Here is a 110,222-nt window from a genome sequence, read left to right as displayed (position 1 = left end):
AAATCCAACCTGCTTTTACTTTTTATTCACCTACTTCTTCTTATCTTTTGCACTCTATGCTGAATCAGATCCTTCCTGGAATGACAGGTGAACAGAGGAAGGGATGAGAAAAAGAAAAAAAAGAGGGAGGAAAGAAGGGAGGGAGGAAGGGAGTGAGGAAAAGAAGGGGGTAGGAGGAAAAGGAGAAAACAGAGAGGAGGAAGGGAGCTGATGAATTAGTTGGTTGGTTAGTTGAGTCCCTGCTGGTGGGCACAGGGCTCCTTGGGCAGCAGGATAGCTCCCTGCTAGAGCTCCTCAGTGGGTTGTGGTGGGAGGAGGAAGTCCCACCCCTCACTGGCACACTCGGACAGAGGTGCTATGGAGAAGGAGAAAGCCTGAGTCTTTCTCCATTCTGCACACATGAGCACCTCACCTCTTCTTGGGCCACACAGATATACTCAGGGCCAAGAGCCGCTGCCTGGTGGCCCCGGGCAACCTGAGACTGTGGAGTCATGCCTACCCCTCAAACCCATCCTGTCCCTGAGGGTCCCACACACAGCTCTCTGGGCACCGCTTCCTTGGGATGTCATGGTGAATGGGGACACCCCAAGGCTGACCTGACGCTGCAGGACTGAGTCAGCACTGGTGCTCATGAGCTTGGGAAGGAGTGTACAGGAATGATGGGGAAACAGGCCCACATCTCCCCCATAGCCAGAGTGGTGGACTGGCAGGTGCTTGCCAGACGCTGTCGAGGATGAGAGGCTTCTGTACAGATCACATACAGCGCAAATACAGTCCTCGGATCTTTCACCCAACAGCAAGCCGCCAATGGGTGACACATGACCCCATTTACAGATGGGGAAACTGAGGCACTGATCCACAGGATGGGGCCAGATTTCCTTCCACACTTGTTCCCCTTTCCAGGCACCAGTCCCTCAGCACTTGCGCTCCATGGTGACAGGAGGATGTGTCCTGTGTGACCCCCTGTCTGGGGTGTCCAGAGCAAAGCCAGGACCATGATGGGCATGGAGAAGCCTGCAGACCTCTAGGAGCCCACCTAAAGGCCCAAGGGATGAGCTGTCATAACCCTCACTTTGCAGATAAGGAAACTGAGGCCTCCAGCCCCAGCCCAACCTCTGCCCAGTGAGTCCTGAGGTCTGAGTATGAGGAGGGGCACTTGGGACACAGATGGTGTGAGCCAGAACAGATGGTGTGAGCCGCTGACTCTCAGTGAGTGAGTTGGGACCCTGGGCACAACACAGAGAGTGCGTTGTGTCCAAAGCCAGCTGGCCTTCAGCTAACCACCCGCTGCCCCAACACAAGGGCCTGGGAAGAAGAGCCATGGGCAGCAGCCAGAATGCAGCCAGGTTTCCCTGCTGCTGAGAAATGTTTAACTTTTCTGCACAATATGAAAAAGAAGGTCAGCCTCACTGCGGCTGGGGTTTGCTGTCATCCTAATAGTTCACAACATTAAATCCTGTGCACACACGTACATAGATGCAAAACACACACTCATTGTTTACACTTCAAACTGATTTTAGGCAATGATACCTGTATTTCCCAGCCATCCCAGAAAATGACAACATTCTAACTGTCCTAATTCACAGACACAGAGCATAGTAAACACGCAATCAAAGAGCCAGGACAACCTGGATCCCCAAAGACCAGAGGCACGAACCACAAAAGGGGCACAGCCGGCCTTGCTGCCTCTTTCTGCTCCTGTCTATTCGAAGACTCAGTTGTCTTAATGAACGTCAAACTTCCGCCTAGCAGTGCCAAGGCACCCTGTTTCACCCTAGTTTTATTTTCTCCCTTACAAGAGGTGACAGGGGAAATGCGGAGTGGCAAGAGTAAGGCAACAAAAAGAAAAGACAATCCTGGCATCTGACAAGGGGTCCCGTTGCCATGGCAACCGCCCAGGCGATGGCATGTGTTCCTTTTTTCAGACAGACTATTTTCCTTTCCCATTCATTTGAAAAGAAATGGAAAGAATGGGCAAGGGTGGAGAAATCCAGAAATAAAACAGATCTCATCACAGTCCAGCCTAAAGCCCTTATTCAGTAGGCATCCTGAAGAAACCAGTTCCAGAGCCAGGGGCCCCAGGACCCACCTCGAGGACTGCCAAGGTGGTCTTCTTCAGCTCAGTCTCGACTGGGCTGTGCTCAGGAGGGGGCAGAGAGCTAATTAAAACCGCTCATCCGGCCGGGAGCATTGGGTCAGCCTGTAATCCCAACACTTTGGGAGGCCGAGGCAGGCAGATCACGAGGTCAGGAGTTCAAGACCAGCCTGGTCAATGTGGTGAAACCCCGTCTCTATTAAAAAATACAAAAATTAGCCAGGCGTGGTGGCGCACGCCTGTAATCCCAGCTACTCGGGAGGCTGAGGCAGAAGAATCGCTTGAACCCGGGAGGCGGGGGTTGCAGTGAGCTGAGATCCTGACACTGCACTCCAGCCTGGGCGACAGAGCAAGGGTCCCATTTCAAAGAAAAAAAAAAAGAAAAGAAACACCTCATCAAACCACACACCAGACAGTCACCTCCTCCTGCAGAAGGGTCCCGCCAGCCCGCCCCCTGGAGAAGCCCTGCTCAGTCCCGGACACCCAGATAAATGACCCCACATAGGATCTCAAAGCCACCTGAAACAAGTGAAAATCTCCACCTTTTCCGCTGTAACCTACTCACCGCCTTCCTCTGGGGACGAAAATCATTTACAAAGCAAACAAGAAAGCAGAGGCTCCCCCAGCTCCGCACAGGCAAACTCGGTGCTTGCCGAGCCACTTCCAGAGGAGCCCCGGGGCGGTCGGTCACAGCGCACAGCAGGAGGCTGGGGTCTCCTTGGCGACCTGGAGGACCGGGTTGTGCTTCCCGCGCCAATCAGCCCAAGACTGAAGCCCTGGGGTTCTGCGGAGCGGTCCCGCCTCCCTGGCCCGCCCCGACGATCCGCGGCACCCACAGGCAGCCGCCCCGTCTCCTCCTCTCCCCGCAGCTGCAGGGACGCCCTGAGCCCTGACAAAGCCGCCTGCGGAGAGCCAGCAGGAGGGCGAGGGGCGCCGTCCTGTGTGCGCAGGCCGCTCTCCATGGCAACGAGGGCTGGGGGCTGCGGGCGGAGCGGGGGCTGCGGGCTCCGAGAGGGTCCCGCAGGCCAGAGGGAAATGCTGTTTATTTTTCCTGACACCTCTGCCCAGAGCCATTACCTCTGCCAGACTTTCTAGAGAGTCCTGGGGCAGCAGAAACTTTCTTTGCTCCTTCACCGCAAGGAAACCCTTTTTAGGTGTGAGCACTTTCCTCCATGCTCAGAGAGTGGAGTGGGAAATACGCACTTGGTTAAAGAGGGCTTTTTGCAGAGGCTCCGCGTGCATGTGCGCGTGTGTGCCGTGTGTGTGTGCGTGTGAGGTGTGTGTGGCATGTATATGTGGTGTGTGTAGGCTATGTGTGGTGTATCTGATGTATGTGGTGTGTGTAATGTGCTTTGTGGTATATGTGTGTTGTGTGTATGTGTTGTGTGTGGGATGTGATGTGTGAGTATGGTACGTTTTGTGGTTTGTGTGTGGTGTGGTATGTATGTGTTATGTGTTTGTGGTGTATGTAGTATGTTGTGTGTTGTGTGTGATATGGGTGTGTGTATGCAATGTGTAGTGTGTTGTGTGTTGTGTTGTGGGGTGTGTGCGGTATGTGTATGATGTATGTGGGGTGTGTGTATGTGTGTGGTGTGTGATGAGGATCCCTCGTCCTCTCCACAAGGCAGGCACTGAGTACCTAATATGGGTCTACCTAATTCTTTTTTTTTTTTTTGAGTCTGAGTCTCACTCTGCCACCCAGGCTGGAGTGCAGTGGTATGGTCTTGGCTCACTGCAACCTCTGCCTCCCAGGCTCAAGCAATTCTCCTGCCTCAGCCTCCTGAGTAATTGGGATTACAGGTGTGCACCACCACGCCCAGCTAATTTTGGTATTTTTAGTAGAGACAGGGTTTCACCATGTTGGCCAGGCTAGTTTCAAACTCCTGACCTCAAGTGATCTGCCTGCCTCGACCTCCCGAAGTGCTGGGATTACAGGTGTGAGCCACCGTGCCTGGGCTACTTGTCTAATTCTTGCCACAAACCTGTAATGTTAAAGTACTGAACTACTGTCGTGGCATGTTCAGCCAAAGGAACTGAGACACAGGGGAGATAAAATGTCCTGCTGTTACCTGTAGAAGGCAAGGAGCCCTTGGGGCACACTTGTGATAAGTGAGAAAGGCGAATGGGCCCTGGGGAGACGCCTACCTTGAGCCCTGGGTCAGCCAGGCAGGAACAGGGCGTGAAGGTGCAGCTCTCAGAGGAGGCCAGTGCTGTCCCGCCTAGTCTCCGAGCCTGGAGCCTCATAGGTGTCCCTGCGTCCATTCATCCACACTCCCACCACTTCACCAAGCATCTGGACTCCGGGGAAATGCCCAAAAAGGCACAAACACCCCTACGGTTCCCTCTGAGAGGGAACTGATAGAAGTGGAGGAGGTGAGAAACTCAAATCTTTGCTCTTACTCTGTATATCTATGTATGTAAATATATATAGATACATATATACATACATAAAATATATGCATATATAAGAATATATACATATGTAAAGAGAATGCATTATGTGTTACTTATGAAATTAAAAAGAAATGCAACGAAGGCGGGGAGTGATGGCTCATGCCTGTGATCCCAGCACTTTGAGAGGTTGAGGCAGGTGGCTCATTGGAGGTCAGGAGATCAAGACCAGCCTGACCAACAGGGTGAAACCTCATATCTAAAAGAGAAAATACAAAAATTAGCCGGGTATGGTGGTGGGTGCCTGTAATCCCTGAGCGAGGGGCCTCGTGACCCTCAGCTGTAAAGTGGAGATCTTCTAGCAGGGCCTACTTTGGCATTGCCAGAGGATTCCATGGCACACAAACGCACGCACTGCCCAGCTCCCGCTCGATGCTCTGTTCGTGCCGGCTGGTACCATTCTACTACTCCAGTACTTACATGTGCTTTTTATTTTGTAACCAGACTCTACCATCCCTGTTGTTTTAGGTGTGTTTTTCTCATCCTGCAACATATTGCAAACTTTTTGCTTTTAATAAATGTTCTTCTATGGCCATGGGATTCTTCCCACCCAGTCCTTCCTGGGTCCCAGCCAGTTCTTTGCTGGTGCTTCTCTACTCTCTGCCCTTGTAGCCTCTGACAGGAGGTAGACATGGATAGAAACCAGCAATTGCTCGCTTTTCCCCTTCTTTGATGGGTGCCTCTCTCTCCCCAAGCCCTGACCCACAGACCCCTCCCTGCCTGGGATGCTCTCAATGCACGGTGAACAGTGACTGATTTTTACACTCCCACACGCCCATCTCACAGAGGGACGGAGAAATTCCTGCAAACTCGGGATACCACAAACCACCCAGAGCATATGGACCAAAGACCCTCCAGACCCTTTGTTCTTTTGTTCTTTTTTTTTTTCCCTTGACATGGAGTCTCTTTCTGTCGTTCAGGCTGGAGTGCACCGGTGAGATCTCAGCTCACTGCAGTCTGCCTCCCAGATTCAAATGATTCTCCTGCCTCAGCCTCCAGAGTAGCTGGGATTACAAGTGTGCACCACCATGCCTGGCTAATTTTTGTATTTGTAGTAGAGACAGGTTTTCACCATGTTGGCCAAGCTGAGATTACAGGTGTGAGCCACAGCACCTGGCCTAGACCTCTTGTTCTTACACACCCGGAGCACAGGTCTGTCAAGCTGAGGATCTCCTGTGGGTCCAAGTCTCTCGTGTGCTCTTGAGACTTGTTTTGGGCAAGAACCAGCAGTATGGTGGCTCACGCCAGTAATCCCAGCACTTTGGGAGGCTGAGGCAGGTGGATCATGAGGTCAGGAGATTGAGACCATCCTGGCTAACACTGAGAAACCCCACCTCTACTAAAAATACGGAAACTTAGCCAGGCGTGGTGACATGCGCCTGTGGTCCCAGCTACTTGGGAGGCTGAAGCAGGAGAATCACTTGGACACAGGAGGCGGAGGTTGCAGTGAGCCGAGATCGTGCCACTGCACTCCAGCCTAGGTGACAGAGTGAGACTTTGTCTCAAAAAAAAAACAAACCAAAAACCCAGCAGTATGGCAGGCAGCCTGCACCCCGTTCCCACAGGGTCAGCCTCACAGGGCTGCCAATTGGTCACTATGTGCCTGCATGGTAGGTGACTTCCCACACAGTGTCTGGTGCAAGAGGCCATGCCCAGGGATGGCTCTCGGGACTGGGGAAATGCTGTGCTTCTCATCCGTTCCCATGAAGACAGCTCCAGGTTCCTCATTCTAGATGTCCTGATCTGGCCTTCGCTGTGCCGGGAAAAATCCCACAAATAAAAACATAGACTCGTGGTCTAGGAAAAATGCCTTCGTCTCACTAACTGCTCTTTTGCTCCTGAAGAGCTGATGCACAAAATATCATATGGCTGTTAAAATAATAAAGAGTTTTATGTGGCAACATGGGAAAACACTGCAGAGAATGAAGGCAGAGTCATGAAAGCTGCAATTACCACCTGGTCAAACTATTTCTGCACACGTGGAAGGGAAAGAGCATGTGGTGGGACTCTGTGCAAATCATCTTTTTTCTTTTGTTGTGATGAAAAATGTATAATAAACAAAAACCAGGGGAAAAAATGAATTTCCTTTGTTTTCAAGCATCCATTATATTCCAGGTACTTTCCCTAGGCAGTTTCATTTAATTATCCAAATCTGGGTCTTTTCACCCAAAACTCACACACCTCTCAGAGAACGGTTATTTTGTGACTCCTAAAAAGCTGAGGGGAGTGAGAACTGTGCATGTCCGGGGTCAACCCCAAGTCCTGCCCTGCCTCAGAAGTTGTCAGCCATGTGTTACCAAGGAGCTCAATTCTAAATGTCCTGAGCCCATGGCAACTTTAGCATTCAAAAGCCTCAGCAAGGCCAGGCGTGGTGGCTCATGACTGTAATCTCAGCACTTTGGGAGGCTGAGGCGGGCAGATCACTTGGGGTCAGGAGTTCGAGACCAGTCTGGCCAACGTGGTGAAACCCTATCTCTACTAAAACTACAAAAATTAGCTGGGGGTGGTGGCTCACACCTGTCATCCCAGCTACTGGGGAGGCTGAGGCAGGAGAATCACTTGAACCTGGGAGACAGAATTTGCAGTGAGCCGAGATCGGGCCATTGCACTCCAGCCTGGGCCACAGAGCGAGACTCCATCTCAAAAAAAAAAAAAAATCTTCACCAAAGAAAAGATGTCTTCACTTGAGGTGTGAGTAATGTGGATTTCCCCCAGGCACCTAGAAAAATGCAGAAAGCAGAAACACTTCAAATGCAAGCTTTATTTATTGTTTTTTAAATAAGAAACACTTCAAATCCAAGCTTTATTTATTGGGTTTTTAAATATCCAAGTGGCTGCCCACGCCAGTAACACAGTCCTCCTTTGCTACCTAGGAACACAAAGGTGCCAGTGCCTCACCCCAGATGGCTGGACACACTCTCATCTCTTTGCAACTTTCAGCAATGAGCTTGTGACATATCATAGGAGAAGCATCAAAGGCAGCTTCCTGTTGCCCCAACGGACGGTCTCACACCCGCTCCCGCCGGCCCCCACCCTCTGGTCTGATTCTGGAGGAGAGAGAACAGGTGGTGGCACCAACTCTTTCCAGACTGCTGAGCCAGAAACAAGCTTCAGCATCTGGGCACACGGTCACAGGGCACCGGCTGTGTCAGACCTGCCAGGACCCAGCAGCCCAGGAACCGCAGCCTCCCTCCAAGGCGCTGAAGAGCCTAACCAGACACATGACACACTGAGCAGTGGCCTGAGGTGAAAGCCCTCTGCAAAACAGAACTTGCTTTCTGTAGCAACTGGTCAGAAGGAAGGAGTAAAGAATTATATAGTAAATTGGAATTAAATGAGAACTTTTTACAAAATACCTGGATATCCCTCTGTATATGCAATACATGAATACATAGTTCCAAACACTTTGTATGTGCCAGGCCCTCACACAAGGATATGATTTGCTCCTGGGTGTTGCATCATTAATTCTGTTCCACAGAGGAGGAAACTGAGATTCAGAGGACAGCATGGCTCAGCCAAGGCCCCACAGCTGGTCATCGGGGGTGCCTGACAGCAGCCCCTCTGTTCGGGTCAAGGAGACTGTTTGTCCCCACTTGACTCATCCTCATCAGCAAAGTGTGTAAAATCCTTTGGGAACAGCAGTTCTGGGTGAGGGTGGGCAGTGAGTGTCCCCGGACATGGCAGCTCCAAGATTCTCCTTCCTGGGGTCCTGTGCTCTCTGACCCTGGCCCCAGCCCTGGTAGGCTCTGGAGCTGAATCGGTGTACCCTGTCACCCCTGGGGACACCAGGGCCCCTGAAGGAGAAAGCTCTTCTCCAGGTGACCTCAAGGAGCACCCCCCTAACTAGCCCAGGTTGCCCCGTTCTGCCTTCTGGACTGCAACTGGAGAGCATGGCAGTTTTCATCTTGCGTGGTGATGGCTCCTGGAACACAGCACTCAGACCTGAGGATGCTGGCAGGATGGAGTGCAGGTGGCCGCCACAGCCGGGTAAGGGACACCAGGGAGGGTAAGACCTACCAGGCATCCAGAATGTGGGAAAGATGCTTTACTGACCCCTGCATTGCTTTAGAAACTCCCTCAGGGGGACTTCACTTGCAGAATGATGAACTGATGTTTCCTTGCCTCCAGGGCCCTCCCTGCCGGGGCCTCCCTACCCCGTTCCTGCAGCTCCACTTTCCAGCTCCGCCCAAGGCTCCAGCACTCCAGGATGACGCATCCCAGATCCCCAATCCTATCATTACCAGCTGTGCAAACCCACGGGACCTAAACACAGGGAAACACACAGCGTTTCCACCCGGCTGAGGCGGGCCCCCTGCCCATAGCTGCTGGTCTGTGTCCAGGCCGCGGCAGAATGATAGTAAGGGCAGCATCGGGCTGTCAGTGTTCTGGGAATGTGGTGTTTAAGACCCTTGCCAGTGCCACCTTGGTAAACGGCATGTTACAAAACCTCGACTTCTACACTTTTTCCACTCGACATCAGGGGACCCAGAAGCCCAGTCAAGTCCCTGGCCTGGTGTCCTCTTAGCTTTGACATCTGGACTTCGTGGGTGAGAAGACTCCAGCCCCCAAGCCATGAGGGCAGCTGACAAGATTCTCTCCTTAACCAGACTCACTTCCGGCTCCCCTGAACCCTCTTTCAACCAAGCCCTGATGTGTGGGTTCCTATGTTCATCTCTGCATTGTCCAATTTTTTTTTTTTTTTTTAGATGGAGTCGCATTTTGTTGCCCTGGCTGGAATGCAGTGGTACGATCTCAGCTCACTGCAACTTCCACCTCCCGGATTCAAGCAATTCTCCTGCCTCAGCCTCCTGAGTAGCTGGGATTACAGGCACGCACCACCATGCCCAGCTAATTTTTTGTATTTTTAGTGGAGACAGGGTTTCACCATGTTGGCCAGGCTGGTCTCGAACCCCTGACCTCAGGTGATCTGCCTGCCTCAGCCTCCCAAACTTCTGGGATTACAGGCATGAGCCATTGTGCCCAGCCTGCATCGTCCAATTTTAGCAAGGATTCTACTAAGTCAATTTAGCCAGAACACCCCACCCTCAGTCATCTGGTCACCCTCACTAACTGGTCAAACTCCCCAGCCCCTGCCACCCCCCGGGTGCTGTCTGGTCACCGTGGCCAGCTTCAGCAACAATTCTGTTAGGCGGCTTGAGCTAGAATGGCCCTTCCCCTGCTGTTTTGCCTTTGTCATCTCCATCCTGTGACCCCCATCCTGCCTTTGGCTCTCAATCCTCAGTTGTCCATGCTGTGTTTGGAGCTGAGCCCAATATCTCTCTCCCACTGCAAGTCCCTGTACATATCTCAATGGGCTTGAATAAAGTTGGCCTTACGGGGCTTTTGTTAGCCCAGGAATATTTTTTCTTTAACACAGCTGGTCCCAACATGCTGCAGCTTTCTGCTCCACCTCTGCTGCCCAACACTGCCCAACCCCAGAGTGGATCTCCACAACTACCCCCTCTTTGACCCTGGGGACTCCCTGGACCTCACCCCTCCTTGTCCTGGGGAATGCTCTGATGTTCACCTTCAGGTACTGGCCAGAGTGAAGGTCCCCACCACAGTCCCCTGTGTGAACTCCATGCTCCAACCTTCTCCCAAGAGTCTGCTGTAGTATGCCTGCCAAAGGGACATAGCTTACTTCAGTCATGAGAAGACACAGGGCAAGCCCAAACCAAGGGTCACTCTACAAAGACAGCTGCGCAGGACGCCTTAATCCAAATGACCATCGACAAAGAAAGGCCAAGGCACCATTACAAACTGGGGACAGCTTGGAAGAAATAACAACACACTGCAGAGTTGGGGCCAAGACAGGAAAAGAGCATTTAGTGCACAATTTGGTGAAATTCAAGAAAGATCGTTAGTTGATAACTTTGTACTAATGTAAATGTCCTCCTTTTGATCTTTGTATTGGTTTCTGTAGGGGCCGGGTGCCGGTGGCTCATGCCTGTAATTCCAGCACTTTGGGAGGTCGAGGCAGGTGGATCACCTGAGGTGGGAAGTTCAAGACCAGCCTGACGAACATGGAGAAACCCTGACTCTAGTAAAAATTCAAAATTAGCTGGGCGTGGTGGCACATGCCTGTAATCCCAGCTACTTGGGAGGCTAAGGCAGGAGAATTGCTTGAACCCGGGAGGCAGAGGTTGTGGTGAGCCGAGATCACGCCATTGCACTCCAGTCTGGGCAACAAGAGCAAAACTCCATTAAAAAAAAAAAGTTCGTGTTAGGTTAAGCTGGGTGAGATATATACAGGGAACCCTTGGCACTGGTTTTGCAATTTTCTGTAAGTTCTAGCAACAAAGAATTCAATTTAGCATTTTTTTTTTTTTTTTTTTTTTTTTTGAGACGGAGTTTCCCTCTTGTTACCCAGGCTGGAGTGCAATGGCGCGATCTCAGCTCACCGCAACCTCCGCCTCCTGGGTTCAAGCAATTCTCCTGCCTCAGCCTCCTGAGTAGCTGGGATTACAGGTACCAGCCACTATGCCCAGCTAATTTTTTGTATTTTTAGTAGAGACGGGGTTTCACCATGTTGACCAGGATGGTCTCGATCTCTTGACCTCGTGATCCACCCGCTTTGGCCTCCCAAAGTGCTGGGATTATAGGCGTGAGCCACCGCACCCAGCCAGTTTAGCCTTTAAGAGAAAAGCTATTCTAATTAAAGTAGGACTGAGGATTATACCTTCATACCTTTCTCAGAGGCTTGTCCTCAAAGATGCTGCCTCTACCACACACACACACACACACACACACACAATTTGTCTTTAGAATCTTTTTTTTTTTTTGAGATGGAGTCTTACTTGCAGCCTCAACCTCCCAACCTCCCAGGCTCAAGTGATCCTTCCACCTCAGCCTCCTGAATGAGTACCTGGGACTACAGGTGTGCACCACCATGCCCAGCTAATTTTTGTATTTTTATTAGGGACAGGTTTCACCATTTTGGCCAGGCTCCTCGAACTCCTGACCTCAAGTGATCCACTCACCTCAGCCTCCCAAAATGCTGGGATTACAGGCATTAGCCACTACACCCGGGCTTCAGAATCTTTTTAACGAAGTGGGCAGGGGAAACTTGTGAAAGACCACAGAAAACTGAGAAAGGTAGAAAAAGCTAATGATAATGCAAATGACCCTTCTGCACAGAAATGCAAAGAAAGTGTGTGTGGTGGGAGGCGATTGATTATCCCCCCAGTGGATGGCCCAACCCACACATACAAATACTTGTGCATTCCCCGTTGGCTATAACGTGCTGTTGAATGATTCTGTTGAGAAACTGCAGGGGAGTGGAGGGCGGGGTGTTGTCTGGACCAGAGGACGGGAAGGAATGTCTTTAAGATCCTCATTGCCAGCCAGGCACGGTGGCTCAGGCCTGTAATCCCAGCACTTTGGGAGGCCAAGGCAGGCAGATCACCTGAGGTCAGAAGTTCAAGACCAGCCAGGCCAACATGTTGAAACCCCGTCTCTACTAAAAATACAAAAATTAGCTGGGCATGATGGCAGCCACTGTAATCCCAGCTACTCAGGAGGCTGAGGCAGGAGAAACACTTGAACCCAGGAGGCAGAAGTTGCAGTGAGCTGAGATTGTGCCACTGCACTCCAGCCTGGGAGATGGAGCAAGACTCTGTCTCAAAAAAAAAAAAAAGATACAGGAAGGAGGGAAGAGCAGGTGCTAAGGCCCTGAGGCAGGAGCCAGGCTGGTGGGAGATGACACCAAAGCAGGGTGCTGAGGCCAGCTCTGGGGTCCTCATCAGACCAGAGAGAGGCCTGGGTTCTATTCTCATAGAAATGGTTCTTCGCAAGGGTGACCACAGAGAAGGACCCTCCCACCAGGATCCTGAGGGCAGCATAACTTCTGCAGTTGGGATCCTCTGGCCTCTCCCCTAGGTGCCTCTTCAAACTGCAGGGAAAGGTCAAGCTTATTTCTCCAAGGCCCCTGTCCAGTGGCCATTCATTAGCAAACTAGGGGGATGCAGTAATGCTGAATACAAAACCATGAGGGTGAGAGGGACAGACAGGAAGAAGGAGGTGAGCAAGATGCCAAGGAAAGCATAGGGTCCAGCAGCCACTGAAGTTTCCAAGGCCACCAGCGCCCTTGGCAATTCTGTTCTGCTCCTCGATTGTAAAAACACTAAGCTTTTCTGTAGTAGGACATAGCTCTTCTGTTTCTATTCTTGAAGATGAATGGTGGCTCCTGAAATGAAAAGCTAACCTCCCTCAGAGCGCTAAGGCATGGCACAGGCACAGATATGACCTGGCATTTAGGTATTTCTCTTTTAAACCTGCTAATGCCACCAATGGTCCTTTCTCGGGATGACATGGACACTGAGAAGCCAAGAGCAGCTTCTCCCTGAAAGGCATCACTGCAAATAATTTCCTTGAAATCCTGGGAGCTTTTTCTGTTTTCACATGAAATTTTGCTTTGGAGTTTTGCTGGATACTATCAGAATCTAAAATATTTAAAAGAAAACAAAGAGGCCAGGCACGGTGACTCGTGCCTGTAATCCCAGCACTTTGGGAGACCAAGGCAGGTGGATAGCTCGAGGTCAGGAGTTCGAGACCAGCCTGGCCAACATGGCAAAACCTTGTCTCTACTAAAAATGCAAAAATTAGCTGGGTGCAGTGGCGCACGCCTGTAATCCGAGCTACTTGGGAAGCTGAAGCAAGAGAATCGCTTCAACCCAGGAGGCAGAGGTTGTGGTGAGCTGAGATTGCACCACTGCATTCCTGCCTGAGTGACAGCGCAAGACCCGTCTCTCAAAAAAATGAAAAGAAAAGAAAAGAAGAGATCAGAGAGATGCAGCAACAGAAGAAGCAGGAGAGATTGGAGGCCTAGAGAACAATGCCACCCTGGATGCTTCTGAAGACCAGCGAACGGCTACAAGCCAAGAACTGCAGTCTTGGAGCTCTGGACACAGCCTCAGCTGAAAGCCAGCAAGGAAACAGAAACCTCAATTCTACAACTGCAAGGAATGAATTCTGCCGACAACTGAGTGAGCGAGGAAACGGTCTGCCCTTGAGCCTCCAGAAGGGAGCGCAGCCCTGCGACACCTTGATTTTAGCCTAGTGAGACACGTACTGCACTTCTGAGCTGTGAAACTATAAGAAAACACATCCGTGTTGTTTTAAACCATAAATTTGTGGTAATGGCAGCCATCAAAAACTAATAAAAGATTTTTCTTGCAGCTTAAGAAACTGATTAAAAATTTCATCTAACATACTAAAAGTCTAAGAACTAAGACAAGTTAGAAAAAGAAGGCCACAGTGGGTGCTGTGTTGAACTGTGACTTCCACAAGACATGGTCATGTCCTAACTCTTGGTGCCTGTGAATATGACCTTATTTGGAAGCAGGGTTTTTCCAGATGTAATTCAGTTAAGGATCTCAAGATGAGATCATCTTGGATTAGGATTGGCCCAAAATCCAATGACTGGTTTCCTTTTAAGAGAAAAGAGAGAGAGCGGCAGAGACATAGAGAGGGCGGCCACGTGAAGGTGGGGGCAGAGACTGAAGGGATGTGGCCACAAGCCAAGGACACCTGCAGCCACCAAGAGCTGGAGAGAGGCCTGGAACAGATCCTTCCCGAGCACCTTAGAGGGAGCGTGGCCCAGGACAACTCTGTGATTTCTTTTCTTTATTTTTTATTTTATTTTTTTATTTTTGTAGAGATGACGTTTCACCATGTTGCCCAAACTGGTCGAACTCCTGGGCTCAAGTGATCCTCCTGCCTCAGCCTCCCAAAGTGCTGTGATTACAGGCATGAGCCCCTGCCTGCAGCCCACTCCTTGTCTGACTTTCAGCCTCCAGAACTGTGATGGAATTCATTCCTATTGTTTTAAGGCACCCAAGTCTGTGGTAATTTGTTGCAGCAGCCATGGGAAACAAATACATGGTGAAACACTCATTATGACGTTCCAAGATGTATTATAAATGATGGGATGAGTTGGCACAGATATAGGCAAATAACAGATAGAACAGACCAGGATACCCTGAAAGACATCCATGTGCATGAAAGCCAGGCCTAGAACAGGATGTGGACTTGCAGAGCTGTAGAGATGAGCTCCACTTGACGCAGTGCCTTATCTTTCTTATGCAAGGCTGGATTTGGTTTTTACTGTTCCGTTGAGGAGTGTTGTAACCTTGTTCATGAGAAGACTGGTCTATAACTTGCCTTTCCCACATAATCCTTGTCAAGTTTTGGTATCCAGCTTACATTAGCATCATAAAATGAATTGGGAGCATTTCTTCCTTTTCCATACTTTAGAAAGTTTGTGAGATATTGGGATTATGTGTTCCTTCCCAGCCTGATGGCACTTTCTGTAAAACTGTTCCAGGATTTGTTTTTTCAGAGTGGGAATATTTTTAATTACTGATTTTATTTCTTTAGTGGTTACCAGAATATTCAGGAATATTTCTTCCCGAGTCATTATAGCAAGTTAGATTTTTCTAGGTGTTTGTCTGTTTCCTCTATGTTCACAAACTTGTTGGCATAAAGATTTTTAAATAGCTTCTTGCTATTTTTAATTTTTAGGAAATGTTTGTGGTATTACTATCTAGTAAAAAGCAGGAAAATAGCAGGAACAGCCAGCACTCTCTCACAAGGCCACTGGCACAAGAATATTCATGGAAATAGTGTATTTAATTGTGAGTGGGCACACGTCCATAATCTAGGGGAGAAATTAATACATTGTGGTATATTAATTCAATGAAATACAATATAACACAGTAAAAAAGAATAAAGTAAATCTACACATGTCAGTAGGGATGAATTAATTAATATAACACTGGGGAGTGAACCCAGTTCAAAACATTAAATACAGTGAGACTGCATTCCTGTGAATTTGGAAATGAACACATTAGGAAATGAACACATGAGGAACACATGCTAGAAAAGGAAGGCAGCATGGACTGCAGAGAAGGCAAATTCATGATGGTAGTTTTCTCTGGGGAAAGACGGGTGGGGAGGGATAGGAATATATAGCCTGTATTCCTATAGGGTGGATTGTAGGACTTGCAACTTTGTAACCACTTAATGCTTAAAAGAAAACCTAGCCAGGCTTGGTGGCTCACACCTGCAATCTCAGCACTTTGGGAGGCTGAGTGTGCTCTTCACCAGGCACTGAGGGCAGCGGGAAAGCTGGTTATAGGATTTGTGGAGCCTAGTGAAAAATGAAAATTCCACCCCGGTCCAGTGTTTAAAAAGTAGAAGAACGCCATATAAAGCCTTCTCTCTTCTGCGGCCTCTCTGTTGACTTTTCATGGTGTTTATGTTTGCTATTTAACTTCATTTGAAATAAAGAAATCTTTGAATTCTAAATCATTAGCATGGCTTTTCCTGTGCATCTTTACGTTGCGCAGTGCTGGTTTTAAATGCAAACATAAGACAACTAACTCACATGCAGAATCACCAAAGTTCTACAATTTGTATTTTGTAGCACCTTCTGCATGTAGAATGCCTCAAGCCAGACAGAAGAGACAAATGCAAGCTGAACTCTGGAAGGTTGGAAGGAAAGAAGTGGGTCTCCCAGCTCTTGGGCATGGGGTACTCGTGGGGAGTCTACCCTCATGGCCAGGACACTTGGCCGCCCTGTGACTTGGGTTCCATGGCAGCTGGGCACCCCCCTGCCAGCCCGGTGGGCTCTGAGGAAGTCAAGCTGGCCTTCCCCCTTCCCATAGCCATCACTCCAACATGTGGCACACAAGCAACACTCAAAATTCAGAGTCTGGATGGCTCTGGTGTTCCCTGTCTCTGCCCCCAGATGTCACAGGGCATGCACACCTGACTCAACCCTCTGGCACCTGCATCCAGCCTTCTTGGCTCACCAGGACTCGGTTGCTGCCCCAGGCAGAGGCAGGCAGGGTTTGCAGGCGAGGAGGGGAGCCTGGGCATTACCTGGCACCAAGGAGAAGAGGATGGAGCCACCAAGAAATTGTCCTAGGGAGGCAGAAAGGCGGCTGGTGGTGGGACCACTGGGCACCCCCAGTGCATGCCCATCACCCCATCAGACTTGACTTCTAAAACACAGGCCCAAATATAAAAGTATTGAGTCATGAGATGGTGACAGCAGAGCAGGAAGCCAAGTGAAGGGCCCTTCTGAGCCTGAGGTCCTGGGACTGCACAGGTCACAGGCCCATGAAGTCACCCTGACTATGGAATGGGGAAAGGGAAGGGGTCCCAGCCCCCAAGTAACTTGGTCTAACAGAGCGAGTGATAATGTGAACCAACTATTGTAAAACAGTGGGAAGAAGGTCACTGGGGAAGTGAGGGTGAGCACTAGAGTCCAGTGAGCACTAGATTTGGATGGGGCAGCAAAGGCTTCCTAGAGAGAGGCTCTTAAGTCTTAAAAGAGGAGGATGAATAGGAATCAGCTAGGGGGATGCTGGGACAAGCATTTTAGGTGTGGGAACAGAATGTGCAAAGACAGGACATACAGGTGGACACCATGATGAGCCAGATTGCAGGTAGGGATCATTTTGAAGATGAGCTTGACCAACACTGGCTTCCTTGATGGCTGTACAGGGATCAATTAGCAATGTCTGTTGTGGGAATCAATTAGCTGTGCAGGGATCAATTAGCAATGTCTGTTGTGGGAACAGGAGTAGGAAGTGGTAGTGAGAGTGCTTCCTGAGAATGAATCTGGGGCCAGAGCAGGGACCTGGGGAATAGCAGGGTGTGAGAATGGAGGTGGGCAGCTTCGGGACCATGATGGACAGTAAGTACCAGCTATCCCACAGGGTTCTGATGTTGGGGGTTTTTTTTGTTTTGTTTTGTTTTTTTGAGACAGAGTCTTGCTCTGTCACCCAGGCTGGAGGGTAGTGGCGCCATCTCGGCTTATTGAAACTTTCGCCCCCCAGATTCAAGTGATTCTCCTGCCTCAGCCTCCTGAGTAGCTGGAACTACAGGCACCCACCACCATGCCTGGCTACTTTTTGTATTTTTAGTAGAGACGGGGTTTCACCATATTGGTCAGGCTGGTCTTGAACTCCTGACCTCAGGTGATCCACCTGCCTCGGCCTCCCAAAGTGCTGGGATTACAGGCATGAGCCATAGCGCCCAGCCGGGGTTCTGATGTTGATGTTCCACTCGGCCCTTGCAAATTCACCTGGTTGGGTTTTGGGTATCTACCTTATATTTTCCAGTTCATTGGCTGGGACAGAACTGCGCCCAGTAAACCCAGCTGCTGCCTTGAGACCAGCGTTTATCCTGTACTTCCTAAACACTGAGCCTTGGCCAAGGGGCTTATTTTCCTCCTGCCTCAGTTTCATCATGTGTATTGCAAAGACATCATAGCCCCCTAACTTAAGCCTAAATGGGGTCCCCTTCCCATATCATTGCTTCCAGGCCACCCAAGTGCCCATCAATGAATGAATGAATAAACCAAATGTGGTCTATCTATAGAATGGAATATCATTCAACCTTAAAAAGGAAGGAAATTCTGACACATGCTACAAGATGAGTGAATCTTAGCATAAAAAAAATATGCTAAGTTAAATAAGCCAGTCACAAAAGGACAAATACTGTATGATTCCATTTATCTGATGTACCTAGAGGAGTCAAATTCAGACAGAAAGTAGAATAGTGGTTTCCAGGCACTTGGGGGAGGGGTTAATAGGGAATTAGTGTTGAATGGGGACAGAGTTTCAGTTTTGCAAAATGGAAAGAGTTCTGAAGACAGATGGTGCTGATGGCCGCACAACAATTTGAATGTCCTTGATACTACTGACCTATACAGGTAAAAATGATTGAAATAGCTGGGAGTGGTGGCACTTGCCTATAGTCCCAGCTACTCAGGAGGCTGAAGCATGAGGATCTCTTGAGCTCAGGAGGGCAAGTTCAGCCTGGGCAACATAGAGAGACTGCATCTCTAAAAAACATGATTAAAATGGTACATTGTATGTTATGAGTATTTCACAATTTTTAAAATGGGGGAAAGTATACTTTTTTTTTCTTTTCAATATAGGCTTTAATTCAAAATGCACTCAAGGAGAGGGAAGGGAAGGACTAGGGCACTGTTTAGAAGGGGCAATTACACTAAATACACTGACCTTCGCTGAAAAAATAGAAGGGACAGGTGGCTACATAAGCCACCTCTTAACCCCTTCTGCTGCCCCCACCCCATATCCCAAACCGTCTTGGTTTCTTGGCTCCTCTGGTCCAGTAAGAATCTACCAACGTATTTGTTTTTGTTTTAACACTTGAGGCTGTGATTAAACAATCCCAACTCCTCTTTCTTTTTTCTGAAGTTGTTTTTATTAATTGAAAAATCCAGTTTCACCTCCACGTGCGTTTTTTTAAAATCCGGCTTCATCTCCACGTGCGTTTTCCCAGCGTTCTTCAGATTTAGGAGCAACCCCCAGAGGAGCAGCGCTCTCCATAGCCGTCTCTAATGGCGGGAAGGGTGCCTCGAAGTCAGTCCCGGTGCGCCCCCCTCCTCCCCCGGCGCCCCTTTCCAAACCCCGTCAGGTCTCCAAAGGCTGGAGTAGGCGGTGCGGCTGTAGCCCGCGCCGTAATCGTAGGACACCTGATGGGGCGGCGCAGGCGGCGGGGGCAGGGCGTAGTCTGGAAAGAAAGGGGCGAAAGAGGCCAAATGGCCCGGCCCGTCCTCCCCGCCGGGAGACTCCGAAGCGGCGGGGTACAGGGGGCGCAAGGGCTCGTCCAAGGCCAAGCCGCCGCGGGGGGGGAGTCAGGGGCGGCTTCTTGGTCGGGGGGCAGCCCGGGACGCTTCAGGGCTCGGGGTACAGTAGGTTTCCCACCACTGACGGCGGCGGCTCAAAGAGGCCGGGCTCCAGCTCCGGTGGTCCCCGCAGTACGGAGGCTCCGGCGGGGAACACGTCGAGAGGCTCGGCGGCCAGGAAGACGGCCGCCTCGGTGCCTGCGCCGTAGTCGGGCCCCAGCAGCTCGAAGAACTCCACGGCCTCCGCGCCCTTCTCCAGGTCGCCAAAGCTCACGTCCGGCCCCGACGGGCCACACCCGCCGCCGCCCGCCCGGGACGGCTCCGTGAAGAACGACGGGGGCAGATTGCGGGCCCGCAGCGGGAGACCTTCCTGGCCCCTGGGACCGCCGCACCCCCCGCGGGGCCGGCCGCGTCCCCTCCAGCGCCCCCAGCGCCGAGCCCGGCCGCCGGAGCACCCACCGCACCCCCCCGCCGGCTCGGCACCCCCGGGAACGTGGCGCAGCGAGTCGAAGAGCGCGGCCAGACTCCGGTTTGCAAGCTGGCGGCCGCCGCGGCCTGCGACGCCTCCTGCCGGCGGGCAGCCTTGCCGTGGGCTGGGGCTGCGACTGTCCGGGCGCCCGGGGTGGCCAGCGGCCGTTTGGTGGGCGTGTCGGCGGCGCTCGGGGAGGGCGGGCCGGGGGGCGCGGGGCCCATGAGGCCGCTGCAGCGCTTGATCTGCTTCTGCAGGTACTTGCGGTGGTTCACCTTCCGCTTCTACTTGCCCGGCTTATCCAGCGCCAGCTTGATTTTGCTGGACGCCGAGTCAGTGAAGCTGAGTAGATCGCGGATGGTCTCGCGCACGTCCCCTCCCTCGGCTCCCGACAGCAGCGCGCCCGCCGGCGCCCCGGTCTCATCGTCCTCGAAACAGGAGCCCTTGTCCAGGGCTCCGAAGGCGCCCCCTAGCCCGTCCGGGGAGCCCCCGAAACCGAAGGGCACGAAAGGGTGCGTGCTGAGAAGCTCCGCCTGCACCGCCGTCGCCGCGGCTCCCCGGCTGTCCGCAGCGCTGCCCGTGCGCCCCCGCCGGCTCCTGCCCGCCGCCCAGGCCCGGCTCCCGTCCCGGCGCGGCGCGCGCGGCGCAGCCTACTAGCTCCGGGCCTGGCTCGCAGCTTAGCCTCCCGGGGGAGTTCATTACGTCTTGTCGGAAAACTGTAGTCTTAATGATAAATGTTCTTCCTGCCCTTTTCATTTTTTTCTCCTGTCTTACTGAAAAGTAAGTTGGGCGGACATGGTGGCTCACGCCTGTAATCCCAACACTTTGGGAAGCTAAGGTGGGCGGATCACTTGAGGTCAGGAGTTCAAGACCAGCCTGGCCAAGATGGTGAAACCTGGTCTCTACTAAAAATACAAAAATCAGTCAGGCGTGGTGGCATGCGTCTGTAATCTCATATACTCGGGAGGCTGAGGCAGGAGAATTGCTAGAACCCAGGAGGTGGAAGTTGCAGTAAGCTGAGATCACACCACTGCACTCTAGCCTAGGCAGCAGAGCAAGACTCCATATTGGGGGGGGAAGAAAAGCAAGTTTATCAACTAGTAGATTAATTTTCTTAAACTTTACTTATAAATAACTGTAGTTTTAATCTCCCCCCCATCCATTTGCCCAGTTCTGATTCCTCCATCAAGAAGCACAGTTGTCACTTTATTTTTCCAGAGACCATTTTTCAAGGAATACACATAAGTCAGTATAAATTCAATTGTCTCCCTTTTCCTTCTTTTAAAACACAAGCGGCAGCGCACCATACACTCTACTCTGCGGTTTTCCTTTTTCACTTGGCAGCTATCTCAGCGCACTTTCCCTATCAGTAAACAGTGTCTTTATTCTTTTTCCTTGCATAGAAATCCACAGTATGGACCAGTCATAATTTATGACCACCTCTTGGGGGATGTTCAGTTTTTCCACATACTGTTTTTACAAAACAACCCCCCCCCCGCAATTAACATTCCTGTAATTTGTTATTTCACAGGTGCGTTAATTGGCTATTGCTGTGATAGTGCTGATTACCATACCACCTCTCACTCACAGGACTGAGGACTGATCAACTGTGGTTTGGGAGACGTAGTCTGTGCTCAGCCGAGTAGCTCTCGGAGCTGCAAGACACCCAGGATTGACTCCCAGCCGTGTAACAGGTTCCGGTTTGTCTCATAAACCTCTCATCCTCCTTGGACCGTGGCTGCCTGAAGCAAGTGGCAGGAGTGCAATCAGAAGCCAGCCACTCCAGCTTTGAGGACATTATATCCTTTGCTCAGTTTCTATTGGGCGTTACTCTTGATTGATATAGAACTCTATATATTGAGGGTATAGCCCCTTAATTGTAAAATGAGTTGCACATTTTCCTGGTTGGTCATTTCTCTTTTGACTTTGCCACTGAGATTTTTACCAAGTAGAGGTTTTTCATTTTAATGTAGCCAAATGCATCAAGCTTTTCTTTTCAGAGTTTCTAGGTTTTTTTGCCATAGGTAGAAAAGTCTTAGGTCAAATTATATTCTAGTAATTTTTACATTTGAATCTGTGATTTTCTGTGTATAGTATGAAATATAGATTTGCTTATTTTCTTTTGGAGACAGAATCTCGCTCTATCCCCCAGGCTGGGGTGCAGTGGCACAATCTCAGCTCACTGCAACCTCTGCCTCCCAGGTTCAAGCAATTATCATGCTTCAGCCTCCTGAGTAGCTGCGATTAAAGGTGCACACCACCACGCCTGGCTAATTTTTGTATTTTTAGTAAAGATGGTGTTTCGCCATGTTGGCCAGGCTGGTCTTGAACTCCCGAACTCAGGTGATCTGCCCATGAGCCACCATGCCTGACCTGATTCTTTCTCCCTTCCTTCCTTCCTTTTTTCTTTCTTTCTTTTTCTTTCCTTCCTTCCTTCCTTTTCTTTTATTTCCTTCCTTCCTTCCTTTCTTCCTTTCTTTTTTCTTTCTTTTCTTTCCTTCCTTCTTTTCTTTTCTTTCTTTCTTTTATTTCCTTCCTTCCTTCCTTCCTCTTTTTCTTTGGCAAAACAGATAATCAATTTTCCCAGCAACATAGATATTTGAAGTACCATCTTTATCATACTTTAAATTCTGTATGTACTTGGGAATTTCTGGACTTTCTATTCTGTTCCATTTGGGTGTCTCTTTGCATATAAGTTTCACATTGTTAATGTACTAAGCATTGCACTGGGCTTTAATATCTTTGATCCCCACTGGCTGTTTGTTTTCAAAAATTTTCTGAGGATCTTACTTTCCCTCCTCAAACTCCCAATATAAATTGTATAGTTATGTCAGCCAGTTTAAAAAATTCCTAATGGCATGTTTATGAGGGTTGATTTTACTCTAGGAAATAACTAAGAGAGATTTGGAATTTTGATTATTTTGAGACTTCCTGTCAAATAACTTCGTAGTTTTTCCATTTGTTCAAGTATTTGTTCATGTTTTCTGTTAAACAGTTTTCTTTCTTTTTTTTTTTTTTTTGAGACAGAGTCTCACTGTGTTGCCCAGGCTGGAGTGCGGCGGTGCAGTCTTGCTCACTGCAATCTCCACCTTCTAAGTTCAAGCGATTCTCCTGTCTCAGTCTCCTGAGCAGCTGGAATTACAGGCATGCACCACCACACCCAGCTAATTTTTGTATTTTCAGTAGAGATGGGGTTTCACCATGTTGGTCAGGCTGGTCTCCATCTCCTGACCTCATGATCCTCCTGCCTTGGCCTTGCAAAGTGTTGGGATTACAGGCGTGAGCCACTACACCTGGCCAACAGTTTTCTTTCTTTTTAAATAAATTTTGTATTTCCATAGGTTTTGGGGAACAGGTGGTATTTGATTACATAAGTTCCTTAGTGGTTATTTGTGAGATTTTGGTGCAACCATCACCCAAGCAAGATACACTAAGCCCAATTTGTAGTATTTTACCCCTCACCCTTTCTTTCTCCTTGAGTCCCCAAGTCCACTGTGTCACTCTTATACCTTTGCACCCTCATAGCTTAGCTCCTACTTATGAATGAGAACATATGATGCTTGGTTTTCTATTGCTGAGTTACTTTGCTTAGAATAATAGCCTCCAATACCATTCAGGTTGCTGGGAATGCCATTAATGCATTCCTTTTTATGGGTGAGTAGTATTCCATCATAAATATACCACAGTTTCTTTATCCACTCATTCATTGATGGGCATTTGGGTTGGTTCCACGTTTTTGCAGTTATGACTTGTGCTGCTATAAACTTCTGTGTGCAAGTATCTTTTTTTATATAATCACTTCCTTTCCTCTGGGAAGATACCCAGTAGTGGGATTGCTGGATCAAATGGTAGTTCTACTTTAAGTTCTTTAAGAAATCTTCAAACTGTTTTCCATAGTGGTTGTACTGGTGTACAGAGCTGGAACAAGACAAGGATGCCCACTCTCACCACTTCTATGTAACAAACAATTTTCTTTCTAGGTCTTTGTATCTGGAGATTCCCCATGAGCACACTAAGGTTCAATGATTCACTAGAATGACTCAGAGAATCCAGAAAAGCTGTTATACACCTGGTTACTGTTTTATTAGAGCTAAAGGATACAGATTAATATTAACCAAGGAGTGAAAAAGAAATCTTAATATATTTTAGAAGTTTGGACCAGGCATGATGGCTGACACCTGTAATCCCAGCACTTTGGGAGGCCGAGGTGGGCAGATCGTTTGAGAAATGAGGTCAACAGTTCAAGACCAGCCTGACCAACATCATGAAACTCCCGTCTCTACTAAAAATACAAAAAAAATTAGCCAGGCGTGGTGGTATATGCCTGTAATCCCAGATACTCAGGAGGTTGAGGCAGGAAAACCACTCCAACTCAGGAGGCTGAGGTTGCATTGAGCTGAGATCATGCCACTGCACCCCAGCCTGGGTGAGAGAATGAGACTGACTCAAAACAAAAAAAAAAAGGTTTGAAATCAAAATATATTTTTCTGTTTGAAATGGAATGAAACTAAAAATCAGTAACATAAAGAAACTGAAAATTTCAGAACTATGTGAAAATTTAAACAATATACTCTGCTTTCCTTTCTTGCTTTTTTTTTTTTTTTTTTTTTTGAGATGGAGTTTCACTCTTGTTGCCCACGCTGGAGCGCAATGGCAGGATCTCAGCTCACTGCAACCTCTGCCTCCTAGGTTTAAGCAATTCTCCTGCCTCAGCCTCCCAGGTAGCTGGGATTACAAGTGCATGCCACCAAACCCAGCTAATTTTGTATTTTTAGTAGAGGCAGGGTTTCACCATATTGTTCAGGCTAGTCTTGAACTCCTGACCTCAAGTCATCCACCCACCTTGGCCTCCCAAAGTGCTGAGATTACAGGCATGAGACACCTCACCCAGTCTAAACAGTGGGTCAAAGAAGAAATCACAAGGGAAGTCAGAAAATACCTTAAGACAAATGAAAACAAAACCCACACATATAAAAAAACGTATGGGATGAAGTGAAAGCAGTGCTGAGAGGGAAACGGACAGCTGTCAATGCAGACATCAACAAAGAAGGAGGATCTCAAACTTTAAAAGTGAACTGTATACCTTAGGGAACTAGAAAAAGGACAGACTAAATCCAAAGCTAGCAGAAGATAGGAAATAATAAAGATAAGAGTGAAGACAAATCAAATAGAGAATAGAAAAACAGGAGAGAAAAATCAACAAAATCAAAAGTTGGTTCTTTGAAAGATCAACAAAAGGGATAAAACATTAGCTAGATGGACAAAGAAAACAGAAGCCTCGAATTACTAAAATTAGAAATAAAAGTGGGGACGTCACTATTGATTTTACAGAAATGAAAGGATTATAAGAGAGTACTGTGAACAATTTTATACCAACAAAGTGGATAACTTAGGGAAAATGGATAAATGCCTAGAAAGACACCAACTACAAAAACCAACTCAAGAAGAAATAGGAAATCCGATTAGACCTACAGCTAGTAAGGAGATTATATCAATCCATTCTTGCATTGCTATAAAGAAATACCTGGCCAGGCACAGTAGCTCGTACCTGTAATCCTAACACTTTGGGAGGCCAAGCTGAGTGTATCTGTTGAGGCCAGGTGTTCGAGACCAGCCTGGCCAACATGGTAAGACCCTATCTCTACTAAAAATACAAAAATTAGCTAGGCACAATGGTGTGTACCTGTAACCCAGCTACTTGGGAGGCTGAGGCAGGAGAACCCCTTGAACCCAGGAGGCAGAGGCTGCAGAGAGCCAAGATTGTGCCACTGCACTCCAGCCTGGGTGACAGAGCAAGACTCTGTCTCAAAAACAAAACAAAAAACACTCGATAAATTAGGAATAGAGGGGAACTGATAAAGAATATCTATTAAAACCTGGAGCAGGCCAGGTGCGGTGGCTCATGCCTGTAATCCCAGCACTTTGCAAGGCCAGGGTGGCTGGATCACCTGAGGTCAGGAGTTCAAGACCAGCCTGGCCAACATAGTGAAACCCTATCTCTACTAAAAATACAAAAAATTAGCTGGGTGTGGTGGCGGGCACCTGTAATCCCAGTTACTCAGGAGGCTGAGGCAGGAGAATCACTTGAACCTGGGAGGCAAAGGTTACAGTGAGCCGAGATGGCGCCATTGCACTCCACCCTAGGCAACAAGAGCGGGACTCTGTCTCAAAAAAACAAACAAACAAAAAAACGCAGCAAACATTATACAAAGTGACAAAAGACTAAAAGTTTTTATGCTAAGATCAGAAATAAGACAAGGATGCCCTTTGCCCTTTTGCCGTTTCTTTTCAACACAATACTGGAAGTTCTTCCCAGAGCAACTAGGCAAGAAAGGAAAATAAAAGACACCAAAATTGGAAAAAAAGAAGTAAAATTATGTCTATTCATAGATAACATGATCTTAACGTTGAGAAATGCTGAGTGTCTGATAAAATATACTATTTGCTACGAACAGCAGCAAGGAAAACCTAGCCATGCCCCCCAAGTGGAAAACTGCTTGGGGCATTCCAAAGTAGCAAAAAAGTATATATATATATATATATATATATATATATATATATATATAAAGTATATATATATATATACACACACACACATATATATATACACACATATATATATATACACACACATGTATATATATATATATATATACACACACACACATATATATATATATCATACACCAGTTAAAAACAATATGCACGGGATCTGTGACCCTGCCCCCGGTGCTCCCTCGTGGAGAATACTTTCTGGTTTGTCCTTGATCAGTGGTAAGCAGGCACCAGCTGCCTACCTGGTTTATCTTGGTTCTATGAGAAAACACAGAACACCTGCTTGTTGATAATAATCAGCTGCTCAGAGAGAATAAATGCGTGGGTCAGAGTCTGCTCCAGGCCTTCAGCCGGGAATGCTGTCAGCCCCCTGAGGAGCTCAGCTTGGAAGGCTGTTGGCCCCTGATAGTCCCACTTTGCTGCTGTTTTATCTGGGTGTCTGCTTCTTAATGCCTTCAGCACCATCTGGATGGGGGTCTCTATGGCTGAGCCGGTCTTGGTACTTAAAGATTCCACAAAGAAACTGTTAAAACTAATAAATGAATTCAGCAGAGTTGCAAGATACAAAATCAGAAGCCAGTCCAGACCATTCCCTTCTTTGGAATGTGAAAGTTTTGTGTTTTTGTTGGTTTGTTTTTGAGACGGAGTTTCGCTCTTGTTACCCAGGTTGGAGGGCAATGGTGCAATCTCGGCTCACTGCAGCCTCCACGTCCTGGGTTCAAGCAATTCTCCTGCCTCAGCCTCCAGGGTAGCTGGGATTACAGGTATGTACCACCACCATGCTTGGCTAATTTTTTGTATTTTTAGTAGAGATTGGGTTTCACCATGTTGGCCGGGTTGGTCTTGAACTCCTGGCCTCAGGTGATCCGCCCACCTTGGCCTCCCAAAGTGCTGGGACTACAGGCGTGAGCCACAGTGCCCGGGCCGAATGTGCAAGTTTGAGCCCCACCAAGCCTCCTGAATCAGTTCTCTTCTACACAGGTCACCTCGTGATACTTAGGCTAAACTCTCTTACTGCAAGATAATCATATTTGTTTAAGCATCTACATTTAGTATAGAATTTGTATTGCAGACAGCAGTATTATTATTATGAATGTGCCTGAAATGTGGTTGAGCCAGGATGGGGTAGGGCTAGATTGAAAGAAACAAGGAATCCGTCCTATAAAGCCATTACATACATTTATAAGTTTCTGTACTAATGTGATTATTCAGTTCCCTCTTGCTCTACTGCTATTTGGACCTTATGATAATCTCCTACAGACTCTTTAGCACAGAAATTAGCTGATGGTTAACTAAATCCAGTTCTTCCAGAAGCCAGTCATTTTCCAGTGGTATTACATCCTCAAGAGGCTTTGAATCTCCTAATACATTTGGTCGTCAACATCAGATTATCATATAACTTATTTATGTAGGATAGTTGAATCTTACCAACAGTGCCAGTGTTGCATCAGACTTCAGTATGGCCATTGCACAATACAGCTTCATCACGGGATAAATCAGTCATAATTGAAGTGCTATTTGCTATGCCTTTCCAACAGCATCCACCCATGTTCACATGCCAGATATTAATATACCAGGCGTCATTACAATTGGCCATGGCTTGGTTATTTCTGGGTTTCAAAGTCAGTTGGGGACAAAGCCAGTCACCTTGTCTCAGTTCACAGGCTTGTGCTGAAAGACTGGCTTCTGTTATATAGCAGGGCTCACATCCTCTCTCCTTCAGGGATGTGGGTGGTATTCAGACTAGTTCTTTTTCCTGCTGATTGTACTACAGGATGTGGGTTATCCAGAGCAGAGTGCATAGGTGCAAGTTGCAAGAGCTTTCAGAGAACCTCTATAGGTTTGCAGGGCCATACAATTCCCACAGGTGGGCCCCTTGAGCCTCGGCAACCGGGACAGCAGGCCACTGCCCCATGGCATCCATCTGTAACAAAATAGTCAAGGAACCCTTTTGGATCTAGGGACAACCCCTTTTCCAACACTGGGTGCTAGCTTTACCCCACATTAGCCAACCCACTTTACCAAAGCCTCATCGCTCCCAAGCTGACTCCCACCCCTTACTCCCTCTAATCTGCTTATTTTTTTAAAATAAATCTTTCCCCTCTGAGTGCTGCTCTTCATCAAAAGCAAATTCAGGCCAGATCTAGTGGCTCACACCTGTAATCCCAGCACTTTGGGAGGCCCAAGGAGGGTGAATCATTTGAGGTCAGGAGTTGGAGACCAGCCTGACCAACATGGTGAAACCCCATCTCTACTAAATGCAAAAATTAGCCAGACATGGTGACGGGCTCTTGTAATCCCAGCTACTTGGGAGGCTGAGGCAGGAGAATCACTTGGCAACAGGAGGCAGAGGTTGCAGTGAACCAAGATCATGCCACTGCTCTCCAGCCTGGACGACAAGAACAAGACTCCCTCTCAAAAAAAAGCAAATTCAGCTCATCCCAGGAAGCCTAGCCAGCACCCATCTGCCCTAAGGGCCTTTTCTGTCTGGTGGGCCGGTGTTCAGGCCACCATGCAGGCTGTTGCTACTGTGTCCTCATGGCCGAATGCAGTTAGGATACATGTTTTGTTACCCAAAAGTATTGGTTTTCCCTATACTTGCATTATATAAGTGGTTGTCACACCTCATTGTCATTTAGTCTGAATCTGTCATAGAGGTTCCCATTGTCTCCCTTGTGCGTGGAGGGGCTGCTCCCTGGGGAATCTGGACCCACTGCATGATGCCTATTGCTTTAGTTCCATCAGAATCCCAGTGGCTTTTCCTGGTTTGTGTAAAAGCTTTCCATTCACAGAAAAGGGTGGTTTGTGTCTGTGCACAGCACACTGGCATGTTGGGCAGGCCACCATTCTCTGTCATCCAAGATAACCAGGGGGGACCTTTGTAAGCCCCTGATCACCTGGGTGTATAGTTACACAGGAGGCAGTCAACCAGTAATCCTACTCCACACAGTCTGACGCCCCAAAAAACCCTTCCCAGATGATATCCTTTGTCGTAGGTGTACCCTGAGAAGTCAGGGTTGAAAGATGCTAGAGTTCCACTTGGTCATCGTTGTGTGACCGCAGTGACTCTGACAGTGATGTCACCAGGCTTGCAGGCCACCATTCGACCTTGTCAGATTCCTGAAGCAGGTATGGTTTTCACAAACATACAAGTTTACCCTTTCAGGCATCTGCTAGAACTGTGCTAAGAGACAATATCAGTTCCTTGCTCTGAACGTAGCTCGAGGCACCAAGGTATTGTCGTGTTTCTCTCATTGCATAACTCATCTATTCATTCCTTTGCCCTCCGCTACTTCTCTCCATTTGTCATTGATTTCACCCACACTTTCACACCTTTAGAAAGGATGAAGGGATGTTAGGTTCATCACTGTGTAGGTCCAGATGGCCAGCAGCAATACTAGTCCAGCAAGTGCCTCCCCCAGGGCCATTTCCAGTCGCATAAGGCTGGGCTGCATAGAGACAGAACCGGGAGGCTGCCCTGACCAGCAGGAGATATAGCTGCACTTGCCGTCCACCTCCGATGCAGTGGAGGCGCAGCCATCCCATCAGACCTTCGGGATTTCTGACACAAGTGTTAAAAGATACAGCAACTCTTTCTCACTTAAGAATTATTCCTGAGGGGCCAGGCGCGGTGGCTCACACCTGTAATCCCAGCACTTTGGGAGGCCAAGGCGGGTGGATCACAAGGTCAAGAGATCGAGACCATCCTGGTCAACATGGTGAAATCCCGTCTCTACTAAAAAAAAAAATACAAAAAATTAGCTGGGCATGGTGGCGCATGCCTGCAATCCCAGCTATTCAGGAGGCTGAGGGAGGAGAATTGCCTGAACCCAGAAGGCGGAGGTTGCGGTGAGCCGAGATCGCGCCATTGCACTCCAGCCTAGGTAACAAGAGCGAAACTGTGTCTCAAAAAATAATAATAATTATTATTCCTGCTTCCAACACCTGATCTCAGGCTTTTTTCATCAGGTGGCAAACAAGAAAGTTGAAGTGCCATAGGGAAGAACTGCATAGTCCTGGCCATCTTCCCCAGATCACCCCAAGAGTGGAGGGATCTATCTAGTGGGGACACTCCTTGACCCCCTCATGTTAAGTATGAGCACACATGCATGGAGATGCATAAGCCTTCACGCTTTTCTCTCTCCCCATGTAAGATAACAACTATTTCCTTTGCCCATTTCAATTCTCTAACAAACTACTCTCAGGATAATGTGCAACATGATATATCCATTTGATGGGATGTCTCCTTGCCCGACATGGTTGTAAAGTGTATTCCTTGGTCTGAGGGAATGTAACTCGGTGACACGTTGATACAGTGTCTTCTGTTCAGTACCTTTATAGTATCTTGAGCATTTGCATCTGCCACTGGGTATGTGAAGTTCAGTCCACAGTAAGTGCCTATTCCTGCCAGAACCCATTCCTAAACTCCCGCCAGGGCTTCCAGCAGGGGTTCTGTACAGTCCAGCTGCCAGCTGCAGGTGGGGTCTTCTCCCGTGAGGAATCTGCCCCATAGCCACCTGCGGTCTCCATCTTCTTATTGTCAGGGCAGTTCTTCTTGGCATTTGGTGCCTCTGAGGGTGCAGCAGGGACGTGTTTCTGAGCAGTCCATCCCTGTGCTGCTGCAGCTCCCCTGTGTCCATTCCTTTGTTGAGCCCAGGTGGCCTCCTTAAGTTTGTTCACCAGGATATTCACCTACCAGCTCCGATCAGTGATCCTGGGAGAGGTTCTTCAGGTGGGCATCGGCGTGACCTACTTTAATGTGCCCCTTAAATTCCTGCAGTTCTGTACTCCATGTGGGTATCCCTTTCACAGCCCAGTTTGCCATTGCCCCTCTGCCTGGTCACATGGCCAGGCCATTGGCCACGGCCCACGAGTCAGTAAAAACCTAAACGCGGGCTCTTATGATTGTTCCATTTTTTTGTCATAGTAAGAAATGCAGCATGCAATTCATCTCACTGGGCTGATTGGTTCTTGCCTTTTTCAATATGAGTTTTCCCATTATTGCTCATGATGTGGTGGCCTTCAGATCTGGATGCTGTCCATCCACCTTGAAACTGCCAACCACAAACCAAATAGCTCTTTGTTGTCAACTGAGAGCTGTTCATGGGGCACCATCCATGATGCCATAGGCCTGGCAGATCCTCAGCTGGTTCCAAAACCGGCCCCAGGGGAAAAGCCCTCCTTGCATTCCCTCAGTATCATGCTCCTGTAGAAACCATTTCCATTTTATTATGGAACTCTCCTGGGCACTGCCTTCCTTATTGAACTGTATCTCTGCCATCCCCGAAGACAACATGCATATTTCAGGCTTTAAGATTAGAGCGTGTCCTTCAATCTTAGGGCCAGTTTCAATTAATTCCCAATCGCAAGCTACTAACTACGCGGTCTAGGGATTTCCTGGTCCAAAATCCCAGTGGTCACCACTGGGTGGCACTCATGTACAATACTATTGCGCAGAGAACGTGGTACCACGCTTCCAGCCTCCAACAGGTCATTAAAGTGAAAATCTCTTTGCCCACCAAGTATTTTATACTTTTTTCAAATTAACAGCCTATCTGGGCTCAAGCCCATGGGTTCTCATTTAGTGTGTCCAATTAATACTGGCCAAAGAGCAAATGTCCGTGCCTTCTGCTTCACAATACTAGGTACAACGTGTTCCCCAGTCAGATGTAACACCCTTCCTATTAACACATTCAGGTAAAGGAGATGCAACCACTTCACATAAAGTCCATTCAAACATTCTGATTTTCTTCCATATTTTCACCTTAATCCCATCAACCCATCAACCACTGAGATCATGAGAGTAGGGCCTTAATGATGATGGGATTAGGCCAGGTGTGGAGGCTCACACCTGTAATCCCAGCATTTTGGGAGGCCAAGGAGGGTGGATCATTCGAGGTCAGGAGTTTGAGACCAGCTGGCCAACATGGTGAAATCCTGTCTTTACTAAAAACACAAAAATTAGCCAGGCGTGGTGGTGCACACCTGCAATTCCAGCTACTTGGGAGGCTGAGGCACAAGAATTGCTTGAACCCAGGAGGCGTAGGTTGCAGTGAGCTGTGGTCACGCTACTGCACTCCAGCCTGGGAGACAGAGTGAGACTCTGTCTCACTAAATAAATAAATAATATTTTTTTAAAAAAAGATGGGATTAGCGTCCTTATAAGAAGAGCCACACATCTGATAGCTAGCATGCTCATGCCCGAGCTCTCTCTCCTTGTGAGGACACAGCAAGAAAGCCGCCATTACAAGCCAAGCAGAGAGCCCTTGCCAGAACCCCACCTTGCTGGCACCTTAATCTTGAACTTCTCTTCTCCAGAACTGCAAGGGAATAAATTTCTTTCATTTAAGCACAGCATGTGGCATTTTGTTAGGCAGCCTCAACTTATGACACATATTTACACCATCTGACCTAGGTTTGGCTTGACTCCAGAAGACCAAATTTGACTGGCTGGGACTGAGAGGGAAAGAAAGCAAAGTTCAGTATGAAACCTAAATTCTAAGATGACTTTAACTTGGTGACATGTTGATACAGTGTCTTCTGTTCAGTACTTTTATAGTCTCTTGAGCATTTGCATCTGCCACTGGGTATGTAAAGTTCAGTCCACAGTATACTTCAGGCCAGGCGCAGTGGCTCACGCCTGTAATCCCAGCACTTTGGGAGGCCAAGGTAGGTGGATCATGAGGTCAAGAGATCAAGACCATCCTGGCCAAGATGGTGAAACCCCATCTCTACAAAAAATACAAAAATTAGCTGGGCATGGTGGCGTGCACTTGTAATCCCAGCTACTTGGGAGGCTGAGGCAGGAGAATGACTTGAACCTGGGAGATGGAGGTTGCACTGAGCCGAGACAGCGCCACTGCACTCCAGCCTGGTGACAGAGTGAGATTCTGTCTAAAAAAAAAAAAAAAAAAAAAAAATTATACTTCATTACTTAATAGGAAAAACCTGAACTCCTAAAGTTGTCTTACATCTGAATTTTGGGAGATGGAATGACAGGTAGCGATGGTGAGGGATCCTCCTGTTTCTACTTAAAACATTCAGGCCATGCAGTTGTGCTAAAAAGACTAGGCAAGCGCTCAACTTAGAGACTGCCTTTCTCGTAAGTTCTGTTAAAAGTTCCTGTTACGGTGGCTCATACTTGTAATCCCAGCACTTTGGGAGGCCGAGGTGGTTGGATTATTTGAGGTCAGGAGTTCAAGACCAGCCCGAACAACATGGTGAAACCCCATCACTACTAAAAATAATACGAAAATTAGCTGGACGTGGTGGCTGGTGCCTATAATCCCAGCTACTGGGGAGGTTGAAGCAGGAGAATTGTTGAACCTGGGAGGTGGAGGTTGCAGTGAGCCGAGATCGTGCCACTGCACTCCAGCCTGAGTGACAGAGCAAGACTCTGTCTCAAAAAAGTAAAAAGTTCCTGTTAAACAATATATTCAGTATCTGAATTGAATGTTGTGTTAGCCCACATGGTACCTTTTCATTGTTTTCAATATTCAGCAAGTGGCCTACTTGACAGACCCTTTCCATCTAAAAGCTTCACTTTCTCTCTGATTTCCAAAATCTAGACAGGAAAGATAACTCATAAAATCTAAAAATGATTTTAAAATCTTGTCATTGGAAGAAAGACCATCCTAAACTGCTCCTTTTAGTTTTTCTTTATAAATGTCTGTGGTCTTCAAAAATAGATCATATTTCAGCTACACATATTAAAACCCACACAAAAATGTTACATTTTATTTTAGCTGAAAAACAAGCATACTGTATCGAGTTTTAAAATAACACAGCATGAAGTCTTACTTTTCCTCCCCTCATGATCCACTTCAAAGCCATCAGTAATGTTTCAGCCACTTCTGTGAGGTCAGCCATATGTGAATTACATGAAACATCTTTAATTATGGAAATATTAAAAATTAGAAATAAAAAAATTAGAAATCAGTTAAAAGTATGCATCTCAGGAAGCAGATGTGCACTATTACAGAATGCATTTGTAATTATTATTATTTTTTTGAGACTGGAGTTTTGCTCTGTTGCCCACACTGGAGTGCCATGGCACTATCTCGGCTCACTGCAACCTCTGTCTCCCAGGCTCAAGTGATTCTTCTGTCTCAGCCTCCCGAGTAGCTGGGACTACAGGCACATGCCACCATGCCCAGCTAATTTTTGTATTTTTAATAGAGAGGGTTTCACCATGTTGGCCAGAACGGTCTTGATTGCTTGACCTCATGAGCTGCCCTCCTCTGCCTCGCAAAGTGTCAGGATTACAGGCATGAGCCACCACACCTGGCCTGTAATTCTTTTATAAACATTATGTGTTGAAAATGGGACATAATAATCTGTAGAAAGATGGCCGGGCATGGTGGCTTACGCCTGTAATCCAAGCACTTTGGAGGCCAAGGCGGGCAGATCACCTGAGGTCAGGAGTTCAAGATCAGCCTGACCAACATGATGAAACTCCGTCTTGAAAAAATAAAAAATCTGTAGAAAGATAACTGTACAACCCATGAATACTCACAATTTATTTCCTATACTAAGGTACATCAAATCCTAATTAGGGATACTCCCTTCTTGCTGTTTTTAAGCATGTAAACAAAAATGTTAAAGCTGCCAGATTTTTTAAACTGTAAATAATGTTTAAACTGTGCTCAGAGTTAGATCTCTATAGACTTTTTTTTTTTTTTAATACTGAGTCTCACTCTGTTGCCTAGGCTGGAGTGCAGTGGTGTGGTCTCAGCTGACTGCAACCTCCGCCTCCTGGGTTCAAGTGATTCTCCTGCCTCAGCCTCCTAAGTAACTGGGATAACAGGTGTGTGCCACCAGGCTCAGCTAATTTTTGTATTTTTAGTAGAGACGGGGTTTCATCATGTTGGCCAGGCCAGTCTCAAACTCCTGACCTCAAGTGATCTGCCCGCCTCAGCCTCTTAAAGTGCTGGGATTACAGGTGTGAGCCACCATGCCTTGCCGTCTATAGACACTTTTAAGATAGAAACAGAAAACACATTTAAAAAAAGATATAGAAATTAAAGTTAGCACAAAAATTAAATATTTAAATAATGATTCTGGCCAGGCGCAGTGGTTCACACCTGTAATCCCAGCACTTTGGGAGGTCGAGGCAGGTGGATCATGAGGTCAGGAGTTCAAGACCAGCCTGGCCAAGATGGTGGATCTGGTCTCTAATAAAAATAAAAAAATAAAAAATAAAAAAAAAACTGAGCGTGGTGGCGGGCGCTTATAATTCCAGCTACTCAGGAGGCTGAGGCAGAGAATTGCGTGAACCTGGGAGGCCGAGGTTGCAGTGAGCAGAGATCACGCCATTGCATTATAACCTGGCGACAGAGCAAGACTCTGTCTCAATTTAAAAAAAAAAAAAAGTGATTTCTGCTTAAGAGTGATTTCTGCTTTCAATATGGAATAATAGGGACCAGATTTGCCTTCCAGCCTGTAACAAATAAACAAAACAGATGAAGCCTATGAAACAATAGTTTTTTGACATTGGCCCCTGGTGGGTGGTGAACGGTGACTCCTGGGAGAAGAGAGACCTGCAACTGCCCCCAGCTCATGGCCTGAAGACAGCATCCAGGGTGCAGGTCCAGAAAGAGATTCTCGGGGAGCTGGTGGTCTGCTGGCATTGAGAACAGGAAGCTGGGAGCCTGGGGAGGCCAAATAGAGTTCCCCGGGCAGGGTACCTAAGAAGAGAAAGTTGTGCAGGTGAAGAGAAGGCTCTGAATGATTCCAGAGAGTCCCTTTTGAGTCCTCAGCTGAGTGCTGAGCAGTGTACGCAGCATGAGGAAAACCACCTGAGGCTGGGGAAAGAACCATCAGAAAGGAGCCCAGAGTCCAGGCACAGTGGCTCATGCCTGTAATCCTAGCACTTTGGGAGGCCAAGGTGGGTGGATCACCCGAGGTCAGGAGTTCGAGACCAACCCGGCCAATGTGGCAAAACCCAGTCTCTGCTAAAAATAAAAAAAAAAAATTAGCTGGGCGTGGTGGTGGGTGCTTGTAATCCCAGTTACTCAGGAGGCTGAGGTGGGAGGATGGCTTGAGCCTGGGAGGCGTAGGTTGCAGTGAGCCAATATCGCACCACTGGGTTCCAGCCTGGGTGACAAGAGCAGGGGGGTGAGTAGGGGGAAAGAGAGAAAGATCCACAGGACAGGAATAGTTCCTGCTGCTCCCACCAGCCAGAGAAGAAAACCTCTTACTTCATGGACATCAGATAGGATACTCGGAAGTGGTGAAATTAGTCCCTGAATAAAGTTGCTCTGGTCTCACGTGACATAGCTTATGAACATAACAATTTGAAACATCAAGTTGTTTCCAAGTAATTTAACTGCATCCTTGAACACTGTTCAATAATATTCAGAGGAATTCAAAAAAAAGCCAGCTCCAACAAGGTAAAATCCACAATGTTTGGCTTGCAAAGGAATAGGAAACTATGACTCATAATGAGAAGAAACATCTATTAATATAAATAGACCCAGACATGACAGATATTGGAACTAGCAGATAAAGACACTGAAGTAATTATCATAACCATATTCCATCTGTTCAACAGAAATAAAACACGTTAGCAGGAATATCGGAAATTTTTTAAAAGACCCACATCAAACTATTTGAGGTGAAAACACAATGTCTGAGTTGAAAATTACAGTAGATAGGATTAACAGAAGATTAAGCAATGCAGAACAAAATGGTGAATTTGAAGATATAGTAATAGAAACTGTCTAAAATGAAACACGAAAAAGACTTAAGAAAATTAATGGAGCATCAGTGAGTCATTGGACAAATTCTGTCAGACTAATACACTTGTAGTTAAGTTCCTGCAAGAGAGAATAAATAAAGGGAACATTATTGAAGAAATAGCCCCAAATTTTCCATACCTGATCTAAAAAACTCTAAACCAGTGGTTCTTGACTGGGGTTATTTTCCCCATGAGAACATTTGGCAATGTCTAGAGTCATTTTTGGTTGTCACAACTGGGGAATATTACCTGCCTTTTAGTAGGCAGGGACCAGGAATGCAATTAAACTTTTCTGTAGTGCACAGGACGGCCTCCCCCAGGTCCCATAGGGCTGAGGTTGAGAAACCCTGCTTTATACCCAGAGATCCAAGAAGCTCAATCAACTTCAAGTGCAACATAAAATAGAAGAAAACAGCACCAAACACCACGATTGCACCACTGCACTCCAGCCTGGGTGACGGAGCAAGATTCTGTCTCAAAAAAAAAAAAAAAAAAAAAAAAAAGCAGCCGGAGGAAAAAGATAGTATATACAGAACAACAAAAACAAGAAAAATGACAAATTTCTCTTTAAAAACAATGCAAGACAGAAGACAGTGCAGCAACACCTCTGAAGTGCTGGGAGCTAAGGGTGGGCTATCCACCTTCAATCAACCTTCAATAACCAACAAAAATTTCATGTATTTATTTATTTTTGAGATGGAGTTTCATTCTTGTTGCCCAGGCTAGAGTGCAATGGTGTGATCTCGGCTCACCACAACCTCCCGGTTCAAGCGATTCTCCTGCCTCAGCCTCTTGAGTAGCTGAGATTATAGGCATGAGCCACCATGCCCAGCTAATTTTGTATTTTTAGTAGAAAAGGGGTTTCTCCATGTTGGCCAGGCTGGTCTCGAACTCCCAACCTCAGGTGATCTGCCCACCTCAGCCTCCCAAAGTGCTGGGATTACAGGCGTGAGCCACCATACCCAGCCAATGTTATTTAAAATAAGGCAAAATGGTCTAGGTGTGGTGGCTCACATCTGTAATCCTGGCACTTTGGAAGGCCAAGGCAGGCAGATCACTTGAGCCTGGGAGTTCCAGACCAGCATAGGCAACATGGCAAAACCTTGTTTCTACAAAAAATGGTCAGGCATGGTGCCACACACTTGTGGTCATGGCTACTCAAGAGACTGAGGTGGGAGGATCACCTAAACCTGGGGAGGCTGACGTTGCAGTGAGTGAAAATGGAGCCACTGCACTCTAGCCTGGGCTACAGAGGGAGACCCACCCCCCGAAAAAAAGGCAAAATAAAGACTTTCAGACATAGTGAAAGTCAAAAAATTCATCACCAGCAAACTTGTATATAGGAATTTTTTTAAAAAATTCTTCAGGCAAAAGAAAATGATATCAGATTGAACTCTGCAAGGAGAAATAGAAAAATCCACAATAGTAATCAGAGATTCCAGCATTCCTCTCTCAACAATCAAAAGGATAGAAAAAAATCAGCAAGGATATAGAAGACGAATAGTATCAATCAACTTGATCTAATTAATATTAATGAAATACTCCATGCAACAGCAGTAGGAATGCATTTTTCTGTTTTTGAAACAGAGTTTCACTCTAGGCACCCTGGCTGGACTGGGGTGCCATGGCACATTCTTGGCTCACTGCAACCTCTGCCTCCCAGTCTCAAGCAATTCTCCTGCCTCACCCTCCCAAGTAACTGGGACTACAAGCGTGCCCCACCACGCCTGGCTAATTTTTGAATTTTTTAGTACTGACAGGGTTTCACCATGTTGGCCAGGCTGATCTCGAACTCATGACCTCAAGTGATCTGTCAGCCTTGGCTTCCCAAAGTGCTGGGATTACAGACGTGAGCCATTGTACCTGGCTAGAATGCATTATTTTTAAGTGACTATGGAACATTTACCAAGATAGACCATATTCTGGGCCATAAAACAAGTCTTAATAAATGTAAAATAATTTAAATCATACAAAATATATTCTCTAATCACAATAGAATTACATAGAAGTAAATTGCAAAGCCCCCTGGCATCCCATCCCCGGCTTGCTGTTATAGTTTGTGCTTGTTAAATGGTCATAGGCTGGGCACGGTGGCTCACACTTGTAATCCCAACACTTTAAGAGGCCAAGGCAGGCAGATCACTTGAGGAGTTCAAAAATAGCCTGACCAACATGGTGAAACCCCACCTCTACTAAAAATACACACACACATACACAAAATTAACCAGGTGTTGTTGTGCGCACCCATAGTCCCAGGTACTCAGGAGCTGAGGCAGGAGAATTGCTTGAGCCTGGAAGGTAGAGGTCGCAGTAAGCCAAGATCACGGCATTGTACTCCAGCCTGAGAGTATGAGGGGACACCAGATGAGGGAGGCCTCATTCACCATGATTGCGTCTTTGCCTTTCCCAAGTTCCTGTTTTCTTACACATTGGTACATTTCTTGCCTGCTATACAAACCCCTGGTTTTAGTCAGTCAGAAAGATGGATTTGAGACTGAGCTCCCATCTACTCTGCTGCAGGACCCGATTAAAGCCTTCTTCCTTGGCAATACTTGTCATCTCAGCGGTTGCCTTCCTGTGTGGTGAGCAGCAGGACCTAGATGTGTTTTGGTAACAACAGCAATTGTCCTAAGCCATAAGTACCATTTGGTTATCAGCATGACTGTCAGCAGAGCTCTGCCCACAATGCACCAAGATCTCTTAGGGTGGAAGACATGGCCACGTGATGGATCGCAGAGCATGGAAAAGCTGTCCCAGCGATGACCATGGGAGACTTTCTGCACAAGACCCCTTAGACCTAGGCAGGTGTCACCAGGAGCAAGAGGGACATAGAGCTGGAGAGGTGATATGCCCTGAGGTAGCATAATGAAGGTGTATTTCTGGCCTTGCCAACTGAAAACAAATTGCTACTGGTGGTCTTTGTGAGCAGCTTTTGAGGGGGAAAAAAACCCCACACATTTGACAGATCAGTAGCTGCATGCCAAATGTCAGTGGATGTGTTAATTTGCTCAAGCAACAAAAACACATCTGGAACAACAACTGCAATTAGAATTAACAACCGGTTAAACTTAAGATAATCCACTGTCATTCTTCAAGCCCCATCTGTCTTCTACACTGGCCAAAGAAGTGATTTGAATGGTGGATGATACGAGAATCACCACCCCCGCATCTTTCAAGTCCTTGGTGGAGGCACTAATCTCTGCAATCTCTCCAGGGATACAGTACTACTTTTGGCTTACTGTTTTCCTACTTAGAGATAATTCTAGTGGCTTCCACCTGTCCTTTCCCACCATAGTGGCCCCCACTCCACAGGTCAGAGAATCAATATGGGAATTCTTCCAGGTGCTGTGTATGTCTATTCCAATGTTATGCATTCTAGAACCGGAGAAATAAACCACAGGATGAGTTCAGCAACCCACTGGACCCACTGTAAGAAGGACCTGAACTAAAATTCCATTGATCACCTAACCTCTACAAAACTCTACTCGGACTAATGGGTGACAGTGACATTTTAGGTCTCCTGGAATTCATGTCACTTCAGAGCTTGTGCCCAGCAATCCACAAAAGTCTGATTATTTCCTTTGCCATAATGCAGTCACCCTGACAAAAGGCTGGAAGAAAAATAAACCATTTAAATTTTTGACAATGTAGTGGAGTCCTTCCTCAAGGTGACCTAAATTCTCATTTGTTCAAAGGGTTCAGAGTCTGTAAACTGGCTCAAGTCTGGGAATTAGTTGAGGGACCATGAGTCTCTGCTCTGGTAATTCAAGTTAGACTTCTGTTTACCTGACCTAGAACTCTTTTGCTTACACAGATCAAATAAGAAGGTAGTAGACTTCCTGTCTGTTTCACTTCTAGCAACACCGTGATCAACTAGCCAACATCATAGGTCCGAGTGAGTCAGACTACTCTGATTGCTGCTTTGATTCTGCTGTTCATTACAGCAACCCCACCCACCTTGCCTTTGGCAATTAAGTGCCTCCCCTTGGCTCCTGCCACCCTGGGATCCAATTACCTAAGTGGATTTAGGTTTCCCAACTCAGTGGCAGCACTTCCCACTGCAATTTTTACCTACAGATAAAAGCAACCACATAGTTTTTCAAAGATGCTGGGACTCCTCACAAATTTATTTCTCACGATCATGGTGAAAGGTATGTTCTCTAAATCCACCAGGGGTGGATAAGCCAGTCTTACATAAAAAATCCACTCTTCCGGCCAGGCATGGTGGCTCATGCCTCCCCACGTTGGGAGGCCGAGGCAGGCAGATCACAAGGTCAGGAGTTCGAGACCAGCCATGACCAACATGGTGAAACTCTGTCTCTACTAAAAATACAAAAATTCGCCGGGTGTGATAGTGAGCGCTTGTAATCCCAGCTACTCAGGAGGCTGAGGCAGGAGAATTGCTTGAACCCAGGAGGTGGAGGTTGCAGTGAGCCAAGATGGTGCCATTGCACTCCAGCCTATGTGACAGAGTGAGACTCCGTCTCAAAAAATAAAAAAGATAAAATACAATAAATAAATCCACTCTATCATTCCAGTCTCCCTAAGCCTCTGGATACCTTCTACTAGAATATACCAAGGCAGTTCTGACACTTCAACTTCATTTAGCACAGGCTACCTTTTGGTTCATATTTCAGCCAACTAACCAGCCAAACTGTTGGAGCTCTTTCCATTCATTTGAGCCACAACACTGATCCAGAATCTCTGTTTTGTGGTAATACATTCTCCCCATCCGACTTTATATTCCTTCCTCCATTATCTCACACCCTTGATATTCATTCCCACGTATAGTCTCCATATTTCTGTCTGTATATTCTGGAAAAATCATGCAGTTCATTTGGAGTGTAACGCACCTCCTTGTGGGTCATACTTTATGCCTCATCTTTCAAGGCCTGCTTAGAGTTGACTCTAGTTGTAGGTATAGATGCAGAGACAGGTGGTGAGTGGGTTCTGAGGCAAATTAGCAGTATTTTGTAAAGCGATTTTCTTAGGGAGCCATTACAGTTTTCTCAAACAAAGCAGAATTAATCTCCTCAGATGTGGGTGGAACAGCTTCTACTGGCAAAGAAAACACATCCGAATTTAGAAATTTAATGTCCCCAGCTTCATCCAGATCTCCCCATATATCTCCATCTGTCTTAGAGTATTTAGTGTTGCTATAAAGTGATACTTGAAGCCAGGTAATTTATAAAGAAAAAAGGTTTACTTGGATTATAGTTCTGATGGTTGGAAAGTTTAAGATTTGGCATCATCTTCTGCCGATGGGTCTCAGGCTGCTTCCACTCATGGCAGAAGGCAAAGGGAAGCCCATGAGTGCAGAGAGCGCATGGCAAAAGAAGAGGAAACAGAGGAGAAAGAGGTGCCAGTCTTTTTAACAACCAGCTCTTACAGGAACTAATAGAGTGAGAACTCATTCACCCACAAGGGAGGGCATTACTCTATTCATGAGGCATTCACCCCCGTGACCCAAACACCTCTCATTAGGCCCCACTTCCAACATTTTGACCAAATTTTATCATGAGATTTGGAAGGGACAAACATCCAAACCATAGTGCCATCTCAATTTTCGGGATCCCATTCCTTCCCAATCAATGCGTTCACGTTAGCATTGGGTACCATGGAGGACTGGGAAATCAGTTTGCTTTGTAACTCAGCTGATTGTAGGATGAGACTCTGGGTTTGACTTTAAGCAATCTCATCTCTGGCTACAGAAGATAAGGGTTTTTACCAGAGCAGACATTGAAGCTTTTAGGTCATATATACAGAGCTTGAGCTGGAAATTCAAATCCCTAGGCTCCTTTTTTTCTTTCCCCACTTTTCCCATGCAATTAGGAGCAACCAGCCAATGTCATTATATTTGCTAGTGCTTTTGTCCATTTTGTGCTGCTATAACATAATACCTGAGACTGAGTAATTTATAATAACAGAAATGTATTGGCTCATGGTTCTGGAGTTGGGAAGTTCAAGATATAGTGGCCGGCATCTAACAAGGACTTTCTTGCTGCATCATCTTCTCATGGCAGAAAGCAGAAGAGGAAGAGAGAGCGTAAATGGCAGCTGAACTCCCTCTTTTATAACATATCCACTCCTGGGATAATAGCATTAATTCATTCACTCTGTCCTCATGGCCTAATCACCTCTTGGTAGACCCCAACTCGTAACACTGCCAGATTGGGGATCAAGTTTCCAATTATGAACATTAGGGGACACATAAAATCACAGCAGTTAGTTTCACTAAAATGTTCCAAGATATCACATAATGGTCACCGAGAACCTTACCTCCTATAAGTATTTTATTAGGAGTATCAAAGGGTGATATTTGTTATATATGTATTGCCAGATCATGCCATGAATTATCAGTGTTGTCTTTACTGCCAGAAATAGAGTCTTCAGCGTCTTCAATATAATCAAATTGAGAGCCAATTCCAGAAACCCTAGAACTAATTAAGAAAGCTCATCCTTAAGGCCAGGCACAGTGGCTCACACCTGTAATCCCAGTACATTGGGAGGCCAAGGCAGTTTAATCACTTGAGGTCAGGAGTTCGAGACCAACCTGGTCAACATAATGAACCCCCCCCACCCCCCGCATCTCTACTAAAAATACAAAAATTAGCCAGGCATGGTAGCATGCACTTATAGTCCCAGCTACTTGGGAGCCCAAGACAGGAGAATCACTTGAACCTGGGAGGCAGAGGTTGCAGTGAGCCAAGATCATGCCACTGCACAAAGTGAGACTATCTAAAAAAAAAAAAAAAAAAGGAAAGGAAGGAAGGAGAGTAGGTCATCCATAAAATTCTATTCCTCTAGATACCTCTAGATATACCCTTGGTACCAAAATCTATATCAGTCAGGATTCTCCGGAGAAACAGAAACAGTAGGCTAGATGAGATAGGTAAATAAGTAGATGGTAGACAGACAGATAGATAAATAGATAAAAAGATAGATAAAAATATTTACTTCACAGAATTGGCTTTTGCTACTGACTTATGCTGAATTTTATACGGCAGGCTGGAAAATCTTGGGTGAGAGTTAATGCTGTGGTCTTATAGCAGAATTTCTTCTTCAGGGAAACAAATTTCGTTTTAAGGCCTTTCAACCGGTTAGATGACACTCACCCACAGTATGGAGAATAATCTCCTTTACTTAATGTCAACTGGTTGTAGGTATTAACCGTAACTACAAAGTACCTTCACAGCAATACCTAGATTAGTGTTTGATTGAGTAACTGGGTACTATAACCTAGCCAAGTAGACACACAAAACTAACCATCACAGTGGTCAAGTAATGATTTGACAGATAGTTCTGTAAATGCCTGGAACCAGTAAGTCTCCACGTCTTTGCCAGGGGGGGCTCTATAGGTGCATCAGGAAATACCTTCGCCATTCAACCAGTCAGTTTAAGCTCTGCCTTAGCCTTCACTTCCTGCTTGTGCCTTCCCTCATATTCAGTCAGAAGTGAGACCTTCTCATGTCTTCCCTGAGCATGCACATGGCTGCATACAGCCCTGGGCATGCACATGGCCTCCCAGATCTTCAGGAATATGTTGGTGCTTTTCAAGGTCCCATGGACACCACATTCCTCAACTTTTCATTTTAACCTTGATGGTTAGTCCATTGTTTACCCCAACTATTAGCCATCAGCTCAGGCAGTGCTGATGTTGAAATATTCCACAAATGCTGCCACTGGGAGGGTCATTTAGCACTGAGCTAGAAGCACTCTAATTGGGATAGTTGAAAAAATTGATGTCTCCATCCCAAGGTGACAGCAATATCTACGGCAGTGTGGTAGAAACAAGTACTGCAGTTTAAAATTGGGACAAGAAGGAAGCCTCATCCTCTAGACTCCTAAAGTACCTGCTTGTTGAGAAAGAGGACAATAACCTTGATCGTGAGGAGCGTTAGGATGCAGCTTGGGAGCAATGCTGACTAGTTGGTGCCTTCTTTGCAAGGCCACTATTTCAGAGAAATGCTAAACCAAGGCTATTAAAACAACAGCTAAAGTCAGAGTATCCTGTTGCTAGGATAGAGGAGATTGTTAGGTTCCTAGCTTCATAATCTAAGACTCAGTAAGCTTTTTTTTTTTTTTTTTTTTGAGACTGAGTCTTGCCCTGTTGCCCAGGCTGGAGTGCAGTGGTGTGATCTCAGCTCACTGCAACCTCCACCTCCTGGGTTTGAGTGATTCTCTTGCCTCAGCCTCCGGAGTAGCTGGGATTACAGGCATGCGTCACCACATCTAGCTAATTTTTGTATTTTTAGTAGAGATGGGGTTTTGCCATGTTGGCCAGGCTGGTCTTGAACTCCTGACCTCATGATCCACCCTCTTCGGCCTCCCAAAGTGCTGGGATTACAGGCGTGAGCCACTGTGCCTGGCCTAATTTTTGTATTTTTAGTAGAGTTGGGGTTTCACCATATTGCCCAGGCTGGTCTCGAACTCCTGACCTTGTGATCTGTCCACCTCAGCCTCCCAAAGTGCTGGGATTATAGGCATGAGCCACTGAGCCTGGTCTCAGTCAGCTTTTTGACTTAGGTTGTTAGCTCTTCAACAAATTCGGATTATATGATTTATAGATTTGAAAGGAACTTTTATTTTGAGAGAAATTTCTGTGATCATTATCCTACAGGGCAAGGGTCAGCAAACTTTTTCTGTAAAGGGCCAGAGAGTAAATATTTTAAGCTTTGCAGGCTATGCATTGTCAACAACCACTGAACTCTCTCAGGAGGGAAGCAGCCATAGACAAAAGAAACAATAAGCATGATTGTTATCTCAGTCCACTGCTGTAATAGAACACCTTAGAAGAAGTAATTTATAAACAACAGAAGTTTATTGCTCACAGTTCAGGAGGTTGGAAAGTCCAAGATCAAGGCACCAGCAGATTCAGTGTCTGGTGAGGGCCTGTTACTCACAGATGGCACTTTCTATGCATGCTCACTTGGCAGAAAGGCAAAAGAGCTTCCTCAAGCCTCCTTTATAAGGGCATTAATGTCATTTATGAGGATAGAGTCCTCATGACCTAAGGCCCCATCTTTTAATACTATTATGTGGGGGATTAAATTTCAACATATGAATTTGGGGTGAGACAAACATTCAAACCACAGCAACTGTATTTCTTTTTGTTCTTTTTTTTTTTTTTTTTTTTTTTTGATGGAATCTCACTCTGCCACCCAAGCTGGAGTGCAGTGGTGGGACCTTGGCTCACTGCAACCTCTGCCTCCTGGGTTCAAGTGATTCTCCTGTTTCAGCTTCCTGGGTAGCTGAGACTACAGGCATGTGCCACCACACCTGGCTAATTTTTGTATTTTTAGTAGAGATGGGTTCCATCATGTTGGCCAGGCTGGTCTCGAACTCCTGACCTCAAGTGATCCACCCATATTTTGATAAAACTTTGTTTACAAAAACAGGCAGTAGCCTGGATGTTACCCGTGAGCTATGGTTTGCCAAATCCTACAATCAGGCAATCCTATGACACTGAAACCAACACCAAGAGCAGACTGGTAGAGAAGGGCTGTCCCTGGAAGAGTCATCCTACTCATTGTCCAACTCAGACATGAGCTAGAGATCAATGGACAGAGGAGAGCCTCCCAATGAGCAAACCAGGGTCAGTATATTATTAGTTAGCTGCGGCTGCATAACCAATCACCTCAAAACGAATGCATTAGAATAACAAGAGTGGTTTATATATACATTTTATTTTTATTTTTATTTTAGAGATGGGGTTTCACCATGTTGGCCTAGGCTGGTCTTGAACTCCGACCTCAGGTGATCCACCCACCTCGGCCTCCCAAAATGTTGAGATTACAGGTATGAGCCACCACACTCAGCCAACAAGAATGTTTTTAGCCAGGTGTCCATAGATTGATTGCATAGTTCTATTAGTCTGGACTGGGCTGGGCTGACTTCAGCTGCACATGGTCATGCACCTGCGCCAGCTGGATGGTCCAGGATAACCTCATGGCTGTCAATCTACTAGGGTGTTGCGGGTGATGCACCAAGTGCTTATCATCATCTAACAGGCAACCCAGGCTTGTGTTCATAATAGCTGGGACAGTTTCTATAAGAGAGTAGGAGGGTTTAAAGTCTCCTGAGGCCCAGGCTTAAAACTAACATGACATCACTTTTGCCACATCCTATTGCTGAAAGTAAGTAAAGAAGGCAGCCCAGATTCAAGGCGTGAAGCGACAGACTCCAGCTTTTACAGGGAGGAGCTGCAAAATCACTTTGCAAAGGCATGAAGAGAGGGGTGAAGCTTCATGTCCTTTTTTGAAATCTATTATAGGCAGCCAGATTTATCAGATAAAGTAGAAAGTCATGCTACTGCCCAGCCAGGAAGACCTGTGGGTATTAGGGTGTGTTCCTTTCTTCCATTTTTCCAAATGGAAATTTGTTAGGCAAAATTTACAAACAATAAGATTCTCTCATTGCAAGCATGCATTTCAATGACTTTTCGTTAGTTTATAGAGTTGTGCAATTGTCAACTACAGAGTGGTGCAATTTTCTGTTTTAAAACATTTTCATTACCTCCAAAAACTGGTTTAAGCCCTGTTTGCTGTAAGTCCTCACTCCTATCCTCAGCCCTAAGCAACCACTGTCTTTTTTTTTTTTTTTTTTTTTTTTTTAAGATGGGGTTTCACCATGATGGCCAGGCTGGTTTTGAACTCCTGACCTCAGGCGATCCACCCACCTAGGCCTCCCAGAGTGCTAGGATTACAGGCGTGAGCCGCCACGCCTGGCCACCACTGTCTTTAAAATGTTGACTTTTCTGGGAATTTCATATAAATAGAACTATGAGAGAGATGGTCTTTTCTCCTTCCATATCATAATGTTTTTAGGTTTTTTACATATTGTACAATGATCAGTATTTAATTCTATTTTTGCCAAAGTACTCCTATATATGAACATACATACCACATTTTGTTTATCCATTCTGTAGTTAATAAGCATTTCATGTGATTTTCATATGATATTCATGTGATATTGAGACCACTAAGCTGGTCTCAAACTCTTGACCTCAGGTGACCCACTTGCCTTAGCCTCCCAAAGTGCTAGGATTACAGGCGTGAGCCACTGCGCTGGCTTCAAGGTTTCTTTTAAAACACAAAGCATTTTTTAAAAAATTTGAATGAAGTTTAATTGGCTGGGCTGGCGGGCAGGGGGTAGTTCATGCTTATAGTCCTAGCACTTTGGGAGACCAAGGTGGGAGGATCCCTTGAGCCCAGCAGTCTGGGCAACGTGTTGAAACCCTGTCTCTACAAAAAAATACAAAAATTAGCCAGGCATGGTGGCATGCCCCTGTAGTCTCAGCTACTCAGGAGGCTGAGGTGGGAGGCTCACTTAAGCCTAGGAGGTAGAGGTTGCTGTGAGCCCAGACTGCATGGCCCAGGAAATGTAGCTTTTAATCCAGCCCTTGCAATACAGGGAGTAAGGAAATAAATGGAGAAATGGATTGTGAATGAAAATAAACAATATTGGCTGAGTGCAGTGGCTCACACCTGTAATCCCAGCACTTTAGGAGACCGAGGCAGGCAGATCACCTGAGTGTAAGGTCTTTTAGGCCAACTGACTGCACCATGGATGGCATTGTAACTTCTGTGACCTGCACGTATACTCCAGATGAGTTCCTGGAACTAGAAAATCTGAAGTAACCAGAAAACCACAAAAAGGGGAAGAATGATCAACCTCTGGAGTGCCGAATTAACTTGGAGACATTCTTCTATTGTTCCTTATTCCTGCCTCAACTGATAAGCAACTGGACTTTGTAACTGACCTTGGTCAACCTCATGACTCGAGACCTTAGGACCCCCTCCCAGCTTGCAAAAACTGCCCTGAACTATTATTTCTGTAACTTTCCACTGCCTATTCCAAACGTGTAAAACCAACTCCTATCCCACCACCCTCCACTGACTCTCTTTTCAGACTCAGCTCACCCGCACCCAGGTGAGTAAATAGCCCTATTGCTCACACAAAACCTGTTTGGGGGTGTCTCTTCATTCATAGCATGCTGAGGTCAGTCAGGAGTTCAAGACCAGCCTGGCCAACATGGCAAAACCTTGTCTCTACTAAAAATACAAAAAGTTGCTGGGTGTGGTGGCACGTGCCTCTAATCCCAGCTACTAGGGAGGCTGAGGCAGGAGAATGGCTTGAACCGAGGAGGCAGAGGTTGCAGTGAGCCAAGATCACACCACTGCACTCCAGTCCGGGCAACAGAGCAAGATTTCATCTCAAAGAAAAGAAAAGAAAATAGACAATGTCTAGCACTGCAACTGTGGAAGGGAATTCTTGCGATAAAAATACTATTTGGAGTTTTGACATGATGAAGTTAGGAGATCCACAAATCTTCTCCCCCACAAAGCACATGTGATCTGTAGAAAACCATCAAGGCAGTTAAAAAAAAAAGTTTCAGTGCTCTAGAAATTTGCCAAATATGCATATCAAAGTGAGAAGTGTTCATTCGTGACAATTGCTTAGGCCAGACACAGTGGCTCTTGCCTGTAATCCCAACACTTTAGGAGACTGAGAGGGGGCAGATTGCTTGAGCTCAGGAGTCGGAGACCAGCTTGAGCAACATGGTGAAAGCTATTCTCTACAAAAAATACAAAAATTAACCAGGTATGGTGGTGTGCACCTGTAGTTCCAGCTACTTGGGAGACTGAGGCCGGAGGATCGCTTGAGCCCAGGAGGTGGAGGTTGCAATGAGTCAATATCACACCACTGTATTCTAGCCTGGGCAACAGAGTAAAACTCTGTCCGAAAGAATAGAAAAGAAAAGAATTTTTTGAGACAGAGTCTCACTCTGTCACCAGGCACCAGGCTGGAGTGCAGTGGCATGATCTAGGCTCACTGCAACCTCCACCTCCTGGGTTCAAGCAATTCTCTGGCTTCAGCCTCCTGAGTAGCTGGGACTACAGGTGCCTTGAACTCTTGACCTCAGGTGATTCACCCGCCTCAGCCTCTCAAAGTTCTGGGGTTACAGACACGAGCCACCATACCCCACCTGGGACAAAGATCCTTGGATGTCCATCATACAGCATGAAAGTGTGGGGGCTGCCATATGACTCACCATGTGGGTGGTCCAAGCCACATATACCTGGCAGGCCATCACCTGCTGGGGAGATGGCTTTGCTCCTCAGCCAGTGAGGGGCAGAGAGGAGATCAGGAGGAGAAGGCGCTTACGTGGGTAGGCAGAACTCTCCAGGGAGCAGTGAGGAAGGGGAGGCTGAGCTGCCAAAGTGACCACACATCAGGTTAGGTTTGAGCCTGGGCATGTCTGTGTGAGGACACTACCCGCCTTTGCCTGGGTCCCGGGGAGCCTTTATTTACATCTTGGTTGGGAGAACATCACTTCCCATTGTTGCCGGGCCCCTGGCTCAGCAGTCCAGTTCTCCTAGAGGGAGCCATTGGCTGTTCCCTGACATCCCTGAAGTCCCTCTTCCTCCCACCTCTGCCAAGGCAGCCTCTGTTCTCCTATGCATCCCACCTTCCTTCTGGAGGGGGCTTGTGTCCAGGAAGTGGTGCGTCCCTTTTCCAGTTCCCCTTCCCACTGAGAGCCTGACTCCTGAGGGACCTTGGCTGGTGTCCCTGATATGGGCCGAAGACTCACTAGGCCTCGTCAAATCTGCCCTCCTGGTGCTGACACTCTAGAAGGACACAAATGCACAAAGGTGAATATGCACAACATACAGTATGCAAGAGAGGGAGGGAAATAGAGCTGGGAAAGGAAGTCAACAGCCACGAGTGTGTAACCAAAAATGAAATTTGAAGGTCCTGCAACCATCTGAATGGACTTCCTCCTCAGCCAGGGCACTCTAAAATTTAATATGAAAGACTAACCTGTTCAGGCCATGACAGGAAGTGGGGGTTGGACATGCCTCATTGTACCCAGCAATACCAACAACACAAACCTTATATCTGATAAGAAATATTTACAGTTATCCGGGCGTGGTGGCTCACACCTGTAATCCCAGCACTTTAGGAGCTTAGGCAGGTGGATCATGAGGTCAGGAGTTCGAGACCAGCTTGGCCAAGATGGTGAAACCCCGTCTCTACCAAAAAATACAAAAATTAGCCAGGCGCAGTGGCAGGCACCTGTAATCCCAGCTACTTGGGAGGCTGAGGCAGGAGAATCTCTTGAATCCAGGAGGCGGAGTGAGCCAAGATCATGCCACTGCACTCTAGCCTGGGTGACAGAGCAAGACTCCATCTCAAAAAAAAAAGAAAGAAAGAAAAAGAAATATTTACAGTATCTCTAAAGCCTGCTATGTAAAGGCTTTGTCTGCTTAATAAAACCTCAGCCTTTACAACCCCTTATCATAACCCAGATATTCCTTTTCACTAATAATAAATAACTCTTTCAACCAATTGCAGTCATAATATGTTTAAATCTACCTATGACCTGGAAGTCCCCCCACCCCCTGCACACTTCAAGATGTCCCACCCTTCTAGATGGAACCAATGTAAATCTTACATGTATTGATTGACGTTTTACTGTGATGGGAAAGGGGTTCCGATCCAGACCCCAAGAGACGGTTCCTGAACCTCATGCAAGAAAGAAAGAATTCTGGGTGAGTCCATAGAGTAAAGTGAAAGCAAGTTTATTAGGAAAGTAAAGGAATAAAGAGTGGCTACTCCACAGGCAGAGCAGCGGCATGGGCTGCTTGACTAAGGGAACTTACGGTTATTTCTTGATGATATGCTAAACAAGGGGTGGAATATTCATGAGTTTTCTGGGCAAGGGGTGGGCAATTTTCAGAACTAGGGTTCCTCCCCTTGTTAGGCCACATAGGGTAACTTCCTGACGTTGCCAGGCATTTGTAAAGTGTCATGGTGCTGGTGGAAGCGTCTTTTAGCATGCGAATGCGTTATAATTAGCACATAATGAGAAGTGAGGTTGACCAAAGGTCACTTTTATCACCGTCTTGGTTTTGCTGGGTTTTAGCTGGCTTCTTTACTGCAACCTGTTTTATCAGCAAGGTCTTTATGACCCTATCTTGTGCCAAACTCCTATCCCATCCTGTGACCTAGAATGCCTAACCTCCTGAGCATGCAGCCCAGAAGGTCACAGCCTTATTTTACTCAGCCCCTGTTTGAGATGGAGTTGCTTTGGTTCAAATGTCTCTGATATTATGCCTCCCAAAAATGCATAAAAGCAAGCTGTACGTCGTACATGTCATCAGGACCTCCTGAGGCTGTGTCACGGATGCATCCTCAACCTTGGCAAAATAAACTTTCTGAATTAAGACTCGTCTCAGATACTTTTTGGTTTACAAGAGCTACACAAGACGAGCAGGGAAGGAAGAAGTCAGGGAAGGGCCACACTTGAGCGTGCAAGGCCTTGGAGGTAGCTGTGATGATTTGGCTTTGACTCCGGGAGGGTTTTGAGCAGAGTGGGAATGAGACCTGACTTGGAAACTCTAAGGAAACTCTTGGCTGCCCTGCTGTGAGAGAAGCCTAGGGGAGGGTGGAGGCAAGGAGGCAATGAGGGGGTAATGGTAATTGTCCAGGTGAGAGGGACAGGGGTAGAGAAATTCCAGGCAAAAAGGGTGGGTCCCTGGGGAATTGTCACTGTCAAGCCAAAAAGCCTGAAACCACAGCCAAAGTGAGAACTTATATCCCTGTTTTCCCACTCAAAAGGCACCTTTTCCTAAACCACCCATGGCCCCACCCTGCCCCATCCTGTGCCTATAAAGACCCCAGGCTTGAGGCAGAGTTTGCAGTGAGCCAGGATCATACCACTGCACTCCAGCCTGGGCGACAGAGTGAGACTTAGTCTCAAAAAAAATAAAATAAAAGACCCCAGGCTCAGCTGGCAGAGAGGAGAAGCAGCTGGATGTTGGGGACTACAGCTGGACATTGGAGAGAAGCGGTTTGACTTCAGAGAGACAGCTTGATGGTGTAACTTTGGAGAAGAGTCCGGCCAGAGACAGACGGACTTGAGGCGAAGATTACCTGCCCGTCCCTTTTCCAGTTCCCCTTCCCACTGAGAGCCACTTTCATTGTCCAATACAATCCCCTGCGTTTACCATCCTTCAATTTGTTCATGTGACCTCATTTCTCCTGGACACTGGACAAGAGCTTGGGAGCTACGAATGCAGGTACAAAAGAGCCCACTGTGCTGTTAACACTTAAGTCGTCTGCGGAAGGCAGAGCTGAAAGAGTACTGTAACATGCTCACTGGGGCTTCGGGAGTCACAGGCACCCCTGCCTGGATCTTGTGGTGGGGCCTGCGTGGAGATCGCTCCTGCTGGTGTCTGAAAGTGCTCACTCTGGCTCCTGCACCCACTCACCTGTGTGCTCACTCCCACAAGGGAGGGAACACAGTGGGTTTGAGTGAGTGGAGTTTGATCCCGCCAGTGCCAGGGCAGCTGGCCGGTTCCAGCGCCCATTCTCTCCAGTTCCCACCCTCATTTGCTGGTGCACTCCCTCCCGTGAGGAGTTGAGAGCAGTGGGCTGAGTAAGGGAGGCACCCCTGTCTTGGTCCTTCATGGGTCCTGTGAATGGGTCAGGGAAATATCCTGCTTCACAGGCAGAGTTGAGGGGTGGTGGGGAAGGCAAGAGGCTCTCCTGCCAGGTTTGTTTTGAAGCAGGGCAGTCTTTGCTGACTGATCGAATGGGTGAGGGGGTGGGAAGTCAAAGGTGATACTAAGGATTTGGCCCTGGGCCTGTTTCTGCATTTGTAAAACAGGTGGTGTCATTTCTACCCCTCAGGGTGTTGTGAGGATTGAATGAGAAGATATAAGTCACATACCTGGCAATGCTGGGGACACATGAGGAGCTCAGTAAGGGGTGGCTCATTATCTGCTGCCAGGATCACCCTATTTCTCCTATCCTTGCAAGCCTCCTATTCCTGCAGCCTTGGGCTGGCCAATTCCTGTGCATTCTGAGTCTCCTTCAGGTGTCTTCTCAGGGAAGCCTTTCCTGATTCATCCCGTCACACAGCGAAGCTCCCATCCAGAACTGTCCCTTCTGCCAGGAAGGAAGCCCACAAGGACAGTGACAGACCTTCTGCCCCCAGCACCTAGGAGAGTCCTTACCTGTAACAGAATGTGCCTGAAGCCTTCCCTGGCCTCACTTCCACCACCACCTGTCTCCAAGTTCAAAGCGCTGTGGTCAGTCTCTGCGCGGGCCCCCCATGGTCTTTCTCCCTCCCTCCTCAGACTTGCCCCACGGGAAGGTATGGGTAGGGCTGGGGAGGTTTGAGTCAAGTCAGCCTGGATCAGGCGCAGGTGTTTTCCTGAGGCTGTGACCCTGGGCAAGTCACTGCTGAGCATCAGTCCCTCCTTTGCTAAGTGCACACTCAAATAAGGCTTGTTCCTTCTTTACACTAGGAGCTCTCCCACTCACAGTTAACAATTTGCCCAGCCCAAGACAGTCCCAGGCAAACCGGGCTGGTTAGTCATCCTATTCGTACTACAGCTCAACTCCTTAAAATTAATTTCACAAGCCAAAATATGACACATTCTACTCAGACAAACAAAACACTGTAAAGAATCAGGGCTCCTTGGGGAATGGCTGATTTCAGGTCTGGGACACAGAGAGCACAAAATGATGTTGGAACAATTTGCATCAGACATCAAGGAAGTAATAACAGTAATAACAAATTACGATGTTTTGAAGACATGGAGCCAGCTTGGAGGAGCTCCCACGGGCCAAATCTGTTACCATTTGAGCATCAAACCAAGTAAGGAAAGTAATGGATTGTAACCTGCAGAGTAAAACCAGACTCCATGCATCCATACTGCTAATGAATGAGTGAGAAGGGAATGAATAAGAAGGGATAGCTGCCTCACAGTACAAAGACAAATCATAAATGGAGAAGGACTAACGGAAATAGAAAAGCAGCAAGTATGGTAATAATTATTTCAGGCAAGAAGTAGTCATGAATGCTAAAACTAGTGGGTCAAGGTTTGAGGAGTGATAGGCTATTTCTATGATTGCAAAGTATTCACTCATCACACTAATTACAAAAGAAAAACCCGGCATCGACCAGCCTGACCAACATGGAGAAACCTACTCTCTACTTAAAAAAAAAAAAAAAAAAAAAAATAGCTGGGAGTGGTGGCACATGCCTGTAATCCTAGCTACTCGGGAAGCTGAGGCAGGAGAATCGCTTGAACCTGGGAGGTGGAGGTTGCAGTGAGCGGACGTCACGCCACTGCACTCCAGCCTGGGCAACAAGAGCGAAACAAACAAAACAAAAAAGAAAGAAAGAAAAACCCATCATCGATCAGTGAGATGCAAATCAACATCATGTGCTTCAACAGGTGCTCAGAAAACTCAGCAACATCTCAGTGACAGTCCTGCCAGAAACACATAACCGCATCTCCCCATGAGCATGTGCACTGGGGAGTATGCACTGCACTTATCAGAAAGGTCAGATCAAAGGAGACTTAGGAAACCTGATGACTGAATGCAACTGGATCCCGGACCAGAAAAACAATACTGAAGCTCTCCAGTATGGTGTCTGGCCCTCGTGCAATTGGTGTGTGGACTGTGCATTAGACAGCGTCAGTACCCTCTGCGCTGTGATTACTGCTGTTATAGCTTCTTTCTAATTTGGTCTTGAGGAAGAGTGGCCATAAGCCAAGACAGCCACTCTCTAGAACTGACTGGGTGTGGGGGTCAGGTGGAATACAATGAGAAAGTAAAATTAAAAGGTATAAAACAAAAGAAATTTCTTATTCTTAGGTCCCGGCGAGGTTAGGGGTACCTATGAGAGGTTACAGGCAGGAGGGGAGGGGCAACGAGAGATAGTGGGAAGGAAGGGACCATGCCCGTGCTAGGGTCCAAGGGGCTCATTCTTTAGGATTTCCCTTGGGGACTGTGGACTGGCCAAAGAAAACACGAGGGAAGGATGAACTCATTTGCAGTACTCTGATACTGGCCATTAGGTGCTATGGCGGTAGACAGCTATGGGGTGTGCTGGGCTTTAGGTCAATGAGATAAGGAATAAACGGGCTATCTTACACACCACCATACATGGAGAAGTGTTACCCAGGCCAAGGCAAGGGGTACGACTGGCTTTCAAACAGCTTAAGACAGGCCTAAAAATAGATTCGGAGACAACAATTACATTTACCACGTTTAAGACCCTGTATTAATGGAAATGTCTTTATTCCCAAGAAATAGAGCTTGAAGGTCTGAGGGGCGGTGCTGAGGTTCCCGCTGGCCCCTGGGCGCCCCTGCTGGCCAGTCCTCCTCCCGCCCCACGACGCCTGCAAAGAGCTTGCGTCGCAGTCCCCGGGTTTCCAGCAGCAGCCGTTCACCGCGCTCTCGGATGCGCTTCTCGCTCGCGGTCTCCAGGGTTCTGTTGGCGTTGTGCGTCCCACTGTCGGGAGCTCAGTCCTGCCGCCCACACCCGCCTCCGCCTGGTGGTCCTCTCGACAGCCGCCTTGCCACCCGCGTGGCCGCCGGCTGCAGGAGGCACAAGGGGGAGCAAGGAGCGGCGGCCGAGCGGTACGCACAGCTCTGAGTGCGGGGAAGGCTGCGAGGCCGCGCCCACTTGGCTGCCGTCCAGTGCACTGCAAGGCGCCGGTGCATCCGGCTCTGACGCTGGCGGCGCGGGCCAATCACGGCCGGCGATGGGTGGGCGCGGGGCTGGACGGGCCTTGTAGTCGGTGCGCGAGCAGGACTACTGTACCCACAGTTCCCTGGGCGGCGGCGGCGTCAGTGGCGGCGCCCGAGGGCCCGCCCCTCACAGGGCGCGGACCACTCACAGCCGGGGGCCGGGCGGGCGCCGGGCACGATGGATCTCGTAGTCCGAAGGCGGGCTGGACTCCATCCCCCAGCGGGCCTCGCGCGCCGGAGAGGCGGAGCCGTGCGGCGGCGCGGGCGGGCGGCCGTCGGGGCAGGGCGGCGGCGGCGGCGGCGGCGGCGGCTGAGGAGGGCCCGGCCTGCGAGAGCCTCGGTGGCAGCCGGCTCGGTCCTCGGCCACCATGTCGGCGCCGTCGGAGGAAGAGGAGTACGCGCGGCTGGTGATGGAGGCGCAGCCGGAGTGGCTGCGCGCCGAGGTGAAGCGGCTATCCCACGAGCTGGCGGAGACCACGCGTGAGAAGATCCAGGCGGCCGAGTACGGGCTGGCGGTGCTCGAGGAGAAGCACCAGCTCAAGCTGCAGTTCGAGGAGCTGGAGGTGGACTATGAGGCTATCCGCGGCGAGATGGAGCAGCTCAAGGAGGTGAGCCGAGCCGCCCTGTGGGCGTCGGGGCCTGTGGGCGTCGTCCCTGGCACGGGGGCGGCCAAGGTCAGCTTACCAAGTCGAGCCGGCAGGGGTGGGTGGCGGGGGCGCGGGCCCAGAGCGGGGGACCCCGGCAGCATATGGGAGTGGGCCCGGCCTTGGCTAGCAGGCCGGTGCCCTGGCCGTTGCCGACGCCGCTGCTGCAGGAGTCCGGGCGCCCTGCCGCCTCCTGCGGCTGCCCGCCTGCTTCTTTGCGGACCTAGGCGGCCCGGGCGGGGCGGGGCTTCGTAAGAGCTGATGCTCTGCGGTGGTCGCTGTTCCGGGTGTGTCTGAGTGTGGGGTGAGGTTGGAAGGGCAGTGGCTGAGCCGAGAGCTGAGGCTACGGATGCTGGTGACCCTCTGGGAGAGACCGAGGATGGGCCTGGGTCTGGGTGGCTGCGGCTCTGTCACCTTCAGGCAAATCACTTCCCCTCTCTGGGCACAGCTACTTTCGGAGCGTTTCTGCTTTTTTCATGAGTGCCTCCAAGGTGGGGAGATGTGGACAGCGGCATGAGTGAGTGGCGGCTCGGGGTTGCACATGGCGGTTGTCCCTGGCATGGGTCCCCCAGTACCCCGGTCCCAGGCCCAGCGCTCTGTCCTCATTGCCGGGATTGTACTCCCACCAGCTAGCATGACTTCCCTGGCCCACTTCCTGTCCAGCCCCCCCCCGCCTCGGGTCCTTCCTCTCGCTGTGGCTGTTTGTGTTCCCCTCGGACGGAGACCTCAGTGGTCTGTGTCATTCCCACTGTGGGGAGAGGAGGTTAGACCGCCAGTCTGGACAGTCCTTCCCCAGCTTCTCTTCTCTCCTTCCCTGACTCCATAGCGCTGTTGGCAGGAGTTGCTTTCTGGGAGGATACCCCAGGGTTTGGATCCAGGTTCTGCCCCTTGCAAGTCATGTGGCTTTGGGTAGAGGCCCTCCCTGAGCCTTAGCTTCTCCATCTGCCAAATGGGACTGCAGTACTGCCTGCCCAGAAAGGATTGTTATGAGGGTCATGTATTTGGAAAGGGCCGGTGTGGGGTCAGGAATGTAGCCTGACAGTGTGCCCCCTTCCCCTCTTGACTGTGTCCTGGTGAGCCCTTGGCTCTTGGTCTCCAGGCTTATCACCTGGCACCTCTGCTCCGAATTAGCCCAGATAGGTGCCTAAACCATTTGCAACCTTCCTTGCCTCCCCCTTGTCTGGGGAGACCAGTACAACCTTCATCTGTGGAGAGGAGAGAATGAGTCCAAGCAGGTGCTTAAATCAGGGTCTGGGCAGAGCAGGTGCTCAGCTAGTACCATTCTGAGCCTGGGCAAGCGGGAGCGGGGTCCTCCATCACCCTCAGGACTCGAGTCTGTTGTCTGTCAACAGGTACTGACGCCTTCTGCAATTCAGGCTCCAGTGGCTCTGGAGCTACAAGAGGGGTGAGATGCAGCCCCTCCTACAAGAGTCCCTATCTTAGGGTGGGTCATGTGACCAGGAGGCGGTGGGGTGGAGGGGGAAGGGGGGACTGTGAGAATATGGAGTGGGAGTGGTCTCCTGTAGTGGGGCTCACCCTCTCCAGCAGGCAGCACTATCTGTTAGAGCACATTTCCCTCTGCACACAGAGAAGCAGCCCTCATCCTCCTACCGAGTGCATTATGAGCCGCTCCTGGGCAGCCTCTAAAGTCCCTATCTCTGTTCACAGCTTGGGTTTGGCAGTGTTCTCTGTGAGAAGGGTTTGTCACTGACCTAACTTGTCCTCACTTGTGTGCCCTTCATTTGTCAGCTCTTTGCAATTCTGACACAAACGTTTTGGCACAGTGAAGAATCTTGGCGTTTTCGTGGCATGTAACTGGAGGGCGAGTCCCTAGCAGAATCGGGAAGAGGGTGTATCTGTTTCTGTGGGTGATCTTTAGGCTTGCTTGTTTTTGTCACCACCTGGCTTCCCCATGTACTGACCACATGGCCTTGGATAAATTATTGCTCTTTTCAGAACCTAGTTCCCCTTTGTAAAGTGGGATAGGAATGTTGCTGCTCAGAGTCCCTAGCAGAGTCTAGAAGAATGTGCATCAGCGTTTCAGTTTCAGTAGATGTTGCCAAAAAGTTTGTACTACCAGTTCAGCCCCCATCAACAGCATGCCTGTTCTTCACACCCATGCCAACACAGGGTCTTGCTAATCTATTTAATTATGGCCAGTATTATAGTTGAAAATATTAACTTTTTTTTTTTTTTTTTTTTTAAGATGGGGGTTTCACCATGTTGGTCAGGCTGGTCTTGAACTCCCGACCTCCCTCCTGCCTTGGCCTCTAAAGTGCTTGGATTACAGGCATGAGCCACCACGCCCGGCCAAAAATATTAACTCTTTATTTAAAAAAAAAAAACCACAAGATTTAAGGAGACAATAATTGTAGGGTATTTTCTTTCTCGTATAGAGAGGTGTACCACCTTAATTCTTTAAAAAACTTCATTTCTTGAGCTGAAGTGCGTTTAGTTACTAACAAATTGTGCTGCAAATGGAGTTGCTTGGACTCCTGCCCCGCCTTTGTAGATAATAGGATTGTTGAGGGAAGGAAGCTGGCCTGCTGGTCCCAGTGTGTGGATTTATGAACAGAGCTGAGGAGGGTCCTGTGGTGAGGAGGGTCCTGTGGTGGGGAGTGGGAGACAGTGCCAGTCCTGCTGACATGGCACAGTGCTGGCTGAGGCCACGAGTGAGGAGGGTGCCCCCTGGTTGATTTTTGCCTAATCGTAATTTCTTGAACCTGACTCAGTAAGGGCCATGTGTATCCAGTTCCCACTGTGCTCTTTCCCTTCCTCTCCCTGGAATGGTGGGGAAGAGAATTAGATGGGTTTTGGTCAGTGACCTAGTGTTCCTAGTCCTGTGTGGCCCTGGGACACTTCTCTCTCTGTTCTCAGCTGCAGCTTTAAGGAGACAGGTGTGCTGGGGTGGCAGCCTCCAGGGCACAGGCAGGGACTATAGGTAGGTGGGATGAGACTAGGTGCCCATGTGGTCCTCATGGTCAGGGGACAGTGATGGAGGAGGTCTGGGAACATTCTTGACTCCACCTGAGCTCAGGCTCAGAGAGCAGATCTGGACACCCTCACTGCCTTGGTGTGCCACCTTGGTGCCATAGTGCCAAGCTCTGGAGCATCATTGTCCTTGTCTGCGAGGTGCATGTGGGTGGAATTGGGTGTTGGACTGGGTACAGCACCCAACACGCAGCAAGTGATTCCTAGGTCTTCTGTGGTCTAAGTCTTGTGACTCACTCAGGTCTCTATCTCCTTGCTGCTGCACCTGCAGCCTCTCCTCATTCTCTGCTCAGTCTCAAGTGATTTCCATTACCACCTCCCAAGGGCTGCCCTAAGCATTCTCTCAGGCCCCTACAGCCTGGTTTGAGACTGCCCCGCCTCTCCTGTGCTCACATTTGTCCTTCGTCTTAGGAGTCCCACCTGCCCTTCAAGCTTGGATGCCTCTACCTGGGAAGTTCCCCTGCCTGCTGCCTTCTCACTTGCCTGAGCCTCTGTTCCCAGCACTTGGGCAGCTGCAGGAAGTGGGCAACAGGGGGATTGGTAGAGGACCCTCCAGGAGGTTCCTCTGCAGAGTTACCAGGGGGCAAGTTGAGGCCCAGCCTCCTTGATTGTTTGCTTCCAGAGCAGGAAAAGTCCTGGTCTTGGTTAAAGCAAGTGCAGGATTCTCCTGCTCCTCTGATAACCCCTGAGAATATCCTTGTGTCCATTTCTGAACAGAAGGCTATTGGGAACAGGGAGTCTCTGGGAGACCCAAGGGCCTTTCAGGAGGCTGAGTGGTGGTAGTGGTCTGCTGTTGGTATGAAGAAGCCTGGCTTGGGGTGGGAGCTGGGGCCCTGTGAGTCCTTGAAGCATGGATGGGTCTGACAGTTAGGGAGAGGCAGCTATAGGCATCCAAAGATGGTGACCATGCGGCCCCACTGTGTCACTAATTGTTGGGCAACTCTCTCCCCTCCTGGGCCTCTCTTTCCCACTTTTAGAATATGGGTCAGGGGGTCATGAAGGAATCTTTCGAGACTCTCACACTTTTAAAAATGTCTGAAACTCCCACATCAAGCCCTGGTGCTATTTCCTCCTGCAGAGCCTGGGGACTGGGCACTTGTATATCTCAATCATCCTGGGACCTGGCCAGGGAATCTGCCCAACCCCAGGCATGTGGATGGTGTGCTCCAGGCCAGCCCTGCCAGCATGTGGAGGCGTGGACCTGGCCACCCTCCACAGGATTCAAGGCAGGCACAGCTGTGATGGAGCAGCTCGTCTTTGGGGACGCCAAGCAAGCATGCTTTGAGGCTTAGCAGGTGGGTCGGAGGAAGTTCAGGCCCAGTGCTGGGAGCCTCTGGGCCCCCGGGGATGCCTGGCACTGCCTGAGTAGGGCCAACTGTATATGATGCCTGACCCTGTCGGCTCCATACTGACTCCACAGGGGGAGTCTGGGCTCTGCCTGGTCTCCCAGGAGCTTGTGGCCCTGGATGAGCCACTTCCTGTTTGGGCCATGACAGATTAATAATGATGCCTGTAACCTTGGCCCAGTGCTTCATGAGCCCTCAGGGTTGGGGAGGGGTGTCCCTGTGCCCTTGGGTCTGAGCATCTGGCCCAGGTCTGTATACGATTTCTGTTAGGTCTCCCCTGTCACTTAGGGACAACAGTCCCTTTCCTTGAGGAAGATCAGTTTCTTTTTTGTCAATTTTGGGCATCCCCCAGTCAGCCAGACCTGCTTTTCCACAAATGTGGATCAGATGAAACTGTTAAAACACATCGGGGTAAGAAAGACTTGGTTTCTTCTTAGACAGAATACCAGCTCTTTGAGGTGGTGGCGGCTGGTGGGCAGGGCTGGCCAGGACTGTGCAGGCTTTGACAGGTAAAGCATTGGCACTAGACCCTGTGTTGTCCAGTGTTCAGAGTGCGGCCCCTCAAGCCAACCTCTGGAGCAGGAGAGGGCCCAGTGTGGCTGTCCCAAGCTGGGCTCTACTCTGCTGTGGGAGGCTGATGAAGAGATGGGGACAGAGCAGCAGGCAGGCGCCCCTTGCCATTCTCAGAGCGGTGCAGGCCATCCTGGCTTAGGTGGATGGTGGCATTGAGGAGGCCACTGGGGATCCAGCTTCTATTTTAGAAGCTACTGTGTTTTAAAAAATCATACATTCACTTTAAGAACAGCAGAAAGTAGAGAGAACAGTGTCAATAGGACCTGTGTAGATGGCGCAGGACAAATGTGGGGAGCACTGGGTATTTCTTTCTGCCAGCTCTTCTTCCCTTGTGAGTTTGTGATATGTACAAGACACCATCAAATGGGAAAGGCTTTGTGCATCTGTAATAGTTTTTTTTTAAATTAAAGATAGCTTGTTGTTACTCTGAGTTACAGAAAAACAGGTTTAATTCAAGTGGATAAAGACAGGAAGATTTCTGTGGATCCAGAGGTTGTGTGGCACTTCTAACTCATACTGTTGTGTTATTATATGAAATAATTGTCATGGTTTGCTTTTTATAGTTGGCTTTTTAATTTATTATTATTTAGTAGAGACAAGGTCTCACTATGTTGCCTAGGCTGGTCTTGAACTCCTGGGTGCGAGCAATCCTCCCGCCTTGGCCTCCCAAAGTGTTGGGATTACAGATGTGAGCCACCACACCTGGTCTATAGTTTGCTTTTTTTTTTTTTTTTTTTTTGTGACAGTCTCACTCTGTCACCCAGGCTGGAATACAGTAGTGCCGTCTCAGCTCACTGTAACCTCTGCTTCCGAGGTTCAAGCAGTTCTCCTGCCTCAGTCTCCTGAGTAGCTGGGATAACAGGTGCGCACCACCATGCCCAGCTAAGTTTTTATTTTTTGAGTTGGAGTCTTGCTCTGTTGCCAGGCTGGAGTACAGTGGCGCGATCCCAGCTCACTGCAACCTCTGCTTTCCGAGTTCAAGTGATTCTTCTGCCTCAGCTTCCCAAGTATCTGGGACTACAGTCGTGCACCACCACGCCCAGCTAATTTTCGTATTAGTAGAGACAGGGTTTCACCATGTTGGCCACGATGGTCTCTATCTCTCGACCTCATGATCTGCCCGCCTCAGCCTCCCAAAGTGCTGAGATTACAGGCATGAGCCACCACGCCCAGCCAAATTTTTGTATTTTTTGTAGAGTTGGGGTTTCTCCATGTTGACCAGGCTGGTCTCAAACTCCTGACCTCAGATGATCTGCCTGCCTCAACCTCCCAAAGTGCTGGGATTACAGGCACAAGCCACCGTGCCCAGCTACTTTACCCGTTTTTTAAAACCACCTTCTTTGTTGGTTTGGGCATAACCACAGGTGGAGATAATAACAGGGTGAGTCCACGTGTGGCCAGTCTTGTTTCTTCACTGCCGTTCATCTTGTGTAGCTATTTCTGAAAGTATGTCAGTTGTTATGCTAAGAAAATATAATCTTTTCGTGTAAAACTTAACCATTGTTGAATTTTCATACCTAAGAAACTAACAAAAATTCTTCAGTGTCATCTATTGTCCAGTCAGTGTTTGGATTTCCCTAATTTGGCTCATAAATTGCATTTTGCTTTGTTTGCTTTGGGAGCCAAGCAGGATGTGCAGGTTGCATTTGGTTGAAGGCCTTGCTATTTTAAAGGCAGCTTCATGTGTGACCTGTCCTGTCCCCTTTCACACTGTGCTGGCACTAGCCCTGGCTACTCTATTCCCGTGCTGTGGAGGCACCGAGAGGCAGAGTTTCCCACTTTATCTGCCCCTGCCAGACACCTTACTCATGTCTTTCCTTCTCTTTTCCTGTTTGAAATATTAGCCAGGGTGCCTCTTTCAGCTGATGCATCATGGCTTGGCTCTTGCATTGCTGCATTGTCATCACCTATTCTGGTTCATCTTTTGCCCCATCCTTTACCATGGAGCTCTGCCTGCCTGAGGTGATGTTGTCATCTAGTGAGTGTAGATGCCAAGTGCTTCTAAACCAAAAGGGAGGAACTAGTGTTGTTGCTGTCCTACCATTAGGGGCACTGAGATCATAGTGAGGACCACTCATACTCTCACTAGCATGGCAGTGGACTCAGCCATTCTTGGCTTGACTTCTGTGACCTGAGGCCAGTCCCTCCCCTCTCTGGGCCTCAGTTTCTTTGTTTTAGGCCAGTGCGTCTCCGACGCCCTTGCAGGTAGACCATCTTCTCCCATTAGTGACAGCATCACAATGGGCCCGGGCCCAGGACGCAGCTGCTCTGCAGGCATGTGTTACCTGCTGCCTGGGCTCCCCAACGGCTTTGCTCTGCTCTGCGTCCTCACACTCGTGTTCCCTCGGTACCACCTTCACACATGCAGAGGTGTAGGGCTGGTTGATGATAAGCATGTCCACGAACCCAGGGGATTCCTTGGGTGTCCTAAAATGTGACCTAAGATAATGGCATCTCATTGTGGTTTAAGTTGCACTTCTTTGTTCACTGATAGATCAGGCCAATTTTATTTCTTCTGTGAAACACAGTTCTGCTATAACACGTCTTTTGAAAATGTAAATTTGTTCCAGAGTGATTGATATATGAGGGAACAATTTGAACACAATGAGAATTTTGTATTTGGCTATGTGTAGTTTCTTTCTCAAAAACACTAATGTACACAGAGCCCTGCACCTGGCCTACCTGAGCCATTTGAGGATACTCAGGATACACGCATCCACAGGTTCCCATTCCATTTCAGAAAACCCGCCTTCTACTGCCTCAAGTAACTCATGCGCTGCCAGCCGTGACACCGCACCCACTAGCAAACCTCAGGGCATCTTAAGATAAAGTGTCATGTGTATTGTAGCTCTTATGTGTCTTTAACCTATTTAACATGTATGAAACTGTGCTGGCTTTTTATCATTAATTTTAAAAAATGAACTACTTTAGAAAATTTTTAGATTTATAGAAAAATTTCAAAAATATTATAGCGTTCCTGTATACCCCACACCCAACTGCCTCATTATTATTATAACATTGTGCATTATTGTGGTATATTTGTATGATGGATGAACCAATATCGAACATTATTATTAATACTTTTTTCAGATTCCCTTAGTTTTTACCTGATGTCCTTTTTCTGTCCCAAGTATTGTTTAGGATATCACATTACATTTAGTTGTCATCTCTCCTTAGGCTCCAGTTGGCTGTGACAGTTTCTCAGACTTTCCTTGTTTTTGATGACCTTGACAGTTTTCAGGAAGATTGGTCAGGTGTTTAGTAGAATGTTCTTCAATTGCAATTTGTCTGATGTTTTTCTCATAGTTAGATTGGGAATATGGGTTTGGGGGAGTAAGATCACACAAGTAAATGCCCTTCTCATCACATGTCAAGAGTGCATATTGTCAACATGACCTATCACTGCTGCTGTTGACCTTGATCACCTGACTGCCACTCTAAAGTTATTCTTTCCCTTCCTGTCCATACTGTACTCTCGGGAAGGAAATTACTGTGCATAGCCCACACTTGAGTGGGGAGTTTGCTCTACCTCTTTGAGGGCAGGGTGGTATCTACATAAATTTGGAATTTTTCTGCATGGGAGACTTTTTCCTCCCTCCCACTCTTGTTTATTATAGCAACATAGACTCATGAAAGTTTATTTTATTGTTTTTGAGACAGGGTCTTGCTCTGTCAGCCGGGCTGGAGTGCAGTGATGTGATCGTGACTCACTGCAACTTTGACCTCCTGGGCTCAAGTGATCTTTCTACCTCAGTCTCCCAAATAGCCAAGACTATTGGCATGTGCCACCACCCCCAGCTAATTTTTTGATTTTTTTTTTTTTTTCCAGTAGATAATGGTCTCACTATGTTGCCCAGGCTCATCTTCAACTCCTGGGCTCACGTACTTCTCCTACCTTGACCACCTTCCAAACTGCTGGGATTTGCAGGCATGAGCTACTGTGCCCAGCCCATGAAAGTTAATTTATACTTTGGGTTATAATCCAACATTGCTTCATTTTGTTGCTCAAATTGTTCCAGCTTTGGCTCTTAGAGCACTTTCAAATGGCTCTTATTCCCCCATTAATATACCACATCGTGGTGATTCTTTTTTTTTTTCTTTTTTCTTAAAGTGCTTCCTTCCTTTCTGGCACTATAAGATGTTGCAGGCTTACCTGTTTCCTGCCTCTGTCCTAGAATCCACCATTTTCCCCAAGAAGCCCTGGTTTCTTTAGTTGAGAAAGATAGTAGCAACCAAGATCTGATTGCTAGGTGTGCCTTATTGCTATTAGGGTATCTTTGATTCAAGGCCTGTCAGCTACAGAACAAGATTGTTTTTGAAAATGAAGTTAGTGTCAGGCATGGTGGCTCACGCCTATAATCCCAGCACTTTGGGAGGCTGAGGCGGGTGGATCACCTGAGATCAGGAGTTTGAGACCAGCCTGGTCAACAAAAATTAGCTAGGTGTGGTGATGGGCGCCTGTAATCCCACTCGAGAGGCTGAGACAGGAGATTGCTTGAACCCAGGAGGCAGAGGTTGCAGTTAGCCAAGATTGCATCATTGCACTCGAGCCTGGGGGACAGGAGCGAAATTCCATCTCAAAAAAAAAAAAAAAAGAAAGAAAAGAAAATACACTTAGTGTATACTAACCCCTGTATATACACATGTCAGTAAATATATGTGTCTGTAGCTAACCATGAGTTCATACTTGTAAGGTCTGTTCTCGCCGAGTGTAAGATGAAGAAACTGAGGCCAGCACGAAAATAATCCAATGCGAAGGAATTTATTCAGGCTTCTGGGTGAGGTTCTGCGGTCCGACAAGAGGAGCCGGAGAAGTCGCGTGGACTCCTCTCAGACCTGGGGTTTTATAGGGAGTGGAGGCGTTTGATTGGCTGTGCCCAAGGTCAGTGGGGCAAAATGGCGGGGAGTGGGGCCCGGATGGAACAAAATGGCAGGGAGTGGGGCCCAGATAGGACAAAATAGTAGGCAGGGAGTGGGGCCCAGATAGGACAAAATGGTGGGGAGTGGGGCCTGGATGGGCCTGGCGGGGCTTTTTCCCCAGGCTCCCGGGGGGGTGGGGTGTGTGTTCGAGCTCCCGGCAAGGGAAGGAGGTGTGTTGGAACTCTCCGTGAGGGAGAGGGGAGCGTCTGAGCTCCCGAGAGGGAAGAGGGTGCGTCCGAGCTCCCCGCGAGGGAAGGGGGAGCGTCTGAGCTCCCCGCGAGGGCGGGGGAGCGTCTGAGCTCCTGGAGAGGGAAGGAGGAGTGTCCGAGCTCCCAGCGAGGGAGGGAGGTGTGTCCGAGCTCTCCAGCGACGCAACCAGCCTTACAATACTGATGTAATGAATTCTAATCCATTACTACATAGATTGTTCTTACCACCTTCCCTTGCTTATCTGTAACCTCCTACTCCAACAGTGAGGCACCTGGGTTCCACCATCCACCATACAATAACTTAATTGTTTCATTCTAGTTCACATGTACAGCAGTAACAGAATTGTTAACCTATATCTCCATGGGAAACAATTTATCAACTAGTATACAATGCTTTTGTGTAGTTCCTTTTGCCTTTAGTCTTATAGACTCTACTTATTTCCAAAGTTACTTAAAGTTAGGACTGGGCACCAGTAGCTTACACCTATAATCCCAGCACTTTAGGAGGCTGAAGAGAACTGATTGCCTGAGCTCAGGAGTTTGAGACCAGCCTGGCCAACGTGGCAAAAACCCGTCTCTACTAAAAATGCAAAAATTAGCCGAGCGTGGTCCCAGGTGCCTGCAGTCTCTACTACTTGGGAAGCTGAGGCAGGAGAATCATTTAAACTCAGGAAGTGGAGGTTGCAGTGAGTTGAGATCGCATCCCTACACTTCAGCCTGGGTGACAGAGTAAGACTCCGTCTCAAAAAAACAAACACAAGGTTACTTAAGTTAGTACTTCATTCCCCCATCCCCTTCAGTGAGGTTGTTTCATACATTTGTAATAGATTGTTTTGTGACATCCTACATTCCATCCTAGGATCCCTTTTTTAAAACAATTTCCATATTAATATTAAGTTTCACTTTTTGTTTTGTGAAGTTATCTGGGTTTTTATAAATGCAGTGGCATTTATCTACCATTACAGGATCATAATAACTTTACTGCCTTAAAAAAAAAAAATCCCCTGTGCTTTACCTATTCAAATCTCACCCTGCCATCAACCTCTGGCAGCCACTGATCTTTTTACCATCATTATGGTTTTGCCTTTTCCAGAATGTCACATAATTGGAATCATACAATATGTATCGCTTTTCAAACTGGCTTCTTTCACTTAGCATTATGATTTATCCATGTCTTTTCATGACTTGATTACTCTTTTTTTTTTTTCTTAAGTCACAATAATATTATATGGGTGAACCACAATTTATCTGTTCACCTATTGAAAGACATTTTAGTTGCTTCTACTTTTTGGCAGTTATGAATAAAGCTACTTTAAACATTCATGTACAAGTTCTAGTGTAGACCTAAGTTTTCAGATCATTTGGGTAAATACCTAAGAGTGCGATTGCTGGATTGTATGATAACACTGTGTTTAGCTTTGTGAGAAGCTGCCAGTCTCTTCCAAATGCCAATATCATTTTGTATTTTCACCAACAATGAACAAGAGTTCCTTCTTCTCAAGCTCCACCGTTGTAGTGCGTCCTGTAGTGGGAGGAGCTCTGGGGATTGCCAGGAGATGGCATAAGATTCTCCTGCTACTTGCTAACTGTGAACCCTGTCGGTATCTCTTTCTAAAACAGTGCTAATAAGGTGAAAAAGTGTGATGAGGGTTAGAGATGAAGTGAGGAGAAAACCTGGGCTGCTGCCATGCTCTCCTGTCATTTCCAGCCTAGCCTGGCCCAGGCTGCTGTGCCCACTGTGCCATCCTCCCCTCGCTTAGAACAGATGAGGTCTGGACAGCTGCCTGGCAGGGTCCCCAAGCTGTCCTCTCCTGCCCTGACTACAAGCTGTTGAATGGAGATTTGTATCAGGGCAGCCAGCTGCCATGGAAGATGAGGGCTGGTCCCCAAGCCCCAGAACTGGCTTCTGTGTCCTTGGGCGGGGGAGCCAGGGTCTGTGGGGACCTTTGCCAGCCCTGGGCGCAGCTGGCCAGAAGCCTGTCTGCTGACACTGGGGCAATTAGGGTGTAATCTTCTCTAAATGGCACCCAATTCTGGTTAAATCCCTTCTGCCCAGGAATGAATTCCCAGTTTTCTAAAAGCAGCTTAGCGTTTGGACGTTGCCCAGGGCAGCTGGGGTTCGTGGTTGGCGATGGGATGGCTGCTTCCGATTGATGTGGGCAGAGGCTGGTGACAAGTACCACAGCCCTACATTGTTCCCTTTGTGGGTGCCTCTCAGGCCTCAGTCCCAGCGATTCCCACATCCATAAGTGTAAGTGTTCTTGAAGAAATGTAGTCCCAAAGCCACAAGGTAGGAAGGGTGGGCCAGTGCCCCTCAGCCTCCTGTGATGTGAGGGACAGATGGGCCTGCAGAGGGGCTTGGGCCTGGGCTGGTCCTGCAGCGCGCAACCTGATGGATATAGGCTGACAGAGGTGGGTGGGCACTGTTTCTTGGCCTGGACCCCCCTTCCCAGGAGGTCCCCACCCTCTCTTAACAGGAACTCGTGCAGCCTTCCCAGGCTCCTGCTTGAGTGCTCCTGGGCCGCCCACCTGTTTACCTGTTGAAACAGGTGAGGCTGTCTGGGTTCCTCAGAGACAAACTTCACCTCCTTTCCCCTCTCCTGTTACCCCCTTGCCCCTCCCTGTACCTCCTCCTCTGGAAACCACCCTGCTGCAAAGAAGAAAAATGGTTTTTGGAGTGAGAAGCCTTATGCTGCCACTCAAATGAATCATTTCACCTTGTTGAGCCTCAGTTTGTTCACCCGTGAAAAGGAGTGATTAAAGTTTTTACTTTGCAGGGCTGCTGTGAAGACACATAATTCATACCCACCTCTGTCAGCTCCTGGGGGCCCTGGACCCCACATCCTTTGTTTCCTGTATCTGCTTAGGAAATACCTTCTGGACAAAGAGAGGAGGGAGTTGGTTTGGTGGTGGTGGTGGGGTTTCCTGGAGCATCCCCACCCAGCTGGGGGTGGATGGGGAGAGCTGGCTGAGGGGATGGTGAGGTTTGGGGTCTCATTGGGTGGGTCATTGGGTCTGTGAGGGGCCCAGGTAGTCAACAGGTCTGTTTCTGGCTTCTTAGCTGACTTGGGTTTAAGTAGAAGAATGTGGAGTTGGCCAATCTGCTTGCACCCCAGGGTCACTGGGGGACTTTCAAAAAATTTAAAGTGCAGGGGCCACACTCAGGCCTGTTAAATCAGTCTCAGGAGTGTTTACACTTCCGGAATGATCCCAGGGGAAAGATGAGTGTGGGAGTGCCATCCTGTCATTGCAGTTTACACTCAAGAGTCTGAATCCTCCTGCTCTGAATGTCATGTGTGATTCAGCCCTGGAGGGAGGTCCAGCCTCCCAAATAGAGAACCTGGGATGCCTCCCTGTCCCTCTTTGGAGTGTGCATAAGCTGAGGAAAGACCGAGGAAAGAGACAAGCCTGGGAGCCATTCCTGCTGCTGAGTCACTGGGGTGTGTCCCCTCCACTGGCTGGAGAGAGAAGGATAAAAGAGGAGATTCCCCAAAAGAACCTGCAAGGCCTGCCCACCCTGTAACCCTGGAACTCCCTTCAGTCCTAGCCTTACTCAGCCTCATCCAGCCCCACTCTGCACTCTCAGCACCTTAGCATCTGGCTATTCCCTGGACCTACCATGCTATCTACCTACTTCTGGTGTAGGGCCTGTCACCTCCCAGCTGCATCCATAGGTCCCCCTATCTGTCCTCCATTCGTGCCATAGGTGCTTCCTGAGCCTTGTCACTTGTTGGGTGTGGGCTCCCCACTCCATTCCTGCACACGCTGAGGAGGTGCAGATGTGTGCTAGGCATCCACCTGCCCACAGGAATAGGCCTTAACCCTTCCTGTGTGAGAAGCCTTGCCCCACTTACGCTATGTGTGCCTTTGTTTGAGCCTTTTCTCAGCATCTGTGAGCTAAAGTGATGGGGGTGCTGGCTGAAGTGAGGGTGGTGTTGGACTTGAGGGAATTCTGCTGTCCTCGGACAGCTGCTGGACTTTTCCATTCTGCCCAGTGGGTCTGGCCCTCCCTACCGACTCCCCGTTGACCCCACTGCCCTGAGCCATACCCCTGGAGCTGTTGCCCACATGTTGTGGCCATGAAAGAGATGGAGATCAAAACTTCACCCAGGAGCCTGGCAGGGACTTTGGAAGAAAGCATACCGGCATGCAGACTCACTTCCCAGTGTAGCCAGGGGCCTGGGCAAAGTGCTTCTCCACAGAGCTGCCCAGCCTCCCACACTAGGCCGAGATGCCAAGGGTCAGCACATAAGAGGGAGTCAGGTCTGTGGCCGCTGTTCTTGGTGGGGCATATGGTGGACAAGTTCATTCACCCCCTTGGCCCTGGCAACATACTGGCTCTGAGATTTGGCCTGATGGGGACCCGCCAGGGAAGTCATCCAGAAGGTCTGTCTTTGTGTGGGAGCTTGGCGGGCCACCAGTTTGTGGCCTTTCCCTAGAAGCTGCTGGGAGACCCCTGCCACCCACCTTCAATGTTGGTGTGGTTCAATCTGAGACAGAGCTGAGCCCCATTTCAGTTCAGGCTGCATTTTTAAGGGTGACCTTTGACCTCGACAGGCAGACGTTTCTGGAGCAGCTCTGGCTGCTGATTGTTTTGTGCAGCTCTCATTTTTTTTTTTTTTTTGAGATGGAGTCTCGCTCTGTTGCCCAGGCTGGAGTGCAGTGGCGCGATCTCAGCTCACTGTAACCTCTGCCTCCCAGGTTCAAGCCTTGGACTCCCAAGTAGCTGGGATTACAGGCACCAGCCACCATGTCAAGCTAATTTTTTGTATTTTTAGTTGAGGCGGGGTTTTGCCATATTGGCCAGGCTGGTCTCAAACTCCTGACCTCAGATGATCCACCCACCTCGGCCTCCGAAAGTGCTGGGATTACAGGCATGAGCCACCACACCCGGCCAGCTCTCATTTTTAAATTGAGGTATGATTTACCTGTAAGACTACACACAGTTGTGCAGTTGTGTGCTCTCCTGTGGCTGCCCCATGGTGAAGGTTACCCTGAAGTGCCCAGACCCTTCCTGTTCACCCAACAGTGCGCTGCCTGCCTCCTTCAGCGATTAGGTTTCTTCATACTTAGTGTGTAGTCTTTTGGGTCTGTCGTCTCTAAGAGCCATCACAAGTGAGTGATGTTTCTTGCTGCTGAGAGCAGTGTCCACTCTGTCATCGTACCAGAGTTACTGCCATCCACCTGTTGTTTGGTGCTGGGCATTGTGAATGCACCATACTTGGAAGGGACATGTGACATGTGCTTCCATCTTTTTTTTTTTTTTTTTTGGAGACAGAGTCTCACTCTTGTCACCCAGGTTGGAGTGCAATGGTGCAATCTTGGCTCAGTGCAGCTTCTGTCTCCTGGGTTAAAGCAATTCTCCCTCCCTCAGCTTCCTGAGCAGCTGGGATTACAGGCATCTGCCACCATGCCCGGCTAATTTTTTGTTTTTTTTTAATAGAGATGGGATTTTGCCATGTTGGCCATGCTGGTCTTCAACTCCTGACCTCAAGTGATCCACCCTCCTCAGCCTCCTAAAGTGCTGGGATTACAGATGTGAGCCACCGCCCAGCCAATGCTTTCATCTTTCTTGGGTGGTACCTATAGCAAGCCCCTCTCCCCACTGTGTTCACATATCAGCACGTCCCACCAGGAAGGCCAGTCCTTTCACTTGTGCTTTGCCACCTCAGGTAACCTGCTTCTAGGGAGGGAGGGACCAGGTGTCAGGAGGGATCTCCATAAATTGTGAGAAGTAGGGCCCGGAGACCACCATGACTGGCTTCAGCCAAATCTCAAATTGTTAGACAATCCCTGCAGTGAGCCCAAGCTTTCAAGGTTCCAGAACAAGACCAGAAAGGGCTGAGTCCCAGATGTTCATGCATCTGGGAATGGGAGTTTCCAGTTCTCCAGGTGATTCTGAGGAGCAGGCAGGTTGGGGCACTGGTCAGACAATTGAACACTGTGGGCCCGGGTCCAGGCCCAGGCCCAGCCACTTCTGGATCATCAGCCTCCTCTTTCATGCTTTTTCTGTCAGACCCTCTTGAGGAAACGTTTATGGAGATGTGTGTTCTCAGAGTTCAGTTTCTCACCTGTGAGAGGGTCTAATACCTCCTGTGAGAGAAGCTAATGAGCTTATGTTGGTGCAAACTGTGAAGTGCAGTGATGCCTTGGGGTTATTGCCCTTCCTCCCCTGGGCACCCAGAGTCCTCTTCCTTTTCTGTTAACAGCTGTGAGCTGTCCTTTGTCTTCCTCCCTCTGGGCCCACATCAGAGCTAGAGGGGTGCTGACGGCAGCCCAAGGCTGGGAAGACCTGGTGGTGGAGAGGGAGCATCTGGACAGAGCAGGCCCAGTGAAGATGCCTCAGGACAGGGACCTCCCCCCACCTCCTGTCCCCACCATTAGTTAGGTGGATCCGCCTCTCCCCTCACCACACTGCCTCTACCCTGTCTTGGATCAGGGTCATTACTGGGCTGAGCAATAGGCAGCAGTTCCAGCTCATCTCACATCCATCTCCCAACTATACCTCGTTCCTGGCCCTGGAGCCCTCCCATCCCCCATCCCAGTGTCCCCTGCGACTGTTTCTGCTGGTGTTTGTAGCTGCTGTAAGTTGTTTCCCTGGATTGCTAGCAAGGCTGTACATCTGTAGGGTGATCTGAAGCATCTGGCCCTGTGTAAATATGAAGTCCCGTTCTTGCCACCATTTCCTGACCTGACCCTGTGTTCTTATATCAGGTTTTTGCTGAAGTTCGTTTATGAAAATTTGATCTTTCATCTTGTTTCTGATACTATCCATGTCATGAATAACAAGTAACTTAACTCCCTGTAGTATATTTGGTTTGGGGTTTTATTAATCTTTTAAACTAGAATTATGTATGGTAAAATGCATAGATTTTAAGTGCATGTGTGTATGTTGGCAAATACACACGTCATCCCTGGGGTACGTTTGCTATTCTGCAGCTTTTCTTTTTAATGCGCAGTAGTAATAGTAGCTCAGGCCCTGAGCTCATCTCTCTAGTGCTGTGCATTCAGATCACATTTCAGATACTGTCCTTATTGCTGGGTTGGTTCAGGATTTTTTTTTAATGGGTTGATTCTATTTCAGTATTGAATTTCAGAGATAATTTTGTTTCTCCTTTTTTTTTAATCGAGATATAACATGCCTTATTTTTAAACCCTATTTATAATGCTTTTGATTTCATATATCACTAGTTTTTAATAAAAATGAGCTTTTATTGGAGTGTAAGGTAAATATGGAAACTATAAAAATCATAATTGTATAGCTTCACAAATTGTCAAAGTAAATGCACCCATGTAACTGCCAACAGATCAAGAAATTGCATGTTATCAGCTTCCCAGGGCTGCTCTCTCTCAGTCCTGTCAAGGTGTGATCATTCTGGCATTTGACATCAGAGATTATATCTTGCCTTCTTTTGACTTCTTATAGATAGAGTTGCACCATACTTTTTTGTGTGTTCACTCACATTGTGAGACTGATCCTCATTGCTGCTTGTATTTGTAGGTTATTGGCACTCATTGCTACGTGGGATTCATTTGTGTGGACATACCACACCTTCCTCACCCACTGTCAGGTAGACTGGCCTTAGCCAGTTGTTTTCAGCTTGGGGCTGTTAGAACGCTCATGGGGATGGCCGATGGCTGTTTGTGTTAGGATAGACTGACTGGGGTGACATAGGGCAGGCTGTTTTCTAGCACAGCAGTGTGTGGCGAGCTCCTGTCCTCTCCATACTCACCACTGGCACTTGGTGTGTTAGTGATTTACACACTGGCACTTGGTGTGTTATTGATCAGCCATTCTGATCAGCGTGTCACAGTAGCTGTTTCCGGTGGTAAGTTGCATTTCCCATGTACCTTTTCCTGTGTTTGCTGGCCATTTGGAGAGCCTCTTTTGTAAAGAGCCTTTTCAAGACCTTCTCCCAGTATTCTTATTGGGTGTCTGTCCTTTCTTTCCTTTTCTTTTTTCTTTTCTTTTTTTTTTTTTGAAACAGAGTCTCACTCTGTTGCCCATGTTGGAGTGCAGTGGCATGATCTCAGCTCACTACAACCTCCGCCTCCTGGGTTCAAGCGATTCTCCTACCTCAGCCTCCTGAGTAGCTGGGACTACAGGTGTGAGCCACTGTGCTCGGCCCTGCCTTTTTCTTATGTATGTTTAGGAGATCTTTATGTATTCAGTATATGGAGCCCTTTGCCATCAGGCAGTAGTTTTGGCCCAGTGATGCAGCAGAAGGAGCCAGCATGGAGTGGGCAGAGATGGCTCTCTTCCAGCTCTGCCCTATCACATCCTTGGCATCTTGGAGCCTTAGTTTCTTCCTCCATAAAATGGGAACATGGATTCTCCTGAGAACTTTGAGATAGGTGTTAAGTGAAATAATACACTTAAGGAGACTTACAGAGTGGTGGCTATTGTTGTTACTAGTACTTTTTTTAATAAAATGGAAAGAGGCTGAGCACAGTGTTTTGTGCCATAATCCCAGCACTTTTGGAGGCCAAAGTGGGAGGATCACTTAAGCCCAGGAGTTCAAGACTAGCTTGGGCAACATAGTGAGACCCCATGTCTAAAAAAAAAAAAAAAATAGTTATCATGTTGGCACGTGCCTGTAGTCCCAGCCACTCAGGAGGCTGAGACAGGAGGATCACTTGAGCCCAGGATGTCAAGGTTGCAGGGACCTATGATCTCACCACTACACTCCAGCCTGGGTGACAGAAAGGAAGAGAGAAAGAGAGAGAGAGGGAGGGAGGGAGGAAAGGAAAAGAAAGAGAGAGAGGGAGGGAGGGAGGAAAGGAAAAGAGAGAGAGGGAGGGAGGGAAGGGAAAGAGAAGAGAAGAGAAGAAAAGAGAAGAGAAGAGAAAATTGGAAGAGACCTCATACCATACCCACTGAGATGTCTGTAACCAAAAAATAGACAATGAAAAGTCCTGGAGAGGATGTGGCAAAATTGGAACCGTCCTATGTTGCTCGTAGGAACATAAAATGGGATAGCCATTATGGAAAATTTGGCAGTTCCTCAAAGAAAGTTAGAGATACCACATGACCTAGCAGTTCCACTCATAATAACCTAAAAGTGGGAACAACCTAAGTGTCCGTCAGATGATGACTGGATAAAACAAGTGCGATCTGTTCATGCATTGGAATGTTATTTGGCCATGAAAGGGAAGGGAATTCTCATATACACTACAACATGGGCGAACCTTGAAAACATCATACTAAATGAAGAGGCCAGTCACAGAAGACTGAAATGTCCAGAATAGACATGTCCAGAATACATGTCCAGAATAGAATATGAAATGTCCAGAATAGACACATTCATAGAGATGGAAAATAAATTGGTTTTCAGGATGGCAGTGGGGAAAGCTGAGAGTGACCGCTAATGGGGACAGGATTTCTTTGAGGGGTGATGGAAATGTGGAATTAATGGTGTTGTTAACCCAACTCTGTGAATGTACTAAAAAGCACTGAATGGTACACTTTAAAAGGATGGATATTATGATATGTGGATTGTGTCTTTTTAACATTTTTTAATGGAGATAAGTGGGAGAGTCTTTTTACTTGCTAAATCTTTGAGATAAATTTCACTATTATTCTGAAGTAATCACCACAAGATTTGAGGCAGCTTCCTTCCAGGTCTGTAGCTGTGGTACCCATATCACATGAATCTACATGACAACTCGAGGACTCTTACCTTCCAACTTACATTTTGTCTTTCTCATTAGTATTTTTATAATTTTCTTTGAATAAATTTTATGTTTTTAGTTAAATTAATATATGGGGGTTAATTTTTTAGGTCAAGAGTATAAATGTAATTGCTCTTTTTTTTGTGTTCCAACTCAACAGTTTAATTTGGGAGGATTTTGTGGGTATCTTGGTGTATTTGATATCTCTGACTTTTTTGCAGGTGTTTCTTAGGGCATTTTCTTTTCTTTTTCTTTTTTCTTTTTTCTTTTTTTTTTGAGGTGGAGTTTCACTCTTGTTGCCCAGGCTGTAGTGCTGTGGCATTATCTCAACTCACTGCAACCTTAGCCTCCTGGGTTCAAGCAATTCTCCTCCCTCAGCCTCCCGAGTAGCTGAGGATTATAGGCATGCACCACCACGCCCGGCTAATTTTGTATTTTTAGTAGAGACGGGGTTTCTCCATGTTGGTCAGGCTGGTCTCAAACTCCTGACCTCAGGAGATCCGCCCACCTTGGTCTCCCAAAGTGCTGGGATTATAGGCATCAGCCACCGCACCAGGCTTTTAGTGTATTTTCTAGACAAAATCATCACCTGCATAAAACAGGAATTTAGTCCTATGTTTTTTTTTCTCTTCTGATGTCTTTTAAGTGTGGTGAGAGTGTAGTCCTGCCTCGTCCTTTTAAGGGGAGTGTGGGTAGCTCAAATGCATCTTCATTTACCAATGCTTCTCCATTATTATTAATGCAGTCCATTATTTGTTATGTTTGCTTTTGTTTTAAATCTATCCAGGTAGATTTACTCTACTGATGCTCTTTTTATGACATTGAGAAAGAAAAAAAGAAAATTACCACATCCATTTTTCAAGTGCTTCAGTTGATAAGAGTTTAGGCTAAACTATGGTGAAAGCATCTTAGCATAGATGACATTTTTAATTCCTTTTAAAAAATTAGTTTGTCTGTGGCAGAAATATTGGTGGTTTGCCTTCAGGCAGTCTATATGGTTTACTTACAACATTGTTGGCCTGTCTTTTATAGCAGATGCTGAATATAGATTTTTAAAATTGAATTAGTTTACCCTGGTTTTACATTCCTGGGCAAGGTCTTCTGATCACAGTGAATAACTCTTAAGGTAAATTGTTGCTTCTGTTTTCTGAGATTTTGTCAGGTTTTTGCATCCATGTTGGGCATGGGGTTGGTCCATGAATCTTTACCCTTTGGAAGGGAAGATCTGTTGAAATCAGCAAATAAGTTCATGGCATATCTGTTGAACATTCCTGTTGAATTTGCAATGTCCTTTCTTCTCCCTTAGAGAGGACATTACAAACTCAGCAAACTCAACGGGATTGTTCAACAGATACATCGTGAACTGATACAGCATATCTTTCTGTTTTCCTTTCTCATTATTTGTTTGAGTGGGTATGGGTGTGGGCAGGGACACTTTAGGCCAAGACCTGAGCTTAAGACCTACACAGCACCCAGACTCCCTCCTGAGCGTGCACTCCCTGTGGCAGCTCTGCTGTGAGGCAGGCCTGCTGGTGCCAATGCTCATTTTGCCAGTGGCTGTGGGGTGGAACCAGCGATGTGGTAGCTCAGGCCACATGTTGCTTGTGGGGACTGGACAGGTTGGTAAAGTGTTCAGTTTCCTGGGTTAAGGGTATGTACTTTGCACATTACCAACCTGAATATGGTCATTAGTGGGTTAAAAGAGTACACAAACATGGTTGCTTTGTTTTTTCTTTTGTTTCTGGGTTTTTGTTATGTCACTTTCCCTTTGTGAAGACTTTTGCTTGTTACTTTGTTCAGTTTCTGCAATCTCAGTCTAGAGAGACTGTTTCTTTTTATCATTATTTATTTTTAGTGCAATCTTCCACAACCCCCAGCACAGTACTGCTTTGGCTGTGATCCTAAAGTTTGATATGACTTGTTTCTATTTTTTGTTTATTTGGTTTCCTGTTGTTTTGTTCTGTACACCTTCTCTAATATAGATACATTTAAGAGATCATTTTTCAATTTTCACGTTTGATTGTATGCTAACACTTTTGCAGCATATATTCTTTAGAACAGTTTCAGATTTACAGAAAACTTGTGTGAAATACTGTTTTTACTTTGTTCTCCTGTGGTACACAAACACATAAATGGAATTTCTTCCTTTTTAGATTGCTCCGATGTCATTCTGCATCCTCTTGTGATATCATTTCCTTATGCTCTGAGTCCTGCTGTGGAGCCTTCATGTCTGTGTTAGTTCTGATTTGCTGGATGTCGCAGAGCCCCCGATTTCTCCTTCTGCCTAGTTGACAGTTTCATGTATTTTGTACTAGGCTGTTTGCGTCATGATAGGTTTGATTAACCTATGAATGAGTTAAATCTCTTATTGCTATAAATTCTTTATCTCATAATAATATTGTTGAGTTTGTATTTATGTCAGCTTAATAGGACTGGGCACCCTTGCGAATGAAATAAGGCTTGATGCCACTTGGTCTCCTGTGGAGTCCTGGTTATGCAGGACAGGACTCTGAACAGCACATGTGGAGCTGCCAAGAGTGGAGCAAGGTGTATAGACACAAGCATGTGAGGCCTCCAGGTCCTCTCATGTCCTGCAGACCACCCCAGCTCCTTTTAAGGCCTTGGAAACACCTGATTTCCCTTTGACTCTATCAATTGTTGAAACCCCGTGGCTTATATGTGGCAGTTTTTTGGGGGGCAAGTTCATCATTCCATCAGTATTTACTGACCACATGATTGTGAAGGAGGTGGGTGGTGGACTTGAACTGCTGTTTCCTGACTCTGCAGATTTCTTTGCCTCTTCCCCCTCACAAGGAGTAAAATCATGGTCGGGGGGCAGGCAGGCCTTGCTCCAAAGGCTGTGCCTCCCTGCCTGCCAAGTGCGAACCTCTGATAGGAATACCACTTCAAAACAGAAAAGAGTCTACCAACGCTTCAGGGGCTCCTCACTGTGGTTGTGGGGAATAGAGAGGCTGGGATACTGAAGATCCATGATCAAGTGAGTCTGATCATCCTGTGGTTCCCCAGGATGGGAGGCTTTGTGATCTCAGCTGACTGAGCTACAAGGCCCCCAGACTTGGGTCTTGGGAGGCCTGACAGTCTGTTGTCCTGGTATCACTGATACCTACCAGAGATCAGACATGCAGAAAGCACTAAGTGCTGTTGGTAAACATTGAAGGATGGTGAAGCCAATCCTGGGATTTTTCAACAAGCCTGGATAGGAAGATGGGTGCTGAGCAGAGGGCATCCACAGCCCATCCAGTGGATGAGGATCAGACCTTCCCCTGCTTGGACAAGCCCTGAAAAGGAGCCCAGCAGTGTCTCTACCTTAGTAGGTTGTGGGAGGGCCCAGCTAGGCAGCCAGGCTAGGACTAGTGGGATTCCTGAGATGCCCAGGCCCGGCCATTCCCAGGAGGCTGGGCCCACCCTGGTGCAGGCATCGTGGACCTTCAGGGACAAGTGTGGGACCAGCTGGCTATGAGTGGATGGTGCTGGATCAACCTAGCAGATGAAGAAATTGAGGCTCCCAGTCTTGTTGTGGAAACTACATCAAGGAACAAGTCCTGCCTCATTAGAATGCCAAGGCTGGCTCTCCTGGCTTGGCAAGTGTTGTTCCTGTTGTATCAGATGGCCAAACTGGTTTAGGATGAAAGAGAATTCCCTGGGACAGCCCTGCGTGGAAGCCTGTTTCCCTGCCCTGGTGGTGTAGGGCTTCTTCAGGGAGCTAGACCCCAGCAGAAGGTCGGCAAGTCGGGTGGGTTCTCAGTCTGTTGTGCAGACTTGTTTCCATGCCCTTTATAGGTTTGTCCAGAGACTGAAGGGGCAACCTCTGCCAGCTAGGGCTGATGGCCAGCTCTTATTGTGGAGATATCCACATTCTCTCTTGAGAGGCTAGAGGGAGTGGGGATGACTTTCCTTTTTAGCTGAGGAAACTAATTAGGTAGTTGCCACAGAACCAGGCAGCCCTGCTGGCTGACTACAGAGTAAGTGCATCTTCCACATGCAGAAGGGCAGTGAGGCCACTCTGGAGCCAGCACTTGGCCTTGGGAGGACCAGCAGGGACCAACCTTGTGGCAGGTGGGAGGGGGCAGGCACTGGCCTGGGGCTGCTCTTCAAGCTCCGTCACTTCTCATAAATGGCCTGATTGTGGGTGACCCTGACCTGATGCCCATGCTGCCTTGGCATCAGGGTAGGCTTACACATGCCCAACAATGGGAACATAGCCCCGTAGCCCCGTTGACAGGCACAGTGAGGGAGGGACTCACTGTCACAGCTGACCAGGTGGCAGAGCCAGGACGTCCAGGCAGCCTGGTTTCAGGTGTGCACATACCCATTGACTCTCCTGCTGTGCTGCTGGGAAGAGGGCAGGGCAGTGGGTGCCTCTTGCACAGTGGGTACCTCAGCAAGGCTGGAGGCCTAGGTGGCTGAGGAGGGAGGGAAAGAGATTCTTGTCCAGGGGTTCAGAGGCTCTGGTATGAGGACCTAGTTCTCCTTCTATCCCCACCTTGTCCTACCTCTTACTTCGCTGTTTCTTCCACCTGGAGCACTTCCCCATCCTCCCACGCTCTGATCACCTACCACTATTTGCTCCTCTGCCCTAGGCACAGGTCAGGGTTGCAACCCTTCCAGCATATAATTATAGTTTTACTTTCACAGAAAGTAACACTTGAAGAGTTCTTCTAAGGTAGTGGGGGTGCCCAAGTGATAACAAGGAGCTTTGCTGGTACTGGCATCATGAAAGGATGAAAACCGCTGCCTAGACCAGGTGTTAGCAAAGGTAGCCTATTGTTAGTCATAATATTTTACTCTTCCTTCATCGTCCTGCTTCTGTTTCTGGATCTCAGCCTCTGTTTGGGGTGATGGGGGCCTAAGCATCTGGTATGGGCTCATTCTAAAGCCACCCAGCCTCTCATGTGCTGCCCCCACTCTGGGGTTGTCCGAATCTCAGCATGTTAACACTGGTCCAGTGACAATAGCCTCAGCCACATCCTGAGTCAGAGATATGCTGACTCTGGAGGAGTTGGTTCCTTCTTGGGCATCTGAAAGGCAGTGGGAGCCCTGGAGAGGAGAACAAGGAGTAACTCCCTGAACCTGTATTGTAAAGCTCCCATTGTCAGGGGATGGGTGGAGTAGGAGGCCACATAGGCTCTAGTAAGTGAATTATATTAACTGACTAAATCCTCACAGCACCAAGCTCGGATTGGTGACGTTATTAACCCAGGTTTCACATGAGGAAATCGAGGCACATTGTGATTGGTGCCCACCACAGTCATATAGCCCTACTACTGCAGCTTATTTCAGAGGTGCTAGCAGGGGATGTTGGATGTGCTTCCCTGAGATGGGGGTGGTGGGCACAAATGGGCTTGTGCTCACAGGTGCCCCTGGGACCTGGCCTGCCTTCTCTGTCTGTCTCCTGGACTCATCTGTTGGACATGATCCTTACTGCCCTGTTTTCCATCCTGAGGCCTGTCCTGTCAGCCTTCTGTCTCCTGGCTTGTACCATCCTACACTAGAGCTGGACTGTGTACCCTTGGCAAGCATTGGGCTCTGTTGTGCCTCAGTTTCTCTTTGTGTAAAGGGAGAACATGTGCAGGGCTCTGGTCATGGAGTTGCTAAAACAGCCTAACACACAAGGTGTGTTCAGTTCAAGGCAGCTGAAGATGTTACTGGAAACGGGTCCCATTCCAGATCCCAAGAGAGAGTTCTTGGATCTCACGCAAGAAAGAACTCAAGGTGAGTCCATAGAGTAAAGCAAATGCAAGTTTATTAAGAAAGTAAAGGAATAAAGAGTGGCTACTCCATAGGCAGAGCACCGACTTGAGCTGCTGGAAGGATTCTTATGGTTATTTCTTGATTATATGCTAAACAAAGAGTGGATTATTCATGAGTTTTCCAGGAAAGGGGTACACAATTCCCAGAGCTGAGGGTCCCTCCTGTTTTTTAGACCATATAGGTAACTTCCAGACATTGTACAGTGGGTACCTCAGGCCATGGCATCTGTAAACTGTCAGGCCATTACAGGGCCATGGCATCTATAAACTCATGGCCCTGATGGGAGTGTCTTTTAACATGCTAATATATTATAATCAGCATATAACAAGCAGGGAGGACAACCAGAGATCACTCTCCTTGCCATCTTGGTTTTGGTGAGTTTTGGCTGGCTTCTAGTAATTACTACAACCTGTTTTATGTCTTTATGACCTGTATCTTGTGCCGACCTCCTATCGTATCCTGTGACTAAGAATGCCTATCCTCTTGTAATGCAGCCCAGTAGGTCTTAGCCTCATTTTACCCAGCTCTTATTCAAGATGGAGTTGCTCTGGTTCAAACGCCTCTGACAAAGTCACATGATTAGTTCCATAGTTAATGGGTGCTACTGTCCTTTAAGGATGAAGTCTGGATGTGGGCAGTTCACCTGAGCCCTTAGGGTGAGGGAGGAGTGACCACCCAGAGCCTGCACTGCCCTGACAGGGACTGGCAGCCTCTTGTCCCCATGAGACTCTTAGAGTGAGACTTAGGGCCTGAGTGAGCAAGGTCCCAGTGACTCCAGACCCAGTTTGCTGTGTGCCTGTGAACAGCAGGCCACTACTGTTTCTGCCATGCTCCGTGGATGAGGACAGGGAGGTAACAGAAATGAGGCGCTCTGATTCACAGACCACCCCCCAGGCCTGCCCCTCCCTGCCCCTGCTTCTCCTCAGCTCCCCATTTCGTCCTCTACTTGATGCAGCCCTGGGGTCTGGTTGCAGCTGTTTTTCCTCCCCAAGCCCTCTCCATTGTCTTCAAACTCCCCATTGCCCTCATGGTGGCTCCTGATGCTTCACAGAGAGTCTTTGGGACCTCCTGTCCCCATGTCATTGTTCGTGCTGTTCCCTCAGATTAGGCCGGCCTTTCCAGAACATGTGGTTTTGAAATCCTTTCCCTGGGCCCCTGTGATTTCTTTCTCTCGGCCAGAGCTTACCCCGCCTACCCCAACTTTTGATAGACCCAGCCTCTGTCCTGCAACCTGTCCTGAGGCCATGCCACTGAGCAGGACCTGGCCTTCCTAATGGTGTCTGGTCCTGGCTCCCCGTAGGCACAGATGATTGTGCTGTCTTCACCTGGGTGTGGACAAACCTGAAGCCAGCATTCTTGGGATTGTGTGCTGGCCAAAGGCAAGGATCCTCCCCAAGGCGCCTGACTGGTGGTGACATCACGGCTGGGCTCACCAGTGTGTTAGATCTTGCTGGGCTTGGCAGCAGGTAGAGAGTAAGCTGGGAGCCTGGGTCAAGCACAGTGTTCGCCCACAGCCAGGGCAGCCTCTGGGAGGACATCACCAAGGTGCTGCTTCCTCTTCAATGCCCAGATGAGCGTAGTCTTATAGTCCAGGAGGGTAGGAGCTTGGGCCTTCCACCTGTGTGTCCCCTTTGTTTCCCAGAGCAGCTGGAGAAGTTTCTGTGCAGGGGTGGGATGGAAGGCATGTCTGGGATCCCCTTTCAGGCTGGATCCCGATGGTTGGGTGGCAGAGAGCCCTCCTGTGGGTGGGCAGGGGATAACACCCTGCAGGGCACCAGGAAAGTGAGAGGCCCACAGTAAGGCAGGGGAAGCTGCAAGGACGAGCCCACAGCTGGCGACCCCTGAATCAGATGGTGAACTCTTAGTGCTTCCTCCTGAGGGGACAAGAGGGGGCAAATAGCCTATAGGAGCAGGAGGAGGGAGTAACTCCAGGTGTCCTGGGGGAGGTGGATTTTTTTTTTTTTTTTGAGACAGGATCTAGCTCTTTCATCCAGGCTGGAGTGTACAGTGGTACAATCACAACTCGCTGCAACCTCCGCTTCCCTGGTTCAAAGGATTCTTGTGCATCAGCCTCCTGAGTAGCTTGGGATTATAGATGCATGCCACCACACCTGGCTAATTTTTTTTTTTTTTTTTTTTTATAAGGAGTCTTGCCCTGTCACCAGGCTGAGTGCAGTGGTGCCATCGGGGCTCACTGCAACCTCTACCTCCCCAGTTCAAGCAATTCTCCTGCCTCAGCCTCCCCGAGTAGCTGGGACTACAGGTGCGTGCCACCGTGCCCAGCTAATTTTTTGTATTTTTAGTAGAGACGGCGTTTCACTGTGTTAGCCAGGATGGTCTCGATCTCCTGACCTCATGATCCGTCTGCCTCGGCCTCCCAAAATGCTGGGATTACAGGCGTGAGCCACTGTGCCTGGCCTAATTTTTGTATTTTTTGTTTGTTTTTTGAGATGAAATCTCAAGCTGTTGCCTGGGCTGGAGTATAGTATCATGATCTCAGCTCACTGCAACCTCCACCTTCCCAGTTCAAGCGATTCTCCTGCCTCAGCCTCTCGAGTAGATGAGATTACAGGCACATGCCACCATGCCTAGCTATTTTTTTGTATTTTTAGTAGAGACGGGGTTTCACCATGTTGATCAGGCTGGTCTCAAACTCTTGACCTCAGGTGATCCACCCTCCTCAGCCTCTCAAAGTGCTGGGATTACAGGTGTGAGCCACCACACCTGGCCCCAATTTTTGTATTTTTAGTAGAGATGGAGTTTCACTATGTTGGTCTTGAACTCCTGGCCTCACGTGATCTGCTCACCTCAGCCTTCCAAAGTGCTGGGATTATAGGAGTGAGCCACTGTGCCCAGCTGCCAACTATATTAACTTCTAACAGCATAGATTAACTTCACTTATTAATGGAACTTTATATATAAACAGAATCACACAGCATATACTTTTTTGTGTCTGGCTTTTTTCACTCAGCATTGTTAGATTCATCTCTGTTGTCTGTATAGCAGTAGTTTATTCATTTTTCATTTCTGTATAGTATTATGTAAATGGTTACATATACATAGTCACTGTTTATCCTTCTCCTGATGAGAGATACTTGGGAACTCTGGTTTGGGCTTTTATGTATAATACTCCTGTAAACATGTCTTTTCATGCACCCATGTAAGTGTTCCCCCACCCCTCCCCAGTATATGCCTAGCAGTGGAAGTACTGAGAACAGGCAGGCACATGGTTAGCTGTAATTGATACGATTTTCTTTCCTAAGTGGTTGTACCAGTTGTACTCCTGCACCAGAATGTGAGAGGCCATGGGGTTTTAGGCATCCAGGAGTGACAGTCTGTGTCCTAATCTGCCACTGATGTTGCTGAGGAACTGAGTGAATACACAAGCCCATGTGAAGAGGGAGGTAGTTCTGATGAGGGATAGCTGAACTCTCCTTAGCTTCACTCTCATCAAACACTATCTTGGGCCCATAGTACCTGGTCTAGTTTTACTTTCTAGTTTCCTTTTTGATTCTTCTTTGACATATGGTACAAGAATTGTGTTACTCACTTGGAAGTGTGTTATTTAGTTGCCAAATATTTGGGGATTTTCCAGAGATCTTTATGCTAATTGATTTCTCATTTAATTGCATTGTAGTCATTTTGAATTTGAATTCATTTTAAATTTGAGACTTGTTTAGTGGCCTAGAATATGGTCTATCTGGGCAGATATTTCCTGCACATCTGGAAAGAATGAGAAGACTGTTGTTGTTGGGCTGGAGGGGTCTATAAAAGCCAACTGGGTTGTTAATAGTGTTTTTCATGTCTTACGTCCTTACTAATTTTCTATCTGCTTGTTCTGTGAATTATTGAGAGAGGGCTATTGGACTTTCCTAACTATAATTTTAGCTTTATCTGTTTCTCCTTGCAGTTCTATCGGATTTTGTTTCATGTAGTTTGAAGCTTTGTTATTAGGTGTGTAAATGTTTAGGATTATGACCTTGTCATGAATTGACCCCTCCTTATTCTGAAAAGACACACTTTATCCCTAGTACTATTCTTTGCTGTGACATCTACTTTATCTGATATTAATTGAGCCACTCTAACTTACTTTTGATTAATGCATGGTTTATCATTTTTCAACCTTTAAACTTTTTTGAACAGCTTTTATTTAGCAGTTTTGTTTATATAATACACAAACCATATAATTTACCCATTTAAAATATACCGTTCAATGGCTTTTAGTGTATTCACAGAGTTTTGCATCTATCCTCATAACCAATTTTAAAACATTTTCATTATCTCAAAAAGATATGTCCACACCCCTAGTTGTCACCTCCTCTAACCTCCCAACTCCAGCCCTACCCACTGGCAACTACTAATCTATTTTCTGTCTCTATAGATTTGCCTGTTTTGGACATTTCATTACTCTATGATCCTGCAATTCCACTCCTAAGTATTTACACGAGAGATGAAAACATACATCCACACAAAAACTTGTACACAAATGTTCATAGCATCATTATTCCTAATAGCCAAAAAGTGGAAATAACCCAAATGTCTACCAACTGACTGACAGTCTTGCTCTGTTGCCCAGGCTGGAGTGCAATGGCATGATCTCTACTCACTGCAATCACCGCCTCCTGGGTTCAAGTGATTCTTCTGCCTCAGCCTCCTGAGTAACTGGGATTATAGTCACGTGCCACCACACCCAGCTGATTTTTTTGTATTTTTAGTACAGACGGTTTTATCATGTTGGCCAGGCTGGATCACCTCAGGTGATCCACCCAACTCAGCCTCCAAAAGTGCAGGGATTATAGGCGTGAGCCAGTTGTTTATCTTTTTATTGAGTTGTAAGAGTTCTTTATATGATCTGCATACCATATCCTTATCAGATATATAATCTGAAAACATTTCTTTTATGGTGTAGGTTGTCTTTTTCACTTGATTATGTCCTTTGATGATGAGGTTTTTAATATTGATGAAGTTCAAGTTATTGTTTTTGGTGTCATATCTAAGAATTCATGGCCAAATCCCAGGTCATGAAAATTAATTCCTATATTATCTTCTGAAAGTTTTGTAGTTTTAGTTCTTATGTTTAGATATTTGATTCATTTTGAGTTAATTTTTGTGTATAATGTGAGGAGTTCAGTGTCATTATTTTACATATATTATATATATATGTATGTATGTATGTATGGCACATATATATATATACATCTCCTTGCCCCATCATCATTTGTTGAAAATTTGTTCTTTAACATTGAATTACTTTTGTACCCCTGTCAAAAATCTATTGACTGTATATATGAGGGTTTATTTCTAGACTCTATTCTGTCCCATTGATCTCTGTGTCTGTCTTTACACTAGTACCACATTGTTTTGATCGCTGTAGCTTTGTATTAAGTTTTGAAATGGTGAGTTTTCTTATTTTGTTATTTTCTTTCAGTCTTGTTTTAGCTCTACTAGGCCCTTTGCAATTCCATATGAATTTGCAAATTGCTTTTCCATTTCTGCTAAAAAGGATTTTGGAATTTTGATAGGGATTGCATTGAATTTCAAGTTAATTATATTTAAAAGAGATTTAAATAATAAGAAAAATAAGCATTTTGTATTTGCCCATTTAATTAGCATTTCTTCCCCGTAGATAGAGATTTCCATATGGTATTATTTTCTTCCGTCTGAAGGATTTTATTTAACATATCTTTGAATACCAATGTAGGTCTCCCGTTGATAAATTCTTTCAGCTTTTGTATGTCTAAAGTATTTCACCTCTATTTATGAACAGTTTTCAGTGATTATAGCTTTCTAGTTAAGTTTTTTGCTTTGTTTAGAAGATGTTCCACTCTCTGCTGGCTTGTCAGAGAAATCAGCTGTCATCTTTTATCTTTGCTCCACTTGAATCATGTTTCCTTTTTCTTCTGGCTGATTTTAATATTTTTGTTGTATCATTGGTTTTAAACAATTTTATGTTATGCCTTGGTGTAGTTTTCTTCATATTTCTTGTGCTGGGGGTTGACAAGCTGCTGATACCTTTGGGTTTATAATTTTCATCAAATCTGGAAAATTTCCAGCTATGCTTTCTTCAAATATTTTTTCTATTTTCCCCTTTTTCTTTTTTGGGGACTCCAATTACTCCTTAGATGAGGCTCCTTGAAATTGTCTCATACTTCACCAATGCTCTGTTCAAGTTTTGCTTTTATCTTTTCGCTTTATTTCTGTATGTTTCATTTTGGATAGTTTGCTGTGGTTTTCTGAGATGACTAATCTTTTCTTCTGCATTGTTTTATCTGCTGTTAATCCCACCCACTGTACTTTTCATTTCTAGAAGTTCTACCTGGATGTTTTTCCATCTTCCTGATTTGTACGCCTTTGCCTGCTCAGTGGTTAGTGACGGGATGCTGGGCAGTGGACCTCACCTGCTGGGAGATGGATGTTTTTGTATTCCTTCATGTGTTCTTGAGCTTTGTTCTGGGATGTAGTTAAGTGACTTAGAAGCAGATTGGTCCTTTCAGGCTTTGCTCTGTGGTACCAGAGCAGATTTAATCCAGCCTAATTTTACCAGGCCCTGGGAGTGCTCCCCCACTGCCTGTGCATCAGGAGGGCTCTCTTCTGGCTGGTGGGAGCAGGTACTGTTTTTGGCTGGTGTATATGGTGGGAATTGCTTTCCCTGCCCTTCTCATTGGTCCTTCAGTGGTTTCCTCAGCTCTCTGCTGCCTGGTCCTGAGTGGAGATTCTGGCCCTCTATGTGCAGGCCTGCCTACCTTGGCTGCTCTGCTACCATCTTCCAGCCCCTCCTTGACAAGGTCTGCTACACCTTGCCTCAGTCTCCCATTTTTCCATGGCTGGGAAGTTCCTTTGGTGGAGGGGGCTCCTGGAACTCTCCTCATCCTGTCTCTCACTATTTAGTGCCCATGATGTGAAAACCACTGCTCATTAATCATTCATATTCTATCATTGTCTGGATTTTTTTTTTTTTTTAAGTTTTTCATACAAGATCTAATTGCTGCAACTGTCTTGTCTTGGCTGTAGGTGGAAGTCTCTATCTCAATGTGTTTGAAAACCTGCCCAGGAGTGTTTGTGGGCCCCAGGCTAGGAGCTTAAGCAGAGGAAAAGATCCAGGGCTCAGGCCAGGAGGCCTGGAGCTGAATGTCATCTTATGACATTTAGCTGTCACACCCAGAGAAAGCTTCTGAGGTGATGTCTGCATCCCTAGCTCCAGGCTTCTGAGCATGTTCTGAGCAGCCATGTGTGCTCGACCCTTCAGTCCGGTCCCATCCGCATGTCAGGAGGCCCAGATGGTCTGACACTGCCCATGCAGCCTGCAGCTTGCAGGCCCCCTCACCCAGTGAGGGACTTGAGTCCTGGCTGCCACTTGGGTGAGGTAGGGGTTCAGCGTCATTATTTTGCATATATATATATATAGACATGGAGCGGGCCTGGGCCAGCTCCATGTCTGGTTTCCCTTCTTGTAGCCTAGGGTGGCTAGCCAGGGTGGATCATGTGCTACGTAGACATTGTGATTTGTGATTTGGTCCTTCCTTGGGACTAGAATAAGGAAGAACAGAGCAGAAATCACAGAGCTGACCTGATCACCTTGAAGAAAAACTGTCATATCCCACGGAGTGGGTGCTGTGTTGAGCAAGACTCAGCCCCCTGAGGAATGTGGGTGCTGGATGTCTGTGCATCTGCAGCAGGAGTGTCCATGTCAGTCCTGGGTCCCCATGTGCAGTCCCAGTGCTGGCACCAGTTCCCCTGCTGGGCCTTGTCCTTTTAGCCTTGTTTAGGGATGTCCCCCACAACACCATGAGTCACACACACACAACACTCTTCCAGGCAGGATCCTGTGGTCCTCACAGTGCTGTAAGATCAGTCTGTCTTCCCCTTGATTGCCCTGTTGGTCCCATGAGACTCTGTGCTCAGACTAGACCCTGGTTTCTTTTGCCAGTCTCCTGTCAGGAGGAAATGAGTAATTTTTGTTTTGATTTCTTGAAATTAGAAATTGTCCTGCTCAGTAACATCCTTATTCATGGTTTTGTACGTTTTCCCTATTTTCTTGGATAGAATTTGTAGATTTAATATTAAATAATAAATGAGTGGAAAATGCTCCTTTTTCTCTCTTAGGAAAAAAAAAAGTCATCCATTTTCAGTTGCATCTCTCTTGATCTCATTTTCTGCCATGAGCCAGGAGTGCTGTAAAAAGATAAGATCTCCCCCAAGAGCTCTGTGGTGGAGTGGCCATTGAGACAGGGGCTGCTGGGGGTGACACACTGGGGGTCCTCTGTCCTCTACTCTGGAAGCCCGTCCTGCCATGCCAGCTTTGCAAGGGTGGTGGGCAGTGGGAAGGAAGGAAAGGGATGGTACCTGCTTGGAGGCTGGGCCACTCGCCTGGGGTATACACGACGGGAGGCTGGGCTGGCCTGGGTTTTTGGGCATGGACGTGGCATAGTTACCAACTCGCGGGTGTGTGGGCAGATGGGCGTCCTGGGCTAAGCGAGCACCCCTTTCTGGTCGATCTCACCCATAAAGTCTCCTCCCTGAGCCCCAGGGCGCTGCACTCCTTTTGTTACATGCAGCCCCTAGTTTGTTCCTCACCCCTCTGGAACATGCTGGTATGATGATCTTTGGGCCAGGAACTAGACAGAGTGGGTCGCACACTGTGTTGGCCTCTCTGTCTAGTTCTTACCATCACTGTCCTCCTTGGGCCTGGGGCTCTGATCACCTAGCCCAGGTCTCTCCCAGGAGTGAAGGATGAGGCAGGATGGTTAGACTCCCTCTGCCTTTCGTATGTGGTGGCCAGTGCACCATCTGGAGTGGGGAGAAGGTGGGGGCTCCGTGGGAGCTCCCTCCGCTGGTCCTCAGCTGCTGTCACACGTTCCCACTCTGGCTCCCTGACTCCAGCATTTGTCTTGCCATGCGCACATTGCTCCTCAGAGACCAGACTTGCTCTTATTTTGGTGAAGCAGATGAACCATGGGTGCAGCTTGATGCATTTGCATATGTGCACGCCACAGACGCATCTCCCAGGTCAGGGGGCCTCCCTTCATGTCCAAACTCCCTGTTGTTGTTGCTTTTGTTCTGCAGCAGGAATGTCACCTGTGAACTGGGTCTCTATCCTTCAGCGCCCCTGGGAGGCCCACCTCATGAGTATCTTGTCTCCTGATGCAGGCCTTTGGACAGGCACACACGAACCACAAGAAGGTGGCTGCTGATGGAGAGAGCCGGGAGGAGAGCCTGATCCAAGAGTCAGCCTCCAAGGAGCAGTACTACGTGCGGAAGGTGCTAGAGCTGCAGACGGAGCTGAAACAGTTGCGCAATGTCCTCACCAACACACAGTCGGAGAATGAGCGCCTGGCCTCGGTGGCCCAGGAGCTGAAGGAGGTGAGGGGGTGAGGAGGGGCCTAGTTTGTGGCTGCAACAGTGCCACCAGTGTCACATAGCACGTGTGCTTGGTGGGTGGCTGGGCTGGGCTGGCCTCTGGGGAAGCTGTAGCCAGCTGGTCTGTTTTGCTTTCCTGGTCTCATCCTTCACCACTCACGCTGCATCTGGCTTGCTTCCGTCTCACTAATGAAGCGAGTCCTGTGAGCAAGTCCACAGCAGAGAGGTGGTCAGTTAGGGAGGGGTGCAGTTAGCCCTTCTAGGGGCTAAGGGCTGAGGCCCATGGGGCACTCCTCATCATTGGATTCCTCCCTGCCCTGGGAATGTTTTGTGTCACTCAGGACCTGCACTGTGCCCAGCTGTGAATAAGAACACAAACCCCAAATATTCCATGGAGACTTGAGGTGGGATGTGTGTGTCTGAGAATTAGGGGTGGAGACCACTGCCAGTAGCCCTAGCTGCCACACCCCTCCCTTATGCACAGACGAGTGCCCACAGGGAGGGTCTGGGTGGGTGGTCCCTGGCACTAGAGCCTTTTGGAGTCTTAGGTAACCATGGCCACCATGCCATGATAGTGCATGGGCTCTGCATGTGGAAATGGGACTGTGGTGTCCACCCATGAGCTTGTGAGCATGAAGCCAGAGGAACCACCTTGGCTCCTGTTCCCTGAAAGGGACTGAAGGCCACAGGACCCACACACTCAGGCCCTGGAGTCATAAAGGATTGGGGAGCCCAGGGAAAGGATGTGGCCAAAGCAGGATTTGGGAAGGCGGCTGTGGTGGAGCCTGTGAAGTTTGAGCCCAGCAGCAGCAACAGCAGAAGGAGAGCTGGGAGTTTCCATCCACTGGGTCGGGTGGGAGGAGAGCTTCGCTGGCTTGAACAGGAGCTCAAGGGAGGCTGAACGAGCACCTGAGTGTCTTTCATCTCTGACTGGCACATGTTTTAATTGAGCTCTGCCGGGCCTCGGTGTGTGTGGAACTTGAGGACATAGCGTGAGCAAAGTCTCATTTTCCTAGAAGGCATGTGGCAGATGTCGGGGAGAACCATACCCCGTGCCTGCGTGTGGTGGGCTGTAGGAACAGAAGTGGGGCTGAGATGCCTGTCATAGGGGCACGAGAGGCCAGTGCCCTCTGAGGAAGGATGAGGCCCCATCACCAAGACAGAGGTAGGATGGTCCTTGGGGACTGCAGGTGGAACTTGAAGTCGGCAGGTGAGCTGCAGTCCTCCTGGCCATGGCCTTGAGGGTCTGTCCCAGATTCTCATTGGGAATGGCTGGAGGAGTGGAGCATGGGTTGGTTGGGAATAGGCTGATGCTGGCTTTACCTTTCACTGAGCCTTGGGGCCTGGGCAAGGCCCTATCTTTAGTCCTGGCCTCAGTTTCCCCATCTGTAAACCAGCAGTCTCTGAAGCCCCTTGTAGAGGATGTCCCATAGCTCCTTCACCCCACATTGTTGGAGCATTTGTGGGCCCTCATTCCGGCCACGGGCACCCCACCCTCTGCAGCAGATAATCGTATGGGGAGATCAGCAGGGCATAGGCCCTGAGAGTATGCGACAGTCAGGGCTGCTGCTGTTGGCTCAGCTTGCCGGTACTGAAGGATGCTGCCCTCAGGGCCAGCAGCAGCGGGAGTGAGGGGTAAGAGATTGCTGAGGCCCTAGCGGCCCGGGGAGGAGCTTGGCTTGGACTCAGGGTGGGAAGTCTCAGATCCTGGAACGGCAGTACATGATTTCATTTCCTCCCACAAGGAGCACTCTGGTTGGTGGGAGGAGGGGCCGTGTGAATGGAGAGATGTATCCTTGGCTGCCCCGGCTGCCATCTGTCTGGCCCCTCTGTTCCTGAAAAGCATGTACAGGTGCTCTCTCCCCAGCCCAGCACATTCTGCCCCTTCTCTCTTCCAAGCAGCTTATCTCTGGTGGCAGAGGCCAAAGAGGGCTGGGTGACCCTGCTGGCTTCAGGTAGGGCTGGTGGCTGGAAATGAGCACAGCAAGTTAAAGATGCTGCAGGTCTTGTGAGGAAGAAAGAGAGGAGTTCTGCGGTTCCTGTTTGTGTTTCAGGAGGAAATCCTGACACTCCCTGCATACCCCTCAGCCTTCCCTCTCTTTCCTGAGGGTCCCCACCTTGGTCCTTGGGCCTGCTGTGTCTCCCATGCCTGTGTCCCTGCCCTAGGTTGCTGCAGAGCCATAGGAACCATCCCAGGTCTTTGCCTTGGGTACCTGGTTGGGGCAGAGCATCTCTAGACTGACCTTGTCTCACCACCAACAGTCCCAGCCATTCACAGCTCTTGTCTCCTGCTGCTTGCTGTTCTGCTGGTCTGAGCCACTGTGCCAAGCTCCACTGTGGCCCCCAGCATGGCTGTTTCCAATCACTGCCCAAGGCTCACACCCCATGGGTCAGAAAGGGTACGTTTGCCAATACCACAGGCTTCATTGTATCCTTTGACCTACCACCCTGCTACCTTCAACAGTCCCTTCCTGATTTTCCTTCCCTGTGACAACTGGTTAAGGTGTCTGTCCCCCTCTGCACCCCAACGCAGTGTGAGGACCTGTGAAGGTTTACGGTAACAAACATACTTGCCATGTGTTGGACAGTTTTGACTGCCTCAGACCTGGTCCTTTTGGCGATCCTACTGGTATCTTGTCAGATGTGAAGAAATAGAGGTTTGCAAGGTTCCATCATGTACCTAAGGTGTCCTGGCTGGTAGGGGTTGACGTGCTTCTCAGATCCTGACTTTTACTTCTGCATATGTGTGGGCCCTACACATGGGCAAGTTCTCCAGCTTCTCTCCTGCTAGTGAGAGTGTCTTTCCTGTCCGGGCCCCTGGCAGGTGGATGAGCTTCTGAGGACTGGCCTGGATGGGGCTTTGGTGGGGATGTGGCTCCATTTCCCAGATGGGGAATCAGAGGCCCAGAGAGTCACAGGAGGGCTAGAGTCAGAGCTAGGTCTCATGCACACACCAAGGTCTGTCTTCATGTTTGCCCCAAGAAGCAGTAGAGTGAAGGGGCTGCCCTAGGCTGTCGAGGCAGAGTTGAGAGTGTCCTGGGGTTGGGGTTGTCTGATGGAAACAGGAGAGACAGCAGCTGACCCCTCACACAGTGGCTTCTTGAGGCAGGCAGTTGTCACACCCTGGTTGCCGATGAGCAATCTGAGGTATGGATATCCCACAGAAGGGGAGCTGAGATGGGATTCTGGTGGTCAGCTATGGGTCTGTGCTCCCATCTCCTTCATCTTGGCTGCCTGGCCACACAGCAGAGCTTGTCCACTGTACTCCGTTGGGCTGACATCAGACAGGCTCACTGGGAGAAGGTGCTTACTTGAGGGAAAACTAAACCCCATGGCGACCAGTCAGCCTGTTTGAGCCCTTGGCAATTGGGCGTGTGCAGGATGGAGGTGCTAGGTGGAAGGCCAGATGAGCCTGGCTGCCTACGCCCAGTGGTGTGGGCATGGAAGCACAGCGTTTGTGTCCTGCAGCGTCAGCAGAGACGGTGCCATCATCACCCACGATATGGTATGACCAGGCCAGCATTTGACCTAGGTGTGCCTCTGTGTTCTGTGTTTGGCAGTGGTGCAAGGACAGAACTCCTAGTACACCTTGCCCGGGCCAGGCTGGTGAAGGGCCCTGAGGAATCAGATGGGCACTACCGAAGGAACAGAAGTCTCGTGTGTGCCTCTGGGGGACCCTAGTGCTATGAGGCATCCAGCCAAGCTCTCTGCTTCAGTCTTTAGTTGGGCATGTCACTATCTCTCTGCCTGGGCACATGGAAGCTTCTGGCACTTCTGTTCCCACTGCCTGGAGTGCCTTCTAGGTTTGTTAATTTTGACTGGCAGGCCTGGAAGAGTTGGTGGGACTCGGACCTTCCCCTCAGCTTCCACTCCGCCTGAGGAGCCGGCTGGGTGGCCATGCTGAGTCAGGTGGCATGTGTTTGCACACCTGCTGAAGGCCATGCTTGTGAGTTAGCAAGAAAAGAGCAGGAATTGGGGAAACCTTTCTGGCAGAGCGGTGCCCAGGTCCCCAGCTGGTGTGTAGAGAGCCTGGGTGTGACTTGGCTTGTGCAGCTCCCTTTAGCATGCTCAGGTGTGCTGCATTCTCACTAGCAGGAGAGAGGCTGGAGAGCCTGCCCACTCCCCATCCACTCCCCATGTAGCCACTGTGGGACCTGGCCCTGGTGGTGGCTATGCTGATGCTGCTTTCTCCCCCTGTATCCCAGCATGCACCTCACTTGCTTTCTCCTTTGGTACGAGGCTTTACCGGGCCTTCTCTTCCTCCCTGTATGATATCTCTGTTTCTTTTGGTGTCAGCTTTCTGTCAGTTCCTTGAGTCACTTATAATGAGAGGGTTATATGTCTGTGTCCATTTGCTGAAGGTTTTAAATGTAATCTTCATTGTAAATAATAAGCATTTGTCAGTAGTAGTTGCTGCATATCATTGACTCTCTTCCCATCTCTGTTGCCTTCCTTTCTTCCTTTGTTTTGGGAGAGATGTCCTATTTTATTTTGCTAACCCAGTATGACTGTTTTGTGTGTACTTGTATGGGATCTTGTGATCTTGTCTATAAAGCATGTTCCATTCAGGTGAGCACACAAATATGACCAGGAGAAACCCTAGCATAAGCCAAGAGGACAGTGTGAGAGGTGGACAAAGCTATGGGGCCCACAAAATGGACAGGGCTTCTGGCCAAGAGACCAAGAGGGCTTTGAAGCAGGGGTGGTGGTGGCCTGGGGAGCCAGGCCTTTGCAGATACTCAGTGGGGCAGCTGGGGTAGCAGAGTACAGTACGGGGGGTAGAGGGATAGTGAGTTTGTCAAGGGGATGATTTTGCCCCAGGGGTACATTGGCAGTATCTGGAGAGATTTTTCAGTTGTCACAATGGAGAAAGCGGCTGTGTCTGATGGGCAGAGGTCAGGGAACTGCTAAACATTGTATGATGTACAGGCTGGCTCCCACCACAAAGAACAAACATCCCTGAATGTTGCTAGGGAACCTGCGGCTGAGGGGCCCAGGTCCCTGGCACATGGCAGCAAGTTAGGAATTCTGTCTTGATTGCATCCTGTTCTCCCCAGCCCTGCACTAGCCTCTCCCATGACATCTCTTGGCTCCTTATGGGCAACTTAGAGCCTGAACTAATATTTAACAGCTTTATTGAGATAATTCACATGTCATAGAGTTTACCCACATAAGGTATACAACTCAGTGTTTATTATTGTCACATACATGTGCACCAGTCCACAATTTTAGAACAGTTCACCGCTCCAAAAAGAAAACCCATTTCAGTCACTCCCCATCCCTGCCCCAGCTCCTAACAGCCACTAACCTACTTTCTGTCTCTATGAATTTGCCTGTTCTGGACATTTCATGGAAATAGAATCATACAATGCATGGCCTCTCATGACAGGCCTTCTTTGACTCAGAAGAATGTTTTCATGGGTCACTCATGTTGTAGCATGCGTCAGTACGTCATTCCTTATTGTGGCTGAACAGCATTCCATTGTGTGGAGAGACCACATTTTGTTTATTTATTCGTCAGTCAATGGACACTCAGCTGCTTCCACCTTCTGGCTTTTGTGAGCGCTGCTGCTGTGAACATCCGTGGACTGGTTTCTGTATAGGCATTTGTGCATTTCTCTGGGGTAGACACTGTGTTTAACAGTTTCAGCATCTGCAGGCTGTTTGCCACAGCGCTATACTATTCACATGCCCACCTGCCCACTACTGTTTACATGTCCACTAATAGAAGGCAGGAACTTTTAATTCGAAGATGAAGAAACCAAGGGTTGGAGCACGCAGAGTCACTTGTCAGGGGTTCCAAGCTGAGAAGGGCTGAGGGGATCTTACTCTGGAACCTCTGCAGTTTGCCGTGTACTTGGGCACACTGCGCTGGGCTCCTTCTCTCCAGGCAGCCACACTGGCACCTGCAGTCCTGGGCTCTTGAGTTCTGGCTCTGTGGCTGGCTCATGCCTGGCTGCACTGAGTTCCCCTAGTGCCCTGTGGAGGCTGCTCACACCTGCCTTTCCCTTTCCCCCTGCAGATCAACCAGAATGTGGAGATCCAGCGTGGCCGCCTGCGGGATGACATCAAGGAGTACAAATTCCGGGAAGCTCGCCTGCTGCAGGACTACTCGGAGCTGGAGGAGGAGAACATCAGCCTGCAGAAGCAAGTGTCTGTGCTCAGACAGAACCAGGCAAGTCTTGGGTTTATGGGATGGGGGTGACACGTGGGTTAACTGGGCCTTAAGGCCCTCTTGCTCAGCCCCTCTCCCTATTCAGAAGGAGTTCCTGTCTCATTCCACACACCCGAGGCGCAGGGCCAGCTTTACCACTGTGGAGGCAGAGGATACACTCAAAGGGGCCCAGAACCTCCGAAAGATGAAACTCTGGCTACAGTGTTTGCTGACATTGGCCAAGCTGAGGTGTCCCAGACAACAAAATGAAAACAAAAATCTGAGAGGTGATGAAGAGGTTACACCAGAAAACCCCAAACTAGACTTTCAGACTCTTCCCCATCAAGTGCTGACCATGAGGTCTACAATATCCCTATGCCTCTGCCTGTGATGGGGATGAGGAAGGTCTTCTCTGTCTGTGACAGGGATGAACAGGAACCCCTGTGTCTCTGATGGGGTCTCAGAGGGACCCTTCTCTGACAGGAAAGAGCAGGGTCTGCCTGTGACAGAGATAAATGGGGAGGGTCCCTTCTCTCTGTGGTGTGACTAAATTATCTTGGGCTCTGCTGCCACTCATGGCCTGAACCTACTCTTCTCTCTCCAAGAGCCACACTGCTGCATGGTGGGGAATGGAAGTCTTTTCTCTCAGGAAACCCCAAACCTTCCCCCAAAATGCCATGGATATCTTCCTTGCTTTCCCTCAAATCCTCTACCACCAGAATCCTCTGTGTCTCACTGTCAGGGAACGTGGTATTTATGCAGAGGAGGAAGCTCATGTGTTTATGCAGAGCTCCCAGACTGGTCCCTCTGTGACAGTTTGTGCACATTAACAGTCTTAGTCATTGTTTACATCGTAAGCACCATTTGGTCATTGGTGCTGCTGACAGCAGAGCCCAGCGCACAGTGGCCTTAGGAGAAGGGAAACTGAGGCTTGAGGTGACCCTGTCCTCGGGGTTGGTGCTCAGTGGAGTCTGACTCTCCCTCCCTCTCTGGGATTCCTTACGTCCCCATGGTGCTGAGACTGGAGGGTGCACGCCTTCCCTCTGTGAGCACACCTTGGATGTGGTAATGGGTGCCCCTTCTGACCCAACACCCACAGAGATGTGCTCAGCACTTCCTGTTACTGGCTTGTTTCTTAATTTTTGCCCAAATACTACAGAAAAATAAGAAATAGTTTTAAAAATTACCCACAAACTCTGAGCCTCCACATCAGGTATCAATTTCTATCTGTGTTTTCCTTGTCTGCCTGTGAATACAATTTCACGTAGACAAGACTTTGATGTAGCTTTTCCCATCTACCTTCAAGATCCTCTGGGTCTGGGTGCCATGTGCGTGTGGAGGTTCAGTGGCTGAGATGTTCTGCCTTCGGGGGAGTTTCTGTTCCTTCATTTTGAAATATGGCTAGAAGTCATGATGATAGGACACATTGAAATGTATTTTTTATGTATCTTAAGATATTTGGTTAACTGTTAATGTTAATTAAGTAACTTTATAGAATTTTAAATCAGCATGCACATGGTAATATTTGTGAATGACCTAATAGAAGGTTGGCAGCTTTCTATAGGTGGAGGTGTGTTCTTGGTGCATCGCCACACGTATAGTCCCGGCTTGGGGCCACCTCAGACATTTGTGTTCCCCTCCCCATGTCTGCTGGTCCCAGTGGTAGGTGGGCTAGGCTGAGCGTTTCTGTGTATTCGCATCTAATGCCGCAAAACCCTCTTAGCATCCACATCTCTGAGCAGAGCAAGCAGCCTTGGCCTGGACAGGCTGCCTCCCTTCCCAGGATGGCACTTCACTTGGTGCTTCACCTTGTGTCATGGTGGCAGGAGTTGGTGTGCTGGTGTGTTTTCTTCATTCATGGGGCCTAAAAGGAGCTTGCACGTTGCCTTGACATAAGAGTGTTGACTTCTCTTCCCAGGTGGAGTTTGAGGGCCTCAAGCATGAGATCAAGCGTCTGGAGGAGGAGACTGAGTACCTCAACAGCCAGCTGGAGGATGCCATCCGCCTCAAGGAGATCTCGGAGCGGCAGCTGGAGGAGGCGCTGGAGACGCTGAAGACAGAGCGCGAGCAGAAGAACAGTCTGCGCAAGGAGCTGTCACACTACATGAGCATCAACGACTCCTTCTACACCAGCCACCTGCATGTCTCGCTGGACGGCCTCAAGTTCAGTGATGACGCTGCTGAGCCCAACAATGATGCCGAGGCCCTGGTCAACGGCTTTGAGCACGGCAGCCTGGCCAAACTGCCCCTGGACAACAAGACCTCCACACCCAAGAAGGAGGGCCTTGCACCACCCTCCCCCAGCCTCGTCTCTGACCTGCTCAGCGAGCTCAACATCTCCGAGATCCAGAAGCTAAAGCAGCAGCTGATGCAGGTGAGCAGGCAGTGGGTCTTTCGGCATGCTGTCCCCACTCTAGCTCTGCAGGGCTCCCTGAGTAGTGCTTACCTGACACTCTGCTGATGTTAGCTTTCTCTTTTCCTTAGCATTGATTTTAACTCCTGCATCATTACTGTAAATGGAACTCCAGGAGCACATGTAGAGTCCCAGAGAAGTGGTTTCCTGGCACTGTGGCATCCATGTTGTTTCCCTGTTACCTATGTGGTGCCAGGGTGAAGTGATGAGACACTAGCCCCACATGTGATCCCCACATGCAGGCCAGGAGTCAGAAGTGCCCACCAAGGTCATGCATGGGCTCATCTCCTGGGACATTGGATCCCTGTTGATCCAAGGCAACCGAGTCCTGTCTTCCGAAGCAGAGGGCTAGGGCACTAATATTCCCCGCTACCCACCCAGCTAGCCCCGAGCTCTACTTTCTGAGCCCAGCTCGCCTGTAGCACTGGTGGGGAAAGAGCCTGCATTGAGGGTGACCACCATTACTGGTGGGCAGTGTTCTGAGAGCCCAGTGTGAATTCCATCCTTTCTTCACCGTGTGTGTCTCTGTCCACCTCACTGACAGCATGGCCAGGGAACCTGGGGCTCATAGCCTGCCCTGACATGGGGTGGGATGTCACTGTGCTATCCTGGGGGGGTCCTCTAAGCTCTCGGGGTCCATAGCCACTGACAGTGTGTCATGCTGCCTGTGCATTTGCAGATGGAGCGGGAAAAGGCGGGCCTGCTGGCAACGCTGCAGGACACGCAGAAGCAGTTGGAGCACACGCGGGGATCCCTGTCAGAGCAGCAGGAGAAGGTGACCCGCCTCACAGAGAACCTGAGTGCCCTGCGGCGCCTGCAGGCCGGCAAGGAGCGGCAAACAGCCCTGGACAACGAGAAGGACCGTGACAGTCATGAGGATGGCGACTACTACGAGGTGGACATCAATGGGCCCGAGATCCTGGCCTGCAAGTACCATGTGGCTGTGGCTGAGGCTGGTGAGCTCCGCGAGCAGCTCAAGGCACTGCGCAGCACACATGAGGCTCGCGAGGCCCAGCATGCTGAGGAGAAGGGCCGCTACGAGGCTGAGGGCCAAGCGCTCACAGAGAAGGTCTCCCTGCTAGAGAAGGCCAGCCACCAGGACCGTGAGCTGCTGGCCCGGCTGGAGAAGGAGTTGAAGAAGGTGAGCGACGTTGCCGGCGAGACGCAGGGCAGCCTGAGTGTGGCCCAGGATGAGCTGGTGACCTTCAGTGAGGAGCTTGCCAATCTCTACCACCACGTGTGCATGTGCAACAATGAGACGCCCAACCGTGTCATGCTGGACTACTACCGCGAGGGCCAGGGCGGGGCCGGCACCAGCCCTGGGGGCCGCACCAGCCCTGAAGGGCGCGGCCGCCGTTCACCCATCCTCTTACCCAAGGGGCTGCTGGCTCCTGAGACTGGCCGAGCAGACGGCGGGACCGGGGACAGCAGCCCCTCGCCTGGCTCCTCATTGCCATCACCCCTGAGTGACCCACGTCGGGAGCCCATGAATATCTACAACCTGATCGCTATCATCCGTGACCAGATCAAACACCTGCAGGCAGCCGTGGACCGCACCACGGAGCTGTCACGCCAGCGCATCGCCTCGCAGGAGCTGGGCCCCGCTGTGGACAAAGATAAGGAGGCACTCATGGAGGAGATCCTCAAGCTGAAGTCACTGCTCAGCACTAAGCGGGAGCAGATCACCACGCTGCGCACCGTGCTCAAAGCCAACAAGCAGGTGAGGTGCCAGGTGGCAGGGGCACTTGTCACCCACTGCTGGCCTAAGGGTGTTTCCCCTTGGCCTCCTTCCTTCCCCGACACGGGCCCCCCCCCAGGCTTGTGTCACCATCAGGCAGAGCCAGCTCTATATCAGCTCAGCCACCGGCCCTCCCCTGCTCAGGGCCCCCACCTGGGATGGTGGAGCGAGCAGGTGGGAGCAAGGGCCCCTTGGCAAAGCCACTCAGCCAGTGAGAAATGCTGCTGCCATTCACTCACTGTGACTGCCTCATAGTGCTTCCTGATGCTAGAGGGAAAACGTGTGAGAGCTGCATTCGGAGAGTGATTATGGGGCTTTGTAGGGGTCCCTTGGGCAGGTTTGGGGGCGGTCCCTCCTGTGCCAGTCAGAATAAGTGGGTAGGACTCCCCGTGGCACAGCTGCTGGAGTCCATCCCCAGGGTTTGTCAGAGGGAGGGGCCTCCCAGGAACTTTCTTCCCGCTCCCCGTCCTGCGCCCAGAGCACCTCTAGGCTGACTTCACGCCTTTCACTTGCCTGCCCTACATGTGTGTCCCTCAGACGGCCGAGGTGGCCCTTGCCAACCTGAAGAGCAAGTATGAAAATGAGAAGGCCATGGTTACCGAGACCATGATGAAGCTGCGCAACGAGCTCAAGGCCCTCAAGGAGGACGCAGCCACCTTCTCCTCGCTGCGCGCCATGTTTGCCACCAGGTAACCATGCTGCTGTTGGGCCTTCCCCTTCCACAAGGCCAGCTGTCCTCCACGCTTGCCTCCATGCAGTCTCTCACTGCCTCACGCTGAGGCCTGCAGCCTTGCCTACTCAGTGGCTGCACCCAGCTCCATTGGAGCCAGCATGGTATGAGATTGGGGAAGCATGGCCGCTAGCACATCTCTGGCACACTAGTGCTCAACTTGGTGACAAGAAAGGGTGAGACGATATGGGGGCCACATGGGGTTGGGGGCCTCCAGCTGCTGCACCTCAGCTTTCCCCAAGGTTACACAAGCAGGTACTGAAGCGTGGAGCAACACATGGCCAGGGAGAGCAGAGTGTGTGTAATCCTTTTGCTGTGAATGAAACCCAGCAGGCCCAGGCTTGTCTCTGCTCTGCATATATGGAGACTGAGGGCAGAAAGGCTGAGGAGAGAGATCCTGGAGTGGATGGGCCAGAGTGGCAGAGCTTCAGGGGCTGCTAGGGGTGCTTGGGCCCCCACCCCTTAGATCCAACATTTACAGGGACTTACTTGAGGCTACCAGGTGACAGAGGAGTCCTGGCCTTTTCTGTCATGAAGTATTTGCTCCCAAGAACTTGGCCATAAGGCACAGGTGTGTGTTAAGGTTTGTAGATTCAGAACACATGGTTCCTTGGCTCTGCTCAGCCCTCAGCACAGACTGACAAAGCATCGACCTTGGGAATAAGCCCAGTCCTGCTTAGGTTTACATCCACACCCTAGAAGCTGTGGCTTCTCCATGTCTTGATGCCCCAGGCCACCTCAAGGCCTTGAAGTGGGGAGAGCCCCTCCTAGAAGAAGCCCAGTTAGCCTTCTGGCTGGAGCAGGTCACTGCTGGGGTCCACTGTTGGGGTCCCACCTCTGTGCACAGACATGTGCCTCTGTGTCATTGTGACCACTGGGTACTCACCTCCCATCCTCCACCCTGCCAATCCGGGGAGGGTGGAGAGAGGGCCTTGGGGCTGGGAGGAGGCCAGCTCTCTTTCCTCCTCTATGGGGGGCTCTTAGTAATGGGCTCTGGGGTCACTGTCCCAGAGCCTTCCCAGCATGATCCAGCAGGTAGTGCTATTCATCTTTGGAAGGTGAAAGAGGACCCTGTCAGGGGGCACCTGGGAAGATGCTGGAACCAGGACCTGCCCCAGGATCTCCTACAGCTCTGCCCACTGGTTTTGGGATGAGGCTGTTGATGTATCCACACACGTGGTTCCACTCAGTGCTCAGCACAGACTGACAAAGCATCGACCTTGGGAACAAGCCCAGTCCTGCTTAGGTTTACATCCACACCCTGGAAGCCATGGCTTCTCCATGTCTTGATGCCCCAGGCCACCTCAAGGGGTGGGTGTACACCCCTCCCTGGCTGGGAGTCAGACCCCAAGGCTGGGAATCGAGGCTCCCTAGGTGTTTAGGGGCCTCTGTGGGGCAGGTCCTGGTTCCAGCATCTTCCCAGGTGCCCTCTGACAGGTACCTGTCTTTCACCTTCCAAAGATGGGTAGCGCCACCTGCTGGGTCATGTTGGGATGGCATCATGGTGCTAGCCCTGCATGGGGGACAGGCAGCCAGACCCACCATGGGCCCAGCAGATAACCTAGATGTTTCCTTTTTATGGGTGAGCAAGCTGAGGCTCTGAGCTGGACAGGGTGGGAACTACACATAGGGGCTGCTTCTCTCAAGCCTGGTGCCAGGCACTCCCAGTTTCTCAGCATCCCTGTAGGCCCTGCCAGGGCAGGGTACAGACAAGGAAGAATTCCAGGGTTTCTCTGGAAGCATCCTGTCTTCCTTGGGCTTCGGAAAAAATTCCACAGTTTCTCAGCATTTGGCATGTAAACTCTACCTTTTAAAATTTGTTTTATTGTAAAACTTAACTTTTCAGATGGAGCCAAGATTTTGAAACTGCAAGGATCACAGCTCAATGTGTGTCCCCAAAATAGTGGGCAACAGAGTCCTTGGAGAGGGTGCTATCCAAGGGCCGGCTCCTGGTGGGTGGGGACAGGCAGAGTGGGGCACATGTGGGGAGGGTGGGGTTGTACTCAGTACCTGAATAGCTCCACCGCCCTGGGAGCCCCTGGGCTTAACCCGCCCTGTGTCTCTATGTCCCTACCAAGCCCCACCCATATGGGACATGTGGAAGAAGGGTGTCCAGGGACAGAACACACCCTCCCACAGCTCTGCACCCGGGTTTTGGGATGAGGCTGTTGATGTGTCCACACACGTGGTTCCTTGGCTCTACTTATTGCTCAGCACAGACTGACAAAGCATCGACCTTGGGAACAAGCCCAGTCCTGCTTAGGTTTACATCCACACCCTAGAAGCCATGGCTTCTCCATGTCTTGATGTCCCAGGCCACCTTAAGGCCTTGAAGTGGGGAGAGCCCCTCCTCCTAGAAGAAGCCCAGTTACTAAGGGGCATAGGCTCTTTGTAAGAGCTATATGCAGCTGAATGAGCAAAGCAGCCCCTCCTCCACAAAACCATAAAACTCAATCCAATGTCATAGGGCTGCCCTGCCCGGGCCCAAGCCTCCCTCTCACCCTTATCAGGGACTTGTCTGAGCAAAGCCTGTGCTAAAAGAAGCCAGAATGATTCTCCCCCAGCCCCGCCCTCCAGCCCAGAGGCCACACTGAGGAATGGCTCTGATGCAGGGCTGTCAGAGGGCTGCGCAGCCCTTCCCTGTTCCCGCCCCTCAGTCATGCTTTCGGTACCCACAGGTGTGACGAGTACATCACACAGCTGGATGAGATGCAGCGGCAGCTGGCAGCCGCCGAGGACGAGAAGAAGACGCTGAACTCGCTGCTGCGCATGGCCATCCAGCAGAAGCTGGCGCTGACCCAGCGGTTGGAGCTGCTCGAGCTGGACCATGAGCAGACCCGGCGTGGCCGTGCCAAAGCTGCTCCGAAGGCCAAGCCAGCCACCCCGAGCGTAAGTCACACCTGCGCCTGTGCCAGCGACAGGGCCGAGGGCACTGGGCTGGCCAACCAGGTGTTCTGCAGCGAGAAGCACAGCATTTACTGTGATTAGGGGCTGTGGGGCGCCGCACACTGCAGCTAACATCTGCTTCACCTCAACTAACCCAGCAGCAGTGGGACAGCGGCGCTAGGTCAATCTTAACGTGACTAATGCACAGAGGGCAGGATTCTAGCCTAGATGCCATGGGGCATGTGCATCAGCAGGACACTTGTGAGAGTTTTGTGTCGCTTCTCACTCCTTGAAGCCCCCTCAGGAGCACCCAGTCCTCAGCTGCTCTCTTAGGTGGGGGTCAGAAGTGGGGATAGAGCTGCACATTTTTGGAGCAGACGTGTGATGAAAGCATCTTCTAAGCCCTGGGCACCCTTGGGGAAACCCAAGGGAAGGAATCCTGGTCCTGCTCCCTCGGCACTCAAAAGGGGCAGAACCTGAGTTGAAACTTGCATGTTCCTCGCATGTGTCTAACGTCAGCACTAGAAAGCAGTTTTAGGAGGTTCTAGCCTGAATCATAGGTATGACCTCAGAGGTTGGCTCTGCACTTGGCATAGTTTCATGGAAAGGATTACATTGTAATTTATGCAGTACCTCACTGCAAATCATATTCAGGACAGAAGTGCAGAATTTCTTCCCCAAGCCCCGAGAAGAGCAGCCCTGAGCCCCTGTATTCTGCTGGCCAGACTCACATGACACAGACACAGCTGACCATAACCCAGGAATCCAGAGCTCGGTTCCTCATTTCTGAGATCAGCATGCTTGTCTAGTAGCCTGTGAGGTGACAGATTAGCAGGGCCCAAGGCCCCAGGTGTTCTTTTTTCATGAGAAAAGCTTTCCAAGTGCCTGGCCAGACCTTGGTCCTTAGTGCAGAGCCCGTCCTTTTGTACTTGGGGTGACCACTGCAGCCAGTTGTCAGGCCTTCCTTAGGGGGTTCAGTCTCAAAGACCTGGGGCTTTGAAAACCCTAGCCTGAAGTCTGAGCCACTGGGGACTTGGCTGGATTGGACACCCAGAGTTGTAGCCAAGCCCAGCCCTGTGCTGGGAAAGCTTTGCATGGGGCCAGGGCCAGTTATCAGGATTCACAGGTAGGAGATTGTAGGTATCTTTATTTAGTGCAATTTGGGGGATGACAACAGAGAAAGAGGAAAGGTAGCCATAGGGCTCTCCCATTTCCAGAGATTCCATCCACACCAGAGCTTTGGCATCAGGCCGCCTGCCTTCCCACATTGTGAAGCAGAACTTTTCTCAGTATTTTCCTCCTGATTACCCTGTGGGGCCAGCTGGACCTGAGGCTGCAGTCTTCTCTCCTGCAGGCTGCTTGCCTTGTCTCCCATGCGGAAGGGGCATTCGAGTTACCTGGTGAGAGACTGTGTTGCCCCTTCCCACAGCTGTCTGCCTTGCGTGGTCTTCCCTTTGGTGCCGAATATGTCTTGGTCCCCTCCAGACTCCAGGACAGGTCCATGTATGTCCCCTGCGTGTTCATCCTGGGCCCAGATCCCCCTTCCCCAGCAGGACTGGCAGTGGGATGGCTGCCAGCATGCCCACCCTGCACGCGCTTTGCCCTCTCCTTGCAAGCCTGGCACACAGCTTCTCTCCGTACTCCTAAGGGGCTTTGCAGACACTCAAGCCACTGGGCCCCCCCTAACACATGCAGGTCTTCTCTTCTGCCAACTAACGTGCTCGTGCCCTCCCAGCACGTGGAGAGCTTCGGTTGTCAGATGAACAGGAAGCGACAGATGACCGCTTTCTAATGCTCTCTTTTCTCCTGTTTTCAGCTGTAGAGTAGCTGCCAGAAGGACTTGGCCACCCGGCCCTGTCACACTGCAGCCCCCTCCCCTTCCCTCTCGTGACCCACAAGGAGGAAGGAAGGGCAACCTAAAAGCTCACTTAGAAACTTTTTGGATATGCCACTGCAATTCTTTTCAAAATAGCATTCCCCAAGTTTTTAATGGGAGGAAAAAAAGCTTTAATGTTGAGCATGCTGCGAGCTGCTGCGTGGAAAGGCCTCTGTACGGGCCGAAGACCCTTCTTCCCCGGCTGCCAGGCTTGCCAGGAGCCTGCTGGAAACACCCACCATGCGGGCTCCTTGTTACACATGTTCTTTTTTTATCCGATCAACCTGTGCACTTTTGATATTATATTTGCTTCCTTAATTCCTCGCGTAGAGACGGTCGCAGGTGCCGTGGTCTATGCTTGTGGTCCTATAGCTGTCTGCCTCAGCTCCCACCGTGTTGGTCTGGTGTCAGCACGAGGCAGAGCTGTGTGCTCCGTAGCGTGTAGCTTTAGACTCGGAGATGGGGGCTTTGACCCAGCGAGGAGCTCTGCTAAGTGTATCCACGCTGTGGTTCAGCAGCCTTTAGATCATACGGCATTGTGGTTCATGTTTGAAATTACAGATTTTAAATGCCATGTTCATTAAGAAATCCAGGGTATTCAGATTCTGGGGTTTTTCATATTGTATTATTATTATTCTTAGGAATAGTTCAATGTAACAAGAAGAAAACTTGACCTTTGCTCTGGTTAAAACAGTAATAGGCACTTGAAAAAAAAAGATAAATTATTGAATGAGTAGTATTACCTACAAATTCCAGAATTTTCTGGGTTTTAGGACATTGTGAAGCATGACTGATTAACAGAATTTTATACAACTGTACCAATAAAATTCCAAATTGGAATTGTTTTGTTACTCTGGTTGTTGTGCCAAATTGTGGTACACTTAGAAAATTCTACAGTCGTCGATTTTTAGGGTGTTCTCTTTCAACACCTTTTTGTTAGTAATCATTGCCAGTAGTGCCTTCATCAGTTAAGGGAGGTGTCCCAGCACAGATCATTCTCGAAAGCAAGCAGGGTAGAGCTAGTGGGCATGCTGAAGGCCAGCGTGGACAGCAGGTGAGGCAGGCGCTCCTCACACCCGGACCTGGGCATCTTCATTGAGGGAAAGAAAACAGTCATTGTGCAAAATTCTGTTAGTCAGTGATTCTTTACTTGCAAATTCAGGGGCTTAGAAAATGAAAGCAAACACAAAACCTTGAGTGTGCTTTGGGAACCAAATGGACCTTTTGGGACAAGCTGAGCAAGCTGTATGAACGCCACGTTTGTGAAGAGCTGAAGGTGTCAGGAGGGCCGACTCTCTGTTGGCATGCGCAGTAGGGGAGGAGGGTTAGCCATAGTATTCTTTGCAAATGTGAAAGCGAGACATTGTATCTTCTCTTGCTTGGTGTAACTAATCACTGTTAATTTCAGGAAACAGAACTCATTAAAACTCCTTAGCAAACCAGGTCTACATCCTGTTTTGTTTGCTGAGTGAGGTTCGTGGGAGTGGTCAAATTGGTACTCTTGGAGGAAGAAAAACTGTCCTTCCTCCTCCAAAAAAGGAAAAATTATAATAATATAAATGAGAAAAATAAAAGAATTCTGTTTCCTGGAATAAGCATTTCTTATTCCTAGTTGTAGGGACTCCTATTTTTACCTTCCGTTACAGTGTTGATTCATAAGAAATACTGTTACATTTGAGATAACTTCATCTGTATGGGGTATTTATTTGCAATGATGTCTGAGTACTGTATTTTTTCTGTGCATTACCTTAGTGTCAGAATGTTGGTCTTTATTTTAAAGTCACATGCATGTTCTCCTGCCAAGGAACCTTTACACAGACCCAAACAAAAAAATAGTAATAATCAAATGCCTTCAGTTTCTGAGAAAATGAGGCAGAGCATGGAAAAGAATAGGAAGGAGAAATTAATTGAGATTTTTCAGGACACAGACATATGATGTGAATGTCGACAAAGCCAGCGCGCATAGGAACAGTGGGCCTGGGTAAAGAATCACATTGGTAGGACCAATAAAGAATAATAAAAAGACAAAGCACATGTTTGTTCTCTGTGGTTGTTCTGACTCCCTGCTCCAGATAACTGTGGTTTAAGCAAGGCATAATAATTCCACTGCCTCAAACAACAACAACAACAACAAAGCCAGTCTCTCAGGTAACCCTGGTGGTGGGAGCTGGAAGCAGCCTGGGGTCCACCTTCAGGAGAGTGGAGGGAGGGGTCATGTATATGTGGGAAGACTGTCACTCCATCCCTGAAACTGAGGAGTGTGTTCAAGCACCCAGAAGGTGAAGGTAGGAAAAGGGTAGACTTAGTGTCTGGGTGCCTGTGCCAATCAAATACACCACTAGGCAGAAATGAGCCAGGCCACACTGGGCCACACACATGTGTGGAAGTGGAGGGCACAGACAGTGTCCCCC

General features: G+C 48.6%; 1 protein-coding gene and 1 pseudogene across 2 annotated transcripts; one reads left to right on the top strand and one right to left on the bottom strand.

Annotated features, from left to right (window-relative positions):
- Window positions 1–18,920: 18,920 nt before the first annotated feature.
- Window positions 18,921–50,833, bottom strand: LOC110569001 (protein FAM181B-like; annotated as a pseudogene).
- A 5,975-nt stretch (window positions 50,834–56,808) lies between these two features.
- On the top strand, window positions 56,809–109,845 carry BICD2 (BICD cargo adaptor 2). 2 transcript variants are annotated; one of them, XM_012472225.3, is made up of 8 exons: window positions 56,809–57,138; window positions 91,805–92,017; window positions 98,037–98,189; window positions 100,087–100,542; window positions 101,261–102,301; window positions 102,857–103,008; window positions 105,728–105,938; window positions 107,752–109,845. In XM_012472225.3, the coding sequence occupies exons 1-8, from the start codon at window positions 56,899–56,901 to the stop codon at window positions 107,755–107,757; spliced, it is 2,472 nt and encodes an 823-aa protein (XP_012327648.1). In that variant the 5' UTR covers window positions 56,809–56,898; the 3' UTR covers window positions 107,758–109,845. The 2 variants fall into 2 exon arrangements, with proteins under 2 accessions (XP_012327648.1, XP_012327647.1); XM_012472224.3 differs by lacking the exon at window positions 107,752–109,845 and having other exon boundaries at window positions 105,728–107,299.
- The last annotated feature ends 377 nt before the right edge of the window (window positions 109,846–110,222 follow it).

Source organism: Aotus nancymaae, unplaced genomic scaffold (genome assembly GCF_030222135.1).
Source record: "Aotus nancymaae isolate 86718 unplaced genomic scaffold, 86718_ANA_hifiasm-v0.15.2.pri h1tg000041l, whole genome shotgun sequence".
NCBI classification, from domain to species: domain Eukaryota; kingdom Metazoa; phylum Chordata; class Mammalia; order Primates; family Aotidae; genus Aotus; species Aotus nancymaae.
This window is presented reverse-complemented; position numbering and strand designations above follow the sequence as displayed.

Coding starts and splice junctions, on each gene's coding strand:
- BICD2 (XM_012472224.3), top strand. CDS start 56,899: ATGTCGGCGCCGTCGGAGGAAGAGGAGTACGCGCGGCTGGTGATGGAG. Junction 98,190..100,086: donor CTGTGCTCAGACAGAACCAG/GCAAGTCTTGGG, acceptor TTCTCTTCCCAG/GTGGAGTTTGAGGGCCTCAA. Junction 103,009..105,727: donor CGCGCCATGTTTGCCACCAG/GTAACCATGCTG, acceptor CGGTACCCACAG/GTGTGACGAGTACATCACAC.